We start from the raw sequence: 144179 nt of genomic DNA, 5'->3' as shown, positions 1-144179 counted from the left end.
TTTCGCATAAGTGAGCCAAACTCTATGGTCAAAAAGCACATATACTTATATTTATTTTTCCAAATCTCTAAGAAATAACGCTTTTCATCATTTAAGATAAAAAAGATCTGTGTGATTATTATGGAATAATGGATGGAAGCAGGTAAGGTTCATGGACAAGATTCAAACATTTTTTAACATATTGATATGTGTAAGGCAAAACATCATTCATATGCATCGTCTGTAAAATATCTTAATAATTCATATTTCATTTTTATCATTAATTCAAGTCAGAGAAGTTATATATCAAACTATACGAATTTTGTGAGGTTTTCCGCCGTTTTCCCAAACATTTTAGGTCTACATTGTTACTGCATTTTTGACACCCGGAAGCTCCTGGGCTTCGTTATATGTGACGACGAAATTATCATACGTGCTTGATAAAACTGAAATTGATGGATGTTGGCATAAATTTTCACTGTGCCGATTATGCCGAAGACATAAACAAAACTAGCATTTACTGTCGGAAAATTAGCGTGATTCCTTGTACAGTAAGGGCACATTGTCATAAAACCGTTCGCCGAGCGCCTTCACGTCACAAGCTAAGAGAGAAAGTTTTTTGCTGGAGCCAAAATTTAAACATTTAAGACAAGTATTAAGGCCAAGCAACCACAATTCATTCGTCCGAGGTCTTTAAATTGTGCAGATTTTCTAAAAAAAAAAAAGATGTAATCCTTAAACTAAAGTTTTGTGTTTTATTTTTCCCTAAGTCTTGCATATTTTGTTGCTGAATTAATTTTTACATGAACAATTGAATAATGCTAACTAGGAGACATATATTTAAAAAAAGTTTTAATCAATCCCTTTTGCAAATGAATGTTTTTAATCAATGGAGTGTTAATATTTGATTAACTGTAAGAATATGAAATCATACAGAAGCCCCTTACATGTGGTGCAAATGTGCTCCTTTTTTGCGAAATGATACATGGTTAACATCGAGGGATAAAAACTTAATAATAATAAAAAAAGATCCTTTTTTTACTTGGAGAGTGAGTGACGTGAACAAGAAATTTCAACATCAGATATCTACATCAACTTTGCCTGTTTATTTTCAGTGAGCAAAATAAGCAATAAATGTCTATTTCCTTTGACAGTGTGCTTAAAATGTCAAATAGTTGATATCAGTTCAGAAATAAGTTTAAATAATACACACATATCACTGATAAATAGAAAGCGTATATTCGAGGCATTATACATATTATTTCTAGTTGAACAGAAAGAAAATCGAGGTCAATTTTATGTCATCGTAAATAAGACTTGTTAAATATTGCCCGACATTATAATAATGAATTTTTATTTTGATCAATTAAAATGTGAGTTTTAACGTCTTTATAAAACTAAAAATAAGTAAAATGCGAACCTTAAAGACCGACTAGCATGGTAAAAATGGAACTGTTTGATTTGATTAAATGTAATCTTTGAATATTATACTATATAGCTGAAGTATAAAAACTACTCAAGCGTCCAAGGCCCCCTTACACCGGCTCATCAAGGTTAAACACTTAAATGTGGTCAATGATTAATTCTATATTACGGAAACATTGTCTTATTTAAAATCAATTTGAAGACCTTTTTTCATAAACGTGTACAGTCAATGACAGTGAGAATAAATGAAGGTCTACACATGTCCTTGACCCTTTGAAAGGAAACTTAGTTACATATTTCAAATTTCAAACCTGTTCATGTTTTCGCAATTTACATAGTCTAAATAACTTATTAAAGATGATTACATGGCTATACCCAAATTACGCCTGTTCCATATAACCAATTAATGCACAATGTTTGAATTTGTTTACCGCCCATCAAAATGTACATCTAGTTTGAAGACATAATCGTCCACGTAACGCTTCATTATCACCGGGAAACGGTTCAGAATTCGTGACCTCAGACCATTTTGTTCGTTCCTAACATAGAGCGTTTCCAAAAGCCCCTATTCACCAGTTATCTCTTTACGCAAGGAGATTGTATTTGACCAAGAAGATACGTTTTAATCCTCTATTACACGAACAATTTTACAAAAACCTATCCCCAAATCCCCTATAAACCTTATTGCTATGTGTTCCGCCCAACTCAAGAGACCCATTAAGTATATTAGTAAAAGATAGCTATAATATTCAAGCAATGGTCAGCGCATGGATCTCTAAGTGTTTCTAACTTGATTACCAGACTTATGGGGAAGACTAAAATCGATACAAATAATCCCAAATATAGCTTTTCACAGAGAAGAGGATCAATTTCCCTTGTATTGGATTCTTGTTCTCCCAAGCTTGGGCCACTCGCCAAACCTTTTGCACTGTCGGACGTAAATTGGACAGGGTAGATTTACGAGCGCAATAGTAAAGAGGTTAGGTCTGAGATTGGTTTCTGAAAGAGATAAAAAGAATGAAAATAATAAGCCAATCTATATTTGACTATCTGCATATGATCGACTAAAACGGAGTCTGAGAAAATTACAGAAAAGCCAGTCCACCGCTGGGAAAATTTGTCTCTGGGAATCGGAACAAGGCATCGCCGGTAGAAACGGCACAACTCGTTTACAAAATTGCATCCATGTTCGGTAATTATGGTGTGTGTGCCACAAAGGAACACAATCTTTATTTTTCTATAATTTGATAAGTTTGACAGTTTCTGAGTTCGGTGAAAATAAGATAAAGATATTTAAGACAAACACAGAAAGAAAAAAAGAATCCCCAACTTTCACATGGCTTCTTAAAAATGTTCAGTTTTAGAAATCTTTAAATGTTTGCTTAATTAAGTTCTTGGTCTATTTTGAATAGAAAGTCGTCAATTAAGTTTGGAAAATACCTTTAAACATAAAACATATCATTTTGGGGTGCTAAAATCAGTATAAATAATATATATTTCAATTAAAATTATAACATTTAATTCGTTAGTGTCATTTACAAAAAAAGCTGAAAGTCCATCTGAAATAATTTAATTTTAAGGCAATACACACACTTGTGTTTTAAAGGAAAGGAAATACGCGCCCGCTATCTATCTATGTATAGTTATTTCATAAATTACGATTCTAGACAGATTTTATATGGCCTGACCTAGATGTTCAGTCGTTCGGAAATAACAAATGTTTTCACCAGCTGGCATTTGTGTGAGGCCAACAAAACATTTCTGTAAGGATATCATATGGAGACTGTAAAACAAAAGTTTGGTAACTTTATTCCTTAGATTAAATATGTTCTTGCAATTAGTGCATATTAAACGCGAATGTTACAAGCAAAAAAGAGTTGGGGTATATTTGTCACCTTGGTGTAAGCCGAGTGGCATTTTGGGCGTCCATATTCGACTTTGTTCTTTCACAAACTAGCAGAATATTTCCGGGGAAATTGATTCTAGCATTACTAAACATAAGAAAGGATGAATCATAAATAACAGCATAAAAACTTTAAATAAAAATGAAACAGTTTTTAGAACAAATTCTAGTACCACATTCCGCCATTTTCATCTCATCTGCATTTCTACGTATATGTTCCTTGTATCTATATTTTCTTTCGATTTTAGCAAGTAAAATATGCACAATGTTTTATTATAACTTATAAAATATATAGGTTATTAACAAAACTATGTTTCATTTATTGACGTGTAAACAGACAGCAAACGCGTTCTCGTCTGATACATATGTTACGTTACCTTTTAACGTAAGTGTATAAAACGGTATTTAATAAGACATACGACGGGACATATTCATCTAGCCCGTAAATCTTGGACGTCGTCACAATGAATAAAGCGACATTTGACTTCGTAATATAATCAAGACCCTCCGCACTTCTATGATCTTAATGTGTCGAACACTTCGACCACCGCAACATGGTCAACAATTTCATTACTTGTATATATGAATATGTGTGGTCAGTAGGTTTTTAATGACATGATTATTGATATACTATAACTGATATGCAAATTATTAATGATCTAACGAAAGCGGTAAACACACCGCATTTGGCCCACCCATCTTTCCCCTATTTGGCTTTTCTTTGTCTATTTTGCCACTTTTTATGCCTATAGTACAGGAATATTCAATAATTTTACTCTTGCATATAAGAAATTCTTTTATTTTTTTATCCCTGACTTATTTAACATATGTGTTATTTAAACATGTGTTTGCACAACATGTGTTTTGATGCGAGTATTCTACAGAAATAATGGTGAGCATATGGTACACAAATTCTAAATGAATATATATATGCGCTGCGTTATTATAACACACGATATTTTGTCATATAACTGTGTATAGTAAATTGCGGAAATGACCGGAAATCTCCGACATATTTAGATAATTTCATGCAAAATGAAAACGGTTTCAATGTGTTTTGTAGTTTACATGTAATTTATGCATTTCTCCAAGCTATTATTTCATTACACATTTTTTACAACTTATGTCATTGATAAATCACTTTTACACTATTGCATAAAGACGCAATACATCTTGTCCTATGCTATAAGCTACTAAACAATTAAATGATTGAAACACAGCTAAAAATGTTTATACTTACGTTTTATTGCCAATGTTCATTTGTTTCAAGTTATCTAAACAAACATATGTATTAAAACGTGTACATGGTAAAGTTCATGTTACTTCTTTGTTACATATTATGTACTTAATGAGTCAAATTGAAAAATTTATGAGACCATCATTTGATGTATTTGTTAATTTCGCCCCAGTTTATAATCCTTGCGCTTTATTTAAATTGTTTTCTTTAATTTAGATAGTAGGGTGTGTACTGCTATTTGATGTAATGTTTGTTATTTGTTACTATAAGATTACCATTGCTTTAACTATAAGATTACAATTACGTAAACTATAATTACTATGAAACTTTGCATTTTGTACTTGTATCTAATAAACAAATCGTTATTCATTTATATGAGACAAACATGCATCCAAGTTTTGATGTTGTTTTTTTCTGTTATATATTTATAATGATATAAATCACAATTAGTGTACATGTATACTAATTAAGTATACATCTAGAATTTTCAGATTGTTTTTGTCGAAGGTTTTGTTTTCAGTGTGTGTGTTTTTTGTTGTTTTTTTTGTTACTTTTTAAGAAAATCTACAAATAATATTACCACAATTGCCATTTGTTATAAGAACCATTTTTAATAAGAAACAATTTCACATGGTCTAAATTTTCTAAATACATATTTCACATCATGATTTTTGATTTTTTTTTAAAGGAAGTATGACAAAGTAAATCAATTTCTATCATTCATATGGTAGCATGACATTTGAAAAGACCATCTTGAAAAAATATGAAACATGATTATGATTATTTTTCAATACTTTCGTTTTTTTTAAATTTATTTATGTATTGTTTTTAATTTTTTTGCTGATGATTTATTATTTTTAGGTTTTATATCATTTTTTGTGTGTGTGTGAAAAGCTATTGTTCTGTGAATTAACACGCTATATAAAGCGACTGACAAATTGTTACATAACTTTCCAAAAGGCATGGGCAGACTTGTAAATTTGAATATACAAATGGACATTTATGTTCAACACGATTTAATATCTGTCATACAGTTTGAAAGACATGATCTTTCATTTCAGACTTTTATACCTTTTACAGAATTTTTCAAACTTATACCTACGCATGATTGTTTTTATCCAAGCATTTTTTTCATGTCTTTCTAAGCTTTTGTATTTGAAATTCAAGGGATATTTAAAACAAATTGATGAAAATTCAAATGGGAGATCATTTGAGACAATATTTGGAGAACAGAAAAGCAGAAAAAATAAAGCATAATGTCTACATTATAAGAAAATATTATAAAAAAAACACATATCTATACGTCTTCAACAAAGTGAAATGACATTTAAAGCCAAATAACAATCAAAATGCATGTACATGTAAAACCCAAATTAGGAATAATTTATGATAATTGGGACGTAAAGTTTGAATAATTGTCAGCTTAAATGAGAAGTAATGGATTTAGTTAACTTTATATTGTGCCGAGTTGTGATGGATGTGCCGTGTTAGAAGCTCTTCAACAATGAGGAATAAAAGGTTATAAATATAACGTATAATGACTGACAATAAAACTGGAGTGTATGCATGCCACCTTAAAGAAATTAAAAGGAAAATGTGATCTTTTCAAAATGTACTAAAACCATCATGGTTCTCGCATAAACTTGACTAGTTTGGTCGTGTGTTCCAACCAAATCTTTTCAATCATAATAATTTATACTTGTGTTATCTCACTTTAAAACCTTTAAGAATTATGGATTCTTTTTTAGATGTCTCAGTTACTAAATATAGACAAGATAGATCTTTCAGTTACAAAACTTGTTGATATACTTCATGTAGATAGTCAACTATTTACAAGGTCTCGAACTTCATCATGACAGGCAATAAGTTTTTTGTGATTATACAATACTCCACAATCAACAAAGACTGCCAGCAAATCATGTTCAGTACTTGCAAATCCCCAGACATCTAACCACAAGAGAGACTAATGTCGATTATACAAGAAGTTGTTTTTATTCATTCTTTTAAGGACATGTCTCGACGGTTTCATTTATATGCTTTTTTAATATATTGTTTCGGAAAGCTGAGACAAATGTTGTTTATTGTCTAACTACAAGAGATTTTATTCAAATGATATAAAGATTTAGTCATTGTGAAACTTCTAAACATATGGGTATCCCTGAGTAGTGGAAACATATCTTGTATTTTGTCTAACACCTCCTCCTCCAAACCAGTGTCAGGTTGACCTTGGTTGCACTCATATTGCTTGTTTAAAATGTTGCTGTTACCATTGATTCCAGTGTCATGGCATTCCATAAAGTTTGAAGTAAATGAATCCGAAATACTAGAACCTATGCATCTCCTTGCTCCAGTAGGTGAGGTGATTTTGACCTCTGATGTTGTTTTAAGTTTGTGACACCCGAGATTAGCCAAAATGATTTTTCCTATTACGGTGCCATAAGACCTAAATTGTGTGGGTGCGCAATAAAACCAAACAAAACTAAAACCAAATCTAGATGAATGTGACCTTGTGGTTTATCAGCCCAGGAATATCCTATTGCGACGTACTTGTAGTAGATTTTGCATTTAGAATTATATCTTCACAAACTTACGTCATTGAGATGTATTTGATCCTAAATATCCTCCAAACAACCAAGATTCCCATGTAAGCCAGTGTATGTTCGAACATGTAACCGTCTTTTGCTATCATCCATGACTCACTGACCCTGAGAAAGGAGCGGTGAAATGTAAAAACACACGCTCGGTTCAACAGGGTAAATATGCCATGGTGTTAAAATGTTCTTTCTTTCACATCTTTCTTTCACATTATGCATCCTTTTTGGAGTTTTCATTCATATCGTGCCCTTCACTTGAGTGTATTTTATCGCATTTTTCAGATCACTTTCTTTGAAATATTATTGTTGTCATTATTTCCCTTTCTGACAAAGGGAGACTTATTCATCTAACAAAGTTCGTTCGATTTATGCTTAAGCCAGGTTTGAAGAGCCTCTGGAGTCTTTTGCAATGTTTCTTTGGCATGTCACTATGATGATATTACCTTATGTAAGATTTTGTTACATTGTTCTTGTCAAGTATCTCGCTGAGGTATTATAATGTTCTGTATCCAACACGAACCTTTGTCCATAGTCACCTTAATAACGCCTTCATTTATGTAATAGTACATGCAGAGTGTCTCCAGTTATTGAATTAATGACAGGTTGTATGCATGCAAAACAGTACTCTGTCCTGCCTTGCTGATTGTTGACTGGCTGTTAATCTAAATCAAGTCTTCCAAAATAGGACGTTTCCATTTTCAAATATGTCTTTAGAGTCGTGCTTTCCCATTTCCCTTTTTTGCTCGGCTTTCCTTGGGTTTTTAAGGGAGAGTGGCGCTCTGTACCAACAAACAAATGTGAGCCTTATCCTCTTATAATATATAGTGCGATGTTTAAGGAATAATTCTCTTTAATCCATTTGTGTGGTTTGAAATATAATTTTTAAATCTAGGACTATTGACAATGCAATTGAGCAAAGAAGTTAATGAAATGGGTCACAATTTTCTTGATTGGTCAAACAGTGCCTGAACATGATTTGCAACGTAGTTTCAATAAATTATGTACGAATTATGTACTATTTTTTCAGTTTACCTACTTTACAAAAAAATGTCATGCTTTCATATTTTCGGCATTCATTAAAGCTATCACTAATAAATTGCTATCAGTGACGGAAGAAAAAAATAACCACATCGGAATTACTTTTTTTAATATGGTACAATTTAATTACTACTATGGGGCTCGTCACTATATTTTCATATGAATAATTACTTTTTTGTAATGTTGCGAGCCACTGGTTCGAATCCATTTGAGTGCGAAATGAAAATGATTCAGCTGAATTTCCAATAATTTATCACTTTCAACACATTTTCAAAATTCATCTCAAGCAATACCAATAACATAATTATTCCTTTTTATCGTTCTAAACTGTTTCACACCTAACTTTTGTCTCTGATAATTTATATTTCACAAATGAAAGATAGACTTTCCAAAATCACATTTACCTACAATGAACCGGGTGATTTATGGCACACGTATGTTAAAATTTAAAAGGCCCGACGTGATATAGTACCTTTTGACTGCTATCAATGACTGAGGACGAGCTCGGCTTTCGGCACGGCCGCGTCTGTATTTAACATTTTGCGACAACAGAACAATTGTACATCAAATGCCATAAAGTAGTCTCAGATTAAAAAGATTATAATTTCATACCAGACGTAGGTCCTGGTCGATCAAAAAAAGGAATGTTATATTGAAAACAGGTACAATCTGATTCAACTGTCGTCTGCTGCAGATTTATTCACTCATGTATCAAACAGTTCATCGCATATAGTTCATCGTATTAGTTAAAACTACCTGAATAAAATATCTAATTTGAAAATGGGTGAAATAAATGGTACCATATCATATCCAATGTAACGCAAGTTGATTTAGAAGTACACACACAAAACAAACAACTACACATTATCATTAAATAGTTATTCTGGTTAAATATTAAGTTACCAAAACCAAAGTTATTTGCAATAAGGGTATTATCTCCTTGTTTTATTATATAACTTTATATGAAATTTCAGGCTCAGTAGTTTTATTTTAATTTATTTGCACGCCAAAGTTATTATAGTAATATATTTTAAAAGAAATGTAATTTCTTTGTTATTTTACTTTTTAATTGGAAATCTAGAAATAATTTTTGAATGCGGGAGGTAAAATACAAGGCACAGAAGTTAGTACAGCACACTGACACTAAAGATGACGAATTCGTTTAATTATGTAAATTTGAATGGGTGATGTCAAAAATAAATAATGGAGGGAGGAGCTAACCTTTACCTAGCAATAAATGTAGTAAAAATGTCGTACATAAAATAAAAAACAAAACAAAACGATGTTGGATAAAAAGAAAATGAATAGCTAGGATGAATCATATTCTTTCTTTTTCTCTTTCTTTTTATCTTTCTTTCTTTCTTTCTTTTTTTCTTTCTTTCTTTACAAAAATATTTTTATTTCTTTCTTTACTTTGTCTTGTACGTTTCCCTTCTTTTTCTTTCAATTTATTCATTCATTCAATCATTCATTCAATTATTCATTCATTCATTCATTCATTCATTCATTCATTCTTTCTTTCTTTCTTTCTTTCTTTTTACTTTTCCTTTCCTCTCTTTTCATTAATTCATTAATTCATTAATTCATTCATTCATTCATTCATTCATTCATTTCTCTTGGTAAAGTTCTTTTCAATAGTGTTGAATAATTGTATAGCCTCCCTTGATCTGTATGTCTACGAAACTAACAAATCAATGCGAATTGTAAATAAATATACGCGAATACTAGTAAGAGTAATAAATCAATCTCATTTGTGCGTTTTATACAAATACTTTATGAACAAGGTCACTCCTACAAAATCATTATTTTTCTATCTATAATGAGCAAGAATTTACTCGATTTACTTACATAAAAAAGCTCGCTTACCCAAGGCTAGAGAAATATTCAGAAAAACGGCAAAATGTCTCACGACAGCAGCCATATTGAAAATAGTTCGGCGGAATGATACAATGTAAACATTACGGTTACTGATCTCTTTACAATTTATATGTGAACGCGGTAGATTGACTAAACATTTTCACGGACTATCAAAATTTCACATCTCGTCTTTTTCGCATTTACCTCACAATATGTGCCATAGAAAGGGCCATTTAGCAATATAATGGCGCACATTAATCGGCGGGTTACTTGTAGCGAAATCTCGAACTGGGGGAAAAAACGCCGCGAAAGTACTTCGACGTGGGTGATTATGCTTTTTTTTGTTAAAATTACTTTTCAATGACATTACACTTTTAGCAAAAAATGTTGCATAATCATAGATGCATGTGATGCTTAAATCTTAATGTTAGTAACAAATATTCTCCATTTTCATTCCTTTTATTAGATTGTTATTATCTAAAAAAAAGAAGAGTGTGTAAATTGTAGTAAGATTTGTATAACGTTTTTTCTTGTTTTTTTTCTTTTAAATGTCATAAATGTTTTTTTAACAGACCAGATAATTTAATATTTCTGTCTCTTGAACCACAATGTATGTTTTTTTAATCAATACCGTGTGAAACTGGCATAAATATTAGTTTTCGTTCCCCCCATTAAAATACTATCTCATAATTATCTCATAATTAGACGTAAGAGCTATGAAAAGAGATAAGAACCAACTGTGAGATAAATTAAATGATTAAAGAGTTAAGTAAAATCCTCTCTTTTTCTAGAAATTAATGTTGCAATTATCAATATGAAAAAAATGATGCAAGTAAGTTATGTTTGCGTATATTAAAAACGATTCCCATAATCGACGCTGTGCAGTAAATTGATGTTAAGAACAAAGCGATGGAGAGTAAAATAGACCTCGTACTGGCATGAACAAATTTTCCTCTTTTCATATGTAATTTAATACTTACTTTAAGTGTTATTATTCCAATTCGATTCTTTAATAATATGCTCTAGTAAATGATAAAATTGAAACATAACGCATTATGGTGTCGGAATACCTTAGATTACCTGACAATAACTGTACAGTTTCCAGGGAAATAGTTCGAGAAATTATTATTATGATTATTTATCCAGAGTATTCGTACATATATGTTTATCTATTGACAATTTTCATTTAAAGGTCAATGTTTTTTCCCCCTGTTTTTATCTCAGAATAATTGTATACATTTTAGCGTTTTTTCTTCTTCTTCTTGCATTTGTATTACAAAAATAATTGTATTATTGTTTTCATATATTCAAATTAACCTTTTTCCTTTCAAACATTTTAAACTAAAACATAAATGCTTGAAATTATTTTTGCCCTACTTCTTGCTTTTTTTCTAGATTTCATTTATTTAAACGGTTGTTTTATTGTTGAGTTTTCTCGCAAGAAATCGTGCTATTTTTACTCATATTTTTATCAGGGCCCTGGGATTTATATACAAGCTTAATAAAAGATGGAGAAAAAAAATACATATCTATAGTTTTGCAAAAGTAACCCGACACCAAATGAAAATATTATCAGGCCGGTTATCCGGCCTCAAATCAAGGAATAAGTGTGAATTTTATTTTTCTATAATTACCAATAACATTAGGATTTTATATCACCTTGTATTATAGAAGGAAATTTATATGGTGAAAAGGTCATCGCGTTCGAGAGTAAGAAAAATGAATAAAACGTTAGTTTTATTTTAGTTTTACTTTAGTTTTATGACCATCTAGATAGTTGCCTTTTTATTTACTGGGTGTTTGATGGCAGAGCTTATGCTTTATGAACGTTTGCCGTAATGGTAGGGGCATAAACACTAATTGAGCCATTTTCTGAAGTAAATAGCTATTTGAGATATGTGTTCACACTGTTTAGTCCGAGATTTACAATAGAACAGGCATAAAAACAATATCAACTACAGAAATACACTAACTTATAATTGCATTTCGGTACAAAATATGCGCTTACCATTATTTTGTGAAAATAAAAAGACAAATAATTGCAATTTAAATGCCAGGAAAGAAGAAATTGTTCATTTGCATTGGACTTGAACAATATTTTAGTCCCGTCCTTTAAGAAAAGGTATATATTTAGACCAACCTTTCTATTTACAACTTTACAAACAATATTTGTTTACGTAATCAAAAAGTCATTTTGTTTCTTTTTTTCTAAAAATACATAAAATGATATGTGCTTGTTGATTTAATAAAGGCCATATCTATCTCTCGTTTATTAGGTCTTTTAAAAGCTATAAACAAGAGTTAAAATATCAGTTTCTGCGATAGAAATAGTTCCTATATATTTTTTGTGGGCTTTAAATGTGTTCCGGTAGTGTTGCATGGAGTATGAAGTCTATGAAAATCTGCAAACATGATGTATGTAGATAGTCTTTCCAACTCTTGAAGTATCCAATTTACAACATACTTATGTTTTCATTGAAGCCAATATGTGGGGAGTCGTAAAAGTTTCAAACAGAATTAAAACAGCGGGAGTTGAAGGCATTAGTTATTTCCCATCTTGTCCGCTTTTGACATATCTGGGGCTTCATACAGCGAGAAAAAGAATTTTGCCCGCATTTGCTGGCTCTATTCTAGACGAAATCAACATTTTAAGACCAGAAAGATTGGCATTTATTGCCGACGCACCGCGGGATTGATATTCACAAAAATCTGTATCTTGAATTTGTTTAGATTCGTACGGTAGGAGGGGGGAAAAACTTGCATGAAATGGGGAGAATACATATACCGATAACTGTATACGTTTTTATTACGGTGTTCCATTTCGAAAGCATTTTGTCGCATGGTTGCTATAGTTACTGGGTCTCGTACCATTAGCATCTGCAAGAAAATAAAATCAACGGGATTGCGGGGAATAACTGTGCACAATCTTTAGTTAGAATACGGGAATTAATTCGATTTGGACTAGCGTAAATTGAGATAGTTATTTTATGAGTAAACCATATGGTTAAAGGATGCTGCACTGACTGACCCAGGTCGTCGGCTTATCAAAGAGATTCATCGCGGATTTTTTTTATGAAATTGTTCGAATACGCAACAGCGGGCTTTTATTATCTACTGCAATTACACTACTTAAAAATATCAATAAATCGATAATAAATATGTCGATGTAATATTTTTTTCTTAATTTATATGTCTATGCTATAAAAATATCTAATATTACATCTATTTTTACATTTTTTAACTTATTTCTACAAGTGTGTACTTAACAAAGTTCACGTAGTATTTTTGATTAAATGTTTATAGTTCTCTATGTAAAAATAATAAACAATTGAAATTAATTCTAAATTGTATAAATACTGGTGAAATAAAATACAATAATATCTGGGTTTTTTTATTTGAATCAGTCATAATTTATCCAATTCAATTCAATTCACCATTGTTTGAATAACAGTTTCTAACAAAATTCGTCCTTTCGTATAATGTAAGAAATATTATTATTATTTTGTATTATTATTATTATTATTATTTTAATATTTTTGGTTTTCAGGGCAGATGTGTTGGCGAGAAAGAACTACATAATGAAGCTGGGAGTCAAGTTGATTTCGGAATATATGATAATAAAATAAAAACAAATGCCTATTTTTTTTATTAATTGTAGTAATTTCGGTATTGCGTTTACTATATTCATATTATAATTCTGGATATATGTTGATAAATAATTTTTCATATATTTATCATGATATAACAATATAATTCTACTTTGTTAATATGTTTTAATGATTTTTCAGAAGAAGAAAAAAACCCGGATCATGTAGTAATTCATTTTGACTTAATAGTATTTGTAGAAAAATATTATACAGTACTTATTTAATATTAATGAATCTTTTGCTTAACATGTTAGAAATTGGGCACATTAAATAATAATCAAAATACGCGTTTTGTTCTCGAATATTTTAATAATTGAATAATTTTCCTTTATTTCCGCGATTTCTTTTTTCAAATTTCGTTTGTTTTCTATTTTTGTTATTATCATGAATTCGTTGGCCTGTTAAATTGAATCATTGCGGAAAATAATAGGAACACATACTACATAGTAAACACGCGAATCAATATACATAACGTGATAGCCCTCAAATTCTTTCCAAATTGTTTAAGTAAAGTAAAACCGACTATTCATAATGAACCATAAATTTGTTTTGAAATTTGAAACGTGTTTATTTCAGGTGATATGTCACTTAGTGCAAAGTTAATGATTGGGATAATTGTTCTACGAACGAGATCAATAACACGTGACCTTTGCCTTGTATATTTGCAAATTTGTAAATTTTTGTTTTGTTCGCAAATTGTTTTGAAATTTAATTCTTCTTTTACTATTTGTTCAGGACTTTGTGTTAATGTTTTTGTAACAACAACGCATACTGGGAATTTGTAAACAGGACTTAAAAAACTTTCCTTTCTATTTATTCATTTATTATTATTGTAATTATTATTATTATTATTATTATTATTATTATTATTATTATTATTATTATTATTATTATTATTATTATTATTATTATTATTATTATTATTATTATTATTATTATTATTATAATGGGCCTGTACTCAATTTTCAGAATATAAGGAGGGGGACTGGACATGCGACGATTTTCTTACAAGAAGTTTTTAATTTTCTTGTTGTTGTTCCTTAGTTATTTACTTTATATTAGTTATATATGTTTAACTCGTCATCTAAAAATAAAGATTAATTCATCTGGATGTTTATTCGTGTTCATTTCAATAAAAACATACAATATCCGTATATAACGAAAAAAAATAAAATAATATTAAATAACGTTTTATCTTTTCTTCATAATTAACTGCTTTGGTGATTGAATAATTCATATTTCACAACGTTTCGAAATCGAATGTTTATTCTTTTTTTATATTTCTGACATTTAAGTACATACTGTTATCATCAAATTACAAATATTGTGAAGAATATTGCTGTTCATAGTTTATTTATTTATTTTCGATCATTTTTTATTTACAAAACTAGATATGAATTATCTTGGCACCCTGCATGCATTCAAAACATTATATTTATTTGATATGGACCAACAACGCTGATTCGCGGACTATAAAAGTAAATAGTTAAAGCTTTAAATACCCGCATGTAAGAATCCTTAATAGGTTTACAATTCTTTAACAAAAGCCCAACGCCACATGCTATACCATTTATTACCACTAAACAATCATTTTAAAAGTAATATTTTACTCCGTCCGGAGAGTGCGTCGTGAGTGGTCGCCCTTTGATATAAAAATCAAGGATATAATTTAAAACTTCTTTAAAGATTCTTACAAAACAAAGTTCAAATCTTTTTCTTCTAAAATGGGCCATAACGATGCTGGGATAATCCTATCATACCAGTGTGCAAATTGTTTTCGCAGGGGTAGGCTAAATTTATTGGTTGAACGCCGTGCTGAGCGGGGACTACTTTACACGGCGGATTGATGATTAATATGATTTTACCGGAGGGCATAAACGGCTACTACAGTTCGGCAATTGCGAGGTTTTTTTTTTTCATTTCGTGTAGCTGAATTTTCGGGAAAGAGAGGGGGATAGATTGAGCTAAATCATGGGAAAATGGCTTCCATTTTGTACATGTTTTATGTTTACTTTGTCGTCGATCAATATTCATGGGATATGTTATAAATAAACTCTGTTATAAAGCCTTATTTATCTAGTGTCTGACTGTATCAAATTTAATGAATATATCATGGTTTTAGATAAGTACGACATGACTGTCCAATTATATCCGAATTCACATAGACAGAATATTGTGGTTTCAATCCGTACCGATAATCTCAAGTCTGATAAAATGGGAAATAAAACCGAGTAATTGGGTATAAATGCCACAAGACCCTACAAACGGCATAAAAATCTAATGAAAGTCAATTCGAACAAATTAGAAGGAACATGCCGCTGAAATTTGTGCATGAAAACAGTGGATCGTGTGACGTAGAGACGGGAATATCACATTTGAATATATCTTTCATATAGATCTTTATGGTGCCTTTATGGCATTAGAATTTTATTTTTAGTAATTTTTATGTGAACCTGGTTTATAGTTTAATTTCCCGTAAAATATTTTGACATTAAATGCAATATCTTTATAAAACAGTTGTCGACTGCCATTTAGAATTATCATGTATTTATTTCTGTGGGACCTGCTATTTTTTATATATATATTTATTGGGCGTTTTCGGAAGCCTTATCAGCGCCAGTCAACATAGGTTTGCATAACTTGTCAATTATTTCATAAATTTGATTTAATTAAAATTTTATTTCAGTTTATAAAATAGGCATTAAAATCCAATTCAGTGTCATTATTTAAAAATATTATTTTCAAAATAATTCTTATAATAAATTATTTATTTATGTATTTTCTACAGGATAAAAAGCATTTTTGGAATGAATGAATCAATGAATGAATGAATGAATGAATGAAAATATTGAACAACAAATTAGCTATTTAATTATCGAACTATTTTTAGTATTATTTTCATTTTATCATTATTAGAAATATTATCATTATCATTATCATTATTATTATTATTATTATTATTATTATTATTATTATTATTATTATTATTATTATTATTATTATTATTCACAGTTGTGAAAACATGCGCGATATACGTGATTATTAGTTAAGGAAAAAAATAGTTCGTGTTTATTTGTTAATTCTATTATTTAAAACGGCAATTTTCTTTTTAAAATTCAATAATTCCTAATAAAAAAGAATTCTCAAAAGAATAATGATATTTGTGTAAATATAAAAATAGTTCTAAAAATACTATCTAAACTATAAATATCTAAATATAATTTAAAAACCCGGAAAATCTAAAATCTTTTATTATTTACTGGTCATAAAAAGTTGCAATAAAACTTATCTCTATTTATTATCTTGCTTTGAAAAAGGAAACATTCAACTGTGAATTAATAAATGAATGCATTAATATTTACAAAACAATTTATTGACAATAAATAGAATTACTTTTATTCATTTATTTTGTTTTTACTTGCGTTCAACAATCGCCTACCTGTTTTAATTATTTCTAAAAATAAATATAACCCTTATTTAAATAATGAAATAATAGCAAGAATTTATTTATTTATTTATTTATTTATTTATTTATTTATTTATTTATTTATTTATTTATTTATTTATTTATTTATTTATTTATTTATTTATTTATTTATTTATTTATTTAAAGCAATTTATTTACAAAGCAATTTAATCATTTGTTTATTTAACATTTTTTTATTCATGTTACAATACATTCATTTAGCAATTTGTTTATATAACAATTTTATTAAAAATTTATTTATTGGTCTATGAAATAAATGTTTTTATTTTCGAGGTTAATATTCATTTTATTCTATGAGAAAATATGTATAAAGTTAAAATTTAATATTTACCATTACATTATTATTTCAATGACATTTCTATATTATTCCACAATTATTTCCTATCCATTTGTCAAGCAAATATGTAACATAAATATATTAACATGTACAAGAAATAATTAACACAAGATCGTCACAAACAATTTTTAATAAACATTTAATTTCAAAAAGTAAAAAAAAAAAATTTCATGATGTATCCGACCTTTTGCAGTGATTATTGAAGTGCCGCTATTAAAAAAAATCACTATTTTAAAGAAACCCTTTCCTTTTCTAACAAAAATCTAAACACTGATCGATAAAGTGACTGTATCGCTTACAAGACGTTTGTTTTCAATACACGAGTTTTGAGATAATCTTAACAAAAATCCGCATTGTTTCGAACGCCGCGCTTACTTTTATACTAAACTATATAAAACAATGATTCCGCCGTATTTAGTGGTTTCCGGAGTTTATTGTTGAACTCCCAGCACGTAAACTACCTAGGCACGACGCGAATGGCCATCTTGATGGCTTGATAAGACCACGTGACATAATAAAATCTCTTTCAGATAATTTTCCGAAAGGTCATATAAATGTTACAATTATTTGAAAAGAGTGAGAGAGTATGAAAACTGTCTTCTTCAGTCATGAATTATGAGAAATCGGGGGATGAAACAATGAAACGGAAAATAAATAAGACGGTACCTCTTGTTTTCAAACAATTAAATGATGATAATGATAAAATAATATCCGCCCGCGAACAACACAACAACAACAACAACAACATAAACAGTATTTAAAAATTATGTAATTTTACGGAAAGGCACCGTGCGGCCAGTGGATTAAATAATTTCAATTGCGTTCAGAGATAAACAAAATAAGAAGCGGAAAACAATCTAAAACTGTCGTGGAATTAGGGAACAAAATAGGAATGATGATGCAGAAAACCAGGCCCAGTTTAAACGGAATATATCACTATTTTAAAGACTAGGTTAAAAAATAATTTGTGAACAAATAAGTTGGAACCCGCGGGGTTTCGCCCAGAAATATTTTTTTCCTTCCCTATGTCACCAATAAACGTCAGAATTCCGAGGAACATGCGCGAGAAATTGACAGTAAGTGAACTAAATGGAAACTGCGAAGTGATAAACTCAACTTATACGCATATTTATGCGCTCTAGAAAACTGGAAAGCGATACAAATTCTCAAGACAATTATGGGGTAATTTCCCGTTTTCACAGAATATGCTTGAAATTTCTAAAATGAATTTTAAAATTTTAACAAGCAAAACCGCGCTCCGTAATGTAGAATCATTTTTTTCCAGTAGATTAACTCTGCAAAAAACCCGTGCAGTTGTGAATGCGTTGCTTTAGTTGAAACTTTTATAATTACAATTTGCCATATTTTTCTCTAAATTAAAATAGCTTGAAACAGAATGGAACGGTGCGATACAGTACTGTACAAAGCGGCAAGATACCCATTTTTTTTCCTTCAAAAATCTTATTGTAGTTACTTCTATAATAAAGTAAATGCTTAAAAATGTCGATGCAAATTACAGCGGGGAAAATGTTCGTAGTCTTGTCTTAAGATAAAATATTATGGTAATATATTTCAGTGAAAATACCAACTTCATGGTTCACAATATGTCTTCAGGACACGGCCAGGTGTTAGCGCGTTTATTATGCACACACTGTCTTATGGCAAAATGAAAAAGTCACATCAAAACGAAGTGAAACAAATCTGTTTGTACCAAATAACTACAAGTTTGGTGAGTCGGCGATAAATGAACAGAAACCAAGGTCAAGCCAATGTGTCGGTCAGTCCGTACAAACAATAATGCAACGGTAAATAAACGCTTGGATATTGGAGTGACCTCCCCTTGTCCAGTCAATTTCTGACCAGTATGATTAAAACTACTTTGTCCTAGATTTGGATTTACTTTCTACACCAGAATCACTGAAAATATTTATTTTGATTTTACGATTTATTAAAAAAAAATATCCTCAAATTTAACAATGAAAAAAAACAACAACAACAAAATATGTAACAAGTAACTGTTAGAATGTGGTCTTGTAAAGTATATTAAATGGGCAGCCGAAACCACTTGACTTCAAAGGGGCATGACTATCTCAAAAACACGGGCTTATCTCTAATAGGTCAAGAACAGCGTATTAATTTTACCAAATAACATCTTTAAGTGGTCGGATGGTAAAAAAGTCTTTTCTTTCGGCTTAAGTAAGATAAATCGACCGGCGTTATATGCAATCAATCAAATAAAAATTTATCTGACGGTGTCTTAAGAATTCATATTTGTTTTCATCGATCAAGCTTTAAAATATCCCCGTTTGATGCTTTTAAAGCATATTTGTTTTTCTTAATGATTTAACCATCACAAGTTGATTGTTGCACCTTCATTAAAAGCAAAATGAATGATATCTTATCGATAAAAGGGAGGTGGTGGAATAAATGACATAGCAAATATGTTGCAAGCATTAGGCTTACGTATACGATTGCTTGGAAACGTAACACGGAGGACTTTGGCTTCGAAATATCTTTACTGCAGACGTAGTATGATCCGTGCAATAAAATGCAAATGCAGTCGAATGTAATAACGATGAGTATACGCGCTAAATCAATTAAAGTAAATCCATTTTGATGAAGAAAAATCTACTTCAATTAGATAAAAAAAATTGTCTTAATTAAACCGACATGAATTATTTACAACTGCAGGGTACTTGATTTCCGTCAAAAATCTCCAATTTCAAAGAATCAGAGTGAAGAATTTCAAATTAAATTCCCAATTTCACGAGAAAGTTTAGGTAGAACGGGTATTCAGTTTCCGAATCAACCTTCTCACGCAAGCTCGGGTCTACAAAGTTAATAAAGAAAAAAAGCAAAAAGGTCGATGGTTGTGATCACAGAATATCAAATTCAAAGCGGAAGAATACCGAAGCGCAGGGATTTTTCATTCTGAATAACAGATCGCTTGAACATAAGGTTTAGACGGACAAAACGTGTCTTTAACCCCGTACTTTAACTCGAGATTGTCACGTGAGCTTACTAATTTGATACTGTTTCTTCTTTAACCTGATGGAGGACACTTAAGACCCATTTAAATTAGTTTGTTACTCAGAGAATGAAGGCCGATTTAATGAAACAGTAAGCGTAAAGATATAGCAGTATTCGGATTATGTCAAGAAATACGAGACCATTGAAGGGTTTCGGACATAATAACATAGTGAATCGAGCAGAAATGAGTCAACCCCTGTATTAAGTTTTTTTTCCTATTTCTGTTACTTTATGAAAAAAGTGTATTAAATTCGATAGTCTGACTTATGTGACTAATTGAACAGTACAGTTCAAATTTTCAAACAAATATTATAAAAAGAAAATATTTTCCAATAAACTGGACTTTAAAGCGTTTGTGTTGAAATAAATTAGTAATTTGAGCACGTGAGCATTTATATATAAGAATTTCTGCACGAGTAATTGGACTGAATTTAAAAGGAGAACTAATGTACATGGCAAACGACCTTACGGATAAATTTGATAATTTTTCAGTACATGGGTATACCGCCCTTAAATTAACTATATCATAAAAAAATAAAATAAAGAATGCAAGAATCCAAATACCTGTTTGAGTGTATACGTTCCTAAGTCCGAATTTCAATCAACTAATAAAAAATCAACTATTACATGAAGACAAAAAGGAAAAGTTTAACCCTTCTTAAATCCACCCGGAAAGATAACATGTAAACCTCTTCTAGAAGCCCTTAAGGGTGTTTCGTTTCATGGGAAGTTTTACAACATTTAATTTTATTTCGGTATGGCAGTTTTATTACTTAGATAACGATATGGCCACAATAGGAAAACAAGAAAGGACCCGCTCCATTCATGTGCTGAAGTATTGTTCTTATTCCAGATTTTAATCGAACATGCTGCATTAATGCAAAACCAATTTTGATATGCAAGAATCTTTAAAGGAAGTTGATTAATTTTGGGTTAATTGGTGTCGTAATCATTTTGTTCGGCAGTTGAGTCAGCCAAAAGGGGACCATAAAAAACGTCATCTGGGAACTGGAAGCAAAAATGAAAAACCGGGAGCGATTGATCCGAATGACCTGTCAGATATGAAATAGAATTAAGGATCAGTCTAAAAAGAAACGTTACCATGCGGGACATTGTAAAATAGTTTTAAAGGGGCACGTCCCATGTTGGACATTAAAATTTTGAAACTTAAAATTCGTATTAAATAATAACAAAAGCTATCGGCCAACATGATGTAACAGAAAATCAAAACTCTAATAAGTGTCGAACACTATACAACTGCTTTACCTTTCAGTATAATGATATTGTGTGACAAACGTTTTTGTCATTTTTCTTTATTCACGTATATCGATGCGAAATAAGATGAAATATGTTATCCATTTCAGATGAAAAATTGATATGGGTACTTATAAAAAAAAGTCTGGGTTTCTGTAGCAAAAAGCACCCAACAAATGGAGCGTTTCAATGACCAATAGATTAAAGTTAAGATAAGAAAACACCAGTTGATATAAAATAGAAACAATAACGAGATTGCATAGACCCACAAGAAGAGTTTGTGTTACTTAGTTCACCAAATGTATACATGTACACGAATGACCTTCTTAGAAAAATTCACAGGAGGTATATATGATTTACATTCAAGGGCGTCATTGACTTTTTTGTATGCCAACTTATTTGGATAAAATCCTATCGTGAACGAATTACAAGCTCAATAAATATGTATAAGAGAGACAAACATGGTACTTTGTCTGACAGTTCAGCCATAAATTCTGACTTTCGACCATATAAAAACGTGCTTAGACGTGAGAAGATTTCAAGGGGTTTTTGTTTGAACAAATGAGAGAAGAAAAAAAAAACTCGAAAAAAAATCTTAGGAAATATTGGGATTTTTGTTTTGAGTACATAACGGCGACGTCGCCTAATGTTTGCACAGCGGGATGGGTCACTTACTAAGTTGTGATGATATATGTTACATAAAACATAATACATGTATATTTTATGACTTCTACAGCAACAGACATTTCAATAAATTGTTCACCCTGAATTCGCTATAACATTGTTTGTGTCCTTTTTTTATTTGTTTTGTTTTGTTGCTTTTTTTTGCAAATACAATTATTATTCCATTATTTGAACATTTTCAATTGCTTTACGCAGATATGTAATTTTCAATGATAATACTTTTATTGACTTTGTCGTCTGCTAAAATGTCGTCTGCTTAAGCTTTGTGTCTGATTTTGTCAAAATAGATAAATAAAAGTAAGATAAAGAAAGGGCTATTGCCAAACTGCTTTGTATCTAACAAGAATCGAACAAGAGGCTGATATGTACCCGGCGTCTGATCGGGTACCGGAAGTGTGCAAAAGCTACCGTGCTCGTTCTCAGCAGACTACTGTAAAGGTTAAACAGTTTTTTCAAAGAACGTACATACTTTATTAATAGGAATTAATAGGAATTTGACATTGTATTTTATCACAACTAAATGTATTCCATTATACTCCCGAGTGGTACACAAGTTCTGCTCATTCGGATAGGACAATATTCGGATAGACCCTGTCATTAACTTCCTCTTTAGTGTATAGAGTTTAAATACAAGGAAATTCTTCAATAAATATAAAAAAAAACATTTGATGTACTTTTGTTCAAGGACCAAGTGACAGTTAAGATATTAAGAAATGGCTTCCCTTATTGAACGTACGTCATACATAAATTGCATTTATTAGGAGCATTTCTATGCTTTGTCGTATATTATAAGGATTTAAAGGTTTCATTTAATAAAAGACCGATTTTTCCTTCACAAAAGACAACGAAATAATCTTTTCCGTAATATATTTTTAAAATAGACGTGCTTTGTATTTACTTATTTTATCTTGAAGCAAATTAATTCAAATGGGCGATGCTGAGATACTTCGTGGAAGAAAGAATATATCTTAGAAAGTAGATTAACTTGAGTTTTAATAAGTTACAAGATTTAAATGGCAATAAAATCATGACGTTGGTAGTTATATTTTCCGATGATTAACCTTAAAAGGCGTTACTAACGGTTTACTCAGATAAATATGTTTAAAATAATTAGACACGGTGGCTTTTTTTCATCAAAATATAAACAGATATACATACAATGCACAAATCTCAAACTTCCGAACAGCCCGCTTTAAATTTGCACAAACTGAATCTATATTTAGATAAGTAATAGATAGCTCTTACGGAATGTAATCCTTTTTAATGATTTAACTAAGTCAATGACCTCACTTTGAGAACCTTGAAGCGTATATACATTACCTTTTTATATCACTATTACATATTTAACCAAACACACATGTTAATCCGTTTGAATAAAGCGTTTGTCACACTATACATGTATAATCCGAAGAATCACCTTAACGTTATAATGCGCGTATGAAAAATGAGACAAAATACATAACAAATGTTTCGCACCTGGTTGATAATGTTGTAATTATTTCTCAATACTGGCCATATTTCATTTTTCAATCATAATGATGGACATATTATTATACACACTGTACCTTAGGGTTATAATAAGTTATATTTTATTACCTAAATAAATTGTAATAAAACTGTTAGACGTAATAGCTTTACGTTCTTTTTCAAACTACATTATATCTTAACTTTTAAACACACCTTGTGACAAATTAATGACAATTAAAACTAAAGAATTGAAGAGAAATATATGTATGAAATTAAGACAATTAAGTAACTTCACCACAAAAGGATGTTGTGTTAAGATTTCATTGATAAAATTTTATTAGACATTATATTGTATTTGTATGTACTTAAGCGACACAGTAGATATTTATGTTTGCCTAGAGGACATAAGCGGCTATATCTAAGGAAAAACACAGAGGCCCTTGACTAGGCTTTGCAAATGTCGGCCCTGTGAACGTAATTTATGGCCCTATATCAAACCATAAAGATAACATAAAATTTGCAAGATCAAATTTGCTTTCCCGCGTTTTGTTTTAACGAAGTTTTATTTCTTTTTCGAATGCGCTTGATCTCAAACTTAACTAAATTATATCTCCGCATCGCTTTTGCTCACAAAATTTCTGTATTTCTGTACAGAAAATTTATGCCCTACTTTCAGAGAATAAAAGACGCACAAATTCATAAATATACAAAAAGAGGAGTTTATATTTGTTAACGATTGTAACTCCCACGTAATTTAAACGTTTTAACGATTTTTGCTCAAAATAGAGCAAAACCTCAAATAGTTTACGAGAATTGAAGACTTTGGATGTAGAGACAACGTATGTTTTATAATAATTGACATAAAGCATACGTGACCGCTTCTTATACCACGTAAAGCATACGTGACCGCTTCTATGTCCACGTATTAGAGTAGAACGGAACACGTGCTAGAATTAAACGGAACACGTACTAATATAGAACAGAACACGTACTAGAATAGAACGGAACACGTACTAGAATAGAACGGTACACGTACTAGAATAGAACGGTACACGTACTTGAATATAACGTAACACGTACTTAATGATAAATAGAATGGAACACGTACTTAAATAGAACGGATCACGTACTAGAATAGAATGAAACGTAAAAGCTTTAAATGGTATGCACTATACACTAAAGAATGTATTTAAAATATTCTAAAATGATTAAAAAGGTATTCATTCCTATTTATGTACTTATAAACAATATCCATGAAACACAACTTAAATTTGACTGCACGTGTACGTGCACGTGTAAGAATCTTACTAACTTCCGGTCAGAACTAGTTTTACAATTCCTATATCCGAATCCTCACTGAATATTCCAAAAAAGTAGTACTTATTTCTATAGCAAACATTCAAGTTTTAACACAACTTGTTACAAATCCACGTTTCAAATGAAACCTGACGATTCACGACCTACCACAGACAGTATTTTTAATGGTTTGTGCTTGTAATTTGCCATTTATATTTGTTTATTATTTCTTTAAAGTTAACTAAATTATCACAGGACTACGTAGAATACAATAAAACAATATTTCCAACATTTTTAAAAGTCCGGGACAGGGGTGAGTTTACCAACTGTTCATGCGTTTACATTTAAAAATACCTGTTACTCTCTTCAATGAATGGACTTCCGTTTATCGGTTGTTATAGCATATTTACATGTATTGTGTATTGAGTGAATAATAAAATCTTGAAATCTAGAAGAGGTTATTCCTGAGTCATTAACAAGAAAGTTATTAACTTATCTATTTATTTATTTGCTTTGACATAGATTGTTAAATGGGATTCTCGTACCTATTTGGCGGGAAAATGTTCAAAGTGAGCACGTGTATAGCAACACAAATGATCCTGTAACCACGTTTTGAACATTCTTGCTCGGAAAATACATGCACAATCATTCAGGAATCTAGCTCAAAACAACGTAAAGTAAATAAATAGAAGCCACGTAAAATAAGTAAATAAATAGAAGCTACGTAAAGTAAAGTAAATACATGTAAATAAAAGCAATGTAAAGTAAATTGATAAAAGCAAGTAATTGTCTAAATATAGTTTACATCATGCTCTCGACTCGTCGAACTGAGTCCAATATGAAGTATCTGACCCGGCCTCGAGGGATTATCTTTCCCGACTCGTTGAAATAGATTTAGTGATTTAGTCGACTCGGTGAAATAAATTTAGAGCATAGTTCTCAACTCAATCATGTGTATGTAGCATTAAATTCCTAACTCAAATACATTGGTTCAGTTTTTATATACTAACTCGGTCACGTGTTTTTATCATATAGGCTGCTTAAGATTCTAATATTAGGTATCTGAACTGACCACGTGTCAGTTGTCAAAGATCTCATTAAAACTTGTACCCAAGAACCCGTTCTTGCTTTTTTGACACTGCATGTCTATAGTATTTCCAACACGAATATATCTGTACCAAATTCATTTCAAAGAAATTAAACAATAAAATTAAATTGGATACAATATTTTATGTATGTAGCAGAACAACATATTTATTTCAACTTCATTCACACCTTTACCCCTGTACACCCCAATCTCTGAAACAGGCGAGATGTTCATAAACCTTTCCAACACGGTAACAACGTAGTCGGTAGTTTATCGTAAAAATGCCGTAAAATACGGTGTAACAGCCATAGTAAATGTGATAGCCTTGTGATTAAAATAGTAACGATTCTTTATGGTTAATACAAATCGAAACCAAACACTATATTATGTATGTTTGAAGGTTTCAATTGGAACCGGAAATGGTCACGGAAATGTCAAATCTTTTCGTCATGGCATATATTCATTTGATGCAAACGAAAAATTCACATAATAAACTTTTGAAACGACAAACCTTTTCAACGTCTTGTTCAAGCGCTTCGGATATATGAGTTAATTTTCACCGATTATCCCCCTTTGTTATAAATCACCATTTGTGTTAAACGTACACACAAAACCGTTTGATATGCAAAGATGGTGATGATATTAAACACATTATTTCAGAAAACAAAAGGTTTGGTGTGTATTTCTTAAAATTGTCTTTAAAGTAATGTATGACGATATAGTTATAAAACGTAAATTGTTATAACGTAAAATTGTAATTTGTTACCACAATTACCTAGTTAGTGTCTTTCCTTTCCGTGAGGTTGTACTGATGTTGCAATCCAAATTCGGTATTAGCAAGGGGTTACTTTTCTTCCTACGTTGTTGTTAACATACATTTTTCTTAATAATTAAATTTCGAATGTGATAATGAGCAAAATCAAAATGAATGATAAATTAAATTTACAAATTTTGAAATACGTAAATTTGTATGTTTAAAAACATTTGTGCAGATATGTTTAAACCAATTGTTTTGAAAATCTAAAATATTGGACATAAACACACTGTCATAATACCAAGTTAACAACGACAACCAGAACATATGATACTTTTAAAAAACGTCTTTTCGCTATTAATCATTAATGTGCTCATGTTAATTTTCAATTTATATTTATCATTGGATTAATTTATTACCTCCAGGGATTTTCATGCATAATGACAACAGATGTTAAAACGCATATTTTTATTTCTGAAAACCTTTTCTTCCGGACAAGAAGTAAACTGATATATTTTTGGTAAAGATACGGTTAGTTTATAAAAAGAGTTTCATTTTACATATGGAGGTTAAATGTCATAAATAATAACCCAACATTTACAAGATTGGACCATTAGTAATAAATCAAAGCCTGTGAGACAGTAATCCTACACTTTAAATGTTCTGTAATCGCTTGGAATATATTATGCATTAGAGTTCCTACAAAAAACGCGATTATCAAATTTTGATCTCCATCGAATACGGCTTTTGCTAATGAGTCTTTGTTACTTTGTTAACAATTCGTAAAGTATTACTTTGATAGTTCATGACTTTTTCAGCCCCTTTTAGGAAATAGGAAGAAGAAATATCACACCTTTTGATCGTATTTAGGTCGCTGATTTTCAGGAAATCTCATGCATCTACCTGACGTTTGACGCCATGACTGGGGACAACATTGATGTTACTCAATGATTGTGCCATGAAATGACTTACAAAATAACCAGTGTTTTTTGTTTGTTTTACTAACCTCTTTTACTTAAATATGTATATTACAGATGACACGTAACATTGTCACGAGACGAATCGGCCAGCAAATGTATTGCCACGTGTAACTGTAACGTGTAACTAAACCATTTAAGAGATACTTATTCTTTAATAGAACATAGTTCTGCACTTTTCTCTTTCTTTTAAAATATCTGTTTTCATTACGCTTAAAGGTGTCCAACCATTTTACAGAATGCTATAAGTATTCGTATTCTTATCTCAAAAAGTGGCTGTGACTTATACAATAAAAGTCATGCAATAGCAACTGCGTATTTTGTACTAGTAATAGACGCAGTTATTAGTCATCGCAGACAGTTAGGTTACATATAACTAAAATACAAATTGATAAATGACAAATTTGAAAGTCATCGTTTTTAGAATAATACACATATTTTGTAAAATAAAACCAAAAACAAGCCATAAATGCTTTAGACGGCCAGAATTATTTTGGATCTGATATAAGAGCAAATAGTGATTTAAAAACGAATTAAATGAAAGACTAGAGATAAAATAGATAAGGAAATATATATTACGAACCTTGTGTATTGATGTGATCTTATAACGCCTTTACGTATAACTTCAAATAAGTATATCCTTTAGTTTTTGAACTTTTCCCGTCTTCTCTTGTCGATAAAATGATCCGCAGGTTTGCGCCCGTATCCATGTTTGCGCAAGGCGCGGCCCTGTTCCGACTTTATATCTGGCGTGGCCGTGTTTATGGTACTTGAGGGACAATTTACAATGCTTTCAAGCTACAAAATGATAGAGCCAAGTACTTAAAAGACAATATGATTTACATTTATAACACTTTAAAATTTTATAGTCCTTACCAAAGTGGGTGACCGAAAGTACTGCAAGGACTGCAAGCGTGTTGGAGTACTAGCAAGCTAGGGAAGACGATTTGACCTCGATGCTTCTATTTATAGAAAGTTTAAGTTACAGATTTATATGCGCAGTTTCAATTGTTCAGCTTTTATGGTCATTGGAATGTATACTTTTGAATATATGGTCGTGGTAAGTGTCACAAGTGTTCTTACAAGCCCATGTCACCAAGTCATCATGGGCTTAGCAGACCATATGTGCAATATCATGCCTTTAAAAAAAGTCACGTGAAGTGTTTGTACATGATGAAAAAAAATGACGAAATATTTGTTTAATGACATGCATTTATGGTAGGTACAGTGTATATCAAAATAAATATACCGATGGAAAAGTTTTAAATAGTTTTAAACAAATTTAGGCATATTTATAGGGCTGTATATAACGATTGTAGAATTTTTATTTCATTTTCTATGAAAACATCACTTCACTGATAAGCCCGCATGTTGATAATGACAAGTGTCATGATTCGGCTATTTCTTCTTTTATATCGAAGTCTATAATTAAAAAAGGAAGAAAATAAATTTTAATAAAAAAACAACATTTTATTTCAATGTCTAATATAATACTGCTCTGTAGGACGAAGCCTTACTTGTTTGCTGCGAATCTGCAAATTATAAATGTGTAAAACATCGAAACAATTTATATATGGAGTAAAACAACATCATGGCTCTTTCATGACGAACCTTACATTGTCAAATCCTACTTTCATCATCGTAGTTTCTTTGTTGTTCTTGTGTATATTCTCTCTCCTCTTTTATTTTCGATTTTTTGCTTGCATGATCTCTTTCATTAGAATATTTCTGTGTATCAAATATTAGCATTGGTCCTGAGACGATATGTACATAGGAATATTGGACGTGCATATGTCTGACGAATGCAATATTCTGACTAAGTGAAATAGTAAAACACATATGCCCCACACCCTCCCCTACCCCTGTACCAAACATGTTGATAAGTAACTCAATAACGATGAAATTTAGTTTAAATATATTTTATTAACAATCATTGTGTTACATGAGTGTACAATTTATTACATACAGGATTAGGAAAGCTTGACCTTCAGTCTGGTCAAGGTTACGAAAGGTCACCTTTATATTTGTGTAAACGTTAAAATAATGCATTAAAAAGGTATGACGGACCTTAATATAATATTTCATGATACGAAGATGTTATGATCAAGGTTTAAATGTGTCTACATAAAGATCTATCCAATATATATATATTAATATAAGTAATAATCTTCGAAAAAACAACCCAGCATTGTAAAGTACTTTCATTTAAGGCTTACCAGTGATCGTTTACTTTGCTTCCGTTGTTTCGACATGCCTTTAAAACACAAGGATGAACCCCTTCATCCATATTTACATTACATGCACAATAATCAATCTTCATTTTAGGTGGTATTTGTTTTCCACTTTCATACCGTGTAATTTCAATAGTTCGTATACTTTATAAATTAGTGCACGTGAACTCTTTATATATGACTTTGTTAGCACAAGAGAAAAACTGTTTTCATAAATTATTTTTTAGTTATTAATGAAGTTTGATTTGTAAAGGCGTTCATTATTTAGTCTACCCTCTTTGTCCATTGTTTTCTAAAAAAGGCAGAACAGGTGGATGCACGTTAGGAGAGTAAGTTTAGTAATAGAAAGAGCACCGAAACACGAGGCTATCTGATTTGTACGAGGGGGCGTAGCCCCCGAGATAAAATCAGATTGCCGAGTGTTTTGGTGTTCTTTCTCTTTTGTATCATAGTCAAACATAAAAGCACGTTTCCTGTTGTCACAATATGAAACCCCGGCAAAAATGAACCAATGAACGAACATCTGAATATGACAATTATGTCGCTTTCCCTTTCTCTGCCGTCACAATATGTAAACCCCAGCAAAAATGAGCCAATCAATGGGCATGCTCTGGAGTGCGGGTACCTAATACCCGCACTCCAGTTAACGCACTGTGCATGTATATGTATACGAGTTAACCCTGACACATTTTCAACAGAAAGGTCTCCGAACTCTGATACAATCGTTAAGTGATCACAGTCATTTTCTTTCTATATGATAACAATTTACTTAAAAGTACATTATTGTTGACAGTTCATAAAGAAAGAGGGGAAAAATTGCATGGGTTTGGTTTCAAAGAAACAAATTATTCTTTATTTATAGAGATGTATTCTTTTTAAGTATTCTCACACCACTTAAGGTCCATATCTAAATTTACACTTTGCTTCAATGTTTCAACAAAAAAAATATATATATAAGAAAAAATAGTAAAAATAATAATAAAACCGTCTTTTTGTGATCCAAGGAAGGATGCGAAATTTCAGTGATGACAAAATGCTCCCACTTACTTATAGGATACCTATTTATTTCAAATTCCTATGTGGACCAAACCGCTCGAGGTAATTCTAGGACTTTAAAACTTAATTTTCTCCTTCCGTTTATAATGTATGGAACGCCAAATATGCCAAAAATAGTTAATACCTTTAAGTACATTACAGGGAGCTAGAAAAAGATTTTGTTCGTCAAATGAGTTTTGACAAGGAATTCGTTTGTTTATATCTTTGATATTATAGTGGATTGGTCTAGAATGGGCGCGTTTTATTTAACCATCTCTTAAGTATGAACGTTTGCAAGTTTTTAATGCAAAAAAATCGTCTAGAACAATTTATTATGGACTATATTTAAATAATATAAGGAACAATTACTGTTTTCAACTTTCATTAAAGAATAAAACAATAATATATGAGTTCATTATTTCATATACTTCACTGTACTTACTTATATATACTACCTGTGAAAACTCCCGCATTCCGTTAGCCTATAGGTATCATACAAAAAACCTGCCTGCTAGTCTTTATTTACCGGAAACATCTGATTATGTCTGTAAGTGATATTTGGAGCACTCGCAAACACGAATTCGAAAGAGATACAATCCAGCAACCTTACCAGATATTCTACAGAATAAACAATATACAAGGAGATCAAGAAAGCTTGCATAACTTGGATACTTACTGACACATTGTTTTCCTTAGACCAGGCATACCTTTATCAAAAGTACGTAGGAACACCTGCTAAACATGTAAAAGTAACATAGTGATGTTTCCATAGTAGATTACAAGGCCTGAGGTTATAAAACTTTTTTTTCTGAGTTCTGTCTCAAATCTCAGGATTTTCATTGGTCATTGTCCTTTTTGTGACAGTTTCTGAACAATCATATACTGGCGATCTGAGTTTGAGCTTTGAGCATTTCTTTATAATCTTGAACCCAGAGGTCTCAACGAAGAAATGTTCAAACCCGAGGAGTTAAAAAATGTTGCGGACAGTATAGAACCTTGTCAGACTGTACGACAGTGAAAGTTTGCAAGGTAATTTACTGGTAGCGAAGACTTACCAACACAGCAGAGTAAAGATTAAAGCAATTTTCTAAATTGTCTAAAACATGCACATTGGAATTGACACTTAAAATATCATACGACCAATTATATAGCCATGTACTCTTCTTGAAAATCTATAATACGTAATAATGAGTCGATTCGTGTGACAATATTGCCTTTACAACATATTTTGCTCCGTTTACAGTGTACATATTAAGTAACATATGTAGTAATGTCTGTTCAATTTTCGGTGCATTTTTTATAAAATCTGGGATGTCCCAGGTAAAATGGAATGCTCGTATTGTGTTTAAAAGGTTTGCTATTTTTATGCGAGACTTTAATAGTATTCGTCCTTTTACGTTTAAATAGTTTAATCGATACTTTCTCGAAAAGAATCGAACTTGCAACCGCTGGATTTATAGTGTTAAAGCGTTTCCACTTTACTTATGACTCATCATAATTATAATGGTTATCATTTTTACCTAAATAAAAAACATCAAATAAAAACTTACAAATGACCGAATTTTTCTTACTCGTGTATAATTCAATACAAAACCCCCTAAAACTACGTGTATTCATATAATAAATAACTGCACTTACCCCAAGTTATCGGCCAATAAAATTGCTTAATAGTTTTATTACTCTCTTACAAATAATGCGATATTTATGGACAAGGGACATTTTTATCATAACCATAAATTTTCAAACATGAATTTTAGTTTATAAGCATTCATATACATCAATTTTACATGCGCTCTTATCATTGTGAAACTTTTGCACGTTCTGGCATGTCGACTCTTCATTTGAAGGCGAATAAATTCTTTTTCATTAATTCGACGCTCAAGTGTTATGTCACTTGTTTATATCATCATTAATATGAGGTATCTCAGGTGTAGAAATCTAACTTTATTATCCTTATACCCCAATATAATGATATATGTATTCTAAATTTTGAAGTTCATAAGCCTATGCGTTCTTTAGTTCTTTATCGGAAACGGCTTGGTCTACAAACCGATAGACGGACCAACTGATCGACAAGTGAATGAGGTAGGAGCATAATAATAAGACAAAATTACATTATGTCATCGGCACAGAGACAAGTTGAACTCTAATTGTGTAATTTTAGTATTTTTATATCGAAATATACTTAAGTAGCAAGGTAAATATCATGCGAATGACTGTGTTTTCGAGTGGACAAATTTACTTCATTCAAAGGTTATCGAACTCGATGCCATTAAATTAAAAAAAAATGGACAGAATAAGTAACTTTAAAGCATAAATCAACGGGTGTTCGGACAGAGGGCAGAGCAACACAAACCATTTCGATATTGAGGGCCACTTCGGCTATATACTATCAGTTTTCGTAACTAATATACACGTTCACATTTCTTTGTTTTCTTTTAAGTTCGCCTGTTCCGAAGAGAAAACTTGCAATTGTGATCGCTACGTCGTCGGCGTCGTCGTGCGAAGTCTTTAATGACATTATCAAACATCTGAAAAGGTATAAACATGAAACTTTACATACTTGCTTATCATGACAAGGTCCAGTTGTGAGACAAATGTTATTAATGCGGAAGCTATATTTTCGGAGTTATGCCCCGTCTTAACTTATTGTTTTTATCCAAATTGCTTATTTATTCGAAAGAAATCAAATGCGAAAAACAAGATCAACAAGGAAGGGTGACGTTCAATGTACGCAATACTATGAAATACATGTATATCCAGATGAGATTCGAAATACATTTGTACATGATTATCATGATAATACACAGTTGTTTCAAAAGGGGACACTATTCCGATAGCTACATTTTTAAGTATTGCCCTTTTTAACTTGAATTCAAACTGTGAAAGATAGCAACATGAAACTTGGTAAACTTATAATTTTGAGACATGGGGCATAAGCCCTTAATAATTATTCATCTTTATTTATATTTCCTGTGTTCGGGGATGCGTTTGTTGAATGCTGCCCCTCCTTGTTGATCTTGTTTTTCCCCATATTTTTACAATTTGAAACTACGATGTCAAGAGCTTAGATATTTGTCATGTTACATCACTGTGTGGACAACAAAAGAACCGGTATTCTCACGCCCCTTTGGACAATATTGGCCCTGCCCCAGGGGTCACATAGTTAATATATTTTTGTGTAGGAAAACACCTTAAAGCCTTATTTTGGTGAAACTACAATTCCTAGAGTTTAGATATTAGACATGTTACATTTCCTTGGCCTCTACCAAACTGGTATTAATTATGCCCCTTGGGTTAATGTTGGCCCCGCCCCTGTTGACACTTAACTGATATAGACTTGTATGAGGAAATACATTTTGACACTGCAAAGCCAATGCCAAGATATTTAGTAAAAAAAAAAAAAAAAAAAAAAAAAAAAATATTTTAGCATATAGACGTCCTAAAAAACATTCGAGATTATCTTATGAGAAGTACTTTACTTGATCGCACATTTTTATCTAGCTAATAATTACGAAGTAGATGTTCACATTGTAACAATATAATTGTTGGTTCCCAATTTAATAGCAGCATAACAGGTAGTTCTTTTGATTTACACAATGATGTTAATTGTACTACGCGTAATGTAATTTACCTCATTACATGTAAAGGCTGTAAAAAGCAATACGTAGGTCAGACTAATCAAAATGTATCATGCAGAATGAATAAACATAGATTTGATATAAGAAATTGTGACGTTAATCCAGTTTCACATGTTGCGATCCATTTCGGATCAAAACGATAATAAGTGTTCATTGTCAGATTTTTTCATTTTTACCTATAGAAATTATAGACAACAACATGGACCGGTTATGTAAAGAATCTTTTTGGATCCATAAATTAAATACTATGATTCCAAATGGACTAAATAATAAAGTATTGTTTGATTTATAATAGGTTACATGAATATTAATATGTTTGTCTATTATCTTATTTTTATTAACACTGTCTTATAGACATCTGTATCACCTTTGATCCATTTTAATTCATGTACCAGCTTTATTTATAGCATAAATATTTGTTTCTACATGTTATCATAGTTTTGCCGCTATTAAAACGCCATAACGTTTTTCGCGCGTTTAACGCGTGTTCCGTTATGACGTCGCTTCCGGTAATTTTATTATGTTTTGCACTGATGATAGCATATAGCCGAAACGTTTGCAATTAAATTAAATTACTAAATGTTCGTGTTTGTGTGGCTTGTCTGATTAAGATATTTAGTATGTAGAATTACATTGTGAACGTCTGCAAAATTGATATCAATCATGCTCTTGGGGTCAAAATTGTCCCGCCCATAATAAGAGGAAAAATTAGAACTGCCACTGTCATGGCGTGAATACCCCCGCATAGCACTTTGTCAGAATCAATTTAGAGCTCAAGGACAATCTCACTGCCAAATCTGAGGGTAGTAAGCCAGTGCATTGCTAAATTATGTATTCTATATGTGTTTTGTGGCAAAGATCAAAGTGCGCTTACCCTTGACCTACTGACCTCAAAACTGAAATCGCCACTGCAATACTTGAATACTCCCTTTCATGCAGCTTTGCCTGGGGAAGTTTTATGATGAATATATGAGAAAATAATTATATGCTTCAAATGTGAAAATGTCAAAACCAATAACACTTTAGGCAGGCATTCTTAAGCATGTGAGCGGACAAGCTTATTGTAGTAAAATCTCCTGTGACCTTGACCTTTGACACAGTCACCTTAAATCAATAGTGGTCATCTACTAGTCATAACCAACCACAATACCAAATATGAAGATTGTTGACCAAAGCATTCTTGAGCAATTGAGCAGAAAAGCTTTTTGAACTAAAGGTCCCTGTGACCTTTGACCGAGCAACCTCAAAATCAATAGGGGTCACCTAATGGTTATGATCAACCTCCATGCCAAATATGAAGACTGTGGGTCAAAGGATTCTTAAGATATTGGACGGACAAACTTTTTTATTCAAGGCCCCCGTTACCTGACCTTTGACCCAGTGACCTCAAAATCAATATGTATCATCTAATAGTCATGACTAATCTCAATGCCAAATTTAAAGACTGGGTCAAAGGATTCTTAAGTTATTGGATGGATCAGCTTTTTAAAGTCCTTTAGGCCCTTCTGACCTTGACCTTTGACCAAGTGACTTTAAAATCAATAAGGACCATCTACCAGTCATAACCAACCTCAATGCCAAATATGAAGACTGTTGACCAAAACATTGTTACGCAATTGAGCAAACAAGCCTTTTAAACTTAAGACCCCTGTGACATTGACCTTTGACCCAAAGACATCAAAAACAATTGACGTCATCTACTAATCATGACCAACCTCCATGCCAAATATGAAGACTGTGAGCCAAAGGAATCTTAAGCTATTGGGCGGACAAGTTTTTTTTATATTCAAGGCCCCTGTGATCTTGACCTTTGACCCAGTGACCTCAAAATCAATAGGTGTCATCTACTTAAAATGACTAGCCTCCATGCCAAATATGAAGACTGTGGATCAAAGTGAATCTTAAGTTATTGGGCGGACAAGCTTTTTTCAGTCAAGGACCCTGTGACCTTGATCTTTGACCCAGTGACCTCAAAATCAATAATGGTCATTAACTCATCACCAATATAGTTATTTTCCTCCTTATAAGCAGTTAAAAATCCTAATTAGGTTTTTTTCTACTAAAAATATATTTTTTTTAATTTATTAAACATTTAATTTGGTACCAGGACGCTTCCGTATATATGCGTACTTGCATGCAGTCAACGGCCTATCGATCAGATGAATATGATAGTTTTCGCTATTAATTGTTTATTCGCAGATTATAATTCAGCAATTAGATTTATTTATTATTTCACGGTCACTTCGTGCAATTTACAGCGGATGTAAAGCGGACACTTTTCTTTCGAAAACGGTAAACTGATTATTACCGGTAAAAGATACGGTTAGCTTCTTTGAAGGATTTTTCGTTTACATATGGAGGTTAAATATGCTAAAATATACATGTACCACCAGATTAGACCATAAGTAATAAATCAAAGCCCACGAGACAGTATTCCTATTCCTTTACCATGTTCTGTAATCGTTTCGAAAATATTATGCATCAATATACCGACAGAACGTCCAATTATTAAAGTTTTATCATAATCGAAAACAACTTCAGATAACGTGTCTTATTTTCTTTGTTAACTGTTCTTAGACTTTGCCTTCGATACTGTATGAAACCTCAGCCTATTAAGAAATCTACGAAACAAACAACAGTTGCAAGTGCAAAGCAGCAACAGTCCATTTCGAAAATGGCAACGGGTACTTGTGCGAACATAGCTTGCGAAATAGAAAAGGATATGTCAATTGTCTACTGATGGAATTGAAACATTGACAGAATAAATAATTTTGGGGTATAATGCAACGAGTGTTTGGATAGACAGAGGGCAGACCAACAAAATAAGAGAAAACGGAATTTCTAAAAAACATCAAAAACGGCATAATTGAAAATGTTGCAGGCAAAGGGCGACAACTCCAAACAATTGTTGATAACTGCATTCCTTCTTACTGTGATCCATCCTCCAATGGAGTCTCGCATTACGTGTAATATATCTAAAGATTTATGAGTTATGGAAGAATTAAATAAGGGCAATAGCTTTAAAAGCATGAAGTGAAGAGTTACTATAAGAGGGGTGTTCCAAAATTTATGTTCGCAGGTTCTATCCCGTGGAAATCGTGCTATATGAATCCAATATTTTTAATAGCGTGATAACTGGAGAGTAGTAATGGTTAATATCTCGCTGACAATTACACTAATCTTGGTACTGTGCACATTGTTTTGCAGCGTACTCGTTACACTCACACAAATATGGTTGGAAAGAGAGCTGAAAACGTGATTGAAATCAAAGGTAGGTCTCGGCTTGGCTAAAAGCCGAAGGACATTCATCGCGAGGTGTGTGTTATTTATGGGGAGGATCAAATGTCGTATATAACTGTTTGTAGGTGGGTTGGTCGATTTAAGTCGGAACACCAGCAGCTGAAATATGCTGCTCACACAGACCGCCCTGCAACAACAACGACAAAACATAACATTGAAAGAATTCAACAAATCCTGAAGAAAGACACAAGGTACACTGTCAAGCAGTCATGCAACTTCATGTGCCAAAAGGTAGAACTGTCACAGGCAAGTTCTATTGAGACATTGTACTTCGCAAACGTAAGAAACACTATAATCGCCGCCGCCAAAACTACAGGTTCGAAGTACATCAGACTCTTGCATGACAATTCGTCAGCTCACAAGGCACGAATTGTAACGGAGTTTTTGAAGACGGAAAAGGTCACTATCCCCCACCCCGCTTTTTCACCAAACCTAGCCCCCTGTGACTATTTATTGTTCCCAAAACTAAAATATTACCTGTCTGGTAAAATACAAATCAAGAAATGATCTGGGTTTTGCCATTTACTAGTATCTTATAAGTATACACATTGAAGAGTACGTAAACGGTTTCAAAAAGTGGATTGATCGGCTGAAAACGTGCATTAGGATAGAGAGGGGGTACTTTAAGTGGCAGGGCAAGTTAAAATGATGATCTTAACAACTTATATCAAAGAGAAAACACAAAAGTAACATTAATTTTGGAATACCCGTCGTATATGTGCACTGCGCTCCTCAGTGAGATTTTTCATCCAATAAAGTATGAAGTTGTTATTCTAAACACTTTTCCGAGTTATGCTCTCGACAAAACATAAGCATTAAATTAACAAAGGGCAATAACTCAATAATTATGAAATGGAGAATTGCCATTTTTTCGAAATGCACTCCTCGTGAATGAGATTTATTCACCTATGAAGTTTAAAAATTATACACAAATACGAGGTACTTTTCGGCCCATGCTCAGGACAAACAATAAAAAAGGGCAATTAGATGAAAGCTCATCATTCTTAAAAATCGAACTCTATTTCAATGAAATATATCTACCTATGAAATATGAAAAACAAAATCAACAAGGGAGGATGACATCAAACGAACAGAACCCCCAACACAGGATCACTAGAAAGGAGCAGTTTCAAGTTTATACGAAAAAAATTAACAGAAAATTGCGACTTTTAATGAATGCAGTCCTCAACAAAACCATGTCACATTGGACCACCGACATGACAAACAGCAAGGCAAGTGATAGTATTTTAGCCAGGCCTTGGCACGCAATTAAATGTTTTAAATGGTTCCTTCACTTTTGGCCCTTTCCCCATTTTGCTTGTTTATTGGTATTACAACCGGGACGAATCAACCTTGTCAGTTTATAACAGTCAGCTTTTTAGAAAAATTGTCACGGAAAATTAAGATATGATATATTCCCATTTTTAATCCCCTTCCGCATAGCGGAAAGGGGATTATAGGCCACCGTCTGTCAGTTCGTCAGTCTGTAACACTTTCGTGTCCGCTCCATAACTTTTGAACCGCTGGAATTTTTTTTTGAAATAACTTGGCACAAATGAAATGATCAACATTATGAGACGATGTGCAGACCGCAATTATTTGGTTGCTATCCCAAAGGTCAAGTTCCCACTTACAGGTAAAGTGTTTAAAAGTCTACATTTTGTGTCCGCCCCATAACTTTTAAATCGATGAAATTGGCAGAAATGGTCAACATTTGCTACCCCTAAGTTCTCCATAACTTTTTGACTTTATGGAAGATTTTAAATAACTTGGCACAAATAATTACTATCATGAGACTAAGTGCTTATAATATACATGACACAACATCAATGTCATGGTCTGTTAAAGGTCAAGAAATACACATTCATGTTTGCTGCGGAAGGGGATTTAGCTGTCCTTCAGACTGCCTTGTAGATAATTAAACTATATTCCACGTAAGTATTATTGCCTCGTCGTGTTGCAAAGGTTTTAAAACTAAAAATGTGTCCATACGACACGGGTGTCCCCACACTCCGCTGGTTTGTCAATCTTATGACTCTAGGTCAAATATGTTTTTAATGTGCTACAAGTTGAAAACTTAAAATCTTTTTCTAAGTAAAGGGCAAGAATTTTACAAATACTGATTAAAACCACAAGCAAACCCTGAGATGCTGACTAACATTCTTGTAAACTTTTAGGCCGACAGGTTAATTACTTTTTAAGCTATGCATAAACAAGTTGAAAATTCAAATATTTAGTAAGCAAGGGCAATAACTGTTACAAAACAAAATAAATCCACAAACGAAACCACAGGTACACACTTTCACATTCTGAGCAGCATTAATACTGTAAAGTTTTATGACCCTAGGTCAAATACTTTTTTAAGCTACGTGCGACACAAGTTGAAAATTGCAAAGTTTTACTAAGTCAAGGGCAATAACTCTGACAAAACAGAATAAATTCACAAGCGAAATCCCAGGTGCACAACTTCACATGCTGATCAACATTCCTGTAAAATTCTTGAAACAAAGTGATCCCTCGGAAGCATTAATCACAACAAAATAACATAAGAATTGCAGACTCGGTTTGATTGAGTCTGTAAGTTTCATGACTAGGTCAAATATTTAAGAGTTACGTGCGACACATGTTGAAAATAGCAAATTTGTACTAAGGCAAGGGCAATAACTCTACAAATCCTAAATAAATCTACACGAAAATACCCAGGTGCATAACTACACATGCTGATCAACATTCCTGTAATGTTTCATGACCTTAGGTCAAATACTTTTTGAGTAACGTGCGACACAAGATGAAAATTGCAAATTTTTACTAAGTCAAGGGCAATTACTCTACAAATACTATATAAATTCACACGTAAAAACTCAAGGTGCACAACTGCACATGCTGAGTAGCATTCCTGTTAAGTTTTATGACTCTAGGTCAAATACATTTTTAGCTACGTGTGACACAAAATGAGAACGGACGGACGGACGGACACGGGTAAATCTAAATCCCGCCCATGAGGGGGCACAATAAAGTAACATGGACACAATTCGTAGAATTTCCGAGTTTAGATTAAAACCATTACAAGTATCATTCTAGGGCTAAAACAAACCGAGGACGCAACAGTTTTAGTTTTGCCATTTTGATCGCCATTTAATGTTAGAAATTTGTTAATCTAGCGTGGTTGATATAGAAACAACTCATCTATTTTGAATTATCAATGTCTTTTTGGATGATACTCATAAATCGACAACAATAACACAAACATTTGCCTGAGCATAAATTAAGTTTTATTAAGGTCTTTTATACGTTTGAACAGAAGACGCGATGCATCTTTTTGTATTTCAGTGTCAAAGATTTCCTACTTGTATGCCATGATCTTGCACACGTTTGTGCTATGTTTTTCGGTCAAATTCACTTACTGGACCCTCGTCCCAATCCTATTCAAAACCATGATCGATAAAGAAATACCCTTGTATTCTAATATTTAAAGTGTATGAAACTAATTATCTGCCTCTATAGTCAAAATTATTGTTTGAATTTCAAAAATAATACCGCCAAAATACACGCTCTGCTTATATAGCAGCATTATATCTTATTCGGGAATATTTTGTTCTGTTAAATATGTTTTTCATAAATAATAGAATAGAGAAATTTGACAATTCTTAAAGAATAGAATCATTGTATGTTTCAACCCTTCGAGAATTGCCCATAAGATTATGGAAACAATACAATTTTACCATTTATGATTTTTATGAAAATATTTCCTCAGGTATAGCTTTAAATCCTATTAATTACTCATTTATTCCAGTACCAACCATAAATCGACCTTGCAGCATTTTCAATCTTTTCAATTTAGCTGTTTTTGACTTTTTGAAGGGATTGGTTTTTACTTTGTTGTACATATTGAACATGTTCCATGTTAAATACAAATGCAGATGTTTCTAAATTGTCATTACAACCACATCATCGTTGTTTATGTCGTGTTAATTGAGACCGTATAAATTCGCCCGTACATTCAATCAAAAATGTTATATTTCAGATCATTAAATTTCTTTCAATACGACAATATTGTTGTGTTTTGACGCTTTTCTAGCTGGATGGTTTCACTTGAAAACTGTTCTTTAACTTGGAGACCATACGCTGATTTTCTTGAAATGACAATGACGTGGCGTATTGGAGATTCCGTGTTGAAATATGAAAAAACAAGATCAACAAGAAAATGAGGCATTCAATGAAAGCATTCCCACACAACACAGGACCATCAGCAAGATGCCCAGGACAACAAACAAAAACAGGACAACTGCCTTATGAACACATCTGCAGATGTTTCTAAATTCAAAATTGTATTCTTCATTCTATATGTCAAATTCTGTTTTAAACATGGACAGAAGGTTGCAATTACCAAATACCGTCCAGGAACAGGTTCAAGCAAACCAAGCCAGTAATATTACATATATTCCGTTGTGAGTGTTCTTGAGGGGTTCCTTTTCTATTTGATTAAGCCTGTTTTTAGACGTTTAAGATCAGTTTATTAGAGAGAAAAGAATGCTCTAAAGAACGACCAAAACGGCACAATGGAACATTTCGTTGAAGGCAAGGTTTGATTTAGTCTGTTCATGGACAGTACTGGAAAGTACGAGCTACTGTCAACGCTTAACAGGATCGACTTAAACAAAACTCAACGTTTAACATGAAAATAAATATATAAATGTCAAAACATTCGAAGATTATGCTTTTATGACGATAAACACGAAACCCTCAATATTACACGTTAGTGCAATTTCATGAAGAGGCATATTGTTCGCAAGTAAAAAAAAATGCGTGTGCACTTAACAAGAAAATAATGGTCAGAAGTAAGTAAAATGACATTTCGAAAGGAGATCAGATATTATGAATGCATGTCCCCGTTCTAGAACCAGCATAAACAGAAATTATAATAAAAGAAATAATACGGTGCATAACTATAAGAATGATATAAAAGAACAAGACCGCAAACATGTGTTCATACAATCTTCTAAAGTTTTAATGTTTAATTTCAAATGTTTAACCAAATGTTTATCGCATCATCCTTTTCTTTGTTCGTTTTAAAACTTTACCTAGAATCTAATTGTTCATTCAAAATATTCTATGAAATTGCTAGCATAAACAACAATATCTGACTGATGTTTACTGAAATATTTTGTTTCACTTATTTTCTTTTCTCTATCTTGTTCATTATTTAAATGCTGTGTCATTGACAATTAATAAATATAAGCCTGACTTTATCAGATCTATAGATTTATGTTTCAGTGTGAAATTTCAACGTTTCCTTACCAATGCAGTGCTTAGAAATATAATTTACAAGTACAGTTTCACATTTCAAAAAAAGGTTGTTCAACAGTGTTAATTTACAAGGTGAAGTCAGACACGTGTTAGCTGGGAGGAGGTGGGGGTGTGCCACCACTTATATTATTATTAATCCATAACCTGTTGACACATAAATTGATCTGTCTTTGTCAGAACAGCCTGCACAAATGTATGATCTTGCCAGGCTCCATACAAATGGCTGACCATCTTCAAATTTGCTTACTGACATCCCAAAAATAGACAGATCCAAATACGAGAGCTGGACAAGTACAATTTCCAAACATATCAGGCTACGGGTTAGTACTTGAACGTTATATATTTCACTGACTCAAAATTTAAGCAAAGGCATGTCGTTGTCTTTTACCAAAACATTTGGTCCATAAGTATGCCGTTGTGTTAGAAATTATTATTACATCGTTTTGACCGTGTGCCGTTTCTTGTTTGCTATCATGCTGGGCTCCTTCCCGGTGGTCCTGTGTTGTGGGATGCGTTCATTGAATGTCACCCTTCTTTGTTGATCTTGTTTTTCAAATAGTGATAGAAGATGAAAATATAAAATGTGTACTTGGTTAGCACAGAAAAGTTATAAGCAAATTGTCTTTTCAATAAAGTTTTTTTTTGTCAGCCTATCATTTCTATTTCTTCATTTGGCGATATATTCTTAAATCGTACACAGCAATTCAATCGCAAACAATTGGCACGATATTTAAAATAGTTGATATTTGATATTGATAAATTGTTCTTCATATTCAAATTGACTTTATTGTGATGTGATAACTTATTAGAGGGGAATTACATCGGACATTTATTGGCAGTGAAATCGATGTCGCAAACTAAATTTGATTTGACATTTTATGTTTTGTTTTCGTTCCAAGTTAATACATTTATTTGTGGCTCATTTGGTTTCAAGTATTTTATCAAAATTAATAAGAATATTCGTTTCAAGAAAAACAAGTCAGAAAATGTTTAAAAAGATGGAAAAAGTAAATGGACATTATGATATATTGACACTCTTAGGTATAAAACTACAAATAATAACGTTTATTTTAAGTTTCTTTTATTGCAAATGGTTTTGAGGCCATAGAAACGTGATTACTTTTAGACACAAGGACGTTTGTTGTAAGTATATGTTATTGTTCATCCATGCTGTCTACAGAAAGAAGAAACTTCAAAAGGAGCGGAAGCGACCGGAGAATGTTTCTTATTTCTGTAGAACAGCTGCGGATGAATACTAACATAATTCGTGTCAAGTTTATTTGGCTTCATTAATATACTCTTTATTATGTCACGACTATTTTTACGAACGCGGTTCTATGAAGCACAATGCAAAATAGAAGGCGACTATGAACGAAATTCGATATAGTATCGACTTTTGTTCTACTAGGAAGACTACAAACAAAGAAAAAAAGAGAAAAGAAATACAGCGTTTTAATTGGATCACAAATAAAGCTGGACACTAATGATGTTGACAACTACTAGATTGCAGAAGACCATGGTGCTTCACAAAAAGACTGTTGGACCCCGGATATGCCTGCTAGATCAGTAGAAGCATTAACATATCATCATAAAGTTATAAGTATAAAAAACAAGATAATCAAAGAAGGAGGGCGGGGTTCAATGAACACAACCCTCACACGACGCAGCAACACAGCAGGACAGCACACAAATGAAGGACAGTGCGCAAGGAATGATTCATATGTCATCGTCGAATGTGAAACCTCACATACAATAAATAATGAAGACTAGTTAAATGCCTTGTCTCACTGGCTGAACTACAGTCTGTCAATGAACAACAAAATAACAGTAATGAAACTATGTTAAGCCAAAGACGTTTTTGGACAAGAATAATACGACATTAAGTCAGTTTAAGATATCGTTTATTGAAGAGAAGACATTGGTTAGTCAAAATATGATAAACAAGATCAACAAGGAAAGGCGGCTTTCAATGAACGCACCCCCACATGACCCAGCAACAAGAACCAGCGGCAAGGAGCCCAGACAGGCAGAGCACGGACAGGCTTATCATTAAAATGATGAATAATTTGTAACTGATAAGAAATTCAAAGATAACAAATAAATGATTGAATAATAGGAAATAATTGGTAACTGACGAGGAATTCAAAGAAAACAAATAAATGACTGAATAATAGGCCCATAAAGTCAAAGGGCATAGGGGAAGGGCACAGGAGACCCGAGGAAGGGGAGGGGGGGGGGGGTAAATGCAAGAAATAAGAACAGGGGCAAAGGGGAAGATACTTACCGTAGACGAGAAAACAACAAGGGACACCAGCAAAAATGTCACCAAAACAGTATGAAACAATATAGACATACAAGGTATGTTTGTGTTACTACCCTCTATGATAATTTCGATGTTGGCCCTTTTAGGAGGTCTTTAGGGTTTTTCTTTATCTTACTTGTTACTCTCTTTTAATTTTTTATGGATATTCCTTCCTTACAACCCCTTCACCAGGTTACATTATAATTATGTATGTCAACGTATTTTCATGAAACCAATGTAAAACACAATTTTGAATATACAAAAGGGTATAAATTTATAAAAGGGTATAGATTTAAATAATACAAGTACATAAATGTCATGGGAAAAACAACACTTTGTCCAGGTGTGTATTGTTAGTCTCTGTTTAAGTGCAAATTCACAAAGAATATAAAATTTATTAACAATTAAACAGTTTTGCCAATTTTATTTTATATTCATAAAAAATTAAACAGTTTTGCCATTTTATTGTTACTATAAACATATTTTTCAACCAAAGGATAGAAGATATTCATTAAACTAACCATAAACTAACTTTTGTTGTCTGTTAATACATTGTTAAACAAGTCCTATTCGTTTTTAATGACGTTGGAATCTTGTTTTGTAGAAACTTCAACAAAAGATATCTTTAATGGTTTTCTCCATTTTGTATTCTACACCAAACCATTAATCATTTTTAGAAAACATATCAACAAGGAAGGGCGGCGTTCAATGAACATAACCCCCACACGACCATTGGCAAGGAGCCCATCAGGACACCAAACAACAACAGTACAGGGCATAAGGCAAAACATATACTGATTGAATTTCGAAACACACCATGGTCTACGTCGTCTGATCTTTGGTATGCACTGATAGAATGGGTAGAATTGAAATATACAAACATATTTCAATTCATACTATTCTTTAAAAATTAAAATATCAATTTTTAAAGAAGATAAATAGCTTTATACATTTTTATGTTTCAGACAAAACGTTGACATGATCAATATACATGTCATTAAAGGCTCATTTTGCCTCAGAAATCCATATTTTATTAAATTCTTTAGAAATGCCAAACATGTGTTTGATAATGTTTTAATTATGGATTAAGCGCAAGACAGATTTTACAAATGAAACAAATAGCGCTTGACATACAGTGATGTGCTGTAAAGATGGCAACATTTAAACAACGTAGAGTTTTGATTTCCATACAAAATATAAATTCACTTAATATACCATTTGTAAACATAGTAAATGAAGCGAAGAAACATAGTAAATTAAGCAAAAGATAGTTTGTGTTTATGACAAATTAGTATTTTTGGAGTCTGTAACAAGATATAAAAGATAGAAACTTTTTGAAAAATTATAGCATTTCGATGGCATATTGGGATTTTAACGAAGAAATAAATAAATCGATGAGAAGACCAATGCAGTCCAGGAAATAATGATATCCATCTTTGGTGTAATCAAATTTGCAATCAATAGTAATTTCTTCTTCAAACAACTTCACTAATAAATCATAATAGCTTGTCTTCTTCTAATTTGATACTTGATTTTAACTTTTATGTTAACAAAATATACGGTATTTAAAGAAGAAATTGCCATCGACATAATGATCTAAAGTTAAAATATTGTTTTATATTAGTAATTCAACTAGATTTTTATCTGAATGTGATAACTTATAAGTTGGCAATGAATTCTGACATAAATTGGCAGTGAAATGGATGACACAAACTTAATTCAGTTTTGATATTGAATATTTTGTTTTCATTCCAATTTAATATATTTATTTTTTAGCCGATTCTCTTTCCAATTCTTCATCAAATTAAATTGTATATTTCTCGAAGAACAGTTTGAAAATAATGATGGAGATGAAGCAATATATTAAGTATTTCCTAAACAGTCTAATACTTGGGGATTTGTGAATGCCGAGGCGACGGTTAAATCTATTCTTTTGTTTATTGTCAATGTACGACGAATTATTACAATATTATGACTACTGGACCATCGGAGAGTTGTCGTTGAAGCAAAAATTTTGAAAATAACATAATTTTAAACTTTATTGAACCATTCCTTTATATACCGACATGAATATTTTAAATCATAGATTCCATGAATACCGCCACTTGAGCACATCTGCGAATACTTTTAAATTCTAGATTATACAATTGCATGAACTATTGGTGTGGGGCGACCGAGTTGTTTAATGTGTTGACTTCAAACCACTTGCCCGTCATCGTTGTGGGTTCGAATCCCGCCATGTACTTTGGATTTTACTCAGGTGCCCGTTCGTGCTTGACATAATGTACAGAGGGGAACTTGAGGGCTTCCTCGACCAGTTAAGGTAAAAATGATGCTATACTTAGCAATATTTCGTTGTGGTCTTTATTATATTATTTTTCATCAAAACACATAAAAATCGACTTTTTCGGCAATCAAAATGTTATTCTGATATAGTATTTCAAGCTTGTATCTAATTGTCCTGCCAGACTCTCACTCATTTCATGGTGCAAAAAAACAACAACAACAATTCCTGTTTTATTGTTTTTCAAATTTCTGGTAAATTGTGTGGAAATGCAATTCATTTTAATTTGAAAATTTCTAGGAATTTTCTACATGAACAAATAATGTTTCCGTATTAGTTCTTTTTATGTTTTGTTTATTTTTATTGCCTTTTCTCTTTGGTTTAGAAGTTTTATTGTGTATCTTATTCATGTTTTTGGAGCACAAGCAAAACACTGCCCAACATATATCAAATATAAAAGATTAATACATCAGAAAGAAGATTCCCTTTATCCCGATGTTTTGTCATACCTTTGAGAAACATAGACATATCATTTGCATCCTTAGTTTCACCTTTCATTAGAAGTTATTAATTTATAGTCTTAATATATAATGTAAATCGAGATTTTTTCAGGGCTGATATCGCTTCAGGTATCTGTAATTTATAGCGGCGTAACGATAATAACTAAAATTTTGGAACGCCATTTTGGTATACCCATTACAAATGTATTCAACAAAGTGTTCATGCAGTTTTCTTAAATATTAAGAGGTTGGAACCTTATTTTCGAAATCAATGATTGGATGACTAAAAGTAAGTGACACCGTCCTAGTTTGAATGTAACAATTGTGAGTTGTAATGTTACAATTGGTGATAAAATGAAGTCCAATTTACGCATATACAATTCTTAATTTCTTTTCGCAAGAATACTAACTTATTAACATCATTTTTTAATGCGGAGTAATAAATACATTGCAAATAATCATGTTAAGTTCATCAAAGAAATAAACGTAGACATGTTTTTTTTAAACACCAATATGATAAACAAGATCAACAAGGAAAGGCGGCGCTCAATGAACGCAACCCCCACACGATCCAGCAACAAGAGCCAGTGTTCAAGTTCATGTTCTGCTTAAACCGGTGCCAGGAGGGAAGCCGGTGTTAAGTAAATTGCATTTTCTTCTACCGTTCATAAAAAAAGATCCATCAAACCCACCGGCAATATTTGACACGTTTGACAAACTCAATTGCTTATTAAACGCCAGAAAATATTCTGCACCTGGCAGTGTGTTTGTCCGTCTTTCTGTCTGTTAGCAGTTTCGTGTCCGCTCTGTTTCTTTTTTACATACTGAAGGAAAGTGAAGGAAATTGAAACTACTTAGCAGTAATATTAATCATAACGAAACGACGCAAACAATGTATGCTTGGGCTTCCTTTGGTTAAAGTCAAGGTCACTGTAAATACATATAAATTTGAAAGTTTCCTGTCCGGTCTGTATGTTTAAACCGATGAAAGGAAATTATAACTTTTTGGCAGAAAGTAGTAAGACGATGTGTAGAATGAAGGTTCAGACCCTCATATATTTGGAATAAATCAATGCCATGACGAATCATTCAATAGTGAAAAAAATCATAAACCTGGTGTATTAAATGACTCTACTCGGAAAGAGGAGGGGTCATCATAGATTTATATAGTAAACATGTCATACAAGTATTTTTCTCCAAATTATTTTTCTATGTGCAAAGTATAGATATTTAGCAAGTATCATCACCTTTGGTTTAAAGTAGAATAATCACTTTTGTACAGATTTTGAACATATTATACTGGTATTGTTGTTATTTAAGTAAAGGAGGGTAATGATAAAAGAAAATTATTTGTAAGCATTGCTTTAATACTTAAAGATATTAAAGTTATCGTTTTTGCTTCTTTTGGCACTCCGCATTATTTGAAAACTAATATCCAAGATATCTTTGTTTGCTACTTTTTTCAATTCGCGTTATTTGAAAAGTTATAAGAATCTGGAAACAAAGTGATCCCTCGGAAACAATGAACAGAGCAAAATTACATGAAAATTGCAGACTCGGTTTGATTAAGCCAATGTACCAGTTGTCTTTAAATAATCAATAACAACAATTAAATACTGCAAATAACACTTAAAACGTAAACCTTATCTCTTCATCACAGGATCATAATATGATATAATATCTCTATCTCTAACAGAATGATTCTTTTTATTTCTTTTGGCCTCCTCGTTGTATGAAAAGATATATTTGAAACGTTCTATTAACTGTTAACCATTAACACGCTAAATGACCATTATTAGATATGGACAAAACTTGTAAGTTTAGTCAAAATTACAGACTGAATAGAGACCAATGTAGACTATGATCAGACAACGCTGTTGTACCGGCTGATCGTGGTCAGTACTGGTTGCACGGGCATCCATATAATATTATAGCGTCACTTGTAGCGTAACACCACTGACATTGTGCTTATTGTAATACTTTTATTACAATCTTGTCTGCCTAACCAAAACACTCTTGAGCTATGCCCTGAAACCAAACGCAAATTTATTCTGTCCTCTCATTAGAGAGAGAGAGAAAACATGCTAATGTGGAACGTTTGATAGCTGTTAACAGTCTGTTGGTGACATATTTGATCCAATATTAATGATACATTGTTTAGAGTGTTTGTCTACTAAATATCTCTGATGAGTTTAATGGTTTGCAAATACAGAAGAACTTGGTAATTAGGTCACAGAACATGTAAACATGAATTGGAAGGACATGTGCACCGAAGTCAAATTGATAAAATGGAAAACCCAGAGAACGGCCAAATTGACAGACTCTGGTCAACAAGGTGCCTCTACTGTTGAAATGAACTTTTTGTTTGGGGTCCTCCTTGGCCCCTTGCCGCTGGTTCTTGTTGCTGGTCCGTGTTGGGGTTGCGTTCATTGAACGCCACCTTTCCTTGTTGATCTTATCATATTTTTTGTTTCTTATCAGAGACAAACCTGATAGTGATAGTGTTCTACGGTGCATGTGAAATAATTGAACATTATACTCGTATATGTTGTTTTTATGTTAATAATTGGTAAATCTATTATTGCTGTTCCTTTTCATATGTTTGTTTTCAATAATGAAAGAATTTGTTTGAACACTTAATCTGCTCAATATCTTAAATGGACTTGCCCTGATTAACTTTGTAGCAGTCTTTTTACTTTAATATAAGAAGGGCTACTTCCGACTACACGGATATGCATGATGCCTGACTCTTTACTGATGGAAAATGCTAATTATCAGGATGATGGTAAATGGAATAGAAATATGGTTAAAAACAAGAAAAGATGCGTTAACATGTAAAATCGCACAATAAGTAAATTGCATTTTGCATGCTATTTCCCTTTTGGTTGGAAAGAGAAAATCGACAATAAAGCACAGAAGTTTTGTACATTTTTTATTTTATTTGTGTATAATTATTTAATATTTTGGCCAGTCTTATCTAACTTCGGGTTAAAGAGTTAACACTACGCTAAACAATTTATTTATTGACAGTGGAAACTAGTACTTCTTTAAAATTAACACCAGTGCAGTAGACAGTCAGCACTTCTAGTTCTTCGTCTAAACTAGCTGAAAAGTCAGGGAGGTTTTCTTAATCATTTTATTTTTTACCATCTTTGTTGATGATTTAACTACCCAACATCATGTGGCTTTGTTATTCAAAGGACAATTTCTACATTACTCGATTCTTGATACTTTGAGAGGCTGATATCTCAAACAAAAAGACATTTGTTTTTATGTTGACGAAATAACTGATATATGATTCAAAGGTAAAAGCGGTTAAAAAAACTATTAATGTCGCTTCTTTTTTGAATTCGGAAAATGGATAAAATTGCACGCGCAGGCTCGGTTGGATTGAACCTGTTCTGATCTTAGGCATATCCTGTATTTATACTAATTTTACAGAAACTGATTATGAATTTGTTAGACGCAATTTTGACCGAAGTTGAAATTTACTGCATCTGCAGCATCTGCGTCCAAGAGTCCTACATCCAAGGAAATGAAATGTATGGCTATATTGTTCTTAGTGCAATGACATGGTTATCCTGTTACGGATGGACAAGCTGGTCTGGTGATTTACAGATTACAACAAACTGTTGACAATATTGCCACTATGCTCACAAATTAATTTCATGCGAGTTAAAGGAAATCCTTGCAGACTAAAACCCTTATTTCGATCTCTTTAACTTAGAATATAAAACTCTCATCTGGATTCTCGTGTATTTTAAACATACATTATGTTGATAACAGGAGGGCAATTTATTTTTTCTACACTTCTTGTACTATAAACAGACAACTTCCGCTGGAAAAATGAGGCTGTTACGTAATTTCATTTATTAAACCTTGTGTTGGAAACTATAAAATATAGACAGCTTCATGATAAAGATCTTTATGTTTTATCGATTATGTTGTATTCTGTCTGTATTGCTAAATTGAACATGTCTCTACCAATACACTCCCAGTTTTCCCCTCTGTTAGGCAGACGTATATTTGATTTGTCACGACTTTACGATGCCATTGATCTGTACCTGTCAATCATGATCTCTGTAGATAAGTAAAAACCACGCCTACCAATATATAATACTGTTAGAGTCGTTTCCCTTCTCTTGTAATCCTTGCTTGCAGGTGTTGTCTACCTTTGCAAAAGGTTTGTTTTTACAACGAATAGCTCAGCGTTTTTGATAAAACATGAATTATGTTCGAAACATTATCATCCTGTCGGAATTCTTGAAATTTGAGATGTACCAATGCAGTCACGGGAACAATTGTGTCTGAATAATTGGTTAATACGTACCTGATATTCTTCCTTCTTCTTTTTGTCAGAAAGTATTCTTTTGGCTCATAACTTTCTTATAATAAATGATGCTATTCATAACAAGTATGCAGAGAATTTAGGTTTTGGTCCAACTATTCTAATATAACGTTACAAATTATGTCAAGAGTAAATACATGTTATATATATGGCATACTATCGTTACGCTATAGAATTTAAAATAAACTAATATACACACCATGGAAGCTTTGACATGTTAATTGACTTATAATTGTTATAGAAATGTTAAATAGGAAATGGGGCATGGGAAATACTCAACAAATCAAGAAAACCCACATTTCTTATAACTTTCTTTTGTCTTATACAACACATTTTTATCCTTTGTTTCGAACAAAAAGCTTTCCTTATAAAAGGATATTATTGTCAAAATCAGTGTGAATTTCCTTTTAAAGAATAAGGAGTTATATGTTACAGCTATTTATAAACAAAGTGTAAAATACAAAACAAACTTCATATTTCAAGCAAAGCAACCAATGCAATGTTATAATAAAGAAAGCATACACGGGATAATACGAATAATAATATTTCAAAGATATAAAAGGTATACTAGTATTTAAGAAGATAAAGTATAAATGTTAAAATATTTAGTTGGATATAGATTCTCACATGTTTCTTACATGCACACATTTTAAGTCATTTTTTCCCTGCCCCTTCCCGTCACCGTCACCCTCAAAAACACATGTGTCTGAAAAACAAAACAAAAACATATGTCGTGGGTGTTGAGGGTATGCTACTTTTATATAGTTTTACTATGGCTTGTAACTTGTATGATGCATAACTGAAATTGTTAGACCATAGCAGGTAACATACACAGACGCATGTTATGTAACTATTGTAACAAATCCAACCCCCACGACATTGCCAACAGCTTAACGTTTGATGATCAAACGTTACAGAGCTGGTTCGTAACATTATAAAAATGGAGCTGTGCAGCCCTTTATGGGAGCCGATGCAAAACATATATGCGATGACACAGAAGTTATGTGTCTGATTAAAAGTAATTGTCTTTAAACATGATATCCATGTGCGTATTGCCATCGATTATGACGGCTATAAAACGTGTAGTGAAATATGTACGTCTTGGAGCAGTGTTGAAAGTTATTAGTGCGTCATTATTCATTATTGTTTCTGCTATATGTCATAAAAGTGATGAAAAAATGCAAGTGTTGTTTAAGATCGTGTTAATATATGTCACTGAATCTATATTCTTAGAAACCTTGCATGCAAGCAGTTACCTGTGTCATTTGTTGAAAATAAGGCGGCTTTTAGGTAGAAGTCGGATCACTTTCTGTAAAACTATGTGCTTTCTAGCCTGAATATGGCCTTTTTAAATTTCTTTTGGCTGACACTTTATATGCTATGGGGCATATCAGTTTGACTGTAGAAATACATATACAAATTTGTTTAAAATTCTGTTTTATATACTGATGTGGAAATAAGTAATTCTCATTAAGGAGGCTGTTTTAACCAGGAATGCAAAGCTGATGTGATTATACAATTCCCTGATGTAATTTCGATTCCAAAGTAATTTAATTAAATCATGTTAGAATAGGTAAATATCACAGCTGAAACAGTATACCGTCCGTATGAAGCTCGAAACAAGTTCTCCAAAGGTTATTTAGGGACAAAAACCAACCGCATGCACAATTTTATGCGAATTTGTCTAGGGGTGCGTTTCGTTTAAAAATTCATGATAACATTACTTTTGGGACCAAAAGCATTCATGAATCGGCATTTATACAAATAGCGTGATTCGATTGGTAACAATTATGTTTTGGCTTGAACTACATCCCACGTGTGGCCAAGACGGAACAACTTGTTCCAGTGGTTTGTATCGACATGTTTTTACAGACAATTAATTAATATCGAGTGCACGTCGATAAAAAATGTGGCCTGACATATGTGAGATGTTGCTCTCAGCTAACTGCACTTAGGATAACCTTGATACAATTCTAGACAAACAGATGAAGCACTCCCTAATGACAAAAAACCTATAAGGAGTATCATAACAAAACTCGTGGAAGTATTTTTTGTTGATTTCGTTACCGTGAATAAAACTTGACAAGTATAAACGAAAGAAAATAATAATATACAGAATTTATTTATTTTTCCATCAAATTAAAAACGTAGATGTGTATAACTAGGAATATGAGATTGTCAAAAAAGAAAAATAATATGCATGGGCATGATACTTTACCCAATGTAAACTTGGTTATAATTTTGAATTGATGTGCATTCAAGTTGATATCCAATTTCTGTAGCTAACATCTATTCAAAATCACTAGGGTTTCAACTATCGAAAGAATGTAGAAGTTTCTGGATATTTTAAAACGGGACTGTGATGCTTATTTCACACGTTTCTTTATCTGTTATCGTGGATTTTCCATGTAAATTGATTTTATTTTAACCCCGAGCCTATTGGTGGCTACATATTCTACTATTGCGACCAGTGCGGATACCAAAATCAGCCTACAGGTCCGTCTGGTCATGCTCTGCACCGTTTGCTATACTGTCAGTAAATTTTTTTTGAAATGTTCCCTCAAATTCATGAATGGTATTGTCCAGACCGAAAAAGGTGCAGCTTTATTTATAGCGGGGTAAGGGTTAAGAAATGTTTGTTATATAATGAATTTGATATTAAATGGCTGCATGCATTGTGAACGGGTTTTCATTATGGACATAATTTATAAGTAAAACATTGTTTAGCAAGACAAAGAAGCAACATGGGATTGATATGTTGAGGGAAAATACAACAATTTACATCAAAAAGTCATCGTATAAAGACGAAAGACGACTTAAAGAAAGGAAAAGTATTGGTTCAATGTACAAGGACGAACTCCTACCAATAATTGAACACTGTCGTATGAAAGTTGTATTTCAAAGACTTAAAACTAGGACAAACACATAAGAAAACGTTCTCTTCATAAAAAGCGACCGCCCACACCCTGTTTTATATTAAATCATGTTACACTAAGACAAAGTAATTATTTTGTTTTATAGGCAATAGCGTACAAATAAATGAGAATTGTAAACATGTTTTATGGTCTCCATTGTTGCAAGATATAAAACGTATCTATGAATTCATAAAGTCACTTCTTATGAATGAGATTACAGCCAAATGTTGCACGTTAGTACAGTTATTTGTATGTTTATGAAATTGTATGAAATGTCAAGCACGTGTCTATTGTCTTAACATATGTATATTTTGACATTCAGTCCGCAAGAGTTAATTATAGTCAAGAGAAATTACAATAACAATTTTCTTTTGACGTTATGGAAACTCTATGTTCTTTTAGATGTGAATTGTTACAAAAAGGTTCCCAAGAAAGTTTAATGTATGTAAATGAATGCAAGTTTCCGGTGGTGCTTGAATGTGTACAATTTGTACTTTTGTACGACACTTGTATATCGCATTTAGTGAGTAACAAGTTATTTTGAATTTCCATACTTTTGCTAAAGTGCTAAAGTTTTGTAAACATTCTGTAAAGAATTAAGAAATACATTTATTTACAGTATGTTTACAACACGAGCGAATATTGGTTTGTTTATTGTTATTATAGTGAAGTTGCTTATCAAACATTTATATCAATATTGACCTTGTTATATCAACATTTTGATATTTTTGGAATTGAATAAAATACTTTTGGGAACGCTTTGTCTTGGCACATCTCTGTATCAATTCATATAGTGTAGTAATTTTCCAATAGCAGAAAAAAGTTCGTGTGTATTTGCAGGTAAGAATAAGACCTATCAAGGAAATATAATTATTTTCTAGTCGGTTTTCCTCCGCTGTAGGGAAGCCCACACTGCTTGCTAGCACAAAAGCAAGTAGTCCGTCAATAATACAGCGATTGTTAATGTTTGTCATGCTCTGATACCTTCGTATTAGTCTTGATACGTCTGTAGATATGCATGAAATTAGCGTAAATCAAGTTTTCAAACGCGCAAGGATATATAAGGGAGGCGCTACTTATTATGATTAATATGGCAGGCGTTGACAGCGAGTTTGATTTAAACGCGTCCGATAGATATGCATGAAACAGCCGAGGTTATAAATTTAAGAGGTTACTTCATTTTCGTTTTTATCTTTAAGAAAACAACCCTTTCATCTCTCCAATATTACGATATCACGAATGAGTTATTCTGCATCCAATGTGGAATGAATTTGTATCTATCACAAACTTTTTGATTTATAGAGAACAAAAATGAACTCGGTAAACTGTAATATTCAGCCTTTGAAACTGTCTTGTGAATAATGAATCCATAAGTCTCACTTGGGTAAACGGGTATTGATGGGGCCCTGACATAAAGTATTGGTTTAAAAGAGAATTTTTTTAACTCCATAAAGCACCAATACAATACGCTAACCTGCGTTGTGTAATATAATGCAAGCACATGAATTCGTATGCAGAGGGGTGAAAACGCCATAAAATTTTAATTTATTTTAAGTTCTCATTTCAGAAATGTCTGATTGTCGTGGCGATATGCATCCCTTATTACCTTGAATTATTCAAAAGCATTTTCTAGGTCTTCTTAGAATTTAAAACAATATCGTTGAAGGTATTAATATGGAAACTTATTGCACTCGTGATGAAACAATCTATTAGTAACATATGTTTAACGTCTCAGCAGCCTGTTAGACTTAATCAATAGTTTGCTTATAAGAAAAAATGGGTCAAAGAACTGTCGACATTTTTTAATGTTTTTTTTTCGATGTTTTTTTAAGGTTTGGTTGATGTAACGTGGCAGCACTAAAACAAAGCAGAACTTATTGCATTTGATCAACATGTTAAAGTGGTCCAAAGTTGGTACATTAAGGAACGTTTCACAGAAGTTACTCTTTCACATGACCCGCTTTCTCTTTCGTAAACCACGAATGATACACTTTTAGAATTCAAAACATTCCTGTGTTTGAAAAAACGAAAATGCTTTTAATCAAAATAATTAAGATAGATTTCAGTCTTGTGATAAATAAAAAATAAAAATTAATTTATTCAAACGATATTTGAATAAAATCTAAATTATTAATTTTCTATCACAACGAGTACATTGAGTTACCTTTATGACGCCATTTCATTTTGTTATCAGTCGATAAGCAAAGGTATTAAGATAGCTGTTGCCCTGATAGACGCAAATAACTTTGATTTCAAACTGTTAATGAAGTTATTTTTCTAATGGAATACAGTAACTCCTGCTAAAAAGACCATGCTAGAGCATTGCTGTTAAGTCCATTGATGGTGCATTTCAAAGTCCACTTTGTAAGTAGCGTACTGACATGTCATATCCCGTATTCTTATAATAAATAGTTGTTAATCTTCTTCATATTTAGGCTTTCAGATTAGTTTACTTATGGTTTTGTGTAATTAATTATAAAAGAATCTCATTATTATCATAAGCAAAAGTATATTGTACATACGAAAAGGCTTTGACCATAAGCTTAACTAACATTACTCGGACCCAGTTGAAGATTTACATCCATTTACTATTAATGTATTCAATAACCTTTTTTTAGTTTATAAGTTTCTCTTCCAAAAACGTGTTAAAATCGTTAATTCCAAACAAACAAACAAACAAATATTCTTCAACAGAAACCTTCAAATATTTCCAAAATAGCTTAAACCATGTAAATACAAGATTAATTGTTAAGTTAATAGGTCCATTGATTTTCTCATTGCTTTCTTGTCAAGTGTTATGTAAATGTATATTGCCAATAACAGTTTCTAATTTTCTTTTATTCATAAATAGGTAACACTTGCAACAGATGGACTAAATGTTATCCGCATAAGATTAAATAAAACCGAAACTTAAGTGATACATATGAAGCTAATCCAAAGATCCAGTGCATGGATGCAAACATCGTCACAATTTCCAAGTTTAAATGCATTAGATTCATTGAAAGAAATACAAAAGTCGTGCTATTATACTTTCGATCATTTTCTTAATACTATTGACGCAAATTCTGCACTCATCATGTAAATATGTAATAAAAGATAAAAGGAATATTTTGACCAATTCATCATTGTTGTTTCATATTCCTGCAGGCCGACCATATCTAATTAAGAATAAGAAGAATACGTATTTGACGGATAGAGAAATTCTCAATTACATTGTATACTTTATTATACGAGTATACCTCGTATGTTATTGTAACGGCAATGTTAGTGTATTAAATGACTTAAAGGTAACAAATTGACAATAAAACTACCCTTTTATGCGCAGAGAAGTGATAGATAATGCTAACTACACTGCAATATTGATAGTAAGGAGATATTGCTAGCCTCGGGTTCTGAGGAATAAAAAAAGAATTACGGCCCTATAAAGTCACCATTTGCTTGATAAAACATGATATAATATTTATTTTACGCCGGTAATCATTTTCCATGAGGCAAATGGAGTAGAAGGCGCTACGAGAATAGATGTTGATATAAATAATGTATTCAGTAAACATGAAATTGATCATTATTACATTCTTTTAGAACATAGACAACTTTTGAAATGTTCATTGCGCTATAAATCGGTAAACTGTGTTGGAATTATGATATGTTTAAAGTACGAAAAATTGTAAATGTGTTTTAAAGACACTTTCTTTTTCTAATTTGAACTTATTTTTGTGGGTGATAACGGGCTTAAACTATCAGAAATAATATACAAGATGACACGATTTACAAAATTGGAAAGGACATACATTCATAAGAACGTTTTTTCCAATCTTTATTTTACTGAAAACACATGAAAATACCTCATTATTTTTTAAATGACAAGAAAACTAAGCCTAAAATTTGTAAATTTGGTCGTTCACGTATTCATAAAACGTGGTACTATTTGTGAAACAAATCTCGACATTCAAATACCATCGCCTTTTTTCCTATTTTCTTCTAGCATATTTGAAGTGTTGTTTTTTTCTGGCATTGAAACGAAACATATTATGAAGCCTAACATAATGATGAACCGTGGTTTTCTGAGAATAGTGCATGTTTTTTTTTTAAGCCAAAACATCAGACTTATCCAAAACTACTGCTAACTTTAACGTTCGATTTCAAATAAAAAAATGTCATTTTCCTTCCTATGAAATAATTGTTGCTTATCAGTTAAATATATCAATTATTTCGTCTTATACGCTAGATTACTACCCTTAGACGAACACGTGCATGCGCACACAATTTTGCTAGATTATGAATTAATTGCGTTCAATTTTATGGTTTTATGCAAAAATGCACCAATTTAAAACCAATTTAACCTGATTAATAGAATGCACGTGACCGGCGTTTCCCAGTGCTTAAAATCTATATTCCCAACGGACCATTTTCAAAAACAAGCCCACAAGCCGTAGATTTGCAAAGAAATGGATACAATAAATTTTAATTCATTACGAAATGATTTTATTCTCTTTTATGTTGTTAAAGACAAACAAATATACAAATAATCAGTTAATGATACACTTTATATGACGGATGATCAACTGATATGGTTTCTTTTTAACTATTCAATTATCCTTTTAAGGCAGAGATGTCATAAAATAAATTCAAAAGAAGAAAAAAGCGGTTGGAGAATTCTTTGTGAAATTAGTACTACATTGCAATAATGTAACAAGTGATTCCAAACTAAATGACACCTCCCTTTGAAGGGTACTCTTGATAATAATAAATTGTTACTATATATGTAACCACGAGCATGCCGTGTCTTTATTTCCCTTTTGAGAATTCAACAGAGACATATCAATGACTCTATTTACGACAGCATTTGCAGGTTCGAACGCTTGTATGAATGAATTTGCGAGATATAATTATCAGCGGTGTTGTTTCATTAAATGGAAAAAACATCTCCTTGACAATGGCTCTTGATGTACGGAGATGCCTCCAATAATGCATTTTCAAAGATTATTCCCTGAAACAATTTTAAAGTATTCTGGTGTAAAAAGCCGAGCGTAAAATTTTCTTCAATGTTTTTATTTTGATAAATTTAATCTGGTTGTTGTGCTTAAATACTCGCAAGGAAGATATTCAATATTCAATTTTTTTTATCCGGAAAGAAATAATGTTACAAATACATGTATTCATTTGTAAGTAAAGCATTTTATGTTATAAATGATAAACAAGGAGTTCAACAACATACCCCGACTTGTTTAGTATAGGTTTTGACAATATACAGTGAGCAGTCACAACACATTTCTTGAGTTGGGCACAAAATTTTATTCCCATAAGCAAAAACTCATCCTATATATTCTGATTGCGACACCCTTTGAACCAGTTACTGGCAATGTTGCAATAATGTGGAAAAACCTCGCTTTGTTTATTATTCAAATCCCTAGCCATTTAGGCATAATCTAGACACAACTGTATCAAAAATAACAGTTGAACATATCATCTCTCACTTCATGTATTTAACTTTGCTGCTTTGTTGTGAACTTACAACTTCACTTTTACCATCCTAAGACATCTTAGAAAACGAAAGCAAACAAACACATTGAACAAATTCAGGAAGTGAAATAGTACGAAATTTGTTCAGACAACATGTGCATACATGTATTTACTGACTTTTCTATATCTATACTGGTAGCAATTCGTCCAAATCTCATATGTAATACAGTTGCATTAAAATTTCCGAGATAAATTAATTTACCATCTGATATAGACCAGAGTGATAACACTTTATTTATTCACTGAGTGCTTATCATTTTCAACATTTTCAATGCCTCCCTATTTTTGCAATTAAATATAATCTACATTAGATGAAACATTACCCCCTGTTTCAGGTTTTGATGCAGTCAGCGACAGATGAATATAATTTTCTAGACTTGATAAAGGGTTGTCTGGCGGTAATGAATAGTGGAGGGGCTTTGCATACATTTCCATCGAAAGAAATAGATTACGCAATAGACTTTTATTTACTTTGAAAATTCTGCGTAAAGACATAAACAATTAGACTTCGTCTCTTTTTTCTTTCCAAGTAACAAAACTTTTTTGTTCCTTGTGCTGGGTCCTGGCACATTTGTCCTTGATAGATAATTAACCACTTATCGCTTGAAAAGTAACAGCGATACTTGTTCAACGGCTATTTCTGGTAGCTTGCAGCATTTTCAATTTTCTCGTTTTTGGGCGGTCTTTTAGAATTTTGTATTTCTCTATTTCATTTGAATGCCACACAAAATTTGAATCTCCTCTTGCAAAAACAGAACAGTGATATTAAAATGAATTTATCATTTTTGTTAAAATGGCATTTTCTTGTTATGACAAAAAACTGTTTCATATTGAAGGTTCAATGATCACCGCTACATGATCATATATGCGGTTGTTTCTATATTCCAAATATATGTATGTGTTTTATACTGCTTAAGCCGGTGAGAGGGACTTTGAGCGTTAGCTTGCACTTACTGTATACGTTCAACTGCATTTTTTTCTATGTTCGAATTTTGGACAGCGTTTCCTCAAAACACATTCCAAATAATTTCAAGAAATGTATGAAATTGGAATTTCATTTCTCGTAAATGAAAACAATGAAATTAAAATACATTTTCAACGAATTTAGATCGTATCATATCTGCTTCAACTGAATAGCATTAAGGCCAACATTTCATTAAAAAGATATGGAAACTTAAAAGAACATGTCAAATTGAGCATTTTAAACCAAGCGCCAATTTAGCCAGCAAGCAAATTCTTCAAATTCCACTAAGAAAATGATAATGTTCAGTTTGTTTGTTCTTTTTGTATGAAACTCTTTGAAGAGATTAAAAAAAATGTCTAAGAAAAAGTAGTGCTATAAGATGAATCCGGAACAAGTTTCGTACTTTTGCAAAGATTTTACGAGTACAATTTTATAACATTTGAATATTTGCTAAAATTTTAAAAATAACAAAGAAGAAGTTGCCTCGAGAGAAAGAGACCGAATTTAAATTGTAAAAATCGGTTTCAGTGAATCTGTTCATATGGGATAATGGACAGAGCAACATATCTAACATATCTCACACCCAATCCTCCTTATTAAACAGATATAAATATAAATCTGAAACACTAGACGTATGGGGGGATTAATGATCCCGAAGGCTCAGAAGATCAGAACCACACTGCGATAAAGTAAGGGACAGCCAAACAGTATCTGATATCTGCTGTTGTGAAGAGAATGAACATTCTGGTTAAGAGGAAGTTAATTTTTTTGTATTCAATACTAATATAATGTCTCTAATGGGAACAATGTTGTACAGAAAATGTTTGGTACTAGTTGTCTACAAAATATTAAATAATATATTTAGAAAATTTGAAATATTGGACATTTTACGAATGAAGTGGAAACTTATATCCACAGGTTGTCATAATTTGTTGAAACATTTTGATACCGTTAAGAAATATCCAAAGCATAAAATTTTTAAAAAAATGCTGTCGGCTCAGTTTGCTTGAGCCTATTCATTGACAGAACAAGTAAGGACAATTAACTGTTCGTTCACGCCTGTAGCACCGGCTTAAGCAGACTTTAACGTCCTATTTTTGTTTGGGGTCCTTTTGGGCTCCTTGCCACTGACGCTTGTTACTGGGTCGGGTGGGGGCTGCGTTCATTGAACGCCGCCTTTCCTTGTCGATCTTGTTTATCATAGTATGTATAGAGGTAATTTTAAAATTGACACACTATAGTTCTGTTAAATCAAAAATTTATGTTCATATTATCTATTTTGCAGATAGATTCAATTTAATTTGGTACTTTCAATTGTTCCTTTTGTTAACGAACATCTTGCAAGACTTTGGAACATAAACAGAAATATCAGACACCCGACGAGTTGTCTACAGTGCTGCTGCGATAGATTGGACGTGCACTTATTATTTACAACACCGATGATATTATTAAAAGAGTAAAGCATTATTTCTACCTTTATTAAAGCATCAGGTAATTAATCTTTATAAATCAGATACATTCTGTTCACGGAAATGTCAGATTTCTGTTTTATGTATGTCAGATAAATGAATAATGTGTCGAAAAATATATTCCGACTTCTTACCTTTAGATTTATCATTCAGTGTACTCTTTTAAAAGAATTTGTGACCGATTAAACAGTTCACGATGCAAAATTAGTTACAACTAGAAACCTTGAAAGTCATTAAACACGACCACAATAAAGATGTTTGGCTTCATTAAACAAATTATAGGTAGCAGTGATATATGTATGACGCCATCCACGCTGCCTAGCACCGGTTAACAGGTATTTGGTTTCAATTACTTCGCAGCCGTGTTACATCTCATGCAATGTCAATCAGCACGCCAGAAAAATGCAAACAAATAAAGGTGTGTGCCAATTAAGGAAAGGTTAGGATTAAGGCATTCATAATCATATTTATGTAAGATGTGCATAACATCTACATTAAATAGAGAATACAAAACCCTAAAGAACACCCAAAACGAAAAAAAAAAGATAATGTTGCAGGTTATATGTTCATAGACGATACTAGAAAGTGCAGTTACCGTCCACTCACCTAGCAACATTTAAACATAAAAATGGTGAAATTTTGAATTTAGAAACACCCGCAGATGTGTTAAGCGAGCACAAAGTCAAGAGGATGTTCACTATTCATGTGACGAACTGTGAACGAAATATTTTGTAACAGCATGCTCCCTTATACTTATAGAGAAAATGGTCTTTGTTAAAAAATAAGCATAATTTTGCTATCGATCATGTTAGTATTGAAACACATTTCTGTGTACCTTTCCAGGTTAGGACTGAAATACCGGCGCAAATAACTGGAACACCCAAAGAAATGGTTAAGATCTTGCTACAGAACAATGCTTTATCACTGGCATTCGCGTCTAACATACTTGAACATACATGAGTCGGAAGATCAATTAGATAGAAATGTGCTGATTATGTAATGAGCTTTTATTGCTATTACATTACGTTTGTTTGCTCGACATTGATTACGTCATTGTGTTAAAAGCCATAAATGTCTTCCATTTGTAATTGTGTTTTACGTAACATAACATGATATTTTTTTCTCATACACAACACTGAGTTGATCAATGAAAAATACAAAAGATATAGCCATGTCGTTTCCTCAGTCTTTATATTTTTGTCTTACTTTTCACATTCAACTAATTATTAATACCCCTTTGAGTACTTGTGTCCACGCAACCGTCACATAACTGACGTAGGTATGAATATTGTAACATTTCAAGAGACACACTCACAATCGTGAGTAAAACATGCTCAATTAAACCGAACCTGCAACATTTTAAAGTTTGACCTGTTGGGCTTTCTTTTGGGATTCTGTTTTTCTCAATTTTGCTATGCGACTTGTATGTCCTGCAGGCCTCTGGCCGTTGGGTGCATTCATTGAAAGCCGTCTTTCCTTGCCGATCTTGTTTTTCATATTCTTTTAATTTCATTGCTAGAATATATTAAAATAGATAATATTTGGATTACTTAAGTTTAAAAGAAAAATCCATCATGTAAACTTTGATGCTTGTGGAAGTCTTGTAAGACTGTTAAAAGTTACAAATAAATACTAAACGATTTCTCATCCATGTTTTGTTTTGAGCCTGTTTATGATTGGAAAATACATTGATCAGTTCCTACCTTCGAAATTGAAACAATAATGCTCTAATCTCATATAAAACATAAACATGTATAATCGATTTATAATAATATGGACTAATCGTTCTGATCCAAACAGTGTTGAATTTATTTGAATTTAGAAATAAAAGTTTCTTTACATTGCTAGATTTACTTAATTCTATGGTTTCCGTTTCCGGTCTCACACCAAATGACGTCACGTGTTCAGCGGTTTAAACACATCCTGGAGTGTTATCCTGTTATTATGTTGTGTTCATCTATTAGAAATATAAATAATGATAACTTATCTACTCTTACTTTTATTTCAAAACACTTCAATATTTTTACACAGGAAATTCAAATTGTGCTTAAATATTATATGTTGGTTGGGCTCTTACTGCACAGACAATAGCGACATACTAGCATCAGCCTAGAAACACTCAAAGAGCGGCCTGGTACGGCACGAAGCAATGGTTTTACAGAAGGTAGGAAAATATCGCTCAGTAACTGAAATTCTCTTGATATTACATTATATGATATATATAAATGTAATTCATTACAATTTGGTTTACAAATTAACCGTTTTTTCTCTCTCAGGTAATACCTTTTAATTATTATAAGTATTAGTTTAATGTATTGTTTTGATCACTGCCGCGTAGTGGTATATCAAGCTTCATTCAAACTGAAGCAACACTTGACTGAACTGTTTGACCTACCTAGCACTTTTTAATGCAATTTTCCTTAAAATCAATTTAATTAATATAAATATTTCATTACAATGTTCATTAGTAAAGTAATTAAAAATTAATTTAAATTACGAATAAATGCAGCATCAAATACAAATATAATTCATGCTTAATAGCTCCCCTTTCACACATTTACTAATTGGTTAGGATCTATAAAATCACCCATTTCATTAAAACGCTTGGTTGCTGCACATTTGCGTCTAAAATTGCAATATTTAAGCTGATCTGTCAGTCAGCAGTCATGCGAGATTAACATATTTCATTAAATCATAAATATTAGATAATGGTACATGCATTAATGTATTTAAGATGCAATTTATCTGGTACCAAATGGTCATTATCGCGGTATTGTTCGATAAAATACCTCTAGAAGATGTCAGTTCAAATATACACCATCTGAGATTTGTAAATTTATTGGTGACTATTGGGTTAATTATTTTGAAAGAAGTCGGTACTATATTTGCTATCAATCGCGTTTTATTAGTATAACGAATACTTGACATCAGAAAATCACCTCCGAAAATGTGATAATGGGCAACATAAATTTTGCAGAACGATTTTCTCCTGTTTTGATTACACTTTCAAACGGTATATGTATGTTTGTAGATACATATTGTTGTATTAGGTATAACACTGTATTCTAACTGAAAATTAATTGTTCCGGATTATATTCAATGTACTCTATATGATATAAGAATTATCAAACAAACGGGTTTACCTGAAATACGTATCTAAAATAAAATTTAAATATAACATTTATCAAATTAATGGCGTTGTCATCAACAACGTAGTTTTTTTAAATGCAGTAATATTTATTATTAATTTTACCGACATAAATAGATATATTTTAGGTCTAACATAAGTCTTAAATAACATAGCATTTTTTGCCAGGTAAAGTTCCGTTTGAATTTTGCAAAATCACTTTTTGCTAAACAATGTTGATCAGCCTTTTCTCCACAGTTTTTTAAAGGCAGTGAATATTACTTAATATTTTGGCATATCATAACATGCTGTTTACGGCATTCTTTTGTTTACAGTTGAATTTTAGAAATAAAATCTTGAAAAGAAATGATCTATCGGAAGTAATGAAAACAATAATATTGTAAGAACACTTCAGAATTGTTTCAATTTGGTCTGTTCATTAACGATAATGTAAGACAGTGCAACAACTCTTATGCCCCCTAGCACCGACTGAAGCGGTCTTCATTCTACAATGATCCTGAAGGACCAGAAAAATATAACAACCCTGAAGTAAATTGCGGGACATCTTAGTAACAAATATCTAATTGTTGGATGGTTTTATTATTTGATCTTAATTTCTGAACTCAGATACTTTATGACTTTAACTAAGTGAATGATCCATTTCAGTGTTCTCTTAATCTTGTTTACACTTTTATTTACTTATATGAAAATTTGATTTAATGATGACGAAACAGAAATATGAAGAAAGTATAAATCATAATTTCTAAGTAACTTATAAGATATAATTTGAACAGTAAAAAAATACAATTTATGTTTTGCAAATCATAATGACAAAGTGAATGGTGTCTTATTTACGAGAATTTATTTAGCTTAAAGACTTGGGGCGTGATGAATGTCGCACTATTTCATTATCCCTCATGCAATTTTCATGTAATTTTGTTGTGATTAATGCTTCTGAGGGATCACATTTTTTTCCAGAATTTTTTTCACTAAACATATTGTTTCTTTGTGACTTTACATACCCCTTTAAAAGAAAAAGTCGACTATTAGTTTGTTAACATGGAATGGACATATTAGTACATATATCCCTGTTAATTTTACTATAAGTTGAAAAGTACCTGTTTTGGATAGAAAATGGAAGATTATTATTACAAAATCAATACTGAAAGAATATAATTGACCTCTGTAATTTATAGCTTTTTAAATGTTATCTTCGGTCAAAATATATCATATTTGGGTGTCAATTATTCCACCGCGTAAAATATCACTTTAAACTTTAAAATTCTTAAAATACATTCCCATAAGGTTTTCAATATTGAATGATTTTGAAATATGAGTTGATGGCATAAATCAAAATATCCTTTTCATGCTACCGATGTTGCGATAGTCATTTGCATACAAATTGATATTATTCTTTTATGCTTCGAAAACTTAATAGTTCATGCAACAAAATGTACATAATATACTAAGGATCATAATGCAACCAGATGTTTGTCTTAATGGACGCTGTTTTTTCTTCTTTTTTTTTGGTTGGGCAAACTGAATACCTTGCAAAGTAAAGTTATTTTTCTCGATCAGTGTTAAAATATTGCTTTGTCATTGAAGTTTTTATACATGTATATGCCTTACACCATTATGATTTAATCTCGCTCAGTTTTTATGTATATAAATATAACTGAAGCCTCGGACATAAGTATCAATGTGACCATATAAAAAAAAAGAGAATGAAGATCAACAAGGCAAAGGCAACGTTCATAGGACACAGTCCCCGGCATACCCTAGCCACAACAGCAGGGAGAAGACGCAAGGGCGGCTTAAGGAGGGGAGGTGGGGGGACGCAATAAGTGAAATAATTTTAATATTTGCTTTTTAGCATATAAGAAAACTGTACATATTGAGAAAACATATAACAAAAAGAAAACAGAAAAAAATAACAACAATACGTTTGCTTTTACTAAAGCAGTAAAACATGTTAGCAAAATCTGTTCATATTCCTTTGATAGTGAATCATTTCTTTTATTTTCAAGACAATGGAATTCTCATGACCCTCGACTAAATCAATTAGCATGGTCATTATTTTTGTGGCATTTATTCGTGAAGAAGTCTTGTCCGCATTCCTAAAACTGACCGCCTAATGCAATCGTAACTCGAACTCCATTTACGAATTCTATCTCGGGATTAATATAACGGTTACAATAGTTATAAAAGAGTCTAGCATAATTAAAATAATATGTTAATGGATGGACAGGGACGTGAATTTATATTATTTCGAGTGGATAAGGGCATACGGACAACAAAACAAGACCTTTATGGTAGTTTTGTTGTATTAGTCATTGCGTATATCATGATGTCACAAATAATTGGGCAATTCTGGGCAAACTGGACATTCCTTTATTCAATTTACTTTGGTCATTACTGGATATTTGACTGATTAGAATTGTCTTATGCCAATCGGACTTTTGATTTAGAATAGAAATTATATGAATAAATATAGATTCAGCTGCCTTCTTATATTTACTTGATATTGTGTATGACAGAAAGCGAGTTAACGATCGAAAAATGGGAACGAATAAACATGCAAATGAATATAAAATAATATGTGGTTATTTGAAAGAAATTGGCCTTTTTCCGTGTAATGCTCGTACTTTCAAGTTAAATAGAAGGAAGAAAGTTATATTAAAAATACAGAAATTTTGTTTTAAAAAAAGTATTTCTTTAACATAAACGTAAAAAGTATTTTGGAAAAGCTACACTTTTTTTATTTTTTACTTTCACTTTACTTGTTCTACGTTGAAAAGAATCTTTTTCAAGTTAACAGAAGGATATTTTGAATATTTTGATAATGTTTTATAAACAAGACAGTTTATACACACAAAAGTACTATTTTCTGTCTATTTCTAAATTATTTGAGAAAATGATCCACTTTATTTTCCATTGACCGCTAGACCTTTTTTTTAAAGAAAAACAAAAAGTGTCTGAAAAACAAAAGAGGCATTCTGTAGAACGTCGTCACAGTTATAACAATAAGACAAGTAATAGAGCATTGATTTTCTGTGTGATTGTCCTGTTTAAGGTTTCAGATCATCACATCTGTGTGGTTGCTGAAATAAAAAAAAAATTATGATAAATATTTACTTGTTATAAATTGAACAGTAAATGTTGTCATTTTCAATTGATCACCTGATCAGTAAGGATAACGTCACAACATAGGGCGTCCGTGGCCGAGTCTTTAAAGTCACTCGCCCTGGGTTCGGATCTCGCCAGGTAGTTTGGATTATGCCATGTGATGAAGATCTCCAGCTAGCTTTTGGAACGTCGGCGGTTCTACTCACTTGCCCGTTCGTACCTGAAATAATACACAGAGGGGCATCTGAGGTTTTAATAATATAATAAATATTTTGGGTTGGTTTAAAGTCAAATCGACACTTCAAGGGTCAAATGACAACGCTCTAGCTTAACTGGTGCAAGTAGACCTAAGGTGCCCCTTCGTGAATTATTTCAGGCATCGGGCTGTTGAGAAGCACCATTGATGTTTTATCTCCCTCGCATAAAAAGAATCAGTTTTCTTTGCCAGATATGTTTAAGACTGTTATCGTAAGTAACTTAGTACCTTTTTAATGTTAAGACAATTATAATCTTCGTGAAAGGATAAGTTTGTTTACAGTGTATTGCCAGTAGGACTTATTCTCTTCCGATATAGAATTACCTAGAGGGCCATTACGTAATTATCTGTGGCAAGCACTTAAATATTTTTACGCAATAGTGCGATTATTAACAGTAGCAATTTAGCATATTATGTTAATCACTTTATAGGTTTCGTAAAAGAAATTCTCTCCTTTTTTATCGTTGTTGTTTTCTACTTGGAGGCCAATGAGGAACTTACTTCAAAGCAAGAGGGATGATTAATGTATTTAACATTGGATATGCATCTGAGAAAATATCTGTTTTCTCGTATACATTTTGGGCTTTTCAAGTTCATCAACTATTCTAAATGGGTTTGAACTGCACACGATTAACAATTAACCTCCCAGAATGCAGCTTATCGAGTTAACTTCATAAGTTTTCCAAAGCCTTTAAACGAATTTCTTCGGGACCGATCTGATCGTCAGCTTTCTTGAATCGGTTTACCACCTACGTTACATAGGCTGGAGCTATTCATTTGATGAAAATATCAAAGAAATTTCAACTTTTATATAGATTAGAATAACTACCATTCATATGTTATAGAAACCCTGGAGACAATTGGTGAAGACAGATGTTTAGTGTAATCTATCCCTGTCAAGGATGAATTTATTTTCTACTTGCTGATACATGTTTTGCATATATATGAGAAGGTCTGAAAGTATGAAACCAACGGCTGAAAGAAAAGAAGGTCTTTTTATGATTGAAGTGAATTTGGTCTTTAATTGAAGGACTGTAATACAATAAATAATATGTTGATAGAACATAGTATTTAGTATCAAATATATAACAAAAAACCACGAAAGGATTATATGTTAATGTTGTTAGCAAGTGTAAGATACATGATCCAATATTACATATATTCATATAGCAGATAATAAAGTGCTCTAGAACAGAATATTATGATCTATCGTACTTTAATGTTCATACTGACTCATTTAGAACTGTATTAAGCAATTTTATTCAAGCAGTTTTTTCATGATAATATCCATAAGATACATTTTTTTCATTGTTTTTATCAATATTTGAAAATGATATTGAAAATATGCCCATTGTAGACTAATCCATTTTAAAGTTTATCATACCATTTAAGAATACATAAGCAAATATACAGTTTGATATATTATTTACAACCATGATTCTTGTTTGACTACAATTTAACAGTGGCACAAGGGTTATCTCTTAAGAAAACAGCGTTTCCATTGGCATCAACCAGGTTAACCAGGGATCTTCTTTGTGACCCTTTTATTTGTGAGTTTAGATATGTATATTTATTAATGTCTGACTAACTACTTACGTTATAATGCAGAAACAGATGTTGCATAAACTGGTAAAAATTTCTGAAATTAGTATTTCTTACAAAAAGAAAGGTTGTAATCATTATCACAAATAACAGACAAAAAGAATTATTTGTTAATAATTATTTTATAGATGTAATAATAATATGATATTAATAATGATCATTCAATTTCTCAGAACTGGATTGCATCTTATTACTTATTTGAAAAATATATTTGGATGTGAAAAAGCCACAAAATATAAATATAAATTTAAGTTACGTATTTGCAATGATAATAGGTATAAATCATCCCTTGACTTTACAGGCAGTTATTATTTATGGTAAGACTGAGTATTTATATAACAAACATAATGTGTCATTTTCATTTTCAACATATGCTACAGCAATGTTCTTGTCATATCAAGCAGATTTACTGCTTTGCTTTAGAATGGTGACATTTATTTGTTTAATACAAAACAACATTGTGATACCTTTCACCTGAATAAAGACCTTCTTAATGATGTAAAGCGATAATGTATTGTGTCATCCATAGATTTTGTCTGTCGGGCTGATATCACTATTTGCTATAACAGTAAGACCTTCAACAAGTCTTATTTCCTTTTCAGTTCCTCTATTCTTTATTGATATGATTGACTCATTTCAACTGTATCTGTATCAGAACTTATAGAAACAGTTTCGAAAAAGATCCGTTGTTCTCCTGTTTGTTTTTGCTCCTAGAGGAGTGATTGTAGGTGATGATTCTTAAGCAGTGGTGGTTATTCTTCGTCGGTGTCTAAATTTTGCCATGAGTGTTTTATATTTAGTTGATTGATGCACCTATGGGTGGTATGACATTATTGTTCTTGCGTTAAGGAATTTCACAGAAACAAATCGTTTTCTGGTCTATATCATTAACCGCAGTTTTCGTTAATATGTTTATGAAATATTTTACATTTTGAATAAACACGCATTTACTTTTAATACCGAGTACAGTGCAAATGACCTCAAAGAAGACTCTACATATGTGCGTTTGCATTTTATTATGGCAAACTAGTACAAAATGTATCTCTGTTCTCAATGTTTTTGTTTAATAATCTGACCACTGTTCAAACATATTTTAATGATCTACGCTAGTGCTAGGGGGGGGGCGTGGACGGTAACTTACACATTTAACAGTGCCGTCTATGATTATGTTCAGTCAACCGAGTCGCAACATTTACAATTTCGTCGTTTTGGGCGTTCTTTAGGGAAACCGTTTTTCTCTATTTTTCTTGGTCCAACAAAGGCATTCACAGTATGATCAAGAACATCTACAGAAGAGGAAGGAATCATTGAATGTTTGTATATTTAGAGTTAATGTGAAAATCATTGTTTTGCTGTTGCACTGTTGTTGAAATATGTATTATCCATTATTCTCTCATTCTAGTATAAAACAATAACAAGTCTTATTTGTTATATAGTTTAAACTGTATACATTAAAACTTGATAAGGTAGAATGATCGTTGCCTAGTTGAACCACGTTTGAGTTCGCTTCCGGAACTAACCAGTAATAGTGTCATATGAAGTAACGCTTCCATGACAAAATGGGATTTCGACTTATAATGATGTGATCATTGGGGTTGAGAAACGGACACCTTAACAGCAAGACCACCTTTCCCCTTTATGGTATTTTTTGTTGTTGTTTTTTTGTTGTATTTTTTTTTTTGTTGTTAACAAATTTGGTTTCATATGTTCACATAGGAACATAGGCTAAGACTAAAATAATGTTATGAACATTTCATTTATTTTCAAATATTTAATTCAAATTTACGAATACTTGTGTTTGTTTTGTAATAATGTATTTGATATTTGTTTAATGTAATGCTACGTTAAATATATGTGTGTTTTGTCGCCGTAGCTTATATATTGACACATTTCCTTCTTTAATGATATTCATGAATGTGTGTATGGCAATGCATTGAATTAATCTATTCCATGCATGTCTGTAATATTTATGTGTTTAAACATGACAATTCATCGATCATTTGAACACAACAATACACTTTGATCAAGTAACTGAGCAAAAACCTATCAAATTAGTCCGATAGATATTGTTTGTAAGGGATCCTTTATCATAAATGGTAAATATATGAGGACATATATTAGTTAATGATTTTTAATTAAGTCTCATGTTATGTTCAGTGTTTATTTAATTTTTAATGTTAAATGATATCCATATTAAAACACATTGATAAGATCAACTTCTTATGTAATATTTACGTGATTATTATTATGTATCGACGCTGTAGAGGATTACCAACGTGTTGTATTCTACGAAGAGAAAGCCACACATTGGTATATGATTGGTATACAACTTCCATGTATGATACATATGTTTATTTATGAAAAGCAATATATAGATATAAAATAATTCAAACACGTGATGCATTTAATGGAGAAGTAATTAAGACCGCCAAGGTCTTTTGGCAATTATGAATTCAGGATTTCTTAAACAGATCTTGTTTTGTTAATTGCCGGACAATAATATTAATTAACGTTTTGTTATGCCTTGTAGTTGATTTTACAATAATGTAAAACCTATGATTTTATCCCCAATGGAATGAGATTTAAGCTTCCATGTATGTGTGCATCTAAGGATGTTTCTTTTTAATTCTACAAAATTCTGTTTTTAAATATCAGATTTTGCTTTATGCGTATTTAAAAGCAATCTAAATTGAACACAGTGTTTTCACAGACTTATTGAAACGGAGTATATATACATTATAATTATAATAATCATTATTATTTGTTGCAATGCTGGGTGAGTATTTTCATCATATACAAGTTTGAATTTATATATATATAAAGCTAGCACCACATTAATTTAAGATATTGCCTAATACTATAATGTTTCTTTATTATTTATCACAAGCATGAAACCACCGGTATGATGTGATTAGAAAGGATTGTGTAAAGGTCTTGCATGAAAAGTGTATGCATTCACAACCCGTCTGCCATTGTTGCTGTAACTGACACTTTCCTGTGTCAGCGACTAATTATTTTATTTACACAATTTTTCACCTTTTAATTTACATCTTTTCTGACAATTATGTTTTTTATGATTATATGTAGGAGTAATTTAATCTTGCGAGATGATGTTTTATGTTCATATGCAGATTATTTTTATTTTCAATTAGTAAAAGTGAGCACTTTTGCTTGCAGCCTCTTTGCAACGAAATTCACCGACTCCGGTAATGGGAATTAATTAAATTAGAATTTGCAAAACCTCAGCAATTTCGCACAAGTCGGTAGAACTTGTATTAAATTCCACTAACATAAATGTTCTTTCAATTTTCATTAAAAAAGGGAGAAGAACTTTCTGTACATACAATGGAGATTAGAATTCCCAACAGTTTGTACGGAATTTGTTTTCAAGTTCAAAATGTCATAACACCCAAAGAACCCTGAATTCTGCATTATATAAATTCGTTTCATATTAAAAGGGTGCTTTTAGGGGTATATAAAGAACCTGAACCCCCGGCATATGCCTTAAAGCTTGTCACCTCGAGTTTGGAACGCATGGCCATCGTAGAAAGTGTATACAATATCATATCAAACTCTAAGAATATAATGATGGGGATACATTAGTAATACAATACACATTAGTAGGTACTGTCTCTCTGTATGTATCTCATAAAACATTGACATATTACAAACTTACACGACTTCTATGACAATTTGGTTTGAACATTAAAGGGTATTTCGTTTTAAGTATATTCCGACAACTCAAGCCAAGACATCATAGTCATCTGAACGAGCATCATTGAATGTTCATATTCTTTGACATTTGTTTTTTTAAGTTAATTTATTTGTTTTTTTTGTTTTGTTTTTCAGTTTTATTTTTGCTACGAGACTAGTCTTTTACTTGCTAGTACGTATATTATCATAGTAATAATTACATTCGTAATTATATTGAGCGACGGTGGTCAAGGGGAAGAGGTCGCTGACTTCAAACGACAACCCCCTCACCGCCGTGGATTTGAATTTATACACTAACATTGGAATCTGACATGTGAGGAAGCTGTCCAGCTAGCTTACGGAAAGTCAGTGGTTCTATTCCAATGCTTTATTGTGGTGTTTGTAGTAGCGCACGTTGGGGCACCGGACGTCTTCCCCTACCAAACCAAAAAAATCACTTTAATTCAATAAATAATTTACTTGGTTAAATGACCAAGGAATACGTCAAAATATGACAAACAAAATTAACAAGGAAAGGTGGTGTTCAATGAAAGCAACCCTCACACGACCCAGCGGCAAGGAGCCCAGGAGGACCCCAAACAAAAACAGGACAAGGCGCAAGGGAGAGCACGGTCAGGCTCATCACCAAAGCCTAATTTACTTAACAGAGGTAGTATTCACCATGTTGACATAATGCAATAGAAGTAAATGTGATTATAAATAAATCAAAAGTAGGATATAAGGAAGTCCAGTTGGATGCCAAATGAGTATGCCAAATGAAAGAAGTAAAAACATGATTCAGTTTTTATTTTATTTTATTGCGTAAATTCTCGTTTTGTAGAAAGTTTTGTAACATACGGCACATAACAATATATTTCTGAGTCATCATACCTCTATAAAATTGTTTAGCAACAAAAAATAGTAAATAAAATATAAGTGAAAAATAAAAAAGCACAGAAAATATAATAAAAATGATGGCAGAAAAATTATGTGACTCATACACATATACATAAATAGGGCTTACCTACAGACGAACATTTTATTCAAAATAATATAATATTTTGAAACACAAAGAAGAACAACATTAGTATCATTTTTTTTAAATGCAGATACATTCAATTGGATATTAAAGAATAAAATATTGTCAACAGTTTTTGAAAGTTCGTGGAGCTGACGTGACATTCAATAACAAAATGGATTGACACACCTTCAGTGTACACGTTTGTTGCAATTTTTAAATATTTCATGTAAAGAAACAGGCACATTCTTAAAGACTGTACAGTGACTATGTATTTAATACATATTAAACATATAATAATTGAAGAAATACTTCAAAAGTATTTGTTTGTTTGTGAAAGGTTTAACATATGACTGTGTATTTTATACTTTATTAACATATACAAAGACAGAAAAGAATGTACAGTTTGTACTCGTAATTCACTAATTTTAAGTGTTGCTATTTCGTGACATTAAAATGCGTAACTAAATTTCGTAACATCTTTATTTCATTGACAAGTACTAGTATATCAATTTCATAGACTGATTATATATCTAATTGGACATACATTACCTTACAGCATTTAAAATTAGAACTCGTATATTTCCACTTTCAGGGAAATGGAAATAGTTTTGTAGTACTTAATACCTATTTAGAAAATCATTTTTGAAAAGTAATTTAAATGAAATTAAGTTTATTGTAAATATAAAGTTACAAGATAAACTTGATCGTAAAAATGCTTTCATTTCCTCGTTTGTCCAAACGTTTATTCAATCAACTAATTTCTTAAAAACAATAAATGATACTTCTTTTCGGCAGCCAATGGTAGGTAGACATTTTTATCACTATTTTCCTTCTTGAATAGAAATATAATACGTTATAATATAAAAAAAACAATGAAAAAGAACAAATAGGAAATGGTATAAAAACGAATGCACATAATTATAACATTACATGTCACAAAAATGTTAAATAACAATGTACTATATGCAGATTTAAATAAATTTCATTTTTCCCCCTTTTTGTCAACCCTCCTCCCACTGTTAACAGGCATAAAGAAATTACATAGCCACAGTAATAAAACATTTAAAAAAGGTTATAAGGTATTGTGCTTTCATTCCAATCCGCCAACGTTTTCAAGCTATTAAAGGGACTCCACTGAGGCTTTTTGACATGGCGGGACTGGATACAATTTATAATTTATTTTCTATTTGATGTAGGTCTATATAAAAAAATGTAAGCAAAAGTACATACGATTTTTAATTTAGTTCTGAGTATATTTCTTAAATAGATTTAAACATTTTTCTGTTAAAGTGCATCAGCTGAGCTATGTAAGAGAGTCAAATTTGATGTTTTTAGGACTTTGGACCTCAGTGAAGTTCCTTTAAAATCACGTTAAATTATCGGATTGCATACCAAACGGTTTTGAAAATCGTAGTATCTCTATAACAATTATAAAAAAATGAAAAACCAAAACAAACAATAAAAGAAAATTAATTTATACAATGTGCAACTGTTACATATAATATTGAAATGACATCACACAATGACGTCATATAATGAATTATACTACATCTTATGGTTTTACCCTTATCGGAGAACAATTATAACAGCTAATAAAAATAAATATTGACAACAAACATAAACTATAAATGAATTCCATACATTTCTTAAACCCTTCGTCTTTTCGTTTATCCCTTGAACCGTTGAATTTGTGTTATATATTTCTGTTCCTTTAAACCCCCTAAACCTGCTGAATTTGTGTAAAACACATATGTTCCTTTAACCTGCTGAATTTTTGTAATACACTTATGTTTGTAAACGCTGAATTTGTGAAATACACATCTTTTCCTTTAAACCCCCTAAACCTGATGAATTTGTGTAAAGCACTATTGTTCCTTTGAACCCCCTTAAAGCTGTTGAATATTGTGTAATATAATCTGTTTCTTTAACCCCCTTAAACTGCTGAATTTGTGTAATACACATCTGTTTTCCCCCTTAACCTGCTGAATTTGTGTAATACACATATGTTCCTTTAACCTGCTGAATTTGTGTAATACACATCTGTTCCATATGTTCCCATAACCCTTAACCTGCTGAATTTGTGTAATACATGATGATCTCTTTTGCTTCGAATTTGGTAAAGGCCGTACAATGTAGGGATTTCAATATCGCAATACAGGAGTTGAGTTACCAGCAGGATAGAGCCCAGTCAGACTACACTGATGGTACGGGCAGATGGCCTGGCTCTTTATGGCTGGCAAAGGCAAGGTATTTTCAAATCCAGAAGGCTAAGGGGGGATTAATACAAACATCTGAACAGCTTTCATGGAAAATTTACCCAAGTTAATTTATATCAAAGTTTTATGATTAACATAAAGAATCGCAGAAAAAAGGATATTTTCACAAAACGTCTGAGACAGAAAAATATATCTTAAAGACATTTAAAACACTATGACAACATCAACATATTTTTCCACGACCCATATAAATTAACATATTAGTATTCTTTTAAACATTGAATATTTCAGTGTAATCACAATCAAGCAGTTTTTAAAGCCGTTTTATATAAAAGTAAGTGTTTTCTTCCCGTGCAAATAATTAAAATGTTTGTTTGATTATCTGTAAGGCATTGGCATGCATGTTAAGCTATGTGTGAATGGAATTTGTGATACATAGATAAGTTTCCCTTATCATTAATTGTAATTAGAACATGAAATTCATGCCACTTCGCTTATATAACATTTTGCATAATATCTTGATTTGTAGCCAGTACTGTATACAACGGATAATTTACGCATATGTGGATATATGTCATACAAAAAAGAACAACTGGTACTAAATCAAAGAAAATATTCTCGAATGTTTTTTTGAATAATTAATAATAAATAACAGTTATGCGTATCAAATTTCTATTTTCCATTGTATAGACTTACAGATTTAAGTCATATGCATTTGTTAAACATAAGATTTACTGAGAGAGAGAATCGTTTCAAAAATTTTGAATATTACAACAAATATATATCGTGTGTTGACAAAAGTGATAATTTAGCCTTTATAAACACTAATTAATAGGGCTATGATGTAAACACAATGGCATGGCATTGAAAGTACCGGCACTTTTATATACTCAGATCTGCGTATTCAAACAATATACTATAACGATTTATGCATCAGGGTGTTTCAATGGTTTTCTTATTGAATCTTTGCTTTTCCAGTAGTTTTCTGGTTGGCACTCCAAGTATTACAATCGTTTGCTTTATTTTGAGGTATCGAATTATGGCAATGGTTTTCTATTTGGTCTCTTATCAAACAATGGTTTTCTTGTTGATTCCCAATTTTAACAATGGTTTTCTGGATGAAATAAATCACCAGTGGATTCAATAAAAACAATTTTTATGAGGTATCCTGTATGGTTTTAACGTAACTGCATTTTGTAGGTTGATTAAAATGTAGTAAAAGGTATATTGTATTAATGAACAATTTTGAAACAATCACTGTTTAAAACTTATTTAAAAATGTCAAGAGATGAAAAATGTAATTCAAGAAAGCGATATGTAACAATCCTAATTTGGTTTCAATTTTAATCATTATGCAGTTTTTATTATTAACTTAATTTTGAGAAATAAAATTATTCCATATGGAATCAGAGATATTTTGTTTTAAAAAGGAGACCAAAAATATTTAGAAAATGCCTTTAAGATAGAATTATGTACAATAATCATAAGTCAGCTGTGAATGTGTATATGATAACTTATATTATTCAATGCATGCCTAGTCTAATATTATTAATGTGAGGTAAAAGAATGCAGATTAATATCCCCGCTTAAAACCTACTTTCATCAAAGAAAGAGGTATACTTCAGGGACCATTTCCTAGTCCCCTTTTATTACCATAGGGAAGCATACATACGGCCACTAACTATTGAGATCATTTATGTTGAGTTTACTATATTCAGTGCTTTATTTGTATAAAATGAGAAATCATTTTTTTCTAAATTATAAGGCTGAAAGCGTTTCTTCATCTTGATTGCAAATTAACTAATTTATGACTATCAAATGATTACAGAATAACGGAAAGGACACTCTACCAGGTGTTCTAAATGAAGGTTAGATATGAAAATCATGCATTGCATTTAGCTGTTGGCAAAGTATATAATATATTTGAAATAAATCACCCAACATTTCATTTATATAAAGACATTTTATGAAAACAAAATCCCTAAATTCAACGTTTGTCAATATACCACATACATAACATATCCATACAATCTGACAGAAGAACCAATCATGCCAGTAAGGCTACTACTAAACTTTTAAAACATTTAAAGACACAAACATTCAATATCGATATATATTCCACTTATGTTTCAAATGCCGGAATTACTGACAATTTTTATATGAACACTCGAATAGGTACAGCTGCAGCTGTAATATTTTGAACAAAACAGAAATGAACACTTGGGGTATACTCTACTGTGATTGAGCATACCGTCTTGTTTTTGCACCATAGGAATTCCAATATGGCAGTTTGTTACTATAAATAAATAAGTGTCATGGCTCAGTGGCTTTCTGCGCTTCACGTTTCCTTGTGTGTACTGTGAAACACATTTTTATGGCACAACCCCGGAGATATTCCTAGATCTTCTTGACGCGCGCGATACACAGACTATTTGAAATTCAATATTCTCGTTTAGAGAGGTTCAATTCTCGTTCTATTTGACTTGACAACAATAGCTGATATCCTAGTCTAAACTACCGAACTATTTCATGTCAACTTGTCGGCGTTTCCGACGTAGTCGAAGAAGTTGTTGACTTAGTTTTAAGATCTGGAGAGCGGTTTGAATCATTTAGTTCTTTGATTGCTTGTAGTTCTTTCTTTTCTTTCATCCTCCTATTCTGGAACCATATTTTTATTTGACGCTCAGTCAAGCACAGCATATGTGAAAGTTCAATCCGCCGGCGACGTGTTAAATATCTATTGAATTTGAATTCCTTTTCAAGTTCAAGTGTTTGGAATCTTGTATATGTTTGTCTACCACGACGTCTCTGGTTTGAGTTTGGACCTGTTGATGAAACAAAAGAAGAACGCTTTAATGTAGTAAGTGAACAAAGTGAAATTGAATATTAACATTTTTGTTACTATTGCTTCGTACCAGGGATTTAAACATAAAATTAAACAACCATCTTCGCAGTATGAAATTAACTACACTGTATTCTGAAAACAATTTCTAACACTTCACATATAGGTGTTTTCTGTGTTTTTTGATTACTTTTTTTGCAGGCAACCTCTCTGAGATTTAGTGTCGTATGCTTACTGTTATAAAAACAAAACAAAACATTATTATAAACAAAGTTCAGCTTAACATGAACATTTCCCTCTAAGACATTCATTAAATGAAGCAATTAGTCTCAACCATAAAAAATTGATCATCCGATCAGATGGAATAATTTTACCATTTTTTAAGGGCATGCAGACCCGAATAACTTTTCAGATATTTCATTGATGTGTTGAACTATTCCCAGTTGGAGTCTTTTGTCATTGTTTATCAGTATCAATTATCGAGATAAGCATATGGCAAAACAACCAAATTAACAGACGATAATCCATTACTTGCATTTTAAATGCCAATGAGTTTTTTTTTCACACAATAACTGAAATTTAACATTTATTTTGATTTGTTTTGTTGGTTTTTATGTCGTTTTATACATCAGTAGAATGGCTGTTGAATGAATAAATATCTTGGTCTGCACTGGTCGCAAGAGCATATTCAGTTCCCGCCAGCAGGCTGTGGGTTTAACTATTTTAACAGTATATATATATTACTTAAAAATTATATGCTTAAAGAGCGTTAAATATTTTTTTAAATCACATTTACCCGTGACAGTAACCCGTGGAGCAATACTCTGACAACGGCTCCCAAATGGCTAGAGGGGTATGAATCAGCATTATTGTACAATGCGATTGAACCCACAATGAATACCTGCTGTTATTTTCTGATTAAATTGTACATTCCATATTTTTGAGTTGAAACCATAATTCAATAAGCCCGTATTCCACGTTCATTGCTTTTATGAAAGTGCATCTTATGATAATGATAAAGCTATAAATTGACAAATGCTTTAATATTACAAAATAACACTGTTTAAATCGACAGCATTTATTCAAAATATAATATACAATATTCTTTATTTTTCTTAAAGACACTTTATATTATTATATATAACCGATGTTAAGACGGTGCCTACTGCCATTTGTACTTCCTTATTATTGAGTTTTTTATTTGCCTATATTTCAATTAATTTATTGTGAATCAAAATGTTACTCATTTTGACATATTCTCTTTATGATTTATCCTACATTGGCGTCGCAATTTGGAATATTCTAAGATGTATTTTAGAAAAGCGGGAAGCATATTCTACGTATACAGAGATTCTCATGGTATGTTGAATTTATAAAAAAAGGTTGTAAATCTTTTTTGTTTAATTGGTGATTTACCTCTGAAACTCTATTATACACATTTATCATTATGTTTCATTGTCACATGTTTTCTTTCGTTTTATAAGCATAACATTTGGTTAAACGCGTACATATAACATTTCCCTAAATTCGCTTCCTTTCGTTTTATAAGCATAACATTTCGTTGAACATATAAATATAATATTTCCCTAGATTTGCATCTTTCGTTTTATAAGCATAACTTTTCGTTAAACGCATAAAAGTAACATTTCCTTAAAGTCGCATCAACATAACATTTGGGTGTATCTGATATACATATATGTCTTGTAACACATAAACATATTGTTTCGTGAAAACGAATTAAAATTTCATGTAAACGAATTGAACTTTCGTTAAAAATAAATTATGATTTCGTTTAAAACAAATTAAAATTTCGTTTTAAACAAAATAAAAATAAGCATGATGACTAACAATAATCTTACATAATGGCATCACTTTAATCTAAGTTCTAAAATAAAGACATATAAAATGTAATAACTGTTTAATCACTTTAAATTACGTAGATTTCGTAACACATTTTTTGTGTGTTTGTACGTGTTTGTACGTAAATAACTATCTGTAAAGTAATTTGATATTTCATACCAGGCGGGCCCCATTTTTCACCGCAGATATTCATTATGACTAACTGTTACTGGGGAGATATGCTTTTCAATGCAGTCATGTCCTGTATACACGACATCACACTGCTTTAAGTTGATGACAACAATTAATGAAATTCAAAATAAAAAAGTACGTAACTAGATCCTTTTATAGTAAGATGCCTATAAGCATACCAAGTAAAAGTTTACTAGGGCTACACTTAACTCCCCGACTCACGTCGTTTGACAGCCATTTTATTCTCATTTCTACATATGTTTTTCGGATAATAAGACAGAATCCATTTACCGCCAATAGAGGCTATATACACTCAAATTTCATAACTACTATAAACCCATTTACCCACAGCAAAACAAATATAGGCGCCGTAATTTTACGGTGTGTTGTAATGACCTTAATGGGCTCTTTTCATTTGATTCCCGTGATTCGTAGATCTTCCCTGCTGGTTAGGAAATTCAGTAATGGGTTTTTGCAATGTTGGTGATTCGGAATTTCGCTTTAACCGCCCAATGTGTATGTTCTTTTCGCAGATTAAATGGCAGATAGAAATGATTTGGGAAATGAAATAATTGCCAATAATACTTCACATATGGGTAATTATTTGAAAAACACTCAGTTATATGCCTGTGAAAACATGTGTGATCTCCAGCAATATTTCCTTCAAAGAAAAACTTATCAATTATCACCTGCCCGAATAATTTATTACCGTGACGTTTTACTTTAGACGTTCATTATGATTTCAAGTGTCTAAACACTGAAAAACAAGGTCTGCAAACAAGCATCATTGTCAAAGAATAATTGCCATAGCCAGAACGTAAATATATAATAATATCTTATATATAATTCTTAGAATGCTAAGGACTTTACAGAAAGAATAAATTTCGTCGAATGGCAAAGACTTTACTGAAAGAAATAATACCAAGGGTAATTTCCATAAACGAGCAACCATTTTAATTGTTCTACTCTTGCTCCTGACCATCTTATGAAGATAAGCATATCAAAGGAGCGTCCAGTTTCACACTACTGTTTGGTGATATTTTTTGCTCCCAGAAAATTTTGTCTCTATTCTGTTTACACTTCATTTTGAGATATTTCTATTATTTTTAGATATTCTCACATTTGTGTCATTTGCATTTGACCGCCCCTCTTATTCCAGGCGTTGCCGTTAAAGCAATGGTCAAAATATAGCAAAGAAGAAGAACCAATTTTGCGTATTGCTGATGGTTTAATTGTCATAACTGTTACCAAAGCAGGGGTGTGCATGTAGAATTCATTAAAATCAATATGATTTTTTTTTCAATTCAATTCTAGCCTTGGAGCGTTGACGATCGTGTGCCCAGGGAAATGATTAGATTTCAAAGTAAAGATAATGGAGAGAAAAAATTAATCGTTAAAAATAAATGGTAGGTTCAAATCTTATATACACGACATTATTAAGTCATGAGATGCAAACTTATAATCATAACAAATCATAAAAATTATAACAAATCATAATGAAAAATGAATTATATAGGTAGTCATCAAAATTAATTTGTAAATTTAATTTCTAGCAATGAAATACATGACCAGAACGATGCCCATGGTACCACCAGAAAAGGCAAACAATGGACTACAAAGTAATAATAGCAAAATAATGTCATATTAATTAGACTATAATTATTATTACTAACATTATGAAATATCAAAATAAGACTATTTAGATAAAACTATACTGATAATATTCATTATTATAATTTGCATAAAAGAGATAAATTAATGAAACACTGAATTGTTATTACTTCTACGTATTGAAACATTTGCAATAATTTGTCGACCTGATGCTTTTATGGGTTTTGAAACAATTACTGTATGTTCATTCAAATGCCAAACCGGTACAGCATTTTAGAAGGTGCATGAGTATATTTTTCATTTAATACAAAATAAAAATCATTACAAAATTCGAAAGTTACATTTTTTGAAAATCTAAATAAAATATTCTCTACAAGAATGTATTGCAGTCTTAACGAAATATGCCTGATTAAATTATTCACATTTTTACCGTTATATTGGTTTGTCTGTTCAAATTTAAGTTATGTTTTGTAGAAAATCATCCCTGAATAGAAGAAAGCTCATACAAAATTAAGACATGAATTCAAGTAAAGGTCATTTTTCCTAGGTTCCATGCTTGAATTGATATAACCAAAATGTACACTTTTGTTCTGGTATCGTATCCTTAAAATACAAGTTTAGCTTTTAAAAACACTTTTCTATGTTGGGGAATTAAAAAGCAAAGATTCACAAAAAGCACATTTTATGGTACAACGTTTCCTACTCTTGCATGCTGTTACAATGATTTTTATCATTTATTAAAATTTCCAGACGATGAGTTATTTGGTTTTAATTTCATAAATATTTTGGGAAAGAAATGTTATAGAAATATTATAGACAAGATTAGCATTTTGCATGTTTTCGTCTTCAGACAGTCGGTTCCTCGTTTACGTGTATAAATATTTATTATCAGAACACATCTTCTGGACACAATTGATAATTCTTATTAAAATCATATTAAAAACAACTAAGTTCTTGTACCAAAAAGTAAATACGGAATACATTATACATGTTCATGAAAAATATTTATTTTTTTATTTTTGACCCATATAAAATAATAATGTATAATCAAGACTCTTAAAAATATGCATATTTGAATTGTCAATTTTTTCGTTATTTTAATATTAAGTAACGAGTAACTAATATTACGTCACGTCCGTTGTTTGTCTTATGAAGGCGTAAGCCGTAAAGTTAATTAAAAAACAATAAATCACAATTCACGCGTTGTTGTTGATTTTTCTATCCTTCTTTTATTTTTGACCTGACATATGTATATTTTGTACTTAATACTCGTATAATGTTTAAATATATAAATATAATGTTTCAAAGCAAGATATTAAAGTTTTATTTGTGAACTGACTTGGTTGAATAACTTTCAGTATTTGCGGATAACATCAGTTTTGTGTAACACTATCACATAATCACTAGAAATGTTTCTGAACAACACAGAGGCTTCTTTACTTATCTAAAAATCAAAACATTTAAAAACTACAATTGTATCTCTTAATTGTAGATAATCCATCAAAATATATACATATACAGGTAAAAAGAAAATTTATGATAATGTTTTTGTATAATATATACAAGGATGTCTTGCACCATACTGGATACGTGAAAAAAAAATCAAAATTCAAAAGTTAAAAGGAAGAGCTAAATTTCTGAGACACATATTTAAAAAAAGCATATAAGTAGTTGATTTATTTAATTGATTGTTTTACATAGAATTAAATTAAAACAGATATTCAACATAAATCAAAATGTTTGTGTTTTGTTAAAAAAGGAATATCAATGGTTATGCATTGCAAATGACAGCATCGCATGCAAGCATATATTTAAGAGCATAGCTTATACTTCATCATCATGAGATTGCGATGTGATCAAGACGTATTTCTAATAATCTGTTACAAAAGCTGTTAGTAATAGGAAAGGATTAACCGACAAGTCTCTATGCCATAATACCACAGGTTAGTGTCTCTCAAACAATATCATTTTAATGGAAAACATTAGAATTAAAAGTCGCCATGGTGTAGGGTAGAAGATATTTGTCACATACTTTACAGATCATATCCATTAATCTACAATGAAACGAAGAGTATGCTCAAGGCAGTACATTTTCCATGTACATCGGTGGTGAGGCATTAAATCTTTTCACAGAAATGACAGATGTTTTTGTATTAATTTTCTGTCATTCTGTGCTTCAAGACCTTGCAATATGTCTTATCAAGCAAATATCACAGTTATCGCATGTCCCTGTATTTTACTTAATTTACCGGAAACAATAATATATGTTCAATATTTAATTTCAATTAAAGTGATACGTAATACATTTCACATGTATTTTGTATTGCTATGCTAAATTAACCTTTAAAGGAAAGCTTTATATTATCAGACCTTTACATGTAAAAAGGCATTTTCTAATTGCTCGAAAACAAAGCCAATATCATTAACTGTTGTCAATCTTTTCATTTTATGTGTTCTTAAAGCAATTAACCTTAAACCCTTGCGTCAATTGGTTAGCGACCTCGATTAAAAAGCAAACTTAGGGTGTAATTGTTAATACTATATGGCCATAGATCATTTTTAAGTATATTAAACAACTCGAAACCAAGTTATTACATCCCAAGTTTGCTAACGGCGCACAATTTACAAGGGGTTATTTTTTGTGTGTTTTCTGATTTAGTTGTTATGTGTTTGAATGCTTTCTCACACTGTTCCATTGAGTCTTACTCAAGCGAAAACTTTGATCTTTTATTCAGTTGCGTGCGATGTACTAATTATTTATGTCGTTTCCATGTACCTCTTGTATATGAATTTGATATGCTTTATGTATTGATGGTTCCTTGCAATCGATACATAATAAATTATGTAGAAGACAAGATAGGTCAAACAGCGTCGATGTCAGTCGGGTCTCAAGTGCAAAGTGCCCGCAATGGCTCCATAATTGCTCTTTCTATTAACTGATATCTCAATGTTACCGACAAATGCGGTTGACTATCGTGTGTTGTGTCAAACAATGAAATTGTCCTGATAATATTTTCTAATTTTGTTATTCATGGACCACACAAAGACTAATTATCAATTTCTATTAATTTTCTACTTTATTATTGATATCTTTATACCATTACAACGATAGGCAAAACCCTTTTATTCTTGAATTTTCATTTATCTGTTATCTGTTTTCTTTTCCTTTTTTTTTTAAAAAAAGAAAAAAATGTATATTGCTTTGTTACTTGGCTTGATGGTGATGTTTCTAACCACATCTCTGAAATTTCTTTACAAATATTCGCGGAAACATCCAACATTACAATATCAGTTTTCCATTGTACTACCAGGTGAAATCAGATCTTTATTAATATGCCTGATACTTTAATATAAATACAGAGTTGACAATTATTTTCTGTAGAAAGAAAGTTATTGAATATCTTACTCCTACAAAATGTCAATTTCATATTTTATTGGAATATTTCATGTATATAACTAACAAAGAGTTTAAGTATCGTCTTTGAGTGTTAATTGAACAGTTTCAGGGCTTCAGTATCAATTTAAATATTAATTTCATAACTGTAAAAGATAATTTCCTGAAATTATACTTTCCGTAAAGCTATTACTATTTAAGTGTTCATTTATTTCATTATTCATTCTCTTGCTTTCAAGAAATGGCTTTCTGATTCATACCTCCATTGCGCGTCTGTCATTATTTTGTATATTCCTATATAATGTTTCAAATAAATACCTTTCAAATAATGTTATTTTATCATTTAACCATAACTTATATCACATATCATGCATATCTTTTGTCGCGTTTAAATTTCAAAATTGCAATATCCAGTTCTGAAGATTTATTTGCTTTTCAAGTTTCTTTGTTCAAATGTTATAATACTTATGTTCGAAATAATTTATTTCCAAAAATTAATATTCCGTTGCTATATTTTCGTGACGTGGTTTTATTTGATACTTTAATGCCAATTGCTTTTTTTCCCCTAGTTCTTTTTTTCTGTTTTGATCATATCTTTCCGGTAATATCTCAAAGTTTTGCTGGAATCGCCTGATTATGCCCTTGGTCGATAAGCAATTTGAGAATTACTATCACACTCTTTCACAAAGATCAATAAATTATTGTTAACTTTATGTTATTTTTTCCCTCTTGTGAACGTAGATTTTGATCAAAGCATGGTTAAAATAAAATTTCGTATAAAAATTGCATGGGCATAAGCAGGTTTCTTTTTTATGTTTACATTTCTTACAAATTTCAACTTATGCCAGAAAAAGAATACAAAATATGTGTGTTTTTGTAATTGAATAGTTATTTTTATCTGAATGCATACAACAAGAAAAGAATGGAAATACGATAAACAAGAATAATGTATATACGTAGGTTTATTTATAAACGTGACATGTATTTTAGAATTGCATGTCTTGTGCGTCATAAATTCTGGAAGTGCACAATTTAAAGAGTAGATAATATGGATCAAGCCTGACATCAATGTCTTTGGATATTATTAGTATGGATATTTAAATTGCACAAAACTTCAATATCATACAAAAAGGTTCATCCAGTACATTTTTAAAATGTGTTACCACAAAATACGAAAGTATTGTAATCTACTTAAATCAATTCTCCTCTTTATGATTCATTGAATTTTAAAGTTTTCTTCAAATGCAGATCGATTAAAATTTAACTTGGTCACATATGACTGAAGCAACATATTTCACTATGTAAAAACTCAACATACACTTCTTGTTATTAACTTTACCTACATCCGCTAATAGTAATGTTTTTTTTTTCAAACAAAGATTTAGACAGGTGTTTGTTATAATAAAGAATTATGCAACTAAGATAAAGTCGTATTATCGTCTGTGTAACTGAATCAGAACTGACAATTTACAGGGTCATATTATATTTCAAAGCATTATTTAATCATGTTGATAAGTAATAAAGCACGTTATTATCACTCGACCTGCATAACTAAAATTTCTATGCAAACCCGAAACGACATTATTAGTGAAATTAATTGTACGTTTCACTATAACCCCTTTGTTCTGCTTGTTGGCGTTGATAAAAATAATTATAAGACAGTACGCGTCTGCACCTTCCTAACGAAGGACATGTCAAACTTAATTGTACAATGACCTTAAACCAACCACCCAGGATTGCATTATTATTGCATAATATCTTCCATTATGTTATTCCCACAACACATGGCCCATTCCAACGTTATGCTTTACAAATCTGTTGTTGTTTTAATTATATGTTGCCCGATGCAATTAACTCAAAATGTGTACTTGCCATTGTGTTGGTGCGTCTGGAGTAGACATATCTGTACGATCGATTGGAGCAATGTTACAATCAAAGCGTATAATGTCAAATAATTGTTTGTAATTTCTTCCCAATTACAAACGAAATATCATCCCTTTTGCGAGAGATAGTGTAATGCTATAGCGTATATATGAAATCAATACACCTTTCTCCCACAGAAGCGCCAATAAATGAGGAATATCATATAACCCTCTACCATTTCAAAACAGTTCTATACTAATCGGTCCTGTCTTATCACAGAGGAGCATGTGATAAGTTTGTGTTACATAATTTGACGGTTTTATTATCTTCATTAAATTTGGGACATGGGAAGAAGTATTTGTAGAATTGGCAACAGACCAAGAAGATTCTGGTATGCAGACCTTTAGATAAGGTCATAAAGAATTATCTCCGCAATAAAAATCAATCGCAACATGTTTTTTTATTTCCAGCGATCTACCATTTATGACCACAGAATGCCTGTTTTAGTGTCGTCTGCCTTAACAAGCAAGTAAGGGTAATTTACAACAATGAGAGTTAATATCGTCAGTAATGTAAGCCTCTTATGAAATAATTAATCAAAGATAAATGAATGATTACGGTCAATTTAAAGTTATATAAGCTTGTCTTTGCGATTTTTGTCACGTGATGTAAGATCAACTGCTTTTGGTATGTCATATATTTTCGGAGTAATCCACAGAAAATTATGGCGTATCATTTATATTGATACACTTTGAGCTGACACATCACAATCAACTATGAGAGTTGGAATAACTGAAGTTTCCTCAGTGACACCATAAATAATAGAGAATATAATTTCTCAGATGTGTGTCTGCAAACCAATGTAGAGCTGTATTCTAGAATAAATATATAAATATCGCTCACTAAAATATTTTCTAAAAAACTCAAATCAAACAAAAATTTAGAAAGTCTAGGTTAAGACATTAAAAAAGTCTAGGTTAAGACATTAATAAATATAACAAAGTCTTGATATAGATATAGTGCGGAATTGAAGAAGTTATTTCTGACAATATTCCAAGAAGTTAAAGTTAATCTGGAATTGTACATATGATGGTCAACATCAAACAGGCCAGGAGAAGTAATCATTGAAAGTACAAATGAACCAAATGACTGTTCAAAATACTGTCGAAATGCAAAGAAAAAATAAAAAACAATCAGGAAATACTTCTTTTAGGTTAAATTCATGAATAAATTACCTTATTCATATAATCGGACTGATAGATGAATTAGAATAAATATAGATAGATGTTCCTTATGCATTTTTAAAAACATAAAAAGTTGTTCCTAATGCATCTTTAAAAACATAAAAAGTTGTTCCTAATGCATCTTTAAAAAAACATTATCATCTACTCGAAGCACATCATGTAATTTTATACCCCGATACTGAATCTAACAATTGATCTTGCACAATTTCTGCATTATGAAACTGACATGCAAATGGTGTTTAACTCAGCCGTTGTAAATCTAATTATAGCATGTACGTCACTTTACACGAAGGCGGCAAGGTTAATCAATTCCCATAATCGAGTACTATTGATCCGGCTTCATTTCCTTTAACAAAATCTACTAATTGCTGTTTGGCAAGCTTCACGACTGAGATTTCACAGTTACTTACACGCATGCGTTCAGCAAGGTTATCTTTAGGAGCAAAAGCAGCATATTTTGTTGTCATAAAGAGTGTACAGTAGCAACATTGTCTTTTTCTTTGGACCTCGGACTTGTCAAGACCGCTACCGCAACATAGATATTCTCTCTGACGAATAGGAGGCAGACAATCAATTTAAAGATAACATTACCTTCCGTCATAAATATATATCTCAGGGTGATTATTCATCTTGGTGGTGAGGCATAAACTTTCCTTAAAATAGCGATTTGGAAATAATTAGTAAACAATGCTTTTGTAATTGCAATAAGGGGTTGAAGATGAATAACATTCTGAAAGTACTTTTTTTCTAATTCTGGAGTACATAATGATCAAACTTTTTGAAATGAGATTTCTTTTCAATATTAAAATTGCTCGTAGAAATTGTAGTATATCCTTTTAGAGTAAGGTGTAAATATAATACATAGTACAATATAAATAAGAGCAATATATATTATTGGCTCTTCAAAGTCAAATGTTATGCCACATTGCTTGGAAATAAACACATTTAAAATCAGGAAAACGGAGCAAATTTATATTAAATGTATTAATTTCTTGGTGAATAAAGTCTACAAGTTTGAATACTTTTAAATATAGCTTTCCTATACGAAATATTTCTTTATTAAACTTAGAAATAATTAAAATTTCCCATTAAAGAAGATTCATATTCTAATCATTCTTTTACGCAGAATCCATTATACTACTGATATTCAATTATGTCTTTCTAAAGCAACTTGTTGTAATTTGATAACAATTGATAACTTATTCACTCTTATTATTTAGTATTATATTAAATCTTTATAACATATAAATAATATCATTTTCTGATATCCCCTTTAAATAGAAGTTATTGTTATACCATTGTAAGTGTAACAATATATACGACTGTAGAAATAATAATGATAGCGCCATAATGGATTATTACCAAAGGTATCATTTTACACAATTTAATATCAATTTTTCTCTTAGAATATAAAGAAAGTATTTTTTCTAACAACCCATAAATCCCACTAACTAAACGGAGATGACAACGTTGGGAATTTATTGTTTAATAATAAGACATTTTTGATTATTATTCCCGTACCCTATTGTTAGGAATTATCCAATTAATGATATCTGAAGACGATTTCCAAGAGTTCTTGAACTGACTTGTCTTCGAGCACGTGCGCGTTCATTTAATAACATTAACAATAGTACGTCTTACAATTATTCCAAGAAAATATAATGGTATGGTTAAAAAATAATCTTCTTAAAACTAATAATTTTTTTTAAAGTATCAGATATCAATTCGAAGGTAAAAAACATAGATAATTATAAGTGTTGTAAAATAATGACTCGATGTTGTCAATTTTCCTAACACTTTGTTATATGTCTTCAGATAATTTACGTTTCACAGTCTTATTGTTTGGTTGCCGTTTTCTCAATTTTCTCAGAATAATTCCGCATTCGTAAGAACTGTCAGTTAAGAATGTACTCTATCCGAATTTTCTGAATTCTAAGAACAATTTAAGACTTTATATAATTAGAAACAGAGAATGATTTTTAACGTGAAACTAAATATGACTTGGAAAGCAATTACATGTTGACACATTCACCTTGTTTTCTTTATGAAGCAATATGTTTTATCATTTAGTCGATGACATTGTAAAAGAACAGAAAGATATCTTATTCTGTCAGTATACATATTTCTGTTACAAAAGCCACTAATAATGAATGTGCGTTTTAAAGAACAAATAAATATGCCTTAAATGCTGTAATAAAATTCTTTTAAACAAAAATCCAAAACCAAGAACTGCTCATCTCTTTGTCAAATTAGGTGAGTAAAATTCTTGTCGGGGATGGTAAAAATGTTGCATTCAAAATTCTGAGCTACATTTCGTTGAAGAAAGGAGCATTGACGTTTACTTTATTGATGGAAAGTTATAATTATATTTACTAAATGAAGCATATCTATTACAAAAGTAGTCATAATGTAACAATATTTACCATCTAAAAGTTACTGCAAGCACTTGGTGTCAGGAAAATTTAAAATAGTAAGCCAACTAATGTATGAGTTCAACTATGAAGATGAAAATTATATAAAGTAAATTATTAATACACCATCAGTTATGGCATACAGGGATGGTTAAAACAAATTTTTAATATTTTTTTACTGAAATCAAATACTCATGTTGAGCTTCGTTTTATTAAAATATATTTGATACATAAAAACAAAAATATAGTTGTTTATAATTTTAAAACATTCACATGACGACCAAACTATTGCCAGATTTCTTTTGTTCTACAACTGTGTTTATACAATTTGCAGATTTCACTTGCATCAATATGATTTTCTTGTTAACGCATATGTTTAAGGATTTAAAAGCATGTATATATATTTGCAGTTTGCCTTTCCTAAATATCTGTTTTAACGTTGCAAAAGGAAATACTAAAGAATGGACACATGTCTGTCTAATTCCACCTATTATAAATGCCAGAGAATTATTTCAAACATATATGTTTTTAAAAATATCGAATTTTCGACTTAACTAAGTAATTCAATATTTGTTCGTGAAAATATTGGTAGCAAAACAAATTATTAGTGATTTATAGCACTGGATTTGACATTAAATCAAATAACTGTAACAATAACTGAAGAACAATGAGTATTTTTTCTATTTTACCTTGAAAATGCTTTATTGGTAGTATCGTTTTTAGCCTGCATTTAATATATATGATAGCGACTTTATATTAATTATTTAAACCAAATAAATATTGAAAAAATAATACTAAAGAGAAAAATAACACAGGATGTATTTGAAGTGTTTAAAATGAAAAATATGAAAAAGAAATACTGCACCAAAGTCGAGAAGAAATTAGATAGGTTTATATTATTTTCTATAATAAAGAAGAAATACTACCATGCAAATTATTTTTAAAAAAAGACAGAAAAAACAATTAGAAGGTATTGAGATGCCAACTTGATATTGTATTGTTTTCTTAAAATACATGTTTGTTTTCATATTTTTACAGACATAAGAAGAGAAATGTTCTTTTTTAAGCAGAACAATATTACATGTACTTGAAAACTGTACAAGTACGTATATATGGAGTATGCAAAAAATAGTAATAAATCAAACAAACAAGCAAACAAACACTATTCTTGCAATCATGTTTTTAATTTTCTAACATAATTATAACACTATTAACTATTTAAGAGTAAAGTCCCCTTGATGAAAGTTTATACTTGGTAAATTAAATGTCTAATAACAAACTGCCAAGGTATTTATTTGAATTTGTTAAATTTATGATAATATTACAAACAGATTATCAAAATATAGTAATTTCATTTTGAAAACAGATATTACAAAGTTTTCTGTTTTCAAGTATTTATTATTAATGTTTCAATAATTCTCATGCCTTTAAAATTTAATACATGACCAAGAAGTTATCATTTTTCTATGCTTTGGATCAGATAAATGTCAACTAGGAATAAAGTTTAATAAAAAAAAGATGAACGCCATTGCTGATGGAAACTTTACTTCTTATTTGCTTTAATACATTCTGATTAAAAGATGGGTAATATTTTCAAAGTTAAAACAAAAGAGTGAATATAACATGTATGTACTAAATACATGTGTATCTACATTTAATTTAGTAAGTTATAAAGATTTTCAAAGAGTTTTCTGATTAAGTTTTTCTTTGATGTTCATTTGATATCATTATATTATTTAAATAATAGAAATATGTATTTCGGGTTTTAATTATCTAAATTCCTATCGATTTCAAATTGGCTCTACTGCATGTCTGATATGAGCATATGAACATTATACAAAATATATATTTGATAACTTTATGAAAATGTTTGTATGCATAAAAGATAAATAATTCTTAAGGTTTTATGTTTGGTCTTTGCAATTAATAGTGTTCCTTCAAAGGTGATTGTACCTGCTTTACTGTATAATGTTTATATTCGATTTTATGTGCAAAGGGTTCTTTGTTTTATTAATCGACCATGAAATGCATTTAGAAAAAAAACAGAAACGACTACCTGAGACATCTGTTTTAGATTATATAATAAATGAAAATATATTGATTGTGTGGCAAAGAAATGTTTCTACTCGTATCATCACTTGCATTTTTTGAAATTCTTTCGTACACAGCTTGCATTTTAACAGTATCTTTCATCTAAAATATTCACATGTATTGTTGACTGTCATGTGCTCAAAGGCTTTGATTTCCAAGCAATCTGGATACAGCATTGTTTCTCATAATAAATAACTTTAAATGTTTATTTATATAGTGAAATATTTCTCATTAAGAATATTTTTTATATTGATTAGAATTCAGAAATAAACAAAACAAGCGTTTCAAGTCTGTAAATAATATACATTTGGTTTGTAGTTTGTCTAGTTTTGGATCCGAGCATTAATTTATTTAGTCATCTCGATTTAAACCCAACTTGTTTTAACATTAATATACATGTAGTTTGTAGTTGGTCTGGTTTTTGATCCGAGCAATAATTTATTTATTTATCTCGATTTAAACCCAACTTGTTTTAACATTAATTGCAAAACAATACTAGACGTTAATATGATGTCAAAGTAAGATTATTTCCTTCCTTTTCCTTTCACTTTCACGTTTAAGTATGAACAATATATTGCCATGTTTCTCTGTATCTATATATGAGATTAGAATGCTCAAAAGACTTGACAAAATAGGAAACAAATGTTTGTACATTGCACTTGCATTTCCCTTCCCTTTAAGAAGGCATTATAAACAAGCGCTCTTATGGGGATAACTCTAATCATCTCTAAAATGAAATTTCTGTAAATATCTAAAATAATCAGCAGATTAGTTTCTGTTAATATTCAGATAAAGTGCATGAACAAATAGTTTAATGGTTTAGCAGGGACCTGGATTAAACAAAGTCAAATCAAGCAATTATTTAGCCTAAAAATGTATAGCTTTTATAGAATACACATTCGAAAATGTTTACATTAAAAACATTATTCACAAATGGTGCAAAAAAGTTGTTGGAAGTTAAGCTTTGCGCAAGACCTTACCTTTTATTCCAAACTATGAGTAATTGGGTTTAAACATTAATTAATAGTCGATGTTGATTGCACGGTGATTCATGCTGCATGAGCAAGGATTTGTATGTTTTTGTATTGAACCATACATGCTCAAATATGAAGCAACTTATAGAACAGACTATAAAAACAGTTTTGATGACGTAGAGGCCCTTTTTGTTACCTGCTTACAAGCAACATGTAAGTCAGTAGTACATATAGTTGACCATTCTTGAACCCTATTTAAAATGAGAAATACTGGGAACAAGTTATAATTCTTTACGTTAAAGCAGAAAAGAAACTAGCCGTTCCTCGAACACAATTTAAGTGATTGACGTTCCAGTATAAACAAAAAAATCTATGTGGGTTGTGCATTTGCATTTCTAAATGCGTTACATGCTTTTTGGCAACATGACGAAGCAGCTGAGTCTATTAACCCATATTCCATGATGTAAATGCATGTTCTTTTCTGTTTTCGGTCCCGATCAATATTCCATTGTGGCGAAAAAAAAATACAGTCATGGTTATGGATAAAAGCAGCACAATCTCGTCCGGGGAAAACATACATCCATTATCAATTACAGCCGGTACATAAATATTCGAGGGGATCTTTACACTCAATTGCATGTGATAATGGAACATTAAATGTTTCAAATCAATGAAATGAAGACGACTCTATGATTTTTGTTGCCTATTACGTCAATAAATGTAAGCTCAATGTCCCATAGACGAATATGTAAGTTGATACTTTATTTTCGCAGTTTTCTGACATAGCTCAACAGGATCAGCGAATTTATTAGGCATAACGACAAATGTAGCAATTTTCGTGTGATGTAGACCTTATAAATTACGTTTATAATTGATTCTGATGAAATGCATAACGTCATTGTAAAAGGTTAGACCATTGGCTATAAGCAACGAATGATAAAAATAAAGTTTCAAATAAAAGATAAAACGCAAAAATAATACATATCAAATGCTAAAAAAAAAAGAAAAAGGAACGTAAGTAAAAAACTTAAATTACACAATTTTGGTACAATATAAATAATAAACTCTAAAATAGCATGCCTTTCAATAATTGGATAACAAAAACGGGGAAATCATACATAACAAAGGCGCCTTGTTGAAGCACATTTTTTTCCAGACAATATTTTTAAAATCAGTTTAAAACCCTTAACCCTATCGACATTCCTGGAACAATGTGGAATACTCAATTTTTCCTGGTTTGAAATTTATGTTTTTAATATGCATTTGTAGGTGTTTTTTATGTCCTATTCTATTTCAATTTTTGATAATGGTAGTTCGGTAAATCGTTAGGAATACAAGCATTATCTGAACAAACACATAAAGTAAACAAACTCCTTTGGTCTACTGCAGATTTTACAGTAGAGGTAAACATAATCAACACGGACATCTGAAGTACGCGAAACTTCAAACGTTACTCTGGTAAACTATAAAACCACGAAATAAGCTAGGGTCGTAAATCCATTCAAAATCATTAACTCTGATCTATAGATACACGAGCGGCTTTATGTAATCTATTGATTACAAATTTGATAAATTATTTTTTGTCCTGATTTTTTTTGTAACTGAAAAGATCGATGATTTTAAAAAAAGTGCGTTTTTACTTCTTGCAGATAAAGTGAATGTTATGTGAATGCCGGTGTGTGAGGTGGGTTTTGGGTGGTTGGGGAGTGGTGTGGTGCAAGGTATTTGGGCATTTTGTCGTTAAAATAAGTTTCCAGTATAGATATGATAGAATTATAAAATGTGGTTTTCGTGTGTTCATTGTAATGAATGTCAACGCGTAATGCTGATATATGATTAACATTAAAGAATTTATATCACAATAAGATAATCAAATTATAAGTACTTGCATTTGATATCATAAGATTTTGATATATCAAAATATTTTATATACTTAACATTTAGTACTTAAATGACATCATCGAACTTTTCGAGGTCTCTTTTTTACTTTTGAATAAGATGGAAGAAATAAAAAAATGAAAAAGTGACATTTTTTCGAACATATTACTTTTCTTACTTTGACCGATTTTGCTAATTTATTTTCAGAACCTTTAAATGTCATAAAAGGTGTTAAAATGTACTTTATCAATGAACACTAGCAAATAAATTCAAAACCTGTTATACGGGAAGACAACAATGCTTTATGTTCTAATTTTCTTTTTGTTTCTTGAATTCAACACGTGTAAGACGATACAATAATTGCCGTTTGTGAAATATTAAAAGATGTAACGGCGTTCATTTAATATTTATATATTTAAGAACGATGAAGTTTCACAAAAACAATTTTTCAATAAAACATTCTAGTAACATATGTTCAGGATCTCGTAATGTATCTGTTAATGCAAAGAATGTTTGAAAAAATTGTATAAATACATCACAAGTCACTTTTAATGAACATAGAGAAAAAATTTATAAAAAAACATGAACATATTTTAATACTTTTACAGTTTTAGACATTTATAACGTGACTAATATTTATTACTTGTATTAATACTTACTACTAAATGCATTGTGGTTATCATTAATATTATTTTCAAACGAATAAAGCATATTTTCTCTCGTTGTGTAAAGTCAATAAATACCTATGGTTTCTAATGCTTAACACAGAATAATTCTTTATAATAATAAGATGCTTTATTTTCCTTTGCACAAAAAAATAGTAGCATAGCATAGTTATCTATGAGCAAGTTATTTGTTACATAATAAATTACATATAGGTCAGTTTATAGGCACTGTTGAATTCGAATAATATGATATGTTATATGTGTACTTACTTTTAAGTTCTGATTTGTTACGTTCTTTTTTGATATTTTCTTTTACAATAGCCAGCATATTTAAAAGGGTTATAACCTGCTTTTGAAAATGATATTCAAATCCGACAGAAATATTAACGGAAGGTCATTCATTTTGCAGTATTATGTATCATGTCATATTTTATTCTTGATAAGGAATTATTCGGGGATTACTTGAGATTTTGAGTGATAATATAAAGTAACTTATAATACTGCATGTTTGTAATGTCGCTTTTCATTAGACTATCGCGACGTTTATATGGTTTTATATACACAGATGCTGTAACAAAAAGATTCTTACTGTATCATATATTCATCATAAATGTTTCTGACAGGATATATGGCCGTATATATACTATGTATTTTTCCAAACAACCGTTTATATAAGGCCATATAACCTGTCAATATCTTTATAACAATTAATATAATATGATATCATTAAATATAATGAAAAAGTTTAATGTAGATAAATATATAAATATATATAATATCAATATTCTTAACATAAAGAAAAAATATCAATAAACAATCATTAATACTAAGAAATCTTACAAAAAAATGAATAATCTGATAATGTATAATATATATAATTGTAAGAATGCAAAATTTCTCTGGTGTATAACAAAATATAATAAAAATGCAGGCCTATATAAATACGCACATAATTCAAAATGCTCTTAAATTCATTTTTCTTCTTACACAAACGTATAATGATTATTATTGCAAATATAAGATGGATAAATTATTCATCGCGATTTTATTAATATGAATCGCGTTGAAGAACAAAGTCGTAAAACGCAGATACGTTTTGCCACTCATCCTGGTGAACATTTATCATTTATGAAATGAATACACTAAAAGACTGTCGAGTTTTAAGTTGTCTGTATGAACTAAAATTGTCGCATATATCACGTTAATTTGATTTTAATGTCCATTAAAGAAATTAGCGGTAGGTGAATAGGGAATCTTATCAAGATACCATTACTTCCCACGACGCTTATTACCCAATCTAATTTGTCCTCAGTGGCTTTAGAATCTTTTCTTTTGATTTTCGTTACCTTTGTAACATATTTAATGAAAATTAATTCTCTTTCTTTCTTTTTTTTTGAAATTTTATTATTAGGCAAACAGCCTCCAAGTCCTCAAGAATCTTTTAAGAACACTTTCTAACAAAGGCCATACTGCTTCAGAATTATTTTTAGATGTTATCATAAAATTGAGAATAAATAGTGCAATTTGGATAAATTGGCTTATATGAAATTAATAACCATTAATTGCTTTTGGACAATTAATGTTATTGATATTATTTCAAATTACGGTATTGCCATCTTTTGAGTTCAGAATCGAAGAGGATCATAAAAGGCTTTAAAGAAATTTAATATATAATTTCTCTAATTGCGAATTGATGGATATTACATTTCGCTCATTGATATTTACAATGAAAGTTGAAAAAGGTCGAACAACAGCATGTCAAAATGACGTCAAATATATCAAGTGAAGAATAGGTGCGTTCTGAATATTGTTGTAATAAACACCACTTTGGTTCTCTTAATTAATAATTATGCAACAAGATCCAATATTAAGCAATTAAGAAAGTAAGAAGGCGAAAAAGGGATTGTATCAATAAATTCTTAGTCTGAATATGATGAGCAAAAAAAAAATTATAAGTAATTAAGTGTTTTGGAAATATTTGAGCATATATCACTCAGTTAGCCAAGTATTGTACCTTTTTTTGTGCCTCTAAATCAAATATATTCATTCCATACTGTTTCCCAATGGACCTTAACCTAAAAAAACATCAAAAATGTTCCTTTTATTGTTTCACATGCACCTTAAATTGAATCGAATATGTCCCTAGTTATCATTAATAAACTGTACAATACTTTTCATAAAATTAAGTTTTTATGTTAAATTATTAGGAAGTAACAAAATAGGAATTTCCATCTTTTTAATATCTTACAATTTTAATTAGTTTTGTTGAAAAAAGACTTTAGGTAAAAATTGGTTCTGAAAGTTTACTGACAAGTTTGTTTAAAAAAGATTGACTTGATATTTAGCCTGATGTAAGGTAAAGTTTTCGCTAATGAAATTGAAAGGCACATTATACCTAAGAAAAGAAAAAATATTAACTTCTTTAGGAAGGGAAAACATGAGTTTTATAACGTTTAAATAAGATGTTAGTGAATGTGACCTCTGCTTATCACCTTAAGAAAGTTGAGCTAATTGTGAAATTATTCATCATAAGAGAAAAGTATCAAATTGTAACCAAACTAGCATTTTGACTTGAATACAAAATAAGAAATCACTATAACTGTACTAAAGGCCAAAAGGCAACAGCAGCAAACAAAAGGTCGTTCAGAAAATTGGTCAATGAGTCTTGGACTCTTTAACAAGACACCTAAAGTTAAAAGTTTTGCAGAAATAAAACTTAAAGCATTGGTGGGGCATAAAAGGCCTTTAATTGATGTGGTAAATGTTTCATTATAATTTCTACGATTGCTTTGCAATTCATTTACGATATTCTTTATGCTGATGACAGTAATAAAACTGACTTTTGAGCTGCTAATCGTAACAGTTACAACGTATCATGTTAAATAAAAGTCCTACTTTATAGGCACAAAATCTTTTAAAAAGATTGAACGAGACTTATATGAAAAACTTAAAAAAAAATATTAACAACGCCATCGGTTAAAGCGAGTTTAAAGATTCAATGGTTGCAACTTCAAGGTTCGCCTAGCTGTTATCATATATAGGTACATTTTGTATATACATAATAATTAACGAACTGATTTCTTTGAATAAAAAAACTAACAATAGTATGATAGATAAGTCCATCCGAGTATATGTAAACTAACTTCATACTCAGATACTTTTCTATATACAGAAATGCAGAATGAAGCGTGAAACAGAAAACACAAACTTTGTAACTGAATGTGTATTTTTTTTCTGGCAAACATAATTAATGAACGTGCCTTCCTTTTTCAAGCAATTGAAGAATGCTTCATCTTCTTTCAAAGGTTTATCTTTGTTCATTAACATGTTGCACCTGTTTGTCGGTTGAATTCCTGTGTGTTCGCCTTAACTTGTTCCTGTAGCCGCAGAGCATTGCTTCCAAACAAAAAGTTACGGAAATATTTTAAGAACATTTTTGTTGTTTTCACTTTTTATTTGAAACATTTAAAATATTTTCAAAAATAGAATGAAGCACATGGGCACATTGTTTTGTTAACAAAAGAAAGGAAATGTAACAAAGGTAAAGGTCGAAACGAGAAAGCAAGGTGATGTAATTATAAATAGTAAACTTTCAAATTGAAAATGAGTTATGTCATTTTGACAGAATAAGTAAATATCACTCCTATATTTTAATTTTTCAGTCTTTTCTTTTTCTAATTGAAGCAAATGTCCATTAATCAAAAACAAATGTGGAACTTTTAATGAATATTTTATGTATAATAATTACAATATATAAATATGTAATATATTCCCGATAAAAATGTTGCTTTTTAATCAGTAAAATGACGAGAGAAAAAACCTTTTAAACTTATAATTTATGATGTGCTTATTTAGTGTTCATGTAACAATATATCGCTTTGGGACTATGTTTGCGATCGGGCCATAGAACGCGATAGGATTCTCACAAATTATAAATAAACCATAACGCCTTGATAAGTAGTTATTTTCCCTATTTCATTAATTAGTGAAAGCACTCTGTGACATTTCACTGTTGTAAAATAAGGTCAATTTATATCCAAAGTACTTGTATTGAATATATATTCATAAAGATTTTTGCAAGTTTAGATAGTGATATTGATTAATTTGAACTTTATGGAACTGCTAAAATTATGTTGTTATATTTGTGTTGTAACCACATTTTTATGATAATGGTGAGGTTCTTCGGTGTGAAGGACTTACGTATTTTATACGTTAACAGACAGTAACTGTCATACAATTTAATTTAGAAACGTCCATGCATTGCATATGCATGGATATCATTGTTGAAAACATATTTTCAAACAACGCTGTCAATTTTTGTTGTTATGTCTTTTCTTCTTTCTTTGTGATATCAAATTTATGATATTTACAGGTATCTAATTTGTCTTGGCCGATCTGTTATTAAAACCATGCCACATAGTGGTAGGAGTTGGGAGGTACATGGTATGTAAGCAAAAAGTGTCTCAAAAGTCAGAAATGGCTGGCCCTTTCTGAAGGGGTGGCACTATAATAAACAAGACCTTTACCTTTTCTACCTTATTTTCGATGACGAACAACAATAATACACGATTCAATAATAATCTGATACAAAACAGTGTATTTTGTTTATTCTAATTTATTATGTTTGTTATTTTCCTCCAGAGTTCATGATAAGCATACTATCTGTGAAATATATTGACATTAAGGGAAGAATAATTTTAAATGATCCTTTTTTTGTTAACCATCAGCAAAAGAGGCACGATGATTTCTACTTTGGAATGCTTATGATAGTAAGGAAATAACCAGAAACTTGTATTCACCAGTTAATGATATGGATTAAGATAAATGTTTGTGCAAGACTGATGCATGGTTAATATAAATAACATACGTATTTACTAATGCAGAAAATAAGGAAATACAAATTTATATGAAAAGGAAGTAGAATTGATTGAGCTTCGAAAACAAAATATCTAAATTTGGCTTTGTCTCACATTATTTATTTGAAGATATCATAAAGATGGACTATTTATGAAGTACAGTATACCATATCATTATAATAACCTATGATAATATATAAACTAAAACAAAAACAACAACAAAATAAAGGTTAAGTTATTCATCATGTTTACTTTTAAGTTTATGATTCACATTACTTTTAAGTTGTTTCATTTCGTTGAGACATCATGAATAGCTTCCCTTCTTCAATTTTTGTTCAATAGATAACCATTCTTTTCTATAACTTCATTAGACAAAACTTTAAAAATGCAGGTCTACCTTGATACAGTCAAAGTCATATGGCACTATCAATAAAAAGAAGCAATAAAAACAATTTGTTTATACACTAAAAACAGAGAAAAAACAACATTTATACCCACGTTATATTCCCAGAGAAATTCTACTTATGGGAAATCTCCAAACTAGCCCTGTTTCCAAATCAAAACAATACATGTCAAGCCTTTTTGGACATTAGGATCTTTAAGAGTTGTTTGGAAGTAACTTTGAGGGTTTTTTGTTTGTCTCTTAAATGTGTTTTAGAAGAAAATGTTTTGTAGCGATATCAAAATCAAAGGCATTGGATCATTTTAAGCGACGTTTGAAGAAGTGACAAACTGTGTACCCAAGTGACTTCTCTAAATGTATTTGTTTTGTCGTACGTTTTATTTCAACCTATACATTACCAATATATTTTATGACGATGACTGCTGTTAAGAATTTTTTTGCTTTAGTTATTGCAGATAACTCATTAGCTTTTAGATTTTATTGCATTCCTATTTCTGACTACATTACCGTAGCAACTAAACGTGAAAATTCACTTAAAACATATAAATTTATCAATGTCGTTTTTCGTTTTATTGCGACGGAAGGCGTCAATAAATGATTAACTTAACCGATTTTGAAATATGATAGTACAATAACTCACAAGTTTTGCATCAATACCTCATGGCTACAGTGAACATTCAACAAGATGATGTCGGTATTTATAATTAAAGTACGTTGATTTAGGATGAAGAAAAAAGGGAGCATATTATGTACATATAACATCAATGACACGAGATTGCAAAACGAGTGACCATATCACGATTTGCTTTGTTGGAAATAAAGGACAATAGCGCCAAATACAAAGCTCCCCTCAATGATTTATGTAAGGATCAGCAGAAATAACAATGGACCAAATTTTCTGAGAAACTGTATCTAAAATTGATACAAATTCCAATTAACTTCTTAACCCATAAATAACTGCTATCTTTTACGAGCTATCATGGATGCGAGAAAGCTTTTCAAACAATTCAATAACGTAACGATTCACCCAGGGTTCCATTTCAGAAATTTCACAGAGCGTTACATGGAAACCAAATTGGAAGTCGTAGTTTCTTGGGTCGTCAATATTTTGTAATCAATATGCAGGGATACATCACGATGCATCTAGCCGTAGACGAACTCTTATACAATTCTTCACTTGAAACAACTAAAAAGGCCGGAAAGAGCATTTCCGCTAAAATGCCGTGAAAACAAAGTGTTAATGGAAAATCTATACGATGAAAGTATATCTGGCCATTACTCGTTATGGGCCGTTTACAATTACAATCGAATACACTTGACCAGTGATTGATATGGGCCATCGGAACCTTTTAATGGCCAATTGTGTCGGTCTCATCTTGACTTATGGGCAGCCTTTGCTTGGTCAGTCTTGATTCGGCATAGGAATTGTGGCTAGATGGAATAATATTACCATTTCACACTTGACAATTGTAGCAAATAGCTTCATTCGAATGCTTTGTCCGGCAATTGTGAGGTTAATTAATTTGTAACCGTCCGCAATACCGGTTCTAATAAATCTTAAAAGGGGTGTTACTTAATTCAAAGTGGTTTGTCGGTCTCGTTTAAACGTTAGAGATATAGGAATATTTTGTCTTTAAGACAAGTACTATGAATCCATTTAAAATATTTATTGTCTGCATAAATCTGTGAAAAAACACTTTCAGATAAATAATTTAATGTAAGATTAAGACACGCCTTGGATAAGAATAATGTTTCAGTATTTGCTATAAAATACATAAAGAAAAAAATGTAGCTTTTTTATTACTTTAACAAAAGTGAGCATATGTTTTGTTCTAAATAGTTTTAACAATCAGATTACCACACACAAAATATTGTAAATCATGAAAAATATAAAAAAAACTTAAGTAAAGTAATATGTGTGAAAAAAAACGCCAAGGACTTTTTTCTCATGCACAAGGGAAAGTATGGCAATTAACTCATACAGTATTTATATAATATTTATGTGTTTTTTCTAATACCATGGAAATACACTAAGAGAAAAATTACATAGTCATTGTTCTATTAGTTTTTTCAAACGAAAGATCTAAAGGAAAATTGCGAAAAGAAGGAAAGTGTATGTGGCAATTTTAAAAGATATAACTTCATATAAATTATTCTAAATTTAGATAGATCTAATATATATTTAAGAGTATATGGATATCTTGCTGCTGCCTTTACCATGAAAATTCTGTTTGTTTTGTGAATTAAATTCCTCAGTCTTTCCTTATGATGAAACTACAATAAAAATGCCTTATGATTATTATATAATGCGTATATTTGTGTATATTTACAAATCAAAAGAGGACAAAACAAATAAAAAATAACTCTTCAAATAATAAACTTTTTGGTTAATTTCAATACATCTTGCAATATTTATCAGATTGAAACATAATGGAATATAATTAAAATTATTTATTTAATTAATATCATGTTCGGATTCACCTATTATTTTGGAAAAATCTACCATCATAAATTTGAAAACGGAATTTCCCGATCTATTATTCGTAATCTACTGAAAATTGCTTTTTTATCAGATGGAAACAGAACATTGATTTTAACCATCTTTTGTTCCAGTAATTAATGTTTAATGCTAACAAAAGCAGTTGAAAATAATAACAAATCAAAAACTTAACATGAATGTGGTTCGTCTTATAATTATCCCCCTTTAAGTTCATTTTTTGGATAAAAGATAACATTTTATTTCTGTCTGTACCATATCTTTTAAGCTTATATTTTTTGTTTAAAATTTTAAAGTTTAGGAACTGGTTATGGCCTTTTTTGCATACCATATTCTCACGTTACCAGTTTTGCAATATGTAATGAAGGCCGCGCATGTGCTTAGTTAAAACTGCATGTGTGTTTCGTTTTGTATTCCAGATGTTAATTTCGTACACACATAGAAAATCCTTTGCCGACAGGGTTGTCTCATAAATAACGTAGTTGCTTTGCATCGTGTATCTTTCCTTGTAGTATGCTAATACATACCATTTGAAACTGCTGTTTTGTAAGCAACATTGCTTGTATAATTGTAAAATAACTTATAACATACTCTTCATTTTTGTTTCTTTAAAGAACGTTAAACAGGTTCATAGATGATATAATTCAGAAAGTAGGATGGTCGGATATTTTTCGAATAATTTTAAAACACCATGAAACGAAATAAACTGAAATATATTTGTTCAACAATGTATAATTATTATAAATCCGACTTCAAAAATTCACAATTTCTCACACTCTTTTTTTAAATCAATACTCAAAATGCTACAAAAAATAATAACCAAAAAATAAGATATTTAAATTTTTATGTTCCCTACACGTGTTTTTGTTTACAAATGATAACAAAAAGATTACGTAAGCTCTCCGATGTATACCTCGGTCGAAACAACAACAAAATCATTTGAGTATTTAATTTTAAAAGTTGAAACAATTACGGTGGTATCATGATAAATTAAGCAATAATTATCAAACGAATTCAGATGATAAAATGTGATACATTGGTAACAATTGTCGTTAAAACAAAGGTCCTCGTTATTTTAAAATTGTTTCGTTTGTGACATCCCGTCGGCAGTAACTGTCAAATGTTGATATTTACAGTCACTAGTTGTCAATAAAATATGTTTGAGTACAATTTGTGTGTTCTATATCATTTAAAATATATATTGATATATCAATGGTAAATACATGAACATTCCATTAAATGTAATTTTGTAAATCTAGGTCTGAACCTAATTGTTCTGTTCAAATATTCAACGAAACTTCGTCATCTGTTGACGTTTAATGTGACGTCAGTGTGTGACGAAATATTGCCGAAACATTTGTAAACTAACAGAAAGAATCCAAATTCATGAAAAGCAGAATTGTTGTTTCAAGTAGAATAATGATAATGCTACGATAATATGTTTCATTATTTTTATCATATATATCTACACAATGGATTGTATAAAACCTTTGAAACATTAAAGCATTAGAAAGTAACTGTAAACATATCTGAAAATGTCTATAAAATGTCTGTGACTGAATGCCTGGACATTCATTTTAATTTACTACTTTCCTAAAATCATCTTCATTTAGCAAATAATTCAATATGTTTTTAATGATTTCAAAGTTTGTTTTTAGTTATTTCAAAGTTAATTTTATCAAAGACAAATCTGTTTTATGACTGACGTGAATACTTATTATGTGCTTGTGCAAAAAAATCATTGAAAATTTAGATGTGTAAAATGTTCTATAACAAGTCAAATTTTGAAGTATAATCTAAATTCATTTGATTGATTTTATGCTGTTTGTTTTTCATGTGATTCTAGACAGTAACACATTAGGTGTTCCTAATGCAAATGCATCTGAAGTGAAGCATAGACTCCACACTGTAAAAAACACATTAAAACAATTCATATTGAATACAAAATTTTCCAAGCATATTTGCCATGATATGGAAAGCTCTAAGGAACAGAAGGGTTTGAATCGAACTTTTTTCTCTCGTGAAAAAATACAAGACAATGTTCTTAAACATATTTATGCAGCAATCGATACAATGCATTATTCAAATATATTTTTTTTTAATTTGATAGCTTATTTCTTTGTGTCGATACATAAAGATAATATAAAACTTCATTTGATTTGTAAGATTGATTTTTTAAAAATACACACATTACAAATTACACACACACATTACAAAGTACACAGTAAATTTGAAAAAATTCAAATTATCACTGTGAAAAAATTGATCATTATTTACAGATTATTTTTATCAATCTATATACCTTAGAAACATACACTCCTTCTTGCAGATTGAGATTAAGTCTGTTTAAATATTAAGCCAGGTGCCAGGTATATCTATGCATTAATTAATGAAGATTCATGAAAAAATACTGTATTTCTTAATTTGCAATATCAACACTGGGTTATATAATAACTAAGACATGATTTAACAGTTGTCCTATCATATCTTAGATAATGAGTAACAATATCAACTTGTAGATGATATTACAACGTGTCTCTTTCATTTGGAAATTTTATGAATATCACACAAATATATATTAACCTTTAGTCTGTTGTATTTACCAAGCTCTGATCTGTGTTTTTAAAAGGTTTTCCGTTTTTTAATATTATAAATTCAAAACAATGAGTATAAAACTTTGCTAGACTGCCTGCACGGACGTACAGGCTGGCCTGAATCTATACTAGTGGGTGGCAACGTTTAATCAATATCGATTTTGAATGAGGTTAAGGATTAGAATTAGCTAATATGACACAGAAAAATCATCATTATCTTTAAAACCATTATCTTAAGTCAAACAATCTAATATAATCATTAAAATCCGCCATTTTCATCTCTACCTTCTTGCTCTTTCGCAGATTTATTTCCTACGGGAGGAAAAAAACTAATTAAAACATTCATATTTAAACGTTATATGTTTTTAACATAGTAAGTGTTTAGTTTTGTAGGTACAAAGAAATAAAAAAGGTCCATTATTGCTAAATAAATAACTGCAGTGCCTTTGATGAGGTGATGGTGCCATATTATTGAAAGAAAGATATATCCGTAAGCCATTTCTTTCCGGTAAAACAACATGTAATTTCGTTAATTAGTATAAGTAAATTAGGAAGAGATTGGTCTAATTAAGTCTATAAAATATGCAATAAATATTTTTTGCATAGATTGTCACTAAATGTGTTGCTTCATGATAGATTTAAATTAGTTTTCACAACACTTTTTTTATTAAAAGCTTTTTGAAACTGATATTTTTCTGCTTTTTTCCGGTTTTTTTTGAAGGGATATCAATATGTCTTTTAAAAAATGCTTCAAGTTAACATTGAAGGTGTTTTTATTTTCCCGTAGGGTATTAATTGTTTGATAAGAGACACAAATATCACTGGCTTGCAGCTCTTTAACATTAATTTTTAAACAGATTCTCCATAGCTGTTTCAAAATATGGATTAAAATACTAATGCCATCATTAGGACAAAAATTATCAAACGTTAGCAGCAGTTTTAATGACTTTGTTGAAAGTGTTTTTGCCCAAAATAAGTGTGTCAGTGGCGTTGAACGCAATGTTCAACTTATTAAGTGTTGAAAAATATTTTTTGAAAATTAGAAAATTACAAAATGCAATATTAATGCATTACAGAATATCAATTCCACAAAATGTAGTATTTACATGTTTATGGGTATGAAATTTTCGTTTTTATGCATACAATTTCTTTTATTTACTTGTTTTACTATGATATTTTTTGTTTACTCAATAATATGGTAAGTGAATAATGATGTGTTTAAAGATTTGACTTCAATAAGATATATTTCATATAAAATGAATACCATGAAACTTCCTCTATTTCATTTTATATTAACCCGAATTCACATTGACAGAATGAGTAGTTAAATAACATCTAAAAGAGGATAAAATTCTTTGTCATGATACATTATTATCCATAAAGATCTTAAAAGAACTATTGTTGACAAGTTGGGCATATTAAACATTTAAGATAGATAGTATATTTTAACAAAGGCAAATAATTTAGAGGGTAAAAAGAGAATTTTAAGACATCTTATTGGATTATTGATCATGCTGGAGAGGAACAATACAAACTCTTCAAATTATAGGGAGAAGTAATTGCTGTGGAAATTTTAATGGTATTTTCAAAGTAAAACTGCTTAAAATGGCATTAAATGTTCACCCAGACGGTTATTATGCCATAAAATTGTAATGAAACAACATTTATGCCGGTTAGAAAGTGTTGATAAACCTGGAGTATATGACCACTGGTATTTTTTTCTTGGGTGAGAGGGGGCACATTTTTTATCTGTTACTTTCAACAAAAAATATACCCTGGTTTTTATAGAATGAGGGTACAATATAATATTGCTTTGTCTGATTTTTAACCTAGGAGAAAAAAGTGGGTGTGTTGGGTGTTTCAAACTTGAATATATTTAAGATAGTTTCATCAAATTCAGTAGTCGGACTGTATCGTATTTTTTATGTTAATCAGATAATTGGTAGATCATTTACAAGTGTGTATAAATTTCAGCAGTATTTGATTTCAGTATTTTTGGTGGAGCGTTATTTTTGTGTGCATGTGATTTTTCTCATGGTATATCTGTGCTAACGTTTTTGACGCTATCAAGATACGTGTGCATGAAAGAATTTTATTATGAAATAATTATATTATTATTTCTTTCTACAGTTATAAGAGAATGAAAATGTCATATTTTCTAAGCAAAATGTGAAATGTATTATTACAATTAAGACAGCATATCATAGCTGTATTGTCTTATATTCAATTACACGCCAATCATGTTGAAGAAATATTTAAAGGCTTCAAAACGACAAATAATGATATTACGTTTGAATGTGATATTTCATCTATTGAGCTGTAATTGCGTTCTATTTCCCTAGCTGAAATTCATGTTTCTTGACAAAATTTAATTAATAAACTTGCACATAAAAACCTCTTTTGATCGTTTACAATTTATGTCGAACTTCAAAAGAAGAATAGAGGCTTCCCTAGTCTTTGAAATTAAAGACAGTTCTAATATTTTCTAGAATGACAGTTTGAAAATATTTGATATCAAACGTATTTTATAAAAAAAGTACAGCCTTTGTTTTTTTGAAAATATTGATATATTAAAATTGCAGCAATATTCTGTACATCGTTAAGATAATAATAATATCATTTCTTTATTAAAAACAAATAAAATAAAAATATATGTCTGATTTTAAATGTGCCGTTTATAAATAAACGCGCCATATTATTTTGTTTCGTCTTTTGTCTTTTGAAATATAACGTTGTTTTTTTAAATATAGATTCATTACTTTGGGTCCTAATTTGAACAGCCAGCGAAAACAATTTATAGTGTGGTACAAAGTTAGTAAAGCGTGTTTTTTATGACAATCTTGTCGTCTGAATACAGGTACAACATCATATTACAGAAATAAAAATAACACCTTTTGTGTAAATAGTTTTCGTCTGACACACAAAATGTCGTCTGATATAACAAATGCCGGCTGAAGAAAGATTACCTCGATATTACGCTCAAAATGGTTGAATACATGGTGTAACTAACAAGTCTAATTTAAAATTTAAATACAAACCTGTTTAAAATCTTTCATTTATAATCAGACATTTTGACATGTTTAGTAAATTTATATACACGACGTGTAATAGATACATAGAAAAAAGGAAAGTCAACAGTGCGCATTTAACCATGTGAATTTTGTAATATATTTTATTCGTGAACATGTGATTGATAAATATTTTATAGCGTGTGATTTTTATACTCTATTTGTAATGTATATTTCATATTTTATTTGCGGGAGCGGATGTAATTATAGAAACAGCGAGATCTGTAATATTCAGTCTGTAACACATCTCTAAATATTTTAAAACATTTTACACATGGCGGATGTGATAAATAAATCAAATTTGCATACTCACCAACAATTGACATCCACGGATAAAACGAAGGTGGCGGACCATCTGCGTCTCCCGTTGGAAGCCCTGGCGCACATCCCGGGCTCATGGGTTCGTTTTTGTTGTTATTCATAGGAAGTCCATCCATATTTTCTCTGAATCGTAAATTTGTCAGATTTGATGCCATACTCATGTTCGGGTAGAATGATGGTCTACCCTGAAGCCCCATTCTAATGTCATGATTCCGTTGTTGGAGCGCTTCCATCCGACATTGTTCGGCTTGGTATGAGTTCATGTAATAACGCGACGATCTATAGTCCGCTCCCGTCGGACAAATGTCGGGTATATTTAAAAAATGATCCATGTACCCTGTATTTTCCGCAGCCGTATGAATTTCATGTTCTGGTCTAGGTGCAGCACTATGCCTTATAGGTAAATAAGAACTCATGTCTTGCGCGACTAAGTTACTTTTATCCTTCTCACTACTGTTAATGGATAGTGAAACCATCTATCTATAGTGAAAAAATATTAGAGTAGAAAATCATTGAGTTTGCTGAAAGACCTGCAGTCAGTGCTGAAGATAAATGTGCACATTTTCCCTACATCCAATCAGAGTTACGAGAAGTTTGACCTCCTGTGACCCCGCGACGCATGAACACACTGGATCGATTCCTACGCTAGAGAAAATACTCCCTCCTATTTCACTGTTGCGTAGATACACTTAAAAGCTACAAGTTCTGTGTAGCGTATACAGTGATAATATAAACAAATGATTACAAATATTTTTAATTTAGGAATACTGCTTAGGATCATTTTTACTTTGAAGCTAAATGGCTGTTATTCGGATTGAAGGCGATCAAATAGAAGGCCAACTACCCAGGCTATAAATCCACACTTCAAAGCGTTTATCTGACATCGAACTAATTATTTACCAATTTTTCAAACTGTATACATAAGAATATAGTCTGGGCTTATGTGCTCGGAATTTTACGTTTATAACTTGGAATTAATGTTTATCAACGGACATCCACACCCATTGGTTTCCCTCCTTCCTTAATCGCGCGCAAAAAAATGACAGGAATAACTTTTGCTTCCAAAAAATATATGTCAATGTCTGTTTATTCAAAATTATTTTCCCTTTGACCTGTATTTAGTAAACGCTTGGAATAATGAAGTGTTTATTGCTTTAAGAACACCTCAGTTTTCAGGTAAATTAGACAAATATTGTGCGTGTTAAAGAAATTTTCAAATGTGTAAATGTAAAGTTAACGAGGGTTAGGCATGCACAGTTTCGGGTCAATTTTTTGTGTTTTCAGTAAATTGACAAATGTAATGTATCACGAATAGAAAGAATTATAGGAGTGATATATAACTTTAGAAAACAAGCTAAATAAATTTTATTTTATTAACAGGAGGACGGTGTTTGAAGGGTTTTGTTTATAAAATAATATATTTAGCAAATAAGTGAAGTGAAATAGATTTAATAGTAGGAAATACCACATTTCATAATAGACATTTCAGTATTTCTTTCCATTTAATTATATAATAAATATTTATATAAAAAGTAAAAAATAGGAAGAAAATGAAATTGATGATATACTATTATTATAAGACAAGAAACTTTAAACTTTCCTTGTTTTAAAATACTTTCTTAATTATAAATTTGATTAAAAGGATAAAAAAGGTGTTTGGTAAACTATATTTTTAAATATTGTTTGGTATTTTCCAAATACACATTTTAAATATCATTTCAAATTAAAATAATAATGTTAACTATCAATATAAATTAAATACAGAATAATATGTTCAATTTGATTTCGTTCAGAAAATTATGTATCAATCTATTTCATATACAAATTAATTTATTTTCTTTCTCACAAATTTCTATATATTTTTTTTTTCATGAAAGTATAACCAGTTTTTTTTAATTACAGTAGAGGATACACATGAATTGGATGTAAATTTATATTCCTAAGATATTTACACAATTTAAACTTCAATTCCAGGCAAGTAAAATCATCATATCAATATAAGAGTTATTATAATTTTAAGGACATTTCAATAAAAATAAAAGAATACTTCTTAAAATTGATACACAGAAAAAAATAACTGACTATGACCAATAAGTTGGTTTTTGTTCACTTCTATAATTTAACTATATATCCTTTTTTCCAGCATTCTAGATTTGCACAGCAACCATCTCAACTTAAGCCTATTATCTGATCATTTTGTTTTGAAAATCAGCTTTTCCTTAACCTATAATTTCCTACCGGAACGTGCTCATAAATTGTTTTACTAATGACACAGTATGTCGAATTCTCCTTTAGTTTGGGTTACTATTCTGAGATGCATTTAAACTAAACTTTCTTGTGTTATCTTGTACTGGGGCAGTTAATAAGGCAATGAGTCACTGCATTTAGATATCGATTGAGCCCATTTAAATACTCTATTATTTAAACATTGTCTTGCAATTGAGAACCGAGTAAATGTTACGCCCTCAGGCATTTAAGTCTTTATGACCAATGCCGTTTTTCAGATATAGATAAAGAAATCATTGCTTCGACTAAACGTAACACTGACCTGTATAATATTTAAATTTTATATGGAGATAGAACCTAAGGACATAATTGTGAAAGCAATCAAATTCCTTTACCTTTTACATCCACTTGTTTCAAGTAATATTTAATCAAATATTTTAATAACCATACTTCATTAGGTCTAACGGCGGTCGTCTGTAGGAAATGAATTGAAGTAATTTTAATTAAGGTAAAAACTTGTGACTTCTAATGTTTTATGAGATGAAAATGCATTAGTTGTCCTCGATAATGTAAAATCTGACAATAAAATCAAGTAAAAACAAATGAGTGCATGTGTCAAAATAAAACTGCGAATCCTCTATCAAACAATCATCTCCTCCCCAACACAATGAATACAGTTATAAGATAAAGAAGGTTTTTAAAAATCACGTCAAAATCTATTTTAAATATTCAAATCAATATGAAATAATATTTGATAAAAGACCTTTTCACGTCAAAGTCGAAATTTAAAATTTAATAAAATTCGGAGATGGTATTATTACCATAATTTGTTTTTAATCATGGTAATCGGTCGTATTCTGACAAAGTTATTATCATATTCAAACCATAAACAATGGCATAGGACGTCAGGTTTGATCCAAGACAGTCATGTGTTCGCATCAGACAAGCATATAACCAGTTTTCAAAACATAAAACATGGTCGTCAGTGTTTTCTCATACTTAGGTCGGTTTTCATGTGTTTGAAATATATTGCCAATATGAGTCTTAACTAAACAATAATAATCACATTTTTTATTTCAAAAGCAGTAATGCGTGTAAACTTGATTCTAGTTTTGTATTAAATTTCGGCGATTTTCGGTCAATTGACTTCCCGAGGGTGGTAATTTTATGGCTATAGAAAACTGTATTTTATTTCACTCGTTGTTTCAATAAAACAAGAGTTAAAAGCAAGCAAGGTAATATTTCTATAATTATTAGACGGTTGAGACATTTTATGTCCTTCTTTACCGAGGTCATCCACACAAATATTTGTGGGGCCATAAAATTCCCTTGCCAGTAGATATAAGAGTTTAGGAAAGTCGGCACCTGCACTAGTTGTCTGGGGGATTTTGGATAAAATGTTGCAAATTTTGTCAAAAGGAATATATGAACGGGAGAAAAGTTTCGTTGTGAATTAAAATAAAATAACAGTTTTTTTTCAAAAGTGTAAGAAATAAGTGCCAATTTATTGTGTTCTACGCTGTGTTTATGTATTCATTTACTTTGGGCTTACCACCGGCGATGTTTGTTATCGGAATATCCTATCTATACACATATTCCGTGTCAACATGTTTAAGGTATTTACAAAACTCGAAATTTGAACATTAAGACTTTTCTGAGTATTATTTTTTTCGTACACAAATTATTGGATGGTTTAGACGGACAGTTTAAAAGATCAACATACGAATCAGTAAACGAGTTTCTATTTGCTCCTAAGTGACAATAAAACCCGGATGTTTTTACTGTTTAATTTGATGGAACAGTTTTTATTTTTCTCCAGCTTGGAACCTAGATGCTAAAAGAGAAAACATCAACTTGCATGATTAATATTGCTCATAATTATTCTATCTCATATTATTTATTAGAGAATATGTGAAGAGTCATCGAATAAATTCGCATATCAGTTGATGAAAACTTTATCTCGATGTATTTTATTTTCTCTTGTGAAAGTTTATTTCTTTTATCAGTCTGGTAATGATAAATAATTGAATTAAGATTTTTTAGTCTCGATATCGATATTGGATTCAGACACTGTAGTGATAGCATTTTTTTTCTATAGATGTTTTAATTGAACACAAACATTCCCACTTTCAAAATTATTTAAACATAAATATTTTTTTAAAACAAACTTCAATAGACTGTTACCAAATTTTGAAGATCAAAAGTGTGCAAAATTAAATTTGATAATATTTATCGTCATTTTGAGCTTTAAAAAATCATGCAATATTCATTCATTATTTTTATCATATTGAAATTATCAGAATAAAAAAGATGCAAAAATAAGTGCCAGAAACGTTTTTGGCTATACTTATGAGCTAATATTTTTGTTGATGCATTTTTATATAAATATTCTTACTGGTTAGAAATAAATAATGTCTAGAGATTAATTTCATCATTAAAAATTTATTATATTTTTAAAAGTATATTTCATTGATATCTTTCTCTGTTAATTCTCTTACTTTTAATAATTTATTGTATTAAAACCCAATTTATATTGTTTCAGTTTTGTTGTATTAAACACAATTTTTTATTTATTTGCATTACACTAAAATAAAAGAAAATATTATCAAATCTAGTGTGTTTCTATTTTGTAGAGAATAATTCACAATTTTTCAGAACAAAAAATAAATAACTGCTTTTTAAAATATAAGCATATTTTTCTAATTTATTTAATATGCTTATATGTGCCATTGATAAAATATTTTTAATATATGTTTTTTTATTTAACAATTCAAACTAGTATTTTAATTCAGCGGTAAAACATGGTATCTACAGCAATTAATCATTTTTTATTGTAACAAATTACAAAACAATAAAAATGAAAAGTAAGCACAAATTGAAAAAACATTTTTCTAAGCTGATATATAAATACATTGCCTTCATTTTCATTATTGAGAAAGGTGGGTTAAAAATTGTTTATTTGCCATTTTTTTCTGAGCTCTATTTTCATCCAACACGAATGGGTTTTAAATGATGATAGATGACCATAATCCGTTATACATTCTCTGATACGGATGTGTTCTTTATTTATGGTCTTTTTTCATGTTTCTAACTCGCCAAAGACACAATTTATAACCCCCCTAAACACCATACATTTAACGTAAATAATCAACCTGTGATACTGCAACGCACAATACACGTTTCATGTAAACAAAACCTCTTAAAATGTGTTGAGACAAAATCCTTTTTAATCTAACGTTTATATTCTTTAATTTAACTAACATAGAATAAAATACTAGAACAAACTAAGTAAAAAAAATCATCCTTATTCCTAACTAAATGCCTTTTTTCTTATTTTTAAATACACTCGACAACGGGAATAAATTACTAAGTCGCCCATTTTATTATTGCGCGTGAGGTCGGCCATTTATTTTTCGGCGTAGGCTCCCAACAAGGTTTTTATGCGGCTTGATAAATGTGTTTTGCTTGGTACACTGAGTCGATGACATATTTAACAGTGCAGTAGTCGAGGGCGTGAATAGCACTATTATAATATTGTTGATACTGTTACTAACTGTTGACATAACGTAATCAGGCTAAATTAATATGTTTTAAATAGCCTACAAATAAATAATGAAAAATGGAAATGAAGAAAAAAAGTCTCTTTATGTTTTTTTGTTTATTTATTTTATATTTTTGTGTTGTCGTTATTTCTGACTTTAATTTATGGACAATTAAATTTGATTAAATTCGCTGCTTTAGGAAGCAAAAATATATTTTTGAAATACTTAATTTTGAAACAGGATGTCTTTAATAGTGGGATTTGACAGATGTATGAAAAAAATATTAGACATTTGTTTTTACAATAGAATGCTTCAAATATCTTATATTATATTAATGTTATTTTTAAATAATAAATCAGCAAACAATTAGATTTTCTGCAATTGAAAACATTTACAAACAAATTCATGCTAAACAATGTTAATTTTAAATATCAGGGAAACAAAAAAAAACTATTATTTTGATGTACATTTGTAGAACCTTTGTTTAAGTTTATATGGTAATAAATTGAAAATTAATGTGAGCTGAAGTGCTAAATTAGATTTTAATTATTCACAGAGAAAAATAAACAGGAAGTTATTTTAAAAAGAAATATTCCCGTTATTTAAGTAATATAAATTTCAGTTTTCTACAATTTAGAACATACGAGTATTTAACTGTTCCTTGAAAATATACAAAAATAAAACAATTAAAATGCAATTAAAAAGCATAAATTAAAGTATTTTTTCAATTAATATGTTTGCCACAATTTCTGATATTTTAGTTTTGTTTTGTTTACACTAATCTATGTATTGTAAACAACAGAATAAACAAAAAGTAATAAAATCTAATCTGCATTTAATTTCATAGCTTGAGTATCAATTTTCTTAATAAATGATTTTAAACACATTTGTTTTTTTTTTCTTTGTTGATCTAGTTAGCAAACTATATACAAAATTTACAAAAAAATGACTATATAGTGATCGTAAGAATAGACATTGGACAATCATGTTAAGTTTAGGTAAAGTTAGATTTTGATTGGTCGTGAAATGTAAAATGGCGTGTATAGGTTTATAGCCAGTATGTTTACAAGTTCACACACGGAGCACTTAAATGTCGCTTTGTACGACAAAATACAGGCCCTGATTGTATATGATTGTACTGTAGTAGTTTTTACACGATCAAGAATACCAATTGACTAACTATGTAAACAGAACTTAAGATTATGTCGGTGATATAAAAGAGTTTATTTGACAGGCTAAAGGTCTTGTACACTGATAAACCTTTAAACAAGGTGGAATTATTACTATTAACACAATACTGTTGAAAATGTTTAATGTGATTTTATGATTGCCATATATTGTCATTCAATTTGATACCTTCAACTGGTGTTTGATTATTTATTCCTCTTGGGAATTTTACAAGGGAAGATGCTACCTTATCAAAATAAGATGAAATATTTAAACAGCTTTTTAAAAAGCAATAGATACTGTATGTAAACATAATGGATAACATTGCATCTACTCAATGTTTCAGAGGGTCCAAAAAGGATTTTAGGCTGGTTAATTAATTTAGGTTTAGAATTGTTAAAAAAAGGGAATGATGAATTCAAATGACCCTGCAAAAATAAATTGTGTACCTTTTATTTATAGGCACATTATATATATCAGAAAATAATAAATTTCTTAACTTCTTTAGAAAGAGCAAACATGAGTGTTTTTGATAGTTTAATGATAGCTTTATAGCATGTTAAATGCTTATTACTGAAAGAAAGTAGCACTGAATTGAAATTACTTGTCATATAGGTAACAAAATGTAAACAAAGTAGTACTTTGACTTCCATATAACATACTAAATCACTAGTACTGTACGTGTACTTATTGACAGAAAGCAATTGAAGAAAAGAATGTCTCAGGTAAATTGCTAATAAGTATTTTGGAAATTTTAACAGGACACCAGAAATAATAATGATTTGAGAAATAAAAGTAAAGGCATATCTGGGGCATAATAGGCCTTTAAATTTTACCTAGCTGAAGGTTTACTGCCCAGTTCTAATGTAACAATAATATGTTCATTTATAATTATTTTTTTTTAATGAGAAGGCACACATCAAGGCACTAAATATGAGTATGGGTTATGTTTTGTAATCACTTTCCTTGAATTACTTTGCACAACAACCATGTGAAACTTAAACTTAAGAACATTTACCTAAAGCCATATATTTTAGTCAGTTACTTATTATGATTATATCAAAACCTCCAGGTTGGTAACACATCTGGAGGCAAAATATGATGAAATTTTAATTATCCTTCCTCCACTTTTTTATAAATCACTTTGAAATATGAGCACAGTGCGTTATGCAGTCACATAAAAATGTCCATTTAAACACTGAAAGTGACACTCTATGTTATGTCATACGTTGATATATATTTGTTAATAGGCATTATGGAAATATCAGTCCAGGAGAACCTTAAACAGGTTTATAATCTAAATATAACAATATAACTATTGAGTACAATGATAAAAATATGCACGAAAGCAGCACCCAACAACATATATTTGTATTGTGAAAACTATAATCAACACAAAGAATATATTTTAAAACACACAAAAGTATGATTATATACCTATTACATAAGGTACAAAGTAAAGGAATGAAATTTGGAATAAGTTATATTAACCAATCTACTTTGTAAGTTAATTTATAATCATTTACAGTCACACACTTTAGGAATATGCTTCAATATTTTTTAAAGATATATTCTTAATAGTAATACGTCATTCTTTCCGACCAAAATTCAGTACTAATCTACTGGTGTAGTAACAGTTTGCATATATACCAACTTTTATACTCATCCAAACAAATAATATAAGTTTGAAATGCTGTACATGTATTTAAAATGAAATGCCCCACAACGAATTTATAAAATTTATTGACTAAAATTACCTGTTTACACATACATGTATACATGGGAGGTCTTTCCAAATTTTTCTGAACATCAACCAACAAGGCTTTAGTCTTAAAACATGTATTTCGTTTTGTATAATTCATTTTGTTTTCTTGAACTTGCTATATCTGTTTAGTTAAAAAAATTCTTTACATACCAATCAACTGTTTGGAACAACATGACATTTTTTCACAGGGTCCTGAATAGAAATATATGGAGTAAATTAAGCGTACAAAATGTATCCGAATAAAAGAATATTTATTATTGTGCTAGAAATAAAAAAAAATTGAAATATATGAAAAGCAAATGTTCAGTTAAAACTATGTAATCTTTAACAAACCATTTTCTTTAATATTTAGAGCCTTGGTTTTACAAGAAAAGCTTCAGTATGAGTCCATATGCGTTTTCTCTTGGAAATCATTTTTTATCATGTTGAATATGCATTACAACTATATTATTAGCTTTTTCCTATGGATTGTGTTTACGTCATTCATGTTGTAGCGATGTAAACGTTATCTTAAACACCATTGTGGTGATACTTTAATTTTATCTTCTCTCTCATCGTCCATTCTAATCAGAGTAGACATCGTTGTACAAAGCTACGGATTCGGAAATAGTGAAAAAGATCGCTTTAAAAATGATCAACATAGAATGGCAAGATTACTACAAAAACCCCTCAGCCATGATAGCCCGGTAGGATAAGCTTTTATAGCCCATTTACCGCACAAATATCCCATCATTTTTAACGATGAAAACTTCGCCGCTGTTGGTAAATGGGTTTCTATACATCAAAGATATCGCCTAGCGTATTAGTAGGTAAACCGTAGAATATCTTATATACTGTCATATCTTTAAATGTTTTCTTATAATGCAGTTTTCATATGGCGTCATTGAGGAATGATTACAGGCACTAAATAGGGTGGAATGTAAACATTTCATATACATGTTTTTTTTTTATCTTTTAAACATATCTTTTAAATGGTCGTTGTTCGTTTTTATTTCCTTCAGGTTAATAGTACCACAACTTAGTTATTTTGCTTATCTGTACATAATTTTAACCAATTTTGAAATATGTTTTACATATAAAACGCACAAAATGTCTTCTGTAAAACCAATGATGACTGTAATTTTTCAAAAGAGACATGCAGTCTTACGTTAACCTAGCATTTAACTTAAATATAGTTTGAATATTGTCAAACATGCCTGAAAGAAAATGAAAAACAGGCTTTTGCTAATAGGTCGTCTCGTAAAATAGTCATACGGAAAACTGGTTGTTATTAACATTTTTTTTTAAATATATAAAATGTGGTCCTTATTTAGAGATGGTCGTTAGAAGAAGAATATGTCGAAGTTATATAGTTTTTTACAACAGAAAAGCAGGTTCTGTCTTCCTTAAAGCAGACGAGGTCAACATACTTACTTCCAGTAAATAGGTTTCTGTAAGTACGAACAGCTGTAAATATGAGCTATGGTTTTGTCTGGCAGACATTGCTTCTTTTTTTTTACACAGAATAACATAGCACGAAATGTGTCACAACATCTTCTTCCTGTCACTGAGCAGGAACATGTGTGTCAACCATATCAGCAAGAACATGCTCGTTTTAGGTAGTATGAGCAGTTAATGCTCATACTATGACCACATCAAATATTCAGCAAGAATTTAAAATTCAAATTTCAATAATCATCCCACTTTTAGGCTTAGTTAAAGAAAATGGCATCATTTGGAATGTAATAATGTTGCCAAAAATGACGCGACTCACTTATGCTTGTAAAACAAGCCAGGGACGCCTCTGCTTGTCCTGTTTGTGGCACAGTTGCAAAAAGAACACCCCCTGTTCCGTTCTGTTTTGTTCTATCAAATACATAACAACATATATTTTCCTTTGTAATGCATCCGTTTTGTCCTATTCAACAAGTTAATAAGGAGTTTGCGTTTGTCTTGTCATAGTTAGTACTATGAAACAAGTTACAAAAATGTTTGCCTCTGCCCTGTCCTGTTTTGTTCTATAAAACAAGTAAGTCAAGAGGTTTGCCGCTATCTTGTCATGGTTAGTTCTTTGAAACAAGTTACCAAGAAGATTGACTCTTTCCAGTCCTGTTTTGTTCTTAAAACAAGTAAGTCAAGAGATTTGCCATTATCTTGTCATGGTTAGTTCTTTGAAACATGCTACAAAGAAGTTTGCCTCTGTCGTGATTCGTTCGATGGAACAAGTTACAAAGAAATTGGCCGCTGTCCTATCTTATTTTGATATTATTTATTATTATTTATCTATAAAATATGTTACATCTGTCTTGTCCTGTTTTGTTCTATGAAACAAGTTACAAAAAGGTTAGCATCTGTCATGTATTTTTTTTTGTTCTATGAAACATAATACAAAAACCTTGTATCATCTAAATAGATATAAAGAAATAGGATATCGGGTGGAAATATATACACAATATCAATTTGAACGTAAACGGACTATTGGAAGTTGACAACTGACCACTTAATCAAATGTTGAGGAATTCAGAAAATATTATATGTAGACTCGACCAAATGGAATTTAGTGTTTGCATTCAAATCTTACCAGTGATCCCCCTATTTTTTTCATTTACACTTGTCTTAATATACCAGAGTTATCGATGTTTACTCACGAAAATATTCAAATGCTGAATAAAAAAGTACTGTTTTGTCCTTACTAAATGCATCATAGCACAACCATTTGTGTATTATACTGGTTATATGGTTGTCTAAAAGGTTATATGGTTTTAGTATAAACAGTAATATTGAAAAAAAAAACGTTTATAAGCGGCCAAATAACATGTCAGGTATCTCTATTTCAAATTTATATCACAAAAGAATGATCCAATATGGAGAAAAACGAAACTTACTTCATAAATAGACAGCAGCCGTGTATATAGCTTATATAAACATCACGATCATCCAATGAAAAGCGACGTTACAAACGTGCGATGTTATAAATGAATAAAAACATAAACAATCAACTTATAATTCAAGTATCAGAACAGAATGGTTATGAAAGTGTGTATTATGGAATATTTTACAAAGATGGACGTAAAATGCCACTATTAAAAAAAATGAGATAGAAATAATGTTGACAAAATTTCAGAAAGTTTTAATATTTGAATATTTTATGGTTTGATGGGTTGTCTTTGTTTACATCTACATCCCGTTTCATTCCATATATTTTGTAAAGCTTAATCTTATTTTATTTCAGGAAGCATTTAAATCATTGTCTTCGTCAATAAAATCCAATTGAAAATATGTTCTTACATTTTTTACACACAAAATACATAAGGCGTTTGCTAAAATATGCGCCTAGTATCTTGCCTAAAACCACGAAGCATCTGCGGGTTATCATGACATTTGCTTTATAAGCAACAACAACAAAAAAGGAATAATTAACATTTTCGCAGGAGAATAATTTCTAAGAATATATGAGCCGCGTCACGACAAAACCAACGTAGTGCCTCCGCGCAGTCTGATCAGGATCCATGTTCGCTATCAGTTTCTCTACTTGTAATAGGGTTTGTAAGCGAACAGCATGGATACTGATCAGACTGTCGGATGCGCAGGCTGGTCTGGATCCATGCTGGTCGCAAACGCATTACGTTGGTTTTGTCGTGACGCGGCTCATATCTACTGCAGCTTAACAATACCGTTTAAAGAACAAACCTGGCTTACGCTACACCAAGAAATCTTTTACCAACAGCATAAAAAAGAAGGAAGCAAGAACAGACAAACAAATCAAAAATAATAATAATAAACAACCAAAAACAAAAACCAAGCAAACAAAAACACAGCATAATTAAAAAATCCCTTACAAATGAATTATGTTAACAGTTTATTAGAAAACTAAGGAATGGGTTGCACGGAAGTACAGACTGGCCTGGCTCTATACTGGTTGCAAAAGCCGACCACTTTTAGTTACAGAAGGTGGATTGTCAATGAAAATCATGTATTCCATAAAGTACAATAAAATGAAAATATGAGCCATGAAAAGTTATTATATAAACTAGTATGTACTATTTTCCTCCTTAAAGTATATTTTATTGATACTTATTTTATAATATCTCTTAAAATGATGTTATAACATGAACATTAGAAAACAATTGCAAGCCATTTTCTAACATATTATTCTAATTTTTTAAAATTTTCACATCCGATTTTCCGTTGTAGATAACTCATTATGGCAAAGGAAAGCTACAATGTCAAAGAAAACATCAATTTTATATATATTTAACAAATAGGTTTTATTGGCATCACTCACATATTTTCATTACTGTAAGTGAGTTATGCGGTATCCTATATTTAATGGATTTTCACCTTTTGATATTGCTTTCAGGCACTGAAGCAATGCAATATGAAGTTTATTATATTTTAATATATGCATTGTGCCCGTAATAAAATAGTTCAACTGGCTTTAATGTGTTGTTAGAGATCTAAATATGTTAAAGCAATAAACAAGAGAAAAGAACGGGCTTTAACATGATAGAGAAATATAAGGATATTAAGAAGACAATACATATTTTATTAGGATATGAAATGGAAACGGTGAACAATGCGATGTGAATTTTAATGGAAATTTCACAAAGATACTGTCTCAAATTATTTCACTTGAAGGTACTATTATTATGTTTTCGACACCTGTTCTCGTTTTTGAAATCTTAATATTGCTAAAGATATTCGATAACAAGGTGATCATTAAGCTGAATGGTTTTATTAAAGTTCTATTCGTAATGTCACAAGGAAACACATTATTTAAATATAACAAAAGCAAATTTTCATTTTCAAGACTGAATTTACTCTTTTTCTTTAACGTAATATTATTCTTTGTTTGCAAGAATAAATCATACAATATCGAAAAGGGACGAACGCTTAATGGTTATTGAAATATCTTTTCACCTTGTTCTTAAAATCATATCATTCCGCATTATCTGAAATAATATATTCTTTTACAAAAGTTTGAAGATTGAGAAAAGTAAATTCTATACTAAAAATGTAACAAGTGCACGCCTGCTCAATAATACTTTTATTACTTAACTCTATTATGGTCTTAACATGAAATTGATACATGCGTAATAAAATGTATTTTGTGTCCTCCTTATTTTTTAGTATAATTGCATTATCTGAATAACACACAAGATGCTGATGAGATCACGTGATTCAGATGGCGTCAAACCTGCTTTGAAGCAGGTCTTTTTAATATTTAAAGACCTTGTCTGCATCTTTAACAAAATGAAACTAATGTCGCTACATCGCATTTTGAATTTTTATTTATAGTCCAATCAAAGCTTGTATTTTTCATATTATAACTTATAAAGAGTAAGTTTAGCTTATTGTTACAAACGGCTCTAAGTGGAAATGGCACTGATAACGCAATGTTTATCAAAGATGTTTCCCGCGCATAATTCAAGAGAATAAAATGTGATATTTTCACGATCATTTGTACCTTTGTGGTTAGCAGTAAGCGGGGAAAATATACGACAAAAGGAAATGTTCAAATAACTTACAACACAACCCTTGTCGTGGTTAAATTTTATACGGAGACAATGGTGTATTTAACTAATTATCAAGCAGTTAGCACAAAATAGTGGGACAACTTTACAGACAAAGGAACACGATGGTCGAAATATGAAGGATTCATAAATCGGCAGCTATTCACAAGAAAAATATAGTTATTCTGAGTGAATTTACCAGAGAACATTGTTTTATTTATAATATTATACACGCTCGGTTATGTTCATGAATCAAGTTGTCGATTCAGCAGATGTCAGTCTTTATTAAAAGATCAAAATAAAAATTATATAAAAGAAATGTGGGTATTTGGCATATAACTAAACATAACGACCATAAAGTCGGAAAATATCAGTCATAACTACGAGAACGACAAGCGAGTTACGATGAAATGCCCTGGTTTACATAGCCATTGTCAATAAGTTAAACTAATATATTGTCTATGCTACTTTATACGACTAGTTATATGGATTTTGACAGGTTATATGACCCAGTATAAACGGTTATAAGGTTACATAACCGAAACCCCTTTGTAAGGGTTATATTTCAAAAGAAACTAATGAACTTATATAATATGTCTGAGATATTTTTAGAGAAATACAAAAAAAAACAAAAACAAAAAAAACAAAAAAACGAAAGAAACAGTTACATCATAAGTTCACAGATGTCGTGAGATATAGTTCAGCGTCGTTACAAACATGCATGAACACAACTGCGTAGGAATATGAAAAAAATGTACACATACAAGAGATGCTGAACATACATTTGATAACAATATGCTATTACAAGATTCACTCTAATAATGGGCTGTAGATAACAAAACAAAATATAGCACTCTTTCATCTTTGTGTCTTTGTATACATATTTTTCATCGCAATCTGTCCACTTCAAAATATTTTAAAGATCGTAACACTCTTTTTAAATGATTTTTTAACTATTTATATTTCCGATATACATACAAAAGCAAAGCAGTTATGTAAGCAACAGCTGCATTTCAATGTTACTGGATATATGTGATATATTTCAAAGAAACCGACATATGTTGTTACATCATATGCAAAAGTGTTATAAAAGCGTGCTGTGATTTTCAGTCGATAAAAACATAAAACGAAAACCCTCAGATCAATGCCTCTTTTCATGATTTGTTAAAAAAATCTGGTACTTTGACTTAATTTAATTCCAAGAAAGGAGGCAGTAACTCAAAGCTACAGCTTGTGTTTGAATTGTGGTAGTCCTTTCTCTCAAAAGATGAGTGCGTTTTGCAATGTTCATGACCAAAGCCTGTCTTTTTGTAGCTTTATTTACTCTGAACGATTTCAGTAAAAATCTTATAAATAAATCCATGCAAGAACCGAAAAAAGTTTCTTCCATAAAATATATTTATTAAGAGTTCATGTTACTGTTAACAAGAATGTATGCTAACACGTGCACAAGTGGATCGTAAATGTCGTCATGGTAGAACACAAAAGTCAAGAAGCCAAAAACGTGTTAGGTTATAAAATGACCTCTTACTGCAAAGATATGGCTACAGAAGTGTATGGAAGTCATGGTTCATTAAAGAGGAGTAAAAAATGCCTCACACCACTTGTGATACTAATCTCGGAGTAAGTGCACATCGCCATATGTAAGGCCTAAATGTTACGAAACCTTTGAGCTTTACGTTCCATAGGGGTGTTTGGTTTCACAGACAGTTTGATGCTAAAGTCCTGGTGCGGGTTCAGTGCTTCGCCTTTCGGTGCGATAGTTTCTGGAAAACGGGCTAAATCAGAATGAAAGGTGATATAAATTGGAAAATTATGGAGCCAGGTTCGCCGTAACGTTAGCGAGTTAACAAGCTAATTATTCCGAGAATAGCGTGTCTTCAATGTCGGGCTGCCGCATTCTGCCAGGACGTATTTGTTTCCAATGTTTTGACCTGAAACATCAAGACTGACGGCTCGATAGGAACCTGCACAGCTAATTGTTATTTACTATTTTAATATCAAGCTCAGAAATACAACATCGTGGCATTTCAATCGAATTTATCTGAGAAAGTCTTGGCATAATAACAACTTATAAGAAAAACAGATTTTGTAAGGGAGAATCGAAACGGCTTGAAATGTAACAATTAATTCTACTTAACCCTGATTTGTCCTTATAAATCAATCGTCTATAGACCTATAATTTTTGTATACTTTTACATCCCCATTAATTGAATTTTGCACAAATCTTTCTTTCTTTCTTTTTCTTTCTGTCTATCTTTCTTTCTTTCGTTTTTACTTTCATTCTTTCTTTCTTTCACATCCCCATTAATTGAAAATCAGATTTTTCTTTCTTTCTTTCTATCTTTTTTTCTTTCTACCTTTCTTTCTTTTTTCTTTTTTTATTCTTACTTTCTTTCTTTCTTTCTTAAGAACACATTTTTGGTTTCCGTAGATCATTATTTCTTTCGTAAGAACACATATTTGATTTTTTCAAATTCTAAAGTATTCGTTTCCTTTAAAGTTTGGTAATATATATATAGCAATATGTAAAACTTATAACGAAGGAGCAGCCAAACTATTCTATGTCTTATGTTATTTTCTTTGTATCGTTATTAAATGAAATATGATTTCCAGTTTGACGTTTTGTGGTAGTAATTTAATTTGAGAAAATAACGCCTTAAAGTCAATCCAAATATGTAAAAGTCAACAAGTTGTAGGCTTATTCTTGTACACCTTGTTCATGGCCTAGAAAATACTTTATAATTGATATATTCGATAAGCCAAACTTTCCTTACGTCAATGTTTATTTTGTCACAAAAACCTTTTTGTCTAAATCATGATCCACATAAATTTCTTTGTCATGATTTTCTTCATGTTGAAGTAACTTGCATCTGAAGCCCCAATAGCGTGCCTGCAAATAAAGCAGCTGACATACTTTTATCTTTGCTAAGACATTGGATGGCAGAAGTCTGAATTATCAACATCATGCAAGATGCAACCCGATTAGTTAGAGACTCAACACTAAAGCTTCCTTCTCTTGGTATTACAATGCAAATCTTGCCGTAGCGATGTTAGTCAGACAACTTTAATTACAAACTTTTTTTATACATTAATGTGCAAAATTAAAAACATGTACAACATGTTTACGTCATTAGATATGATACGAAGTAAGCGGGTTTTGGCCTTCGTTAATTTAGAAATCATAGGACAAACATATAATAAGCTGTGAAGCATTGTGTTAATATAATCTACATCATGTACATATTGATTGCAAGCCAACCATTGTAGAATTATATGGTCCACTAGTAAAGCCCATATGCCAACAGTATATGCATAAACCAACATGGCATTGCTGAGATAAAATTGAGTGAAAATGATTTAACCAGTATCAAATGCTTCTGGACAAAGACCTTTAACGGTAAGTTTCTGGAATCTTCATCTTCAACGTTACTTATACTTGCCTTTAAATGGTCGTTGACGTAAATAAAAACAAAAGCTTATACTTTGCCTCCCTTGTATATATCATACATTAGAAATATATTGCGAGACTAAAAACAGTAACAATAGTAAAATCAAGGCACATTATTACAGTTACTGACAGTTTACACGACGCTTCTGTACATTGTTTCTAGTCATATATGTTTATCCTTCATTTATAGGCAATGATGCCATGCAAAAATAACAAAACATGAATCCATGAAAATTTTAATTTGTCAATAATAACAAGTGACTAGGGAATCGAATAGACTTAAATACATCAGCGACATTAAATTAAATGGTGTGTAAATGAATGTTTAACAATACTTACACATATTTTCTGGCCATAAAAATTAAAGTGTATAATTTCAAAAATTATTTTCAAATATTAGTTCTTTGAAAATGAATGGTATTAGCGTCGAAAGTAGGCATTTATGTTGTAAAAGCTTTAATAAAACTTCTTTTATATGTTCATGATGTGTGGTGACCGTAAAATATCGCCCAGGTTGTCAATACTAACATTGTCATATATTACCTCTGACTGAAGACAACATACAATATCCCAAGAAGCCGTTGCATGCAGGGGGCGTACAAGATTTCGTGCAATCTACACTCCCCAATCAAACCTTGTGTTTTATTAACACACAATATTGATCAAAATAAAACAAAATTCATAAAATTAAGATGTACGTCCTGAATCCTAATACATGTATAGTCTTATTCTTATTCACTTAACATTTAGAGTTTGTGATACATATGAAATGGATGGCTTTCTGTTCCCAAACTTAGAGGTAATATGAAAGCTTTTCGTGAAGAAGACGACGACAACAACAACACAACAACGACGACAACAAAACAATAACAACAAAAACAATAAAAAAAACAAAAGCAATAATAAAAGCGTTAGATGACTCTTCATTCATGCAACAACATAGGTCTCTTCATACAAATTAAAATAACGATTAAATCCGTTTCAAAAATGAAGAAGGTTGATGTAACACAGTTGTTCATTTAATAAAACACACAAAAAACCGGTCTAAATTTTCTAATCAGTCAAATTGTTTAACACGTAATTATTCTACGCACCTGCAGTCTGCATCGGGTTACAATCCGTCATTATGCATCACAACTTTTACATGTAATACTTATTAAAAATGATGCAGTTTGAATTATACGTTCTTTCTCTTAATTTGTTAGAACCATTCTTTTTTTTCCTTGCTGACATAATTTGCAGTAAAATATGACTTTTGCTGTCAAATATCTCGCGACAATTTTGTTGGTGAATATAGAATGTTAGGTAACAGCTTCAGGTACTCTAATAAAGGATAACGCATCATTGGCTAGTCATTTGCGTGAGCTTTACACACATTTGCACGTAGATTAATCCAAAAAATGCACGGGTATCTTGAGATTAGCTTTAACTGCGTGAAATATGAAATCAATTACTTTACTTGATGTAACAGTTTTTAAATTATTAGTAGAAATGTTTTTGTTTTCGATTTAAGCCCAAAGAAGTCATCTACGCTGTTGCTTTCAGTATATGTTCCATTATTAACTGCTATATAGCACTTACCACTCTAAATATCTTAAATCAAAATCGAAACTCAAAATGCACACACAGAATAGCTAGCATAACAGACCATTTCTGATGGCACGGATGGAAGTGCCCGCTGACGAATTTACAAGCACCAATGTATACAGACTTTAATAAAGGGACAATTTCTCACAAAGCCGACTACATTGTTTCCATTGACTTTTAAGAATTTGCTATACAAACTGATTAGAAAGGTTTACAATAAACCCGTGAACGAGTGACTGGTTCACTGTCACATTAGATAAAAGAAAGGGAAGGTGTTCTAACAATAACCAAACGTGTACCAGTCATTTTTTTTTCCATAAAACTTCTAACACGAAATACTGTTGTCGATATGACATTAAAACTGGTCTAAAATATCAGTTAGTCAAAATAGCTCACCAGAAAGAAAGTGTTCCAGTTTTTTAAAGAGCAGAGGGTACTAACAAACAATTAAGTGGAAAGTAATTTTGCAGTTTTATGTCATTTTCATAATCGCATTTCACGAAGTCATTCTGCTACTTTAATCAACGATGGAGGTAACACATTGTCATATTTTGAAATACATGCATCAGTAAAGTTAAAATGTGTCCGAAACGACTGATTTCACACAAATTTCAAAGATGTAAAGTTAGATAAACCCTGATAGCTGATAACGACACCAATCAAACCGGCACATGATACGTTTTTAGATGCAAAGAATTTCCTCTCTACGATTCACCGCTACTGGCACACATGGTCTAGGTCATAAAACGCTACTTCTGTGCTTTGATCACGAAGCAATGACTGCCCTCAAAGTTGGTGAAGAGCATATCACGTCATCTGTACACGAAAACAACCTTTATAAACAATATCAGAGATTGTTATTTGTTTCTTTCACTGACAAACCGTTTAGTGTAATCGCAATCTGTATCCATTCAGATTGCATTTAAAACATTTGTGATTATCTTTTAAGCGAGATTTTAATAATTTACTATAGAAAAGCATTTTTAAAGAAAAATTGTTATTTTCTTTTAAAAACATTTTTTTTATTACCCAAAGAAAAATTAAAAATTGAAATTTTTGTTTTTAATTGAAATATTTTAAAAATTTAAAAATACTTTAAACAGTTTTTTGATTTTAAATCTAAAAAAAAACATTTTTTTCCAAATTTTTGGGGGTCCTTGTAAAATGTTTCCGGAAAACAAAGTTGAAATCTTTTTTTTTTGTTTTTTTTTGGCATAAAGGTTTTTAAATATTGTATGAACGATATTCTGTTTTTGCTTTATTGAAATGCTTTTTTCGTTTGCGTTTATCCCGGGTTTTTTGGTTTGTTTTTTTGATTTTAAATTTCCCTTGTGAATTTTTTGGGCTTTTAAAACCCCCAAAAATGAGAATACATACGATAAAATCAATGCCCCATTTGGCGTGTGATGATTTTTTTAAAAATAATTTTTGCATTTTGGGTTTTAATATTTTGAAATTACAATTGTGTTATATTTAAGCCCCCCCATAAAATTGATCAGATGCATGCAACGAATGTTAATTTAAGAAAGAAAAGCACATTTTGTTAATGGGGTTGACATTTAAATTTTTTTAAAAGAAAAAACTGAAATGGAAAAATTTGATATTTTTTATTTTTTGCCCAAATATTGATGGATAAATAATCGGGTAAAAAAGGGTATATGTGAAATTTTTTTCAATTTTTAAAATTTTGTTGAGAGTTATTGAAATTGTCCCCTTTAAGTTGCCTGCTTTTTTAAAATAATTAAAAGGTAAAATATATTTTTTTGAGAGTTTAGTGCATGGACAGACTATGCTGGCATATAGATATACATAGTAAATACATTAAAGTATTAAATGTTTAGTTTGAGAAATGTTGCATGGATAATATATGTTGTCATATAAAAGATACATGGTAAATATCTCAAACTGTATTATATCTTATTTGAAAACTATTGCATAGATATAATATGCTGGCATATAAAGATACATAATATATATCTCAAACTGTATTATATCTTATTTGAAAACTATTGCATAGATATAATATGCTGGTATATAAAGATACATAATATATATCTCAAACTGTATTATATCTTATTTGAAATCTATTGCATGGATATAATATGCTGGTATATAAAGATACATAATATATATCTCAAACTGTATTATATCTTATTTGAAAACTATTGCATGGATATAATATGCTGGCATATAAAGATACATAATATATATCTCAAACTGTATTATATCTTATTTGAAAACTATTGCATGGATATAATATGCTGGTATATAAAGATACATAATATATATATCTCAAACTGTATTATATCTTATTTGAAAACTATTGCATAGATATAATATGCTGGTATATAAAGATACATAATATATATCTCAAACTGTATTATATCTTATTTGAAACTTATTGCATAGATATAATATGCTGGCATATAAAGATACATAATATTTATATCTCAAACTGTATTATATCTTATTTGAAAACTATTGCATAGATATAATATGCTGGTATATAAAGATACATAATATATATCTCAAACTGTATTATATCTTATTTGAAAACTATTGCATAGATATAATATGCTGGTATATGAAGATACATAATATATATCTCAAACTGTATTATATCTTATTTGAAAACTATTGCATAGATATAATATGCTGGTATATAAAGATACATAATATATATCTCAAACTGTATTATATCTTATTTGAAAACTATTGCATAGATATAATATGCTGGTATATAAAGATACATAATATATATATATCTCAAACTGTATTATATCTTATTTGAAAACTATTGCATAGATATAATATGCTGGTATATGAAGATACATAAAGATACATAATATATATCTCAAACTGTATTATATCTTATTTGAAAACTATTGCATGGATATAATATGCTGGTATATAAAGATACATAATATATATCTCAAACTGTATTATATCTTATTTGAAAACTATTGCATGGATATAATATGCTGGTATATAAAGATACATAATATATATCTCAAAGTGTATCATATCTTGAGAAATATTGCATGTATAGAATAATTATGTTAGAACATAAAGATACATAGTAAAAATCTCAAAGTGTATGATTGTATGATACCTAATTTGAGAAAAATTGCATGGATAATATTTGTTGTCATATAAAAGATACATGGCAAATATCTCAACGTGTATGATATATTATTTGAGAAAAATTACATGGATATCCTAACATATAAAGATACATAAATAAATATATCAAAGTGTATCTGAGAAATATTGCATGTATAGAATAATTATGCTAGCATATATAGACATATGGCAAATATCTCAAAGTGTAAAATATATTGTTTGAGTGATATTGCATGGAAGGCATGTGATGGCATAAAAAGACACATGATAACTATTTCTAAGTGTGTAATATCTTGTTTGAGAGAAATTTCACTGCTCGCATATATTGACATAAATGAAACACACAAGAGTGTTGTTTGACTTCCTACAATATGTCTTTAAGGAGATATTGCATGGGTAGCTGATTTCATTTTTTTATGTTGTAATGAGTTAATAGTGTATATTGTCACCTAAGTGCAGTAACAGGTTAGCTCTGTAGATAATTATATAGGAGTTAACCCGTTACTGCACTAATGGGACGATAGAGATATGCCATGTATAATAATAATATACTTGTATCTAAAATATACCGTTTTAAAGCGTATTATATGTTGTGTAAGATGTATTTGCATGGTTAGTTTAGTTAAATAATAAGGATATCAGGTTAAATGATTGCTAAGTGTTTTTAAATGTACTTCAATTGAAATAGTCTGCATACATAAGCTATATCAATGTATCATTAAACGTTTTGGTATATTTATATATATACTACTTAAATCATATGCTCAACAATTTTCTGAATGTGTTTTACAATTACACATTTCTATGTTATTATTTTCATCTTGCACATACAAATGAAAATGTAACGCACATTATTATTAGTCTAAGATATATTGTTACGACTACGTTTGCGGATACAACACATGATATATCTACTGTCATGACTAAGTCTGCTGATTTGACGCAGTATATATCCACTGTTAGTTTTTTTTCGCAACAAATGATATATTAAATCTGCTGCCATAACGCGGAATATATCTACTGTTATGACTAAGTCTGATGATATTACACGGGATATATTATACAATTATTGACTAGTGAGCCATTGAATATGATGTGATATTCACCGGCAGATGACATATTGACCGAGGCGATAGCCGAGGTCAATATGACTTTCTGCCGGTGAATATCACATCATATTCAATGGGTCACTAGTCAATAATTGTTTTATTATATGAATAGGCTAAGAATTAAAAAAAAATCACGAAAAAGTACATCCTTATATACATGTACAAATTTTGCCTCGTTGAAGCGCGGGAAAAAAGACGCACGTGTTAGGCGTGCAACGACTACGCGAACGCTGCGCATACAAAAGTAATTCAAGTTTATACTCATCAATGCGGTTTAGCCTTTAAGTATAACAGTAAAGTAATGGTATTTCAATCGAGAAATATGCCATAAAGAACAAAACGCAACAATTATTTTTTAATTAACACACGTAATTAACAGTCTACGGTGTATGGTCATTGAATATGAGTCTCAATCTATTTTTAGACTTGGAAAATCCAATTCAGCCAGTTAATATGATACTACACCCAGTGAATATGATTTTATAAAAAGTTCTGTTGACTACAGTTTGGACCAATGAGATTGCAGCTATTTTTAGATCATATAATAACTACTGTTATGACTAAGTCTGATGATATTACACGGAATATATCTACTGTTATGACTAAGTCTGATGATATTACACGGGATATATCTACTGTTATGACTAAGTCTGATGATATTACACGGAATATATCTACTGTTATGACTAAGTCTGATGATATTACACGGGATATATCTACTGTTATGACTAAATCTGCTGATATAACACGTGATATATTTACTATTATGACTAAATCTGATGATATAACACAGTTTCTATCTACTGTTATGACTAAATCTTATGATATACTAGTAACACGGGATATATCTACTGTTATGGCTAAATCTGCTGATATAACACGGAATATATCTACTATTATATCGAAATTTGTTGATAAAACACGGGATACATCTACTGTTATGACTGAATTTGTTGATACATTTGTTGATATAACTTTTGCTTCGAGTTAAGTTGCAGATACAGCACAGGATCTTTCAAACAACACAAGATTTAACTACTTTTTTACAACACAGGAATAATCTGTGGGCAAGGCAGTATAACCCCAAACAAAAACAAGCTACCCCTATGCGCAAGTCTAAAATGTCTCCAATTGTTCGGAGGGGAAGTCGGATGGTAGTATATAGAATTTTGATATGAAATTGATTGCCATTTTATGTGATTTAAATGATGCTGGAAATCATCGCAACACAGACGAAGAAATTAAAAGTTAATACGATATTAAGTGATTCTAAAGGATCATATTGTAAAAATGTACAGTACAAGGTCGAAGCCACGCGACAAGATATGGGTGTAATTATTTTGCTGCAACAATGGAAATGAAAACGTCAGAGCAAATATTACAGGCTTGAATTTTATATCAGTCAGTAAAATTATTGTTTGCTTTATCGTTATTATATAACATGATAAGTTTGGTATACAAAGAAAGACATTTCTGCAACTAAGTCTTACTATTGTTATAAGGATTTATCAAAGCAACCTTTGAAATATGGTTAAGCTTATATGGAAACAAACTGAATAGGATAAAACTACTGATACCATTTACATTGCCTTCTGTAGTTAACTTCCAAAATATGAAATATTAAAAATTTTCTGCTTCTGTTTTGAAATTTACTTTTATGCCTTTAAAACAAAAGGATCCAGTTTGTGACATCTTGTCCTGTTGTCAATTTATTTTTTTAGATGTTCTGAATAATTTGAGCTTTACAGAATTTATAAGAATGAACTTTTGATTTGAAAATCAAGATATAGATAAACGGATGATTGATGATGATGGTACGAATGCACACTGGTTTTTTTTCACCATCAATTTGTTTCTTTTCAGATCTTCTTACTCCAGGTCAGATGTTCTTTAAGTGAGAAAATATTCAAACTGGCACATACAAACGTATTTTATGAGACAGGCATTGTTCGTTGGACAAAAATTACATTTTGTCGAAAATGAAAATCTTTCTCGTGCCCTAGTATCATTTACATCCGAAATTGCTTATATTAACAGTGCTGTCAAACATAGTTTAATCAGTAAGATTTTTATGTGTTTTCTTAATTTATAACTTTAATAAAATGGCCTTATCGGTGGATCGCGAGCTCAAAATTAATGCGGGAAAAATCATTTGCATGTTCCGGATAGCTAAGTCGAACTACATATCGTTTTATAACATGTTTTTGCGAGACTTATTTCCCTATGGAATTTGATGGATTGAAAAGTCAATAAGCCTCGTCCTTCTGAAATTCATATTTGCGAATTTACATATAAGGAACAAAAATGACTTGCTATCTAAGATATATGAAAAAACATACATTTGCTTTAAGATTAGAAAATAAGCTAAAATGAGTGTATGGTATTTTGTCAGCCATTCTTTTTACTACGTCATTCATAAAATTTGCATATAATAAGAAAACTACAACAAATATATTTATTGCAAATATTGAAAGAAAATGCTCATAGAATCAGTGTTAACTAAGGGAAAAGGAGAACAACAGCAAATAAATGGTTAAAATGTATAATTACACAATTACACCGTATATGTTAATTATGTCAAACACAGATTATGAGCAAATTTAGTTTTAAATAAATTATAAGCATATTTGATAAGAAAAAAGAAAAGAAACCTTATATACAGTGGTTGAATTAAATGACTGATTGAATTTTAAGAAACCAACATCTTTTTACAGGAATATCTATTGCAAGTGATATGTCAAAAATGACCACAAAAGAAGGTCATACCTATGGTCAAAGTATTTAAATTAAAATAATACATTTAAAATAACAGATCCATGGTCTTTTTCAATACTTAAAACAAAAAAAAATGTTGTAGTTAAAAACATACAAAAAACAGCCCACTTTATTTCAAAATCTAGACCTACAGAACATGGAAGATATCATTTAATAAAACATATAAAGCATCTTACTTTTAATTTAAGGATAATTACTCTTTATTATTTATACATATATATTCACACTGAAGAAACAGTTTAAACATAAAATAAAAGATGATAATAGAAATACAAGACTTATAGATTCTCTTAATCTAAACATATTTTATTGCAACAAATATGTATAAAGTATTATATTGAATATCACAGAATTCTCTTCATTTGGGCAATTTTCAATATTTTGATACAAAGAGATCATCTGGAACGATACAGATGTTTTGTCTAATTGAATTCAACATATGGAAAGCTACAATGCGTGGAAACTGTTTTAATAAAAGTAACAAAAGCCATTTCTTTTTCATATAAGGCGTGTTATAAGAAAACAGCAATATGTTAACAAAAGGTATTATAATTCTTAATAATTCTGGCAATAAATTGAAAGAAAAATTGCTATAAAATTGCATTGAAAAAAAAACACATAGATTTTTCAGTAAAATGGCAGTTTTTTCTTTTTATTTTGAATTGAAAACATATTCAATGCCTTATATTGGTCTTCAAGGTCTTCAAATAATATTTAAGCTTATTCAACTATTACATATGAATAAACATAGACACATTAGACCATATAAGCATCTGAATTTTTAGATTTTAAAAGCAATGCTTTAAAATAAATTGTAAAATAGTTTGTGTTCATAGAAATGTTCATACAAATGCGTTGTCTAGACAGTTTAAAGTTAATTGTAATATACTATGTCATAAAATGAAACATTTATTTTCATTGTACTACTAGTATTTTATTTATGATGTTACACGATTTTTATATTTCTAAATATATATATCCAAGTACACAAGTTTAGTATAAATAGATCTATAAACCAAATATACACCCCTATGTATACCAAGCTGTCTATATGTGTGGTACATATCCTTTTAGAAATAGTGCATTTTGTTTATCATTATGACTTTGTAGGTTTTATCACCAGTTAGTATATAACTCCGTTACTCTTTTGAAGTGTGTGTATATAAATGCAAACGTTGATGTAAAATAAACGAAACTAAAGGTCACGAAATCAACAACGATTTGTACCAAAGTTTTCTTTCACAGTGATTCTGTTTCAAAGATGTCTTTACTCAAGTTATTCCATTGACAAAACATGTTACAATTCAGAAAATATATCTCTATTCAGGAACATTCTTTGGCATAAATCTGAAATAGATTTATTCTTAAGGTACTCGCGCATTCTAGTATGTTTATGGAACGCTTGCATCTCATATATAGAATAGAGAATTACTTCTATTATTCATTACTATCATTTACTGTCACTAAACCGAAAATATGCATGACGTCATGCACTTCCTGGAAAATAAAACGTTATAAACGATGAATTAAGTCTATAACTTGTTTTATTTGTTATTTAGTATTTTGCACAGACCTTGAAAAAAGTAGTATAAACAGAAGGTAAATTAACGTAAGCGAAATTATATGTGGTCTAAAAAGTCTTGGCATGTATGATAAGTTACGGGAAAAATATCATATAATTAATTGCTTTAAAATCAAACAAACACATTTATACTGATTTATACCATCATTATTTCATTTAATATATCTTTTTGTGAAAAAGTGTTGTTGTTTTTTGTTATATCAAACTTATACGATATTCATAATTTAGCCACTATAAGTCTTGAATAAAACCATATTTTGACTTATATTGTCATGTTTTTGCGACAGTTTTTTTTTCAACAGTGTTTTGTGAGGGTCGTCGTTGAGAAACTTTTTTTATTAATATTTATGAAATTGTTACCGTCCCTTTGGCACATTTTTGTATGTTTTAACACTTTGCTTTGGTGTTGTTTATTGTGTCCAGTTCCCCAGAGACCAGTGCTTATTTCACAGACAACTATCAGGTGTCGACAGTATTATTTTCTTGTCATGTCCATTTATAAATGACATGATCTACTACCCATAGACTAGTAAGCTGTCAGCCTAAGTATTCTTTATGACATCTCTCTCTAGCCATTTGTTTGAAATATGTGGGCAGCCGTCGACTGGAAAGGGTAGGGAAGAAACGCTCGACCGCATCAAATTGTTCCAGTAATAGACCTGTTATGAAAGTACGTTATGAGTAGTAAAGCGCAAGGAAACGATCACAAGGCTTTTCTCAAAATTTAGGCTTCCAGAATCTTAACCAAAAACACCAGAATACAAATACATCGTGTTATTACACATAAATAATATTTATGCTCTTCCAAAGATAAAACATCTTTAAAAAATGAATGAAAGAGATTTATGTAGTTCTGTAGATATATTACTGTCTGTAGAAAATAATGTCTGTAAACAAAAGGAGCTTGTTGTTTAAAGAATAGAACAAACTGTTGTATCAGGTTTTGACTATTGGGTTTCGTTTTAAAATCAAGTTTCAAAAGTTTTGTAGCGATGATATTTCAAAATAACAAAATAAACCAAGGACACAATGAGACGTTAATCATTCTATATTGCATACTATAAAAGGTAATGCGAAACATAATAAATTACTAGGAAACATCTAAAACAACGAAACAGTATATAATAATCAAAAATAGTTTTTCTCCTGAATCATATAAACATAAAGAATAAAAGCCAGTCTCTGTTTTAGTTGAGGTGTACACTATAGCTATGCGTTTACTATACACGTATTCCATTTTCACATAACCAGTAGCTGGAAAAGAGGTGTTTGGATAGAGCATAAGACTTTAAGAGCGGCGGAGGTACTTGGTTCGAATCACATCTGGATTGAGATTCTCTTTCGGCGTCCATGATCCATACTGGAAAGATTACTGAGAGCGACTAAAAGCACTGTGTCGAGGTCCAAAAGGGGTTTGACTTAAAATGAAAAACAAAACAAAAACTACGTTTCACAAATAGGCTATATTTAAGATTTGAAAGATATAATTAATGTTAAATTTCCTTTTTCGTAATGTGTTTTGCTTGCAACAACGAACTTCGCTGATATTCACATTTCCTCTGTCTTAAACAATCACACAGACTTACTTAATATATAAATATCCAAAAAACCTCAAACTTTCCACTAACTATTTTCTGTTCTATATATAAACCTTCCCTAACATGTTTATATCTATTTCGCATTTCTTATCTTAAGAACAAATCATCATTGTTTATTAACATCCTATTTTCCTCATTAATTGTACCATAACACCCATATTCTGTTTCAGCATCAAATAAATCAGAAAGAATTGAAATTTCCTTTGTGAGAGATCCGTCTTCCCAAGAAGCCATATTTTCTGTCATTTACTTCCAATGTTTCAACGTAACACATTTTATTTGTAATAAATGTAGAGTTTTAGTATCCATAAAATATGTTTATTTAACAATTTTAACCCGAAGCTTGTTTATTAAGTGTTTTGTGTAATAAAATATCTAGCCGAAGTTATTGTTTGTTTACATGAATAAAATGGCTGAATTTGCTTCTTTTTTGTCGGATTTGTCCCTTATTTCGGTAATTTACCGGATCGTTGAGTAAGTAACAAAGGTTGGCTCCCACCTTGTTTAAGGAATTTATTGGCCGAAACGTGTTTATTCTTTTTTGTCGGTGTTTTCTTTTTTGTTTTCTTCAATACCGTCGTTCTTCATATACAATAACACTTGTATAATTAATTTAAACGAGTGTAATATAGGAAAAACAACAACTACAACAACTAACAACAAGGCAACTTCAGTGGAACAGGAAATGACTCGCATCTACATTTGCTGAAATAATTTCTTTGTTCCATCGACATTTTTCTTCCCTTTTAAGGGTAAAAGAACACACTCATTAGAATCGGAAATGGCTAGCCTTGGAATATTAATTTAGTTTAAAAAATTGGCTTTTAGTCAAAACCAGTGCTTCAAAGTCCCGTAAAAGTATTTAAAACCAGTTTCTTGGCATTTATGTTTCCGGTATTTTGTATATAATAAAGAGAACACAATATGCGAGTTTTACGATTCTTGTTTTTACTTATGATTATTATATTTGTACTCAATTACCCCCTCCCCCCAACACCAACTTTTTCGCGTTTCCGTCATTAAAGCGGTGATATAAATGAGCATATATTTCCGTTTTTTGCTCACCAAATATGGCTATGATTGTAAGATACGTTCCTTACATGAAG

General features: G+C 30.8%; 1 protein-coding gene across 1 annotated transcript; it reads right to left on the bottom strand.

The window, feature by feature from the left end:
* Positions 1-78749: 78749 nt before the first annotated feature.
* Positions 78750-114255, bottom strand: LOC132739016 (homeobox protein Hox-A7-like). The gene is made up of 2 exons (XM_060726655.1): positions 113649-114255; positions 78750-81738 (listed from the first exon to the last, which is right to left on the bottom strand). The coding sequence occupies exons 1-2, from the start codon at positions 114130-114132 to the stop codon at positions 81446-81448; spliced, it is 777 nt and encodes a 258-aa protein (XP_060582638.1). The 5' UTR covers positions 114133-114255; the 3' UTR covers positions 78750-81445.
* Between the last annotated feature and the right edge of the window lie 29924 nt (positions 114256-144179).

Source organism: Ruditapes philippinarum, unplaced genomic scaffold, assembly GCF_026571515.1.
Source record: "Ruditapes philippinarum isolate M1 unplaced genomic scaffold, ASM2657151v2 ctg1_1_1_1_1, whole genome shotgun sequence".
Classification (NCBI taxonomy): Eukaryota; Metazoa; Mollusca; class Bivalvia; order Venerida; family Veneridae; genus Ruditapes; species Ruditapes philippinarum.
Note: the sequence above shows the minus strand (reverse complement) of the source record. Positions and strands in the feature narration are given on the sequence as shown.

What these genes read in the sequence shown, in the direction of transcription:
- LOC132739016 (XM_060726655.1), bottom strand. Translation starts at nt 114,132, where the DNA reads ATGGTTTCACTATCCATTAACAGTAGTGAGAAGGATAAAAGTAACTTA. An exon ending in TCCGTGGATGTCAATTGTTG is followed by an intron (nt 81,739 to 113,648) that starts GTGAGTATGCAA and finishes TTTCATCAACAG; the next exon opens with GTCCAAACTCAAACCAGAGA.